Consider the following 138,034-nt stretch of genomic DNA (forward strand, 5'->3'; position numbering starts at 1 on the left):
CATTCTATGGAACGATGCTCTCAACAATCCATACCAAAAGATTTGGCCTACTTACCCTTACTGAGCCCACAAGCTCATCAACCAAAACATTGAAGTGTCAAATCAATGATCCAGGACTTGTTCGCAACATAATTTTAGATTATCTAAGTAAAGGTTTGTGTTTTCCTCACACTTTTTCATTACACAATAAAATGAAACATATCTCAAAATACTAAAAAAATAAATTAAAGTTATGAACCCCATCCGCAACCATGCATGGAAGACTACACAAAAAAATATATATCTGACATGGAAGAATGAAAATACTAATCCTAGGTTCAATATTCCAACAATAAATTGGCTTTTTCTAGAATGGCAGCCCTTTATTGAGTCATAAATACACTCACCTTCTACCTCTAGGGGTCAGTGACTGATCCAGAAAACTCCAAAAACCGCACTATTCTAAGATGCTTTTATGAGCTCATCCCAAAATGTACCTGTACACACTGTTACCACACTTTGTACTAATTCTGCACCAGCCTGGCCTTTCCTTTGCGTTTGAATGGTCTTTGTCGAAGTCCTCTAGATCCAATTGTGTTTGGCAAAACTGGATGATCACGACTCACCACTGACACATGAGAGTTCCAAGTTAAGGGATTTCCTTTGGGTAAAACTAGAAGCCAACGACTCAACCCCTGCAGCATGTAAATTCGGTATTTAATGCTTAGTCATGAATATTCTTGACTCTCAGAAGCTTTTACAGGAAGTCCAAAGTACCAAATCCATGCCTCAAAGCTACCCACTTTTATATACTGCATTTCTCTAACCCTTGAGGGAGCTTCCCACTTACAGAAATTTCAGGTGACAAATATCAAATGGGATGATTGGGAGGGTTCAATTAATTACAAATCTAGAAAAGGTTGAACCCCAGAAAATGATCACAACTACTAGAACCTTGTGTGTCTCTATGTTCAATCGAAACTAATCTGTTGAGAAAGATTTCAGTTGTGGTCCAGTATGGTTTGATTTCTCATTGTTTTTGTCACTGTCATGTAATGAAATATTGTTCGATTATGTTTCGTCTTGGGTTTTCATTGGGCTCAGTCCAGTTTTGGCAAGCTCAGTTCAGTTTCAGCTTCTTCATGTTCCATAATATCCCAACCCTGCTATGGATTAGAAGGGTTTTGGCTTTTAAAACTCAGCTTTGCCAGGGCAGTTTAGATTAGATATTTGCAACCAAACATGTGAGATTTCACAACTGCCCCATATTTCTAAACCTTATTATCCAGGAGACGAATTCCTATAACTAGTGGATGAAACCTGAATTCATTTAAAAAATAAATAAATAACTACTTGGCAGATTCTTCAATCACAGCTGAAGCCTGAATTCATTTCAAAAGCTAACTACTCTGGAGAGAAGTCAGTGAATGTTAGAACATACTTCAGATTAACTGCAAAAGCCAAGCAATCAGTCATCAGAAGATTGCAACATAAACATTCCCCATTTTGTCAAGCCTTACCCAGAATTCCAGAACCACATTCTGAATCCAGACAGGTGCAGAATGATTCCAATCTGATTCAGTGTTCACCAAAAACCAATTCAAAGTCAGGACAAAAGATGTGATGCATTACATATCTGTAATCTCCTTATATAGAGAAAATCTTATCGTCACCAAGAGTGGAGAACAAAGGGTCTTTTGCTTTTTTCTATTCAACTTGAAATTTTACCTCCAATCATCCAAAAAAGGGAAAACCCAGTGTGGTGAACTAAGTTGGTATCCTTTCTACATTTGACCCTTCTAGGATAAAGGATTTTTTTCTTCAACAAGGGTGAAATCCAAAATCCAATTGTTTCATATAACTTATCTGGGGATCGTAAGCTAAGTGAAACTCAACTTCTAATAAATCCAATATCAATGAAAATATCTCTTATATTACCAATATCAATGAGTTTAAACAACAAAATTGGGATTAAAACTTATTAAGATACCATGAGCAATCATTAACTCTTAGCAGTAGAGGTTATGATGTAATTGCAGAGAATTAAGAAAAGGAAGAAGAAGATAACCTAGGCAAACATCTAAGGTTGCAAAGCAATCTCAACCCCATGAAAGATGTGAACAAGTGCTAGTGCAGTTGGTAGCTTCTTAGGTCTTGGACTCAAGCCATCTGATTCACACCTTCTCTCCCTGTTGGAATAGGATACAATAGGACCTAAAGCCAAAAAAACCCTGTTAAAGATTTCAATTTGCTTGAAGGTCATTCGGTTTTATGAAGCAGTTTATCAGCCCTTCTGAAAAGAAAGATTCATGAATAACAAATTAAGGCCAAGAAACTTACGCAAACCACTTGCTCATATTGGTGGTCCACTGTTTCCTTTGGCTCTTTTGTACACAAACACATGTTCGGAATCACCAGTCATCCATCAACTAAACCATGCAGAGTAACAATTTTATAAAGCACTGCGTACCAGCATCAAGAGAATAAAATAAATCTGCATGTTCCTAAGGATATAAAGCCCAGAGGTTGAAAGGAAGATCCTGCATCGAAACTGATGAAAGAAATAGATTTTGCTAAGAAATGGTAGGGTCTACCCACAAATAATAATTATTATTATTTCATACTTACTGGAATTAATCTTCATTTATTCATATAAGTCATCAACTCAGGAAGATCAGGAATGTAATAACCATTGAGGTTTCTCTCAAGATAGTGAAATACACTGCTGTGGGTAAAGCCATATGACTTTGAAGAAGTAATGGTATAAAGTCAATAAGGGGGCTCTAATTGGAATTCAAAACACAAACTGGCCATGAGTCAATTAGAACCTAGCAGTAAAGCTATTTGCCAGACACAGCTTCAAAACTAAAAGTAGATCTTTGGTCGTATACTGTTTTCTTTCAATCAATCTAGGACAAATGGTTTTACTAGTAACAGATGTCTACCTTAGCTTATAGAAATATGCATAGTATTAAGTATTTGAATCATATCTATTGATAGAATACTTTTTACGTTCTTAAAAGCTGGCTGCTTTGGTTTTTGGTGCAGTATGCAACCTACGTCCACTATTGAATGGGTTCTCTCAGTTGCTTACAAATCTTATCCTTGTCCTTTTCCCGTTTTGAGTTTTCCTGATATAGAACTCTTGATGAATTCAAATTCAAATTCAAATTACTGATTCAGTTGTAGAGGAGTCCATGTGCAACTGGTACTCTAACAGGTCCAAACCTTAACTCTGTTCTTGATCAGAGTAGCTTCAGATCTTAACCACCTAACAACTTAAACCTTAGCCTGCCAGGCACAGGGGTTAGCTCTGTAAATTGTAGAGCCAAGTGTAGTATGCTGAACTAGTAGGTGTACTTATAGTCCCCTTCCTGGCTACCAGATCACTCCAGTGCTGCAGGTACCGTGGACCCTTCGCCATTGCAGCAGAGCTGTTATATGAGTGGCACTGGGGCTAAGTGCAGTTCTTCAAATCAAATAAATGTTTGATGAAATTTAAAGACTACCTATCCCTATCCAGGATGGCCTCAAGTTTTACAGCCCATTTGACCTTATAAAGTCACATCTCTTCATAACCAACCCTAGACACTTTTTGTTATCCCCAATTGATAATCCTAATCTGCTTTACTTATGATTGTACAAATAAAGCCTTTATTTCAATCTTACTAAACATCATCTGAACTTCAAAGTCAAGGACTGTTTGTTAACAGTAGTGTGAACCTCCATTAACCCAATCCCATATCCTATAGGCATGGATACCTGAAGATTAGATTGTACCACTGATCAACATTTGACCTGCAACACATGCTGTAATGCTTCAAAGTGGGCATAATACACAGCCAAAAGATTCCTCCCCTGAGAAAGGTTGGAGAAGTCTGCTCCAACTGAGAGAGAGAGGGAGAGAATTACATTTGATGGATATTCAATATGCTACCCACCTGGGATATGAGAAAGTGTTTGTTTCGCTGCACCCTAGACTCAAAACTTTTCTTCTTCTTCTTTTTCTCTCTCTTTGGAAAAGCGAATAGATGAAACTACATCTAACTGCCAGGAGCACAGATTGAAGCAGGCAACATCAACACCATAGAGTTTTCAGCTTCCCAATTCACAGATAAGGCCTATGTATATGAAAGTAATAGGATTTGACCGGTGCCAATGAATTCGACTACTAATATAAGGCTACATACAAAGGTGAAGGAGAAGATTTCTACACGAGGAAAAGCTAATTGGTTCCCTGAAACAAGGTAATTGAAAAAATAAAAAACACATTATAAAGATCAGCAACTAGCAGACAAAATGCAGATCCATAAGAGGATGTTAATTTGTATATGTGGAAGATCCGGTCAATACTCCCCTTCAAATTGGAGCATGAAGATTACACGCCCAATTACCAATAAGTTGCCAAAAATCAGATCTTCCGTTTTACACACATACACACACAGAAAAATGGAGATCAGGTATTCCCAAAGCTTTGGTGAGAATATATGCAAATTGTAGTTTTAATGGGATGAAAGAAGTCTTGATGAAGCCGGATAGAAATTTGTCCCAAATAAAATGTAAATATATTTATATATGATCCACTATCGTGTGGAATATAGATTGGAAGCCATATGCAAAGCAACTTGATTGTAACAATACATAATATCTGTGTGTTCAAACATTTACAGAACACAAAACAAATTTCGGAGCCAGAGAACCAGCCCTGATATGATAAAACAACACTTACATGAGTTCAGCAAGCTCCAGACAACAACTGAATACATATGGAACAATGGAACACTCACACTATAGCAAAAAAAAAACAATGCAAATAGCAGTAAAGACCTCCAACCAATTGGATTAGAAGAAAAAGGTCTTCCTTCGATTTTAAAGGAACCAACAAACACCTAGACAAATAATGATGGTAAAAGACAAGCCACCAGAATAGACTTACATTCTCTTCAATGCAAGCTGCTCAGCTCCCAGGATGCTGTAGTAGAAGAGAGTTCACAAAACAACCCGAAACCTACTAAATCCATCTTTCAAATAACTGGGAGATCATCGGCCACACTCTCTACACCATTCACAGAGTAGCATTTTTCAGAATAGTTTTTATGCAAAAAAGAAATCCATTAAGAGATCAAATTAGTTGACTAATCCAACCTCTATCATACTCACGTCACTAATTGAAGCAGTAGAAAAGTATAAAACAGATATGAGAACCCCACCCAGTTTTGTTTCTTCATCCGCCGACGAAAACCTTACTGCATAACCACCTGAAATATCCAGAATCCCATCAGAGATGCCATAGCCTAATGTGGACTTGTTTCTTCAAAACTTCGTGGAATCATGGGCATAATCGTATGCATGATCGACTACATCGACCATATGTTTGTTGTCTGCGATGAGTAAATCACTCGTCAGTGAGGCTACGAAATTTGACGGCAAACCAAACTTCTACGGAAAATTCTAACAACTTTGTCGCTGCAAAACAGTTCCGAGAGTATAAACCTAAAAATTTTGAGATTTCTTCTCCATCCAGTTCTCTCTCCCGCTGATTTTTCTTTTCATGTTCGACCTCGGAGGGAAGGCTTCTTTTTTTAGTGATTTTCAATTTTCGAAAGAAAATACATTAGATACTAACAACGGGTGATTTAACCCTAAAAAATAATAATAATAATAATAATAATTAGGGAACTTTCTTTCCCCTTAATTTATTTTTACGACAGTTATAACTCATCAAGTGTTTCCGTTGCAAAAAGTATCAGAAACGGTTCTTAATGTTTTTAAAAGTCCAAACCCCTTTCAGTAGTAAATTTTAAAATTGTAATAAAATTTTAAAAATTTGTCATTAGTAGATTTAGAATGTTAAATCCCATAGATAATCGTTATAAAATTGTCTCCTTCAAACCTAAATCACACCCAATTTTGCTTCAAGAAATGGAAGCAGAAAAACTGGTTATTATGTCAAAAAGTGTCTCTTGAAGTAAAAAATTACATAAATTTAATTTTTTTTTTACAAAAATCATCTGAAACAAAATAGTTTTATTAAATAATTTTTGCTCAATTTTTCAAAATAACACCATCCACTGTTTTTCGGTGAATTGTCAAAAGGATCATCTTCTCTCAAAAGTATTTCTTTTGATTATTTTAAAAAAAAAAACTCTTACTTTTCTTTTTACCTTTATATTTAATAATGACTAAAAATACCTCATAGTTGTGTCTCTTTAATCAATTAAAGTTAGGCCTTTCGTTTTTCTTCACCAAATTTGTTTTCTTCTCTTTTTACTTTTTTTTTTTTTTTCCTTTTCTCTAAAGTAATGTGATTAGATGTGTTTTATTCACTATTTTTCTTTATGCCCCTCTTTTATAAAAGTTTATTTATTTTCTTTTTTTTTTAATATTAAAAATTTTCTCTAATGGGTTATCATAAAAGAGGGACATATTAAACCCAAAAAAATATCAAAACAGGTTTAATGGATTTTGACAAGGAATGGGAGAAAATAAATAAATAGATCTAATGGCATTTAATGGATTCCTATGTAAACGATTGCATTTTTTGGATAAGCATGGATGAAAATTTTGGGAGGGGATAAATAATAAATAGCGAGTAAATAATAAATACACATAACATTGAAAATTTCACAAAAAACAATGCTGACCGTTGGTGTGGGTATTGAAAATTTTCTAAAAGTAAATACTTAAGAATTTTATTTTATTATTATTATTATTTATTTTTTTTATCTGAGATTCATCCGGATCAGCTTGAGCGCACCTTAATTACATAATCAGGGAGGTGTGCTTTATCGTCGCAAAAGTTGAACCCATAACCTCTCCACTGAAAAATATGGATCTTACCACTCTACCAACTCTGCATTGACGATATATTAATAATGAGAGTATTACATAATATAAAGTCTCAATGGGAGGTGGGGGCTTCAACCCTGGCCCTGAGGATATTCAAATTCTAACATCATACTTGAAGATTATGATTTTTTACCAGTTGTGCCACCCACCAAGGTAAACACTTCAAGAATTGAAATTCATTTTCTCTCACCTAAGGATAGTGTTCGTCCATATGTGCAACAACAATGTTAGATTCCACGTGGGCGGCTGGGGGAAATATTAAGGCTTCCAAAATCACAATTAGTCCAATCACTCCCAATTTTGATCAATCTCAACTTATTCCATGACTTTAAGGACAATTGTTACAACAAATATTATCTCCACCGAAGGAGGTATTGGTTATTTATTTATTTTTTATTATCATTTGAGCCATCCCCCGAGGTTAACACTTTAGAGCCCGTTTGGTTACACAAATTTGGAGATTTTAAATTTCTAGAGATTTCAAATATATCAAGTCATAATTCATAAAATTAAATGTTTGTTAATCTGAATTTGTGGAATGAAATCTATGAATTTATCTTGAAAAAACTGTTTAGTCGACGTGATTTTTGTGAATGCGCAAATACTTATCACTTTTATAGTAGAGGTAAAATATGAATTACAGTCAATGCAAGGTAGGTAGAATGGTAAAATCCATACTTATTAATGGAGAGGTCATGGGTTAGACCCCTGAGGACGACAAAGCTTTATCTAAGGATGTAATTGAGATACATGAAAATTGCCCTATGCACGTGTCATCCATGTGTCATCCATCCAGAGGCGGGGTTGGTTATAAAAATTACACGATTAGCACTTTTAGGTTTTCCTTTACAAAAATAACCACTCAACATTTTATTAAACAAAACTAGCTAAAACTAAGTTTAGGTTTACAAAACTAGTCAAAATATAAAATTTTAATTCATTTGACATTTTTAACCCTTAAAACTAACTACATTAAAAAGGAAAAATCATTATTTTTCATTTCATTTGGACATTTTTACCCCATATTGATATGATTAATTTTAAGGATAAAAATGTCAAAATGTATGAAAAATTACTATTTTAGTAATTTTGTAAATTCAAATTCAGTTTTAACTAGTTTTGTGAAGTGAAATTTTTAATAATTATTTTTTTTAAATAAAAACTTAAAACTACCTAATCAAGTAATTTTTTTTTACAAGCCAAAACCTATCAGAACTGGGATTGATTCACGACGTGGTGATTTTGAAAACCTTGATAACTTCACCCCAACGGCCCATGTGGGATCTAACGCAGTTTCGATTTTGCATGCGAAGCTGAGGCGTATGCGTACGGGTAGAGGTGTTTCCTATCCTGTCATCCGTTTCTTTGCGTGCGAGCGTGTGTAAATATCTGCCTAAACAAACCATGGAAACGCATGGTTTCGTTTCTTTGTAGATTCTGCTACAGATAATATATTAGATAGAGGGAGATAGAGAGAGAGCTACCTCTCTTCCCTAGGTTTTCTAGGGTTTCAGTGACCGATTTTTCATCGTCACCAGAAGGGCAGGGAGAGAATCGAATAGAATCGAAGAGGAAAGTTGAGGAAGGCTCTTTTTTTTTTTTTGTCATGGCGAAGAAGAGGAAGTCTGATGCGACTCGTCTGGACGAGGTCGATCGAACGATGTACACCACTTTTTGCAGCGCCGCGAATTCGTTGTCGCAGCTTTACACCCAAGCCATGAATCAGCAGAAGCTCGTGTTTCAAGCCGGAGAACGCCAGGCCCTGGTATAATTCTCAGTTGATCTATTTATTTATTTAATTTTATTGCTTTAAATAAATATATAATTTTGGGTACTATATGTGTATTACTGAATAATTCTGAGTTTTATTTTATTTTTTTCCCCTTGCCTCGTCTCGATCATAATTGATTTGAGGTTCGTTATAAGGATCATCACGATACTGCATCTTTCATCAACTGAAACTGAAAGGCGAAAAGAAAATACAAGTTTAATATTTATTTTAGTTAATTATCTGTCTCATAGGATTCCCATTGGTTGCAAGGTGGATAACTGCGCAATTAGTTTTTATATTATTAATATGGATGGAAGAAATCTACTTGCGGTGAGATAATCAACGATTTTACCTAATTTTCTGTCTGATTGTGTAATTATTTTCTTCATAGCATCCTTAATACTTGCACTGGAAAGGAATTTAGGTCAATGTCTTTGTATGCCTGGGAAGGGTGGCTTGCAACTATTGTGTTGGGTGCTGGAGTTTTAGTCACCCTCAAAAAGACAATTTGCGATGTGATTTCTGAGCTTGTAATTTAGTTATGGCAATGACCGTGTTTTTTTGTTCTTCATTCTTCCACTGCATGAGCTGCTAGCCTGCTACCAATTATTTATTTGGAGCTGAGTAGGTTGCTGCTACTACTGTGTTTTTGTTCTTTTTTATTTATTTTTTATTGAGTTGAAATTGGTGCCCACATTTTGTTTTTCCCCACTTCAAACATTACATGGCGAGTTCCGCTGATACAACACTCAGACCTGTCTATTCACATGAAGGATAACACTAGGGGCTCTCTCTTATACCCTTTGAGCATCCTATTGATACTTGGGCCTGCCTTTTTTCACGAAGGATAACACTAGGGCATTCTTATATACCCTCTGGTAACCTACTCCTTAAGATGTATTAAATTCTTATAAATAGCTAAAACCTTTCTTAGCTTGGATATCTCACCCAGTTGATTCCACATGTTCAGCTAACTTTATGGCAACTTGTTGCTAAGAGCTCCATTAACAGCTGTAAGATGCTGCAACAGGATGTGATTTGGTCTTTACATCTCCTGTCCATCAAGTGATAGTTAGTGGGTATCATTGATAACATACTGAAGAAAATACCTCGTCAATTTTCCTTCTACAATTTCAATTCTTAACTGAAGTTGGCAGTACACATAAAGAGTGTCTAGATAGTGAGGCCTGTTGAGAAGCTTGAAGATGGGAGGTCTTTTTTCCTTCTGTGATCTTTTTCCCGGGATCCATGTGATGAACAGGTCCATTGTTTTTTAGGTTCAGTAGGTTATTTATGAGTTACTAGTATTTGTTTATTGGGTTTCTATTGTATTTAGTCTACATTTTAGGAATTAAGCAAGTAGGTCTTATTTGAAACTCCAATGAGGAACATAATGTTTTTAATATATTTTGCTTGTAACCCAATTTGTTGGGATGAATTTTGAGTTTTGTTTATTGCTACAGGTGAGATCTAGTGGCATAGCAAGTTTAGTTATGTGACTATGCCATTTCTTCTCTTGCAACTCATATTTTTTTCTAGGCTTCTCTCTTCTTCTTGCTAGCCCTCCATCAACAGCTCCTGTGCATACCTGGAGTTAGTATTCTTGTGGAGGCTTGTTTTGGTGACAGGGGAAATCAAGGGATGAAAAACTAGTTAGAAATAAATTGAAAACTTTTGCTTTGATTATTGTGTGACTTACTTGCTTCCCCCCCCCCCCAAAAAAAAAAAAAAAAAAAAAAAGAAAAGAAAAGAAAAGAGACTTAAAATCTTACGAAATTGCTTTCAAACCTTAGAAATAGATCCCCTAGCCCTATGACACTTATTGATTTAAATCCAAGTAAAACTTTGTTGAATTTTGCAGTGAATTTTAATGAGCATGTTTTATAAGTTTTTGAATTCACTGCCAGTCATTACTTGCAGTGTATGTGGAATTCTTAACCATGTCTTTTTTCTCCTAAAAATGCTTGGTTTTTCCCAATGTCATGTTTCTGTTATCTCTTGGTTTGTTAGCCATCCACTCTGAGTTTTGATGTCTTCTGACTTCTATTTGATTGTTGGCCATTGCTGATTATAGATTATCTAACCAGGAATTATATAGTGCTTTTAGACCTGTTTAAGGGAACTGTCTTGCTATTTTTATTGCATAATCCACCATTCCCCTTGAATCATTGGCTAGTGCCACTTATATATATTATTGAGTAGGAGTTGTTTGATTCTCTTAAACCTGCTTAAACTGTCATGTTATTCAACTAGATGTTATATTATTGAGTAGGAGTTGTTTGATTCTCTTAACCTGCTTAAACCGTCATGTTATTCAACTAGATGTTATATTCATTGATTTGGAAAATTAGATGGTCTTCTGACTTTCTTCTTCTTTAGAGAGCACCCCCCCCCCCCCCCAACCCAACACACGCTCCTCCTCCTCCTGGTTTCCTCACTCTGATTCCAGCCTTCCCTTATTTATGCAGGACAAACTTTACCAGTGGATCTTGAGACAACAAGAAGAAGGATCGAGAGTGATGACGGCTGATATACTAGCTTACCTCCAGGTTTTTATTTATTTTAACCAGTTCTTTCACCATTTTTCTAATGCAGGATCTAGGCTAGTTTGATTCATTATTGACACAGTCCTTTTGTTGGGGGATTCCTGGGCCCCCCCAAAAACCAGGATAATGTTTATCTAACTAAGATATTATCATCTTAGTCTTATTATATGATAGGATCCCTGTCAATCTTACCCCGAACCTCCCAAATGCATCTAGTATAGGAAATGCAGCTAAGAATTACAGATTCAGAATATAGATAAAACAGGAACGGCTACTTCACTAAATTCAGGTTAGGAACTCAAATGAGGTAGCTATCAACAGAGGGAAGTTTCCAAGTTAATTAGAGTTTCTAATTATATTAGTCAAAGTTTTAGGAAGCAATTATCAGTCTTCATTTTGTGGGTTTTATAAGTAGATGTTAACTGATGGAAGAAGCAGATTAGAAGAACAAATAGAGTCTTGGGGTTTGAGTAGTCTGTGTGGTTGCGCGTGTGCACGCACACTCTTCCCTCTCCCTTTTTCTTTCTTCACATGCATTCTTCTTTCCCTGAAACTTTTCTTCTAAGCTTCTCTCCTCTCCTGACATTCCACCAAGTAGCCTCCAACATTTGCTGTCAACATTTGCAAGTGATTTTGCTGAACAATTCAAAACAAGGGGTTTTCTGTTGAATTTTGTATTTCAGGTCTTAACCTTGAAAATTGAAATGGTTTGAAATAACGACCCATTTCCTTATAAGCTTTTTCAGACAGCCATTGTCTTTGTCGGTTTGAAATCGTAATCTGAATATTACCAAAATTTGACACGTTTGAAACTCTTGCATATTTGCAGTATTGTATGCACATTTCGTTTTGCCCAAGGTTGAGACCAGAAAAATTCTTGAGTGGACCAAAATCTTGAACTATGGTTTCAGGTTCTTCAGTTAGATTAGGAAGCTTCCCTCATTGCCCATTGAATGTTATAAGTCCTTTTTTTGTTTTGGGATTATCTTTTGTTTATTATTCTAACATAGTTGGCTAATGTCTAGACCAGATCAGAGTTTATTATCAGTTAATCTAAATAGTTAATTTGCTTATGTTTAGGATACTGCTACATGGATTGTGTTGAAAGTGTTTCCATCTATTTAAACTGTCTTCTCTAATGGTCCTCATGATTTATTATTAAAGAGAAATTTAACTTCTGTTTGATAGTAAGATTTTCTTTGCTCCCCTTTACTATTCTTTATTTCTCTCTGTGATTTGACTTCCTTCTTTCATATGCAATCAGAAACCTTTTTTCTTATTCCCATCCCCCCCCCTCCAAGATAAAATAATAATAAAAAAAAACTCCTTTTAAGGTTTTGATGACAGCTTCTGACATAAAACCACCACAGTAGATCCATCTGTTTAAATTGTGTTCTTTCAAGAACTTTAAAGTCATAAGTGTGCACTGATGAGTAAGTACCGAATTTCTTATGATTTCGGTGACTGGGGAAGCTATGTGGAAGTCAACTACTGCCCTTGCTCTAACCTTTGGAAGCTTTCTTTGACAAGCTAATATCATTTATTGAACAGTGGGCAGAAGGGAGAAGATAAACCACCGTTGATGGGGAATGAAATGGCATTGATTGCTGTTATGATGAAGAATTTGTGGAAGAGAATCAACTGTGCTTCAAAGTTGTGACTTCAAGAACAGTTTTCTCATTGCTGATTTTGTGCCACTGAATTGTGGTCTGATTGTTGGGTCAAGGAGAAGTTACTGATTGGTTCATGATTTTCCTGTTCTACAGAACTCTAGTGCAATTGTTTTTTCCCCCCAAACAGAAAAGGAACAATGCAGGTTCTTTGTTGGTCTGGTTCATTATTGCACCAGCTTTTATTATTATTATTATTAGTTATCTGTACTAGTCCTAGGGTGTGGAGATTTCTGGTCTCCTCAAATCCAGGATGTGGGATCAAATTAGGATATTCTCTTCTTATGTTCATTATTATTTAGTTAAATAACAGATTAGGATAAGTTACTCTTGGTTTCAAAGTCTCTCTCTCTCTCTCTCTCTCTCTCTCTCTCAGAGTTTCCATATGAAAGGAGGTTGGTTGTTGGGTCAAATTAGGAAGGTTCCTTCATAACCAACACATGTAGGAAGTTGCCATTCTATTTTGGGATTTTTCTTTTCTTTATTGTTCAAATATAGATGGCTGGACTATAGAGGTTTAATATCTGGACTTAGTGAGTTTGTTTTCAGTTGTTGTTCAAGTAGTTAAAAGTGTGTAGAATTCTCTTTCACGGCTTGTGTACCAAGGTGTTTAGTGTGTGTATATATATATATACTAGTAAAATTTTACACGTGCAACTATATATGAGAAAAAAATGAAAGAAAAAATATTGAAGTGTAAATTTAAAAAATACATGAGAAGATAATCATACTAAACATTAAACTTGTTCTAAGTTTCTCCTTATGAATTTGAATAATAATGAAGATTATATTTATTTTACCGTGAAATGCCTAGAAATTTCTATAACAGAGAAACACAAGAAAAAGGGATTTGAAGAGATTGGAAATAATGTCTTTAAGATGAATACCTTATTAACAATTTTAGATCTACCAACTTATATAACCTCTGACCAATCTCTACAAACTCACAGTTTGACAACTTAGTTTTTTTTGAAATTCCTTCTGCATCAAAAGTTGTTTTCTATAACCTGAAAGATAAACCAACTAACAAGAAATAAAAATCGACAGAGGTGTAATTGGAGACCTTGAAACCAAGTATGAACAATATCTTGCAGGTGAATAGTAGAAATTGTGCAAAACCTGTGATGGTGGCGGCGGCAGCCTTCTCCCATTGCCAAATCCTTGAAGCTTTGAATGCAATCGTTTCATGTGATCCCGCGTGCACCAAGTACCTTTGTAAGGCACACGGAAATAGGGGAGGAGTTTTTTTTTTCAGAGTCTATTTTCTTTAAATAATTACTTTCACTTGTAGGATTTTTTTTTCTGGGAGGGGGGCATAGAAGGATTGGAATGATAATTTTTTTCTTCGGAAGATAGAAGGAATGGGATAAAATTAGGAGACCTTTTTTGCTTTCTGGTTTGGAAAGTGAGGTTGTCTTCTTATCTCCAGACAATTCTTTCTCCCTGTGATGTGGTCACTATCTTTTCTCATTGCGTTCGGCGTTGTTTCCTCTTAATGGATTCTCCTATATGTCTTATTGGGCTTTGCTATCTGCTCTGATTTGAAAACTCACCATGACAGTTACTGTCTATTTGATCTGCGCCAGTTTCTTTGTTGAATGTGTCTTCTCTATTTTATGTCATAGCCTCTTTTTGTAGACACTATTACAGAGCTTGCCTTTTGCTCATATTTTTATGTTTTGCAATCATTCAGTCACTACATGATTGAATACTTATTCATATAGTTCAAATTTAACTTCTAGGTTGTGATCTTCATCTAACGATTTTTGTTTTTGCTCTAATCGGTAATTCTGTAGTATGCCTTGAATGGGTAGGATATTCTAGCCATCTTATTATGCTTTATTGGAGGGCAGATAATAGACTTTTGATTTCGCTATTCTCACATAGGCTCAGTGTTTGAGCTGCAGGAATATCCATAGAGTGCAGGGCATGACTAAGCTGAGGTCAAATAGGCCTTACTCTAAGGAACTGTGCTGATCAATGATATCACTACAATATTCACTGACTGGCTAATATCTGTATGGCCCTGTGCTCCATTATTTTCCTGCTTGGAAAACAGAATACGTATTTGAACAAATTGTGTACCTGACACTGATTTGTTATTAATTCCAATCGGTCATTTGTACTTTTGCAAGATTATAACCTCTATAGGCTATCATATTGATTACTGTCTGTCACTCCATATTGCATTTGTTTATGCTTGATGTCATTATAGTCCGAAGCACCCATGGTATAGAAATGCATATGCTTGTGGGACTGTCTTTTACCTCATCCGGTAGCATATATTACGTGGAATTTAGAGCAGTCATTGTGGCTTCCATGACCAGGGTTTTAGAATGTGAGAATGACAGAAAGGCTATTGGTTTAAATTACTTAAAGACGTGCATTAGGTTGTTTTGGCATTTTCAGATACTTTCAGCAAAACTATGTTTATTTGATAGGTTAAGCTGCCATTTGTTCATCATTTTACAATGCTTGTTTTATTTTGTAAATAAAATGTCTTTTGATGATTGCAGAATGAACTTGACTATGGTGGAGAAGAGCCCCCAATGTCCCCCAGATTGCATTCTCAAAATCAGCATTCCCTACCCGTTGCGCATGTCATGAATGGCACTCAAGTTTCTTCTGCTTCTTTTGGGCCAGCAACCGTCCCACAAGGTCCACGTTCTGGGCAGTCTGATAGTCAAGTGAAGAATTCAGTTTTCTCCAATGCCCTTTCAAGTCCTGTTCGCCGTAGTCTTCAGCATTATCATCTGGCTCAAGGGGGCTACCATCCCAACAATGTGATGCCCACTGGAAACGGAGCCCGGCATAATGAAACCAACTTTGCTCATCACCAAAACAGAGATACCAACAACTCCCCTTGCTCGAATGATTCCTCCATGGATATGCATGCGGACAGTCCTGGTCAAGAATCTTCTTATTAATAGTCGGTGCTTCAAGATCGCTGTCATGTGCTGGTACAGGCCTTGGAAGAGACCCGTGGTTCAATCTCCCCTATTGTTTGCTTCAAATCCCATATGGAAAGAAAGGTTTGAGAGGATTGATATTTGTGGGAATAAGCATGTGGGTATGCAACAGAAAAAGGTAGTATGTTCGCATGAAGCGCGTTATGCAATGTGCAATGTGCAATGTGATGAACACCAGTACCGTCAAGTTCAACTGAGTTATAAGGGGTTCTCTAAGTCTTCCGGTGTTCTATATATAAATGTTAAGGTGTTTTTTCTTTTAATGAATTTGTCGTTTGATTGTAGGTCCTTTTTAGAGATTTACGTCCTTGAAATAGCTTGTAGTCAAAGATCTTGCTTTTATGTCAAAATTCAATTACCATAGTGAACCTTTATTGATGCTGTTTGTAAGCCTTTTGGCTGCTGATCATCTGTGATCCCATGAATTATTTGTTGGTAATTTGTAGGCTCTCTAACAGAACTCTGGTTAAATCTGGTGGTGCTTGAAGACTTTTTAAGAGTTACCGAAAGGTTTTTATCATTTTCTCTGTAACTCTTGATTTTCAGGGAGTGGAGGTTCTTCATTGTCCAGCTTGGAGAGGGTTCTCTGGTGTTTCCCAGTCATATTCTTCATCTATAGTGAAAACGGAGATTAATTATTAGATGGCTGGCAAATCTGGGACTCCACAGGCTCACAGTGTAAGAATCCAATTTAATGAGTTCGAAATTTGATATTTTGCGATTGGATTGGCGTAGGAAAGCCTAGTACTGAATGCTTCTCTCTTTCACCGTCTCTTTCCCTTTCTTTCCTTACTCGTGTTTGGGCAGGGCATGTGTCCATTTGTCTGTCTTGTTGGATGAACAACACATGGTTTAGTGGGTCCTGCGCAATAAACGTGCATGACCGTCAAGCCATACACTTTTGGTGGTGGGATCGGAATTTCAGGCGAAATTTCGGATCTTGACAAAATTTCGGATCCTATGGCCTAAATTTCGGCTTGATGATCCTGCACATTTATTGCACAGGATCCAAGCTTTTTCGGTTTACTTGTGGTTGTTTGATACCATGAGTAGGGCATCTCGCAAGCGGATGCATGGACACTTGCCTTGTCTAGAGAATCTTGATTTATCTTTCTTGGGCTCTGGGTGATATTGAGGATGTGGGTGGATGTGGGTATTAACAGAGTATACCATAAGACAGGAATGAACCTCCGACTTGTTCGTTAAGAGGCGTTGATTCTACCAACCAAGCAACCCTGTGAACATAAAGAAAATATTTTGAATTGATACTGTGAATAAATGAAAGAGTCGATCATGTGATTTGAAACAGAGTTGATAAAAGAAACCATTTTGAATCGGGTGCTTTATGAGGAAAACACAAAATATTTTATGTGTAATATTAACTTATCACCGGATTGAGTAAAATATTTTGGGTTTACCAAGAAAAAAATAGTAAAATATTTTGGAAAACTTTCATTAAAGCCGAATTCAAGAAAAAAGAAGGCGTTTTATTATTGTTTGATTGAAAAAGATCATGTCCGCCCCAACCCTCCCCAAAAAAGTTGAAAGGTGAACGGAATCTTGAGTCTATATTCTCAGTTGTTTCTTTTTCAATCTTTCCGTTCTTCATCGGTTTTACTCTTTCCCGCTCGTCTATCTCGAAAGCTGATAGCCGGGAGTACGGGGCTGCCACATATGATCGCCGGAAATCTGTTGAGATTGCAGATCTGCAAACCTCTTTTCAGGTACAGTTTTCTCTGTAAATTTTGAAATTTGAGAACTAATGAGGTTGATGAATACGAAGCACTCAGTACATAAGAGGCTTTTGTCATTTGCCTTTCTTTTTCTGATTTCACTGGTGAAATATACGAAGTTTGAAGTAATGTAGGTGACTTCTGGAAAGCAATTCCGGAAGCAGTGAGAGGAGTATTTCAGGAATACTCGGAAAGCTATTTCTGGAGCAGTGAGAAGGAGTGTTTCAGTAATACTAGGTTTTGGCCTGATGTGCAATCGTCATTATCTTATACCGTGTTTAATCGGGCTCTATTTAAAAAATGTTTGTTATTGTCGAACAACTCTTGCATTTCATCAGACACTGGTACTTGTTTGTTTAAACATTCCACTTCCGAAAAATGCTCATTCTTTTCAGAAAATAGTTGGGTTTCCTATCCTTATAATTATTTGTCTAATATTCTGTGTTTCTGATGATTTTTTTCCTGTTGTTCTTTCTCCCCCCTGTCCTTCAGTAAGAAACTAAACTCTGGACCTTTGGACAAGATCGTCTCAATGAACTTCGAATAATTTGGGACTTCGTGAAAAATAAAAGAGTGGTCCTGTTGATTGCCTCAGTGGTATTTCCAAGATTGTCAATCACCTCCGAACCCCTTAAAGACCAGCTAGTCTGACAATCCGCTTAAACGTGACTTGTAGTTGAAGTGTTGGTGGTTAGTTGGATGAGGGAGTGAAGTGAGAAATTCCTTTTCAGTTACCAGATGAGCAGAACCTATGTTGTTGGCAGTAGAAGGAGGAGGGTTCTTCTCTTCTTCAGCTTCTGGATATAGCAAGGGTCTGACCCTTCTTCTATTGGGTAGGAAGGATGAAGAAAGACCCATGAGAGTGTCACCGTGGAATCAATACCAGTTGGTGGTGCAAGAAGCTAATTCTGATGTGCGGCTAGCTGGGAAGAATCAGGTGTCACGTGGATGTGCTTCTTTTGTTTGCTTTGGTTGTGCTTCTGCGGCACTTGATGGCCCCTCTCCTCCAAAAGTGGGTCCTCTCCTGCAGCAGAATGTTGTGGCTGAGTCTTTTGCCATTTCTGACGAGAATAAGGGTTGTATCTCTCATCATGGAGATGATAGAAGCATAAAACAAAGCTGTCTCAAGAGTAGCTTAAAGAAGTCTTCCAGTATTACCCTGAATCAATTAGCTGGTGTCGAGAGTGATTTGCATGAGACATCAATTGAAACAGTTAGTGAAGCCCCTGTTTGTACTGAAAGAAGGAAAGTGCAATGGACAGATGCTTATGGGAAAGAGCTTGTTGAGATCAGGGAATTTGAACTCAGGTATGATTTTGTGTCAGAGTTCTCATTATTTTTACAAAGATGATAACCATGCATACTTCATTGATGAATCCTTGTTTCCTTTACCATTTTCATTATGCATCCACTCATTGAATCTATAACTAGCTTCTATTATGCCATTGTCAATGTGACTTCTTATGTTTAGTTTGGCACGAACTTTCTTTTAAGTTCAGAAAAATGTCAACCTTTTTTTTTTTTTTGGGGGGGGGGGGGGGGGGGGGGTGGGGGGGGATGTCAGAAATTGATATGTTGCAAAGAACGATCAAGAATTTATTGTGAAATAATTTTGAACAGTTATTGAACTTTAGTTGCTTGCTGCTATGGTGGCTCTTCTATTAATTAATTAATTATTTTGAATTAATGTACATTTAGTCTCTGTTTTGTTTTATGTTCCCTATATTCACCATTTTGTGCTTTGCTTTGATTGCATGGGTTTTAATGCTTCTCTTGATTACTATCATGATTTGAGAAACTTTCCAACTTACAATTCATTATTGAGATGGCCTGAAATAGGTTCTGGAATTTATGTGGGTTGTATATGTGCTCTACCGGCCCAAACTTGGGCTCACTGTGATCCCTGACAGCATTTATGCACGAATGGTTTTCCAATATCTTGAATGTAGTTTCTCCTGCATCTCTAAGTTTATCTAAAAGGTGGATTTTGGTGCCATGATAGGGTTCTCCATTGCAATCTAGAGTTTTTTAGTTTGAGTCAGGAAACAGCTGTTCCTAGAAGCAAGGGTTTAAGGCTGCATTTATATTGCAGCAGTCTGAGCCTTGTGCACTGGGCATACCCTTTGCCAATCCCCCCTCCTTCCGGATGGGACTAGTGAAGTGTTGTACAATTCCGTGTTTTACTTTCAATAAGCTTGTTTCAATGGCTTTATGCAGTTCTGTCAGTATTTTCACGTTCTTTGAAGAGGGTAGCAGGTAGATCCTTCTTTCGGGGTGGGGTTGGAACTGATTATTTTAGATATTTGGGATGGATCTTAAATGAAAAAAGTGATATTGAGGATGTTGTTTCTCATAGAATTGAAGAAGAATAGATAAAGTGGAGAGGTGTGTCTGGACTGTTGTGTGATCTTTGATTCCTTCAAGACTCATTGGAAAATTCTATTGGCAGTTTTACAACTCGCCATGATGTATGTATTGGAATATTGGGCTGTTTAAAGGTAGAACCCCTTTAGCTGAGTTATTTGCTGCATTTTTTTTGTCACTGTGTTCCTTTTTTGCGCTTTGGTATTCTTTGCATGGTCCATCTAACTGATCCCATTTTGTTTGGATAGGCTTTTGTTGTTGTTTGAAGAGGGCACAGGGAGGCAGTGAATGTGCTAGATGAAACATTAATCAATTATTCCTTCTAGATCATGATTGTTGTTGTTACAATCAGTTACCATTATAGTAATTATTAGTATTGTTATATAAAATACCAAGGCCAGCATATTACCTTGGCTACAAATTACAGGATGGGGAATAGCCATTTAGGTTGTAATCTTTCTCCCACTTGGATAAATGCATGCTGATTGCCCTGTTTTAAATTAGCAGGCATAAACACATTGAAGTTGGTTAATTAATTATGCCTGCTAGTGATTACATGTTGAAAGTGCAAAACCAGACAGGAAGATAACAAGGCTATAAGAGATATCTTCTGAGGAAACCAAATTGACTGTACTACATTCTGGGTCGTGATTCTTTGGCCGGTTTGCCAATGGCCCCGTCTGTTAAGAATAGTTACAATGTCACGATACCTTGGCTTAATATATGATGCTAATAAAATTATAGTCACGATGTAAATTAAATATAAAGATGTGTAATCATTAAATACTGTTTGGGGTTTGTCCGAAGCTTATAAAGCGTCTTTGACTTTCCGAATATGAGACCCTTTCCGCTGTAACAAAGTTCAATTACTTGTTGCGGCCTTTTTCTTTTTAGTATTTATTCATGTGATAGTTTGTATATGAGTTTTTATCAATCGATAAATATGAGTCAGTCTTCTCTGCTCAAATTTTGTGTGTTCTGGATCTGGATGTTATTTTTGACATTTTTTGTGATATTCTCCTATTGTGTACACTATTTTCCTTGAAAGACTATATTCATTCTTATTTAGTGCTCCTTCCCCTCTCCCAAACCCTCCCCCTCCACCTTTTTGGGTGAAAATTTATTGCCTTCTTGTTGAGTATGCATTTTTTCGCATACATACCTCAATACATGTTCATTCCTTGTTTGAATGGGTTTTGACAAAACATCACATTATCATACGATATTGAAACTCCTGGTTAGAGTTTCTAAAGTCCTGTTTACTCACCAGAAAAGAAAAAAAGAGGCCTTCCTGTCCTTTACCCACACAAGTTCTTTAATTGTATTGAAGAAGCACTTGTTCCTGAGAAAGCCCAGGATGACAGCAGATTGGTACGTTCTCTCAAATTGAATTGCAAAGTGGGGTATTCTCTGACTAACAGGAGCCTGAATTTCCATGTCTATTTTCCCTTTCTTAAGCAAGGAAAAGAATCGGATGGGATCAAATAAGCTCTGCCATAGTTGGGATTGGTGGTCCGAGTTTTTAAATAGGCCTCCCATCTATGTGTGGAATTCCTTAGATGATTCTATCAATTTTGGTTCTCAGAAATTGTTTAAGGTGAGGTTTAGTTACATCAGTGGAGCTATAGTTGTCAAGGAGTTGCCTAGGTCTCCAGGCCCCTTTATCACCTTGTGTCTAGGACACCTCTTATGTCTTGAGTTACCTAAATGCCGAGACAGCTATGAGTTGAGTATCCTTGCCTAAGATATTGTGTTGCTATTCATATTTCCTGTGGTTTTCTCTAGGATTCACATTTGCATTGAACTTTTTCCTGTCTAATGGTATCTGATTTGACCAAATCAAACCCTTCCAAAGGTCCTAGATTCGGGAACAAAGTACCAAATTTGCTTGAATTCACATTTGCATTTCAGAGTTTTTGATGTATTTACACATATTAGTCCTTGGTGCACTAAAATTTGCATTTGAATTTGCCTTTCCTTATGGAGCTGACATTGGTGAATTGATGTGATGGCAGCGATGTAGGTTCATCAGATGGGGAATCAGAAACTGAAAATGAACAGAGGTGTGCATGTGTGATTATGTAGCTTTGGGCCAAATGGACAGACCCTTCATCTTACTAGCGAACTGAGTTCAAGGTCTAACTGTAGAGACAACAGTTTTATAGGAGTGACTACTAACAGAGACCTTCAATTCTTCTTATTATATTTGGCAAGGACTCCGGGCTTGTGACTGCTGTTTAAGATTGATCATTCTTTGATCAGTCATCTTTTTTCATCTTTGGAGATTTCAATTTTGTCAGTCATGCTTATTTATGCTTTCTGCTACATATGTAATGCTATGCCACTGTAATTGTTTCTTATCCATTATTTTGTGTATTTTTTCAGACGTCTGATGGGATTACTTCCATTTGTTTTTCTCTTGGGAAATGTCTTTTTCTAACATATGTAGATAAAAAGTTTCCATCGAATATTTGTGTGATTTTTTTGGATTTGAGGTTATTTAGGCCAGCTTATTCTTGCTTTTGACTACATCTTTAATGTAGCTTTTATATATAATTCAAATATATATGGGTACTTTATATATCAGAATCATCCCGCTACTTTAAGTTTAGTCGAGGTAAAGAATCCTAAAGGGAAAGATTTAACCTGAAATATTGAGGGGTATTAATTATGGATCTATCGAAAAATATATCAACTTACATAAGCAAGGTTTATAGTATCTTACTATCTAATATGATAATAGTCGATACCGTATCCAAATTGTGGGTCACTGATATGGTACATGTCAATACGTCTCTCTATTGAATTGCATTAAAAATGTATTGGCTAGTATAATACAAAACTCATTACGAGATGATACATCTCTTAAAATCACCTAATCGTAACGCTATTTGATACATTGGGCTTTTTAATTTTAATTCTCATCTTAAATACCTTAGCTCGGTTTTAACCCGGCCACAAAACAATAAGATAACTCATAATTTCATGTAATTATCATGTTTTTATTAAAAATAACTTATAAGGTAGTAAGGTTGGTCTTAAACATAGGGCTTAGGTAGTTAGGCATTGGAACCGGGTTACTATACATGTTTTTGCTAACTTCTGTGTCAAAGTGGGCAAATAATGGCAGTAACAAACAGGATTACGAGTCGGGTTACTCCACAGTGTAATGGTTATCATACAACCCATTTTACTCCTAAACCCAACAAGGCATGCCCATCAACCCGACCCGTTATGGGCTTGGCATTGACTACTTGGGTGGATCTTATCCATAGCTTTGTGTGGGTTCTCTGAAACCACGATCTTTCCGACCCCTCCTCTTCTCTTCGATTTGCTTCGCTTCTCTTCTCCACGTAACCAAAAACAGAAACCCAGAAAACAACAAAGGAAAAAGCAGAGCAACGAAATACTGTTAGATATTAGCAAGGAAAAAATGTCTGTAGCTTCTTCTTCGATCCCCTATGTTAAAATCGCGAGTTCATCCTCAGCAACAACACCCTGTTCTTCATCATCTTCTTCATCTTCTTCCTTGAAATTCTGTGTCACTAAGGCTTCCATTACCATAAGGAATTCAAAAGCTGAAGGACCTCTCAGGAGACCAGTTGCACCTCCTTTGAGACAACCCTCTGATACTGTTAAACCTGCTCCTCTATCTCCAACTCCTCCTTCAGCACCTACTAAGCCAGCCCCAGTTGAGGTCTCCCAGGTATCGGATCCTAATATAGTAACTCTGGAATTTCAAAGGAAGATGGCTAAGGAGCTTCAGGAGTACTTTCGGAAGAAGAAGCTCGAACAGGCGGACAAAGGACCCTTCTTTGGGTTCATTGGAAAGAACGAAATTGCCAATGGCAGGTACCTACGTTTGTCTCTTCCATTTGCCCTCTTATGGTTTTGATATGGTCATGTTAGGACGAGTAACGCAGAATTACTTTAATCTAGACTGCTCTGTTATTTGCGAAGGAACATAAAAGGATAGTTGAGCTTGGGAAATCGAAACTAGACTTTTAATTTAGACAATTTCCATTTTCCCCTTTCACACCACCCCAGCAGGCCCTATCAAGTGGAGGAATTTCCATAAGTCATGAAGAGCTAGAGAAGTTCTTTGTTTTTTTTTTTTTTTGTTTTTTTTCTTTCTTTCTTTCATTTCGATCCAGCCATTAACCTAAGCCCTGTGTTCTGTGTAGTCTAATTTGCTTCGAATTAGTTTTTTTGAAATTAAATATGAGAACTTCACTTATCAACTTGAAACACTTAAATCCTGGAAGATTAAGCTCTGAAGAAATCTCCCCACAAAATGAAGTCTTTTGTATTCCTCAGCAAAGGATTTCAACTCTGAAATGATTTGCTCGTCACTCTGCTAAGTGAGATATCAACTCAACAGTCATCAATTTTTCAAACAGAGGAACAAATTTTCATTGTTGAAATTAGGCTTATTTTCTCCCATCCCAAAGGATGCCTATTGTGGGTTGGATTATACTCAACACTTCCAATGAGATATCATCTGTGGACCTTTAGAAATATTTCCTCTTAAATGGACCTAAACATATTTCTGGATCATCCACATGTAATCACATTGTGTGTAAATTTTTTCATGCCCCCCTCCTCTTCCTCCTCCTCCCTTAAAGATCTTCCTCTTTCTCTTCATTGGTGAAAGCTGGATGGAGATGAACTTATAGCTAGTGACGGATTTTGGGCAAACACAATCACAAGAAAATGACCCCAAGAAATGCACAAACAATCTCTTACAATGAAAGATAATTTGGTTGCCTAAAAAGGTTACAGATAAATGAAGATCAAAAACTAAATTAGAATATGGAACATACACATAAAGCCGTTGCATAAATATTCTACTTCTTTCACCCATTATGACATTGACATCAGGCTTTTGCTTCATTATTATTATTTTACTTTTTATATCGTATGAATGAATTTTGTTAATAGGTGTTTGTTAGAAATCCTATCTGGGTGGTAGGGATCAAATGGTGAACAAAATTCTAATTGCCTTTGCCAATGCTGCTTAGATGACTATAATTTGATTTTTGCTGCTTCAATAACACTCACTTACTTGGGGTGATTATTTAGATGAATCCTTTGCTGTCATCATTTCTATCCAGGCTGCATCTTGTTTTAACTCACAAGCAGTGACTTATTCTTAGCCCCATTTCTGCCTTGGCGACTTCTTGCTTTTCCTATTGTCCTTTCAATGCCTCCAACTTGTACAATATCATTCCATTGTTAACTGTATCTCAGGGTATTTAGCATTCCATGTGATGGATTACAAGAGAGTGATAGACTCTCGGTTCACTTATGAGGAAATCATCATGGTGTATTTTGCTAAAACAGTGTTTTTGAGTAGAAAAAGAAATATTAGATTTGGGTTTCATATTTCCCTTTGACACTCAAATCTGTCAATTTGGTATTCTGCTGATGGAAAATATACTGGAATAATCCATTCAATTGGAAATGCCAATCCGTCTGTAATTGCTTAGTTGAGACAACATCAACTTTGACTTTTGATTGAACCGCCTAGTTTCATTAGTTTCATGTGTGTGTTTTTTGACATGGTATAGTTAACGACTAGACTTCTTAGAAGAAAGAGGAAGGGTTGCAGAAGAATAGAGGCAGAGAAGACAAAGAAGAAAGAAATTGGGAATAATATGCGATGTCTTCGCTCAGTGATTACAGATCTACTTATAAGAGTACTTTCCCTCCATTACATTTCTACTTTCCCTCCCAAATAACAGAATGCTGTTTGGATCTCAGAGTTGATATGCATTGAGGAAGCTTGGCCTGCGTCCTCTTCTAGATGTTTGACGTGGCATCTGAAGGGCCACCTGGTTATCTTGGTTGGTTTCTATGCCAAGCCCATCAGTCAAGGGGTCAATCATTGTTACAGGATAATTGTGTTCTTATAAAAATCTATCTATCTTGTTTGAATCATGGTTTAGACTTCAAGGTCTTGGGTTTGGACTTTTGTTTCAGCAGGATAGAAAATAGAGTTGGACCGTGATCTTGGAGAGTTGGTTTTTTGTTTTATTTTATTTTATTTTCTTTTCTTCCTGGGAACTTGAAGTCAGGTTTTGGTTGGTTTTTCAACCTAATTAGGTCATGAAATTTGGTATGCAACCTATTTTGGGGCATTTAAGTATAATGGCATTATCAGATTTTGAAATCTGAGTCTCCTAATAGGAGTTTGACATCAGACCCTAGGTCGGAAGGCTCTGATATACTAATAGACCCTATTCCACACATAAGTCAGTGATATAAAATACTGGAACACTGAGATCTTGCTGAGAAACCAAGTTCTCTAGTCATTGCTATTTCCTTAGCTTGTCACTTGCTGGCCTCAGACCATCAAAAAACCAAGATATCTTAGCGGCTCTCTGTGAGACCACATTCCATGGTTTTCATACAATTAGAATTATTTCTATAATATAAACTAATAATTATGCATGAGAGTTTCTAATAAATTGAGTTAAAGTTCAATAATCAAGTAACTAATTGAAATTGTTACTTAAGCAGCACTGTCTATTTATTGTAATGTAACTACTGCATTGACAGCCCCCTCTTATCTCGTGGACTGTGATTTCAGACAAGATTTACTGATACGATATATGTGATCATTTATATGTTAAATGTGCTGCATCCTTTATGACAGACTGAAGAAATACAAAAGACTCAAGAGATATGACCAATGCGTTACATAATTCATAACCTTTATGCATCAACTAACATGGTAGTGTATATATATATATATATATATATATATATATATATATATATATTGGCAGCATATGGTAGTGTATATGAAGTCATCTTTAAATGATTCATTGTGGTAGTCTTTCAACAATTAATGTACTACCAAACATAAGGCCACCATAGCTGAGTATTCACCAACTTCAGAAGGTTTCATCATAAAATATGATCCCCGTCCGATGTTTAGCCACACATAAGAATAGTTCAGTGGTTGCAACTGAGTTATAGCATAGGGACTGTCGCATGGTCTGGAGAGATGCTCTATGGCTACCAATATACTCTGTTTATGCACCTTTAGTACTTAAATAGAGAGCAACAGGATAAAGGATGGTAAACAATTGATGATGTAAGTTGGAGAACAAAAATGATCTAATTTCTACTGCTTTTCATTGCTTCTTGTCCTCAATGGTTTGTTTATTTAGTTACTTATGTCAGCATTGTTAGACTTGATCCACAATTTAGATGCTCTATGTCGATATGCAGATGGGCAATGTTCGGTTTTGCTGTGGGGCTGCTAACGGAGTATGCAACAGGTTCAAATTTTGTTGATCAAGTTAAGATCCTTCTCTCCAATTTTGGGATTCTAGATCTGGAATGATTCTTCTGCTTGATCTTCATCACTGTCATTCCCTTTTCGTGTTGTAATTGCTGTAATCATATTCAGTCTATAACTTTTGGTGCTTTACCATATTTTTACTCGATTTGATTATCCTGCAATGTGTTTTCACTATTCGTTTTACTTGTAAGAATGTACAAGCTCTGTATTCTAGCCGTCTAAAAATTTCTTAGTCATCCTTTAATTATTTGGAAGGGTGAAAGCTGTGTTTTTTTCACTTCCTGCTACTGTTTTCATCTGAAAATGGTCTCTGTATTACTATTGCTGCATTCTGTTTGGCGGTCTTAATGTTGAGAGCTTCTGTATTATAAGCTCTGTGTTCATGTTATATGTCCTATGGATCGCTAACATGCTCCTCCCCGAGGAGATTCGAATATTGGCCCTTGTCCCCGAGAAGATTCGAACCATTAAACTCATACTATGAGGGGTCAATCTTTTGCCAATTAAGCGAGGACTGATATTCAATCCATTTCTGACTAGGAAATTGACTGATTATTTCCTTGTAGGTGTGTGACATGTATCCTAACATTACATTAAAATAATATTGAAATTCATGTGCAAGTCTACGTCAAAGGTTGTGATTACATCAAAGAAAAAATGATGTGACTTGTAAAGGGGTTTCAACCCTTTGATGTGATATGAGAACACATGTCATACATCCGAAAGGAAATTAATGATCAATTTCATTCATTTTGATTATTAGGAATTTAGAATCATTGAATTTTAGGATTGAAGTCGAGGAACAATTACAAAACGTAAAGAAAAGAGAAAGTGAAAGCCTTCAACATCTTGCAATCGTTGATTAAATCACAATTTTGTGTGTAAATCCTCAAGGTGAAGGAAGCTCGTGGCCACCAAACAATCCATTAGTTTCAACAATCTTGAACATCAGTTACATATAGACGAGAGTTATACTTTTGTATCAAATTCTAAACTGAGTTATAATCAACCCTGTATTGGATAATTTGAGCCGTTGGATGCATGATGGTTCACCAAAATAATCCGTGAGCTCTATAGGGGGCCGGGGCTGGCCCCCATGCCACTGCCGCAGTCACGCAAAATCAAGCCCACGTGCATAACATTTAAGTATGGCCTGGTTTTAATTTCCATCCGTTCCTTTCATAAAGCAAAATGAACCCAAATCGATTTACCTCTTTTTTTTTCTTCAAAACTGATTTACCTTTTTACTGTATCTGTTACCGGACCATTTATTTCCTAGTTGATTTCCTTGTAGATGTGTGACATGTGTTCCAACATAACACCAAAAGGTTGACGTCTTTTTATAAGTCACATCATTTAAAAAATAATTGAATCACAAGTCTTTGATGAACTTATAAATAGATTTTAATCATTTGATGTTATGTTGTGACACATGTCATATATATACAAGTAAATGGAAGGTCTATTTCTAATAAAGAAATGGATTGGATAAATTTCCATATGTTACCCAACTATCTTGATTTGGCTTTATGGAAAGAATTCACTTATCATGATGAGAATAGAAGGATTGGGCCTCCAGTTTCATTGTTTTAAAAGATGGGCTGGAGTGATTTTTCTGGCCCATCTTCAGTCCGTGGTCGGAGAATAATAATATATATATTATTTTTGGGTAGAAAATAATATTCTATTTGGTGTTTTACATTATCGTGGCGAGTAATTTGTCACATGGTGACGTTGTTGGTTCACTCTTTAAACGGGCAACATAGTAACATACTAATACTATACAGATGGGACCCACATACTAAAGCCAAAAGGCTTCTCCCGGAAAAATAAAAAAAGATTAAAAAAAAATAAAAATGAAAACACCGCCAAAGACAAGGCTCCTATTAAGCCGAAACTGCATTCTTGAAATCGTAATCCAAAAGTATTTCCCGCGCGGCCCTTTCCGCTTCCCTCCTCGGCTTCCCTGATACAAAACTTACAAACCAGACTTCGAACTTTTAATTCTCACAATTCCGAACGCCTTGATAGATCTTCTTCTTGTTCAAGAGTCTTCGATCTGCGAGTTTGTGCTGGATACGATTGAAGAGGTATGTACGCTTTTCCCTTCGGAGTAGAGAAGCTTCTCGGATTGATTTTGCGTGTCTAAGTCGTAGGAATTTTGTTGTTGTACCGAGTATTGTTAACCTAGATCGATGGAATTCCATTTTCGATACGCTTTGCGAATCTTTCTTGTGCTTCACGGTTCTTAATATGGATGTGCGAGTGAATCCACTTGTTGTTTCCTGTCGAAATCGAAAAGCATCCGTTTGTTTTTTCACGTCAGGGTAAGCTCGTCGTTGAATCGCTAGGGTTCCCTTATTGGAAGGGATTTCTATATGTACCAGGTCTGCAACTTATCCAGACCGCTACTGTTGGTTCTGTGTCATTCGGTAACCGCGTAACTACTACTGCTGTGTTTATCATGGCATCAATTATATTGTTTGGAACTGCGACAGAATGAACTCATTTTTGTTTGTGTTTGTGGAAAAGAAAAAGTTAGAAGATACACTTCTTTAAAATAGGATTTACAACTTGGTTTTACATGGTGCCGAAGTTGAGATGACACCTGGGTTTGTGAACCCAATGGTCATCATTTCCAATTTACGTCCAATATACCTAAGAAAGTATATGCATCCAATTTTCTGATTTCTGAGAGCATCATTAAATCTTTAGCTTGCCTATTTGGTCAAATTCTACTGTATGGCAGCTGCTTCTTCTTCTTTTCTTTTTTTGGGGTGGGGGTTGAGGGGGGGGGGGAATGGATGAATGCTTTTATCTGTTTCTTCTCATAATGGTTTTGATAAAATGTATGCAATTTGTAAATAAATGGAGGAGAAATAGAGGAATTACTGTACAAGGATTTACTGTAAAATGGAGGAACTGGAACACTATTTCTGGGGTGTTATGTGATCGTCATATCCCTTTAAACCAAAGAAAAATTTCATTGGGTCACTGTGCTATCAACAATGATATGTGTGATCAAATGTTGGACACTATAACAAACATGTTTTAATAAACTTAATGTGGGGAGACAATGACATTGCGTTGGATGAATGGTAAAACTAGGAAAGAGTATGAACAAATTGAAGTAAACTTGGTGATCGATTCTATCTGTTATAAGTCATGTGAAGCTCATCTACATGCTATCAACATGTGCAACAGTGGCAGTGGGATGTTTCAGTCTGAAGAAGTGATTTATGTCATATTGAAAGAGCTAAAAGAGCTAGAGGTAGGCCTAAATATGAAGAACAGTTGGTGAGGAATGACGTGTATAGCTTAGGATTGGAATCTTGTGTGGTTCTAAATAGAGTTGGTTGTTGAGATAGCATATAGCCAATTCCATTTACTGGGATTAGGCTGCATTTTTGTTTAATATACGTCAGCATTGGTATCGCTCTTAGAATGGACATCATCTGTTACAAACCTGTTATGATGTGTTAGATTTCAAAGTCAAATTGGCATGCCTCCCAGTAAACCAGACATGTTTTTTTAACTCTCGTTTTTGGTTCATGGTGGTCCTTGCCGCTATAGCATTATGCTTAGTTAGTTGTGTTACTCTAGCATAGCCTTTATATTTGCATAGACTTTGGTGAGTTAATAAATAGTAATAGCACAACATGGACATTAAAATCTTATAGGACAATGTTTAGAAAGTAATTAGTTGAGATTGCATGAATTTTCATTTTGATTATTGATGCATGAATTTTCATCTTGATTATTGAAATGATAATGCTTTTCTGAGGCAAGTTCGAGTCTATCTCAATACCACCATGTGTAGGGAAAATATAACTCCTAAATGCCAAAACAATTGTATAAATTCATAATGCAGCAATGGGATATCAGACAGTTGAAAGAGATTTATGCTTACTTTTTTCAGTTCTGTTTGATTGAAGCTTGTTTTCTTTAGCACATTGTGCCTTTGAATGATGAGAACTACTCATTTACACATCCTGCATGAGTCCTAGGTTCCATGTCTTTTCTGTCTACTGAGTCAGATTCTTGGCCTGTGTGAGCCTTTCGAGCCTTTAGGTTTTGTCCTGTCTGTGTCTGTAATACACAAACCTGAGTAACCATCCCAAATTCAACTATACAAGAAAATTTCTTTATCCATTTATAATTCTTTTTTTTCTTCTTTTTAAGTCATACAGGTTCCATTAATAATTTGACTCAATTGCAGACGAATATTATTTGTTCTGATAAGGTTATTCTAGCAGAAAACTAGCTGATTACTAACACTTCGCCAATGCTGCAGGATAACTGGACTTGTGAAAGAAGATCATAATCAGAGGTCTTGCCATGAAAACTGCTGGGAAGCAACGGGGGAAAAAAGATAACACTTCACTTAAGAGCAATACAACCATAAGCATTAGTCGCCCTGAAGGCAAAACATCTACAAAGAGAACGAGGCCTCAGAAGTGCAAAGCAGTGCATGAGATTTGCAGTCTGAGTGGTAAATTTTATAATTCTTCTTTATTTATTTTTTCTAGGGTTCTTTCTCATGAAAAACTATGATCTCAGTCATGTTAAGGGATTTACCTTTTGAATATCTCATTTGAGGCCTGCTTTAATTTAACATGGATGTTTGTATGCCATGTTCCGACTCCTTATATGACTTGGACATAATAGCATTAACAGCAACAAGAAGCAGCCTTGTCCCAACTAAATGGGGTCGGCTACATCGATTCTTGCCTTCCAATCAGCTTTGTTTAAGGCCATTGAAGATATAAGGCCTAAGCTATGGCTAAGTGGATTGCTTCTCTTTTCAGGTAAAAATGAGAATGTTTTGGCTGGAAATAATGAACACCTCGTCTCTTCAACAACTCAAGCATCAAGTCAGCTGTCTTTGGACAGAATGGGTATTCCAGAAAGAGAAAATGATGTGTCCAAGCATGGGGAGACACTAAAATCTTCTAAGAAGATCAAGCTCCAGCTTTTCCCAATAGATGAGCGAACTCGCTTAGGACTGGAAAAGGTAAGGACAAAAACACAACAATGAATATAATGTCCAAACATTTTCATACTTATAACAGTAGAGCTGTATACAATGAGGCACTCCCTAAACCCTAGAGTGGTAGGAGCCTTTTTCACTTGGTATGCACTTTATTAACAGTAACTTTTAGAAGTAGTGTTGAAGGCATTTATTTCATTTTAACATTACATTACATATTTTAGGATGGCTATAATCCTTACTTGGAACTTACTTTAAAAGCTCAAAAAAAGATACCCTCAGTGGTGAAGCATCTCAATATGAAGTGGGAAAGTTCAAGCATAGCAAAGGGGGAGCTCATGCTTTTCCCATACAGCATTTGTATGGACAATCTGGCAGTGTATGCAAGATGGTCTTTGAATGACATTGACACTAGAGCAGCAGATGTATATACAGTGATTGGCAAACCTTCTATTTTCCGACTGAGGTATGAAGTTTATTTTATTGAGGTGAATTGTCAAAGAACTATTTTAATCAACTTGCTGACTTGGTCCATGTTCAAGGTATGGTTGGCTCTCTAATTTAGAGCTTGAAAACCTTCGGTCACCTCTTACCTCCAGTGATTTTGAGGGTTTTTTGCAAACTGAAGGTATACCGAGAGGTTTTAGTAACAATATGCAGATCATGGAAGGAGACCAGCAAGGATGCGAGGTAATAAAACCAAAGAACTTCTGACAATGATATGCTGAATGCTTTATTTTTTTCTCGGGGGGGGTAGCATTTGCTTTCTCAACTTATTTTTGCACATTGTTTATATTAGTAATAATAACAATTTTTACAATGTATATCCAGGATGATCTGAGAACAAGCCATGATGTCCTATTATCATCATTAGCATGGTATGAATGTGTTACAAACTTTAGCGTTGGAGGTTTGCTGTCAGAAGCATCTCTGCAGGGAAACCCTAAATGTAATGATCCAGGGCCTGTTGGGAATGATTTGTGTTCGCAGCAATTTCCATTTGGCTCTGATGTTGCTATTTCAAACTATGCGCGTGTTCGTGCTCAAGGCCCAAGACCGTCCTCTGATGGATCTCATTCATCCATCTTTGATGCGGAAGAAACATGCCATGCATTTTCATTTCAGAAGTTGTCTTCACCTGCTGAAAGTGTACTCCTCCCTGCTTCAGAAAGTGTTCCTGCTGGATCTTGCACTCGTGATGTCAGTTCCAAGTCATATGAGGTTTCTCACTGCTCATTTTACTTATGATTATTATTGTTACTAATAGGGAATATTTTTATGTGGACAATTTGCATTGCTTTGGACTGTTGCATTTACTTATTTCAATCCTTAGGATGGTCTCCAATATTTGAACTTTAATGGTTGACCACAAAGGTTAACAACTTAACATCAATCACAAACCCAATGCTTCTATCAGGTGGGTTCCCTATCTCAAACCAACCCCCACCCCCGGGAAAAAAAATAGAGGGAGAGAGAGAGAGAGAGAGCAGATCCAAGAAAAGGGATGGTTTGTATTGGGTGAATAGTCTCATGAGTTGCCACTCTTTAATTTGTAAAACACTTCTGATTTTCAATTACTTGGGGAGAGTGTGAAGTCTATGAATCTTCATGGGTAGTATCTATACAATCCTGGACTCCTACACTGAATTCTGAATGTTTTTAGTTTTATGGGGATAGCTAGATTGTTATATCACTCAAGTCCACAACATTCGTTGGTTTGTTTTGTTATACTATTAGTGCTTGTCACACCTCAGCTACTGTTAAACGGCTTTTGACCTCTACATGTCTGGTTTAATGCTCTTCATGTTTTACTGAAGTGGCTAATCTGTTCTGAGAGGTTTTTGCAGGTGGGAAACCAGACTGGGCCCTTTGAGAAACTTGCTCTACAAGCACCAAAGGAAGACTCGCTACCTCAGGCACATGAAATAAATAATCTAGAAAGTAGCGGTGGGCTGGAAGGCATTAAATGGGTACTTAATGTTATGCTTTTAATGAATTAGTACTCTGATGAAGTTGACAGTAAATCTGATTACTTATCCGTATTGCTTGACTGCAGAGTGATTCTCAGGGGCTTTCAGACTGGGGGTTTGCATCCTCTCAGCAGATCATTAGTGAGGAAAGTATTAACCTCAGTAATTTCTTTGCGCAGTCTAGATGCATTCCCTAGCTGCTCATTCTTTGCAAGAGATGGGAAGGTTCCTACAATTGAAAGATGATATTGTCAATAATGAGAAACAAGTGAACAGCTTCCTTGTATTTTGGTACATGGCTGGGATAAATTTTGTAGTGCATTCTTCTATGAAATTTTTACAAAACCAAAAGGAAAAAGAAGGTTAACATTTACAATTACTTTTAACCTAGTTTGTAGTTATGCAGTTCCTTGGCAGCAAGGAAATTAATTGTGGGCTTACAGACACGTCAGATATTTTGATCTACAAGAGGATAATTAGTTGGCTGAATGTGGGGCGAGCAGATGCAGTTTGGACTCTGAACTATCATGGTTTCAAACGGGGCAGCCTTCAGCCGGCTGGGGTCAAATTTGGTGACAGGTATGTCACTTTCCCCGTACTTATGTAGATACTGAGTTCAGATAGCCTTAATACATCATATGAAGAAAAGCACAAGCCATTTTAGATGGTTGAAATACAAGTGTAATATTACATAATCCCTGTGGTTTCATTGTGCTAAGAATTGTCATACTATGATGCATATAAAAATAAAATGGTTGGATGGGTGACTCAATTAGCTTACTCATATGATACCTAGCTTGTATGACATTAGAAAACCTGTCAATTAGACTCTCTTGTATTTCTCTGCTTGGTTTATTGAGCTTGGATTGAACATGGCTTTATCATTTCAGGGTTCATGTCGGTAATCAAATTACAGATTAGTGCTGGGTGAACTGTCATCTGGAAGAAAGGAAAAAGAAAGTGAAAAAATAAAATAAAAGAGCTAAATACATGAATATCTGCATAAACGTTATATACGCTAACCTATCTGAAAGATAAAAGGATTATATGCACTAACCCATAATGGGGTATCTTAATTTTTGACCAGCGTAGAGGTTTGTAGTTCAACTCCCCTTCACCTACTCCCAGTGGAAAGAAAAAGAATATCAGGGGTTTTGGCTTAAAATGAGTTTGGGAGATGGTAAGGCATGCATGGCATAAGATTGAAACCATATGGTGGATGATGTAATACTGTAGGATTGTTAGCATGCCTAATTCTGGCCCTATCAAATTCTTTTTGATAGTCGCTTCCTCTGTCACCGGCTGTTACGTTCTTCATCAAAATTGCTTGTTGATTGAATGTTCTATATGATACGTTATGTGGAGGAAATTATTTACCATATTACTTGAGGAAACAACAAATGATACCCTTATGCAGTTTTTTACACAGGTCTATTCTTCTACCAAAAATGTTCAGGGACTCAGGTATGAACACAATTGAGCCCATAGAGAGCTTTGGGCCCTGTTGCCTGCGCGAGAAACCATCCTTGAGCGAAACTCTCATGACAAACATAACCTCTAAACAAGTCTAAGTGACTCGATGAACAGTAAGTCTTAAGCTCTGTTTCTTGACAGGGTTGACGATTTAATGGATATGATATAAAAGCTTAAAACCATGATGCCACTGCAAACCAAAACGAGTTTAAACATGACCGAATTGGAACCAAATGGGTTCTTATTCGTAGTAACCAGAAAGGCAAAACCAAAAAACACATTAGTCCTCCTGCGTCTCCTGTGGTAGAATTCGCCTTTGTAGATGACTGTGAGGGAATGGAGTGTCACATACCATAACGGATGTCGGTGAACTTGGTCTTGATCCACTTGAAGCTGCTACGTACTGAGGACTTAAGCTTACCTTCCATGGTGAGTACGTTGTAAGAGGCCACCCTTTTCTTGCGCTTCGTCTCTGGGTCGCTTGACTTGCAGCAAGGACCATTGAAGCTGTAAATTTTGGGCTCCTCTTCTAATTGAAACCCAGCTCCGTTGTAAGATGACGAGTACTCAGGGAACGATCTGCACTTCTCCATATATTGATCAACAACTAAGACACGTCTCTCTGCTTAAGGAGGAGGAGGATGGAGTTATGGTTTCCTTTATAAAAAAGAAACTCCAGAAAGAGAAAAGGATGGATAATGGCTTTGTCGGATCCATGAGGGGAGAGACCAACATAATGGAGGATTGGATATGCGTTGATTTGACATGAATGCCAATATGGACGATAAGGGTTTAAAGTGTTAAAGTGGGAGTAGCAGCAGAGGAACCTTATTTTGATTGAGGGTGGATGTCATGTGTGATGTTGGAGCCCTGAGAAAGCTTCAGATTAGGCAACCATGGGCAATGTGACACAAAGGAAATAGGGATTCATTCGAGATTTGAACACAGAGAAAGCGAGAGGTGGGTGATGGTGGTGGGATCCATAGGAAAGATTAATTTCACGTGGACGTGGGTGGAGGAGATTAGGGGAAGGACCAGAGATTGGTTGTGGCGTGCGCAGTTTGGTGATATAATTAATTTCGGAAAGGAAGAAACTTATGAGTCATGATAAGTATTGGAAGTATGGGTTAGATCTCCTATTATTAGTTACAAGGAAACATGCACAATATTGTGATTTCTTATAACTTAAGTTTGGCAAATTCTCTTTTATTCTCTTCTATATAATGATAAGTTCTCTCAATGTGAAAAAGTTTCAAAGCTTTACCAAAGACGTAGGGATTCATGTCTGATTATTTGTTTGTGTTGTCCTTTGAGTGTAATTACTTGAAATTATTGTAAGGAAAGCTGAAGCCCAACAAAACAATGCCTTGATTGTCTTGTGTATTCGCAGGCTTTGCTTACATGACCATTGAAAAATACACAGCACCATGGAGAGACTCTGGAATGTCCAAAGACTGGAAAGAGCAGATTAGCTTGAGAGGTTGTCGACCCCACTTCCTTTATTAAGCAACGGGAGCCCTCTGCTTTGGCTTTTATCAGGTTGTGTCCTCTTTAATGTCTTTCTGTAGATTATTATTAGACTTGATACATCTAGATTGGAACGTTATTCTGAAACCGCCTTCCAGAAATGATAAGGAGGCTTTCTCATTCAGAAAGTGAACAACGTGAAAGAATTATATCAGAGAGAAATAGAGGTATTGCAATAATTAACTATATTGATTATATGCTACAGTATATGCTTCGGACAAAGTTACCAGCCACTTGGCTTCACTTGGCAGTTGGTACCCATGGTGAAAGAGGAAGGAATCTCAATTGGGTATCCAAGGTCAATAAGTTTGGTTCTGTTTCACCAAAGAAAAGGGAGAAATTGGTTCAAGAACAGATTTCTGTTTTTCTCTTACTTGGATTTATTTGGGATCTGAGTACTAAATTTTTTTAGAAATTCAATGAAGTACACATGGAGAACATAATCTACCTTAGTCAAACCTAAGGTAGTTCTAGCCAACTCCAATTCCTTACAGACACAGATACATTCTAACGATTGAAGACCAGCTTAATCTTTGTACAGAATTCTCTGGAGGTGTTGAGAAAAGTCTTGTTTTAAAATCCTCTTAGGTACATGTTTATTGTGCACATGATTAATAGAAGAAAATATATGAGTATATTGGTATATTTAGTTTTGGGTAGACATGAAATGGTATATAGTTTAACCATCTGAGCCAGGTTCAGTTCTTAAGAACCATTTGTGGGTGGGTCTATGGAAGACTTTATTCCCCACGTAGTTGTAGATGGTATTCCTAATTCCTTTATCCAAATACCCGTGAACCACTTGACTGAGAATGGGAATACAAATATGTGCTTTCCTTCCTAATATGAAATAAGAAAGTGGTAGAGGGAAAGTTATAAGCAACTTACTTTCAGTCTCCATAGCAGGGAAATTATAGTGGGAAGGTTTCTTGTAAGATATTTACTATCTATTTGGTTATTAGATAACAATTCACAGCAAGAAAACCACATGCAAGGCCACCTTCATTGCTTTATCTTCATCTGTCAGAAAGGTAGAACTGATTCTGTTGACTGAGGAGTTTATATCAGTCCTTTTAAGTGTTTGGAAATCTTTACTGCATGTTAGGTTCTCATAAATTTTAGAAGGGTTAACGAGGCTTAAAGCATTTGATGCTAGTGACATGTTTCCATAGAAGAAGCTTTCCATTGGCAATTGTTGAAGTGCAATCTGTGTCAGCCCTTTTGCTTCCCATCACCCAAAAGAAGAAAAAGAAAGCCACTAATAAAAGGTTTAAGCCCTTCGGCCTTTTCTTGTCTGAGCGCCTGTAGATCTTGACACCTAAGTGCTTAAGAAAACTCTCCTAGGTTCAGTGTGACATTTGTGCGCTTTAGCTTCTGTTACTCATGAAGCTTTGTGTCCAGGTGTAAACCCTGCGAAGAAGTACTGTTGGATTTTCCCAAAATATTTTCCAGAAATGCAGATTATGTGGAGCTTCATGAGCATGATAGGCCAATTACAAAGCTTGGAAACAATTTTTGTTATGCAATTATATGATTTCTCTCCAACTATGATCTTGTAAACCTCATCATCACCGGTGGACCATTGTAGTGATTATTCCTCCCCACCTTTGTGACCTGGGAGCCCTCTCCCTTAATTGCTAGTCCACTTGATTGTGAATAAGAAGTATAAAACTTTAGCTAGGTTGTAAAATGATTATTCAAATGAAAGTTTCGGAGGACAAAGCTAGCATAAAATGGTAATTTTTTCCTCTCTTTTTTCTTATAATGATTACAATCATTTAATCTCTCTGCAACTGTAGAGTCATGAAAGGAAATTCCATGCTGAAGGGTAGGTCGGAATGATGAGTTCCTGGATGGCTCAGGAACCATGACCCATGAGTAGATCGACCCATTTCGAATTTTGTTCTGGCAAGCCCATTCAAGTATTATACCATTGTGGCCAAGAGCAAAACTTGCAACATAAACAGAATGATTGCAAAGGTAACGTTCATGCATATTTCAAATCATCTTTTACTTTAGTTAATTTATATGGGAGCAGTTCTCTATCTTTAAAACGTAGAATAATATACGCTGGTGTTTCTTGAGTCTCACTTCCCACACAATAAAGGAACAGATGTTTCATTTTGTAGGTAATAACTCAGGAAAAGCTAATCATCATGTGGGAAGCCTCTTTTATTCATTTAACAAATTTGTGTGAGGTCGACCGATATTGAGTAAATTTATCACAATAACAATAATAATATTAATTAAAAAGTGATATAGTAAGGGGTTTTATGGTGATGTTCTCAATTCTTGTATTTATTTGTATTTTTAGAATAGAAACTGTCCAAAATATGTATGTAGAGTTTGGTCTATTTCTTGTTTTTTTTCTATTTTTGAAATAAAACAGTGCTTTGGTCCAATCTTGAGGCTACTTGAGAAATTTCTCACTTAAAAAAAAGCTTCTCCTAAACAATTTATTTTTCCCTCTTTTGTACATCAAAACATGAAAAACTCAAAGTTTCACCTTTGACCAAGATTATTTTTGTTTCATTCATTATTTTCTTTTGGGTTATTGAAAGATTTTTTCCTAATGTAACCAGACATCATTTCAACATTTAGAAATAGTGAGAGCAAATAAAAATACATAAAAACAAACTTTTAACCTAAAAATGTGGAAAAGGAATAGAAACATTACCATACAACTCTTAACAATCATCAATGTAAAGCAAAGCAACCATACAACTCTTAACAATCATCAATGTAAGCAAAGCAACCATACAACTCTTAACAATCATCAATGTAAGCAAAGCAACCAACGAACACTAAAAGAAGAACAACTACACACCATCACCATTTATGAATTAAGACTGATGTCAAGAGTCAAAATTCGGCGCTCTTATCCTTGTTGTCGTCTTCTATTGTGGATAGAATGGTGTTAGAGTTGATTGCAGAGCAATTTGCACGAACCTCTCCTCGGGTACCTGTCAATACACTAAGTTGTCCCATTTTAATCATGGCAAAGGCAAACTTCTCGAAGAACAATGCTTGGTCAAGAGCGAAGCTGGTTACGATAGGCTTTGTCCTATTATCCATGTATAGGTCTTGGTCGGAGGTGAAGAGTCCTTGTCGATTCATGAGATTAATGTAGTACTTATTGTCAAACCTGTTTGGGGTTCGGATATCCAAGACTGTGGTGGCGTTGGTATTAAAAGCCGGGCAGGTTGTCTTAAGGTTGTTGGCTAAGGTCTTATCCATGGTTGTATCTTGTGTAGGGTAGAGACGATTGGTGAAGGAAGCGCAGTGGCCTCTGCCAATTGTGTGGCCACCCAAGAGAGCCACAAGATTGGTGGCGTCGAATTTCATTTTGGCAAATTTGGCAAGAAGTGTGTTGGTATTGCTGGTTGGCGGTGGCAGGTCTGCTAAAGTTGATTCTTTTGTCGCAAAGCTCACACCATCTCGCCTTCCTAAGGGCACATTGTAGTCAGGTCCCCCGCTCTGCACATCAAAAGTAACATACTGAGGAAATTAAGGTAGCACCATCAAGGGTTGCTCAGTGGGCAATGGCCAACACCTCTTAACAAAGAGCTCATAGTTCAACTCTCCCTATCCTATATGTATGTTAGGTATTTGATTAGTGTATCAAAAGCTTCAAAGTGCATGGAATGGGTGGAATCAAGTCCTTTAACTTATATCATGCCATTAGGCATATAACAATATAATAGTCTCATCCCTTAATGTAAAGCTATTAGTTCCCCCACCCCCACCCAAAAAAAAAATAATAATAATAAAATAATAATAATAATAATACCACCCTTAAGTTACTCCTTTAAATTAATGTCACCCTTGAGTTAATCAATTTATCAATTATTCCCTGATAAGATAAAAATATATCAAAAACACCCTTTTATTGTTAGGAAGTCAAAATTAAATGATGATTTAAGCAATTTAAATATGCAAAGCTTGACCAAAACAGGCGGCCCTTTTTGCTACAATTGGACCTCCCTCCTCATCATTGCGAAGTTTGGGGATGTGTCATGAATAGTATTTTTAAATTTAAAATATGAGAATAAATAAGTAAAAACTAATTGAGACTAATGATATTAGTAATAGATGGTATATTTTTAATAACTCAATGGGTGGTGTTGAAAATTTCCCAAAAAGTTAAGGGTAGCAAAAGGAAGCAAGAAAAAACCAAACGTTCATAAACCTAATCCTACAATTGAACCAAAGTTGACCGGAGCCAACCGGGTTGTATACTTTACCAAGAAAACGGAGTCACGGGCAGCAACAGCAATGATATCTGCACAAGAGACGACTTGGCCGCACTTCTTGTGGATGAGGGCTTGAAGGTCGTTGATGATCTGAAATGCCTTAGTCCTGAGGGTTAAGTTTGGTAGCGCCGCCTGCTCGGTCGGACCACTGGCTGAACCATCCAGCAAAACCGAACCATCACATCCCTGTAGTCACAGTTGCACCCCACATGACCATTAGAACCATAGTGTGGTAGCTACGTACTTCACATATTTTACTACAAATGCTCGATCATAAGCCCAAAAGAAAAGCTTACCTGAACAAAACAGTCGTGGAAATGAAGACGAAGGAGGCCACCAGCTTGGATGATATCCCTCTCAAAAACTTTCTTTAGATGCCTTCTCACGATTCTCTCAAATTGAGGACACTTAGACTGGTAGAAAGACCATGAAAGACCCTTCACCAAAGAAGGGGTAGAACTTGCCTCTGAGACACTAGAATAGATACCCAATACAAGTGAAGAAGTCAAGAGCACTGAGAAGAAGAGAGACAAATTGGAAGCCATTATTGATGGATTGAATTCTACCTGCAACTCTTAACTACAATAAGCAAAGGGAATGAATGACTCTGATCAAGCTACTCAACACTTATATAGGCACAGTCAGTGAGAAAGGGAAAGGCTTCAATGGAAGATATTTCTTGAAGAGTCTCCAATGGTATTAATTAATCTATCCAAGTCGAGAGATTTGCAGAGAAGATATTGGTCGTTAGGTTTGACCTAAAAATATTGGTCGTTAGGGACGTGCATGCATGTAGTCAGTTATTATTTAATGAATTAATTCATTAGAATTGGTCAGTTGCTGCATTAAGGTGTCAGTAGGTTAGCAAGGCATTAGGGTTGCTATTGCATATAGGGTTTAGGGTTATTGCATGTAGGGTTTAGGGTTTATGTTATCCGGGGTGTTGTTATAGGGTTCAGAGGTTCTTTAATTTGGTTTGGTTGATGAACCAAATTGGTCAAGCCAATTTAAAAGTATCATAATCCAATGGTAGGAAATTCATAGTGGACACTTGGCATTCATCGATAGTTGATTGATGCATGACCGCTCACTTTGGCGATGTAGAGGATTTGAACCCCTTTGATTCGGGTACTTCCTATTATGTTACATCTTAAGTAGTTACAATGATGTGTTATTATTTATGAAAATTTTCAATGTCACCCTCTGAGGTATTCCTTAAAATTAATGCCACCTCTTGAAGTATTTATTTCCTAAAATTAATGTCATTCCCTGAGGTATTCAATTTATCGGTTAGACCTCTCGTACTGACATTGTCAATTTTTATTTATAAATGTACAATATCACCCCCACATTTAAAGGTATAGGGGGTCCGATTGATAAGTCAGGAGATGACATTGATATTACGGAGTACATCAAGGAGTCGCACTGAAAATTTCTCTATATGCTATGATGTAAAGCTGATGGCAGAAGCTTTGCAACTGAGACGTTATCTTCAGACACGCATTTACTCAATGATGATTATATCTTTAATGTTAAAAAAATTTGATGATAAAGATAAGGGAGAATGAATGAAGCAACCAGCCGGCTCCGGCAGCCACCATGGGTGGTCCCGGGAAGACCAAGTGGGAAAGTCACCCATCTGCAGTATTATTTTCTACCTTATTGGAACAGAAAGATGGGATTTGGGGCAAAAAGAAATCTTTGCAATTGGGCACAGGGTCAAAGGATAGCTATCCATATCTTTATATCCTATTCTACTCTTTCTTTTTTAAGGTTTAGGGTTTAGCATTTAAAATAGCTACTCACATCTCTATATTCTTTCTATTTTGAATTGCTGTTAGGATATTATATTTGCCTTAGTTTCATATAAGAATTTAGAGTGGGATCCATGTTTATGTTGGGGTACCATGACTTGTAATCTGGGCGTGCTTTTCTTTAGTGGTTTAAATCTGAACGACCAACCATTTTTCATCTCACTATGTGGATATAAGCTTTCATCATGTATATATTTAAGGGAGGGAATGTCACACCCCACCCAGCCGGATCCGGTCATACCTGAATACCCGTGGGGGTGATACACCACAAGACCTAGGTTCAGTGACAATTCCATACAACACGTGATATAACAAAATTAAAATGACAAAAATAATCAAGTTCAAGAATTAAAGTCCAAAATCCTAAATATCGATTACAATCATCCAAGGTTTAAAATCCAAAGTCATAAACATCAGAGTTTAAAAGAAAGTCCATAGTTTGTTTGTAGAGGAAGCCTCTAAAGAATATTCTAATGGAAATCGACTCCATAAGAACAATCCAGACAGGAGCATGATGCATCATGCGCATCCACCTATTCCCCGATCATGCTCTCATGGAAGTCACCCACCGAAGGATCCTCCATAGGGGTGGGGTCCTCATAACCTGTAGAGAATTCTAAAATATACACAAATAAAGGAGTGAGTTCAAAGAACTCAGTGAAGTTAACTAACATCCATGTCATGCATTCACCCATCATTTTCACATCATAAATATAAGATAAGCATTTGATTAACAATATGGCCAAAATAAGGTATGCTTATGATATGATATTCCTAACTCTATCATGTAATCTCTATGGTAGACACGCTTTAAGTATAAACACCAATCTCCTTTGGGCGGTCTCAGTCACTCTCCCTCAACAAGAGACGTCTATTGGGTTCTCCGCGGTTGTTGGGTAAAGTCCTGTTGATCCATGGTTGGGGTATATGTCATCACTCTCTCACATCACCGTTTGGTATGAGATTTGACGCGTGTCAATGATAATCCTAGCTCAGTGCAATGTCACATCACCTTTTTATTATTAATATTATTATTTTTTTTTCTACTTCATTGGGTCTTTGGAATAAGGGGACAAGGAAAAGGAAATTTCAAAATTTTTTTTTTTTTCAAGGGGACTTGGGGGTTTTTGAAATCAGATGCCCAAAAGAAGAAATTTTCAAAATTTTTTTTTTTTTAAAAGAGACAGGGAGGGTATATGAAATCAGGGGCCCAAAAGGAAAAGTAAAAAAAGCAAAGAAAGAAAGGAAAATTTATTTATTTATTTAAAAAAAAAAAATTTAACCTGGGGCAGGGGGTCGGGCCGGTTGCACGTCAGATCGTCCGGTCTGAGTGGGGGTTCCCGGTTTCTGGTAAACAAAACACCATAAACAAGGGCGACGCAGGCCAACTCGCGCGGCCGTCTGTGCCTGCCGCGCGCGCGCTGGCGGTGCGGCCGCGGCGCCTGTCGCGCGCCTGCCTGCCAGCTGGCGCGCTGCTGGCGCGGCCGTCTGTGCCTGCCGCGCGCGCTGCGCTGCCAGCCTGTGAGGCGCGCGCGCTGCGCTGCCAGCCTGTGCGGCGCGCGCGCTGCTGGCGCGGCCGTCTGCGCGTGTCGTGCGCGCTGCTCTGCCAGCCAGCGCGCGCGCGCGCTGCTCTGCAGCTATCGCCTGCTGGCGCGGCCGCCTGCGACTGTCGCGCGCGCTGCGCTGCCGGCTCGCGCGGCGCGCGCTGCTCTGCCGGCCTGCGCGGCGCGCGCGCTGCTGGCGCGGCCTTCTGCGCCTGCTGCGCGCGCAGTGCGCCTACAGCCCCAAAAAACATGTTTTTCACCCATTTTTCTATCTTTTCACCTTCACTCTTATCTTGGGGTGGTTCTTCTACACTTCTAACTCAAATCTAACAACGTGCGACGCTCTATTGTGAGATTTGACGACATCTTCTTCACAAAATCAAATGTAACTTTATCCACACACAATCTTCGCTTTATATACGGGGTATTTCATTGATCTCACACATACCATTCTACGTGCAGCACTCCGAGGCATGCAACCTTGGGTACGGGCATCTCTCCCATGGAACTAAAGGTAGGCTCTCTCGACACACCATTTGTGAGATTTCGACACAATTCGGCTGGATGCTCCTCATTCCATACGACTTCTGAGACTCCAAGTGTGGCTTCTCATAAGTCATCGATTTCTTCCATACTTAAGAGGATAAAGGCTTGACAAGAGAGGATAGGGTCTTACATGTATACCTTGGGAGAAAGATTTGCACGACTAGAGAAGAAGTTCAGATCCAAGAGGGACTAGACAGATCACCAGGGTCAATCACCTAAATAGATAGTGTTAGGAGTTTCCTTTTATGCTTTAACAGATGTATTTCTAGAACTTAAGTCTTTTACTAGTTATGCAACTTATCATTTCATATACTTATTGTGCTTTATGCTTTTGTTTAATTAATATCACCAATGTGATTTTGTATTCCATATATTTATTGTTATTTATTTATTTATTTATTCCAATTAGATTCATTACACAACTGTTATGATAAATTTTCAAAGTTCATATTAAGTCTATTATTCACCTCTTTTTTATAGTCATTTATGGATTGATGACTCTAAGATGTCCCTGCTACATCACATAGGTGTTAGGACTTGTATGAACCTGGGCTCTGATACCACCTTCTGTCACACCCCACCCAGTCGGATCCGTTCATACCCGAATACCCGTGGGGGTGATACACCACAAGACCTAGGTTCAGTGACAATTTCATACAATATGTGATATAACAAAATTAAAAGGACAAAAATAATCAAGTTCAAATATTAAAGTCCAAAATCCTAAATATTGATTACAATCATCCAAGGTTTAAAATCCAAAGTCATAAACGTCAGAGTTTAAAAGAAAGTCCATAGCTTGTTCGTAGCGGAAGCCTCTAAAGAATATTCTAATGGAAATCGACTCCATAAGAACAATCCAAACAGGAGCATGATGCATCATGCGCATCCACCTCTTCCCCAATCATGCTCTCATGGAAGTCACCCATCGAAGGATCCTCCACAGGGGTGGGGTCCTCATAACCTGTAGAGAATTCTAAAATATACACAAATAAAGGAGTGAGTTCATATAACTCAATGAAGTTAACTAACATCCATGTCATGCATATATACACCCATCATTTTCACATCATAAATATAAGATAAGCATGTGATTAACAATATGGCCAAAATAAGGTATGCTTATGATATGATATTCCTAACTCTATCATGTAGTCTCTATGGTAGACACACTTTAATTATAAACATCAATCTCCTTTGGGCGGCCTCAGTTACTCTTCCTCAACAAGAGACGTCTATTGGGTTCTCCGCGGTTGTTGGGTAAAGTCCTGTTGATCCATAGTTGGGGTATAGGTCATCACTCTCTCACATCACCGTTTGTAATGAGATTTGGCGCGTGTCAATGATAATCCTAGCCCAGTGCAAGGTCATACGGTCTCGTACAACATATGGTACGGATATCTCCCCTCATGCCTAATTCCCTTTTGATTCGATATCTTCCCACCTATGAATGGAATCCTCAACGGGGAGCATCTGTTGGACCCCATTCCTTAACGGTTGTCCACATATAATATACATGATGCTCTCCATGTCCTCTCACGGATTGGTTACCGGTCTTGAGCGTCCAGGAGTCCTTATATATATTATATGTAACTCTACCTCTCTATGATGATAGTAGGCCTGTTCGACATCCAGGACCCAGCCACTAGCATCACGGGTTAATCGGCTTCAATACCCCTACCGGAAGGGTAGTAGTACTCATAAGGATTCCTAGCCCAACACTTCTAGACACCTATCATTTATGCAATTTAAATATAGGTACCATCACATGAGGTCACTAGGGCAATGGGCGAACCCACAACCCCAGTTGTCAAGAATAGTTAAGAAAATTACATTCTACATCATCCATCACATATGCTCTCATGTCGTATACACATCATCATTATAAAGTTTCGAATAAAGAATAACATTCAACATCAAGCTTACCTCCCATTCGCGCAAAGTCACACACAAGCATATATTGGTAGCTAACAATTTAGAGAGGTTTGTATTACTAAATAAATACAAAATAATGACATTTAATAATACACAACATGGTTAGTCAATCCTCACCTTTCAATTCGATTTCTTTCTAAAATTCACCAATTTGGTCACAAGAGTAGGCGATTAACTCACAAAAATTCCTAATCAAATAAGAAGATTAATAGACACATATTAGAAATCATATGGGTTTCAAAAGAGTCACTAAGATTACCCAACAAAACCCAATCTGACGATTATGTTCAAACCCGTCGTTTTAGACCTAGTTTCGACGAAATATTTCGTTATCGATTCGAAAAGAAACTTTGGGAATGCCTATTTGGCAGTAAAAGGGTTCTAACGGTACCTTCAATTTGATCTAATTCCACTTCAATAAAAAAGCTCCCAAATTTTGGCTCTCGCGAGTGCTCTAGGCTGGGTTTGAGAGCCAAAAATGCAAAATCGTTTGCAATGACTCGCACAATCACATACAAACCAAAGGGAAACATAAATGGAACTATTTGCAAGCATTCAAAACACCTATCATATTATAACTACTCCAATCCAACATTTATTGCGAAGAACTACTCCTAAAACTAAGCCCAAAGAAGAGGGTTTTAAGAATCTTACATTTCCTAACGATTCCGCAAAGATCCGGGTGTCGACACACTTCCGAGAGGTTGAGAACCTTCTTCTCCCTTGGTTTCTCCTCCTCCTTGAGCCTCAACCTCGTATTAGCAATGTAAAATTCGAGTATGAGTGAAAGAGGGCTGAAAAATAGGGTTTAAGAGTGAAAAACCCGATTCTGCCCCGAACTGGGCTGAGGGTGGTCGACCAGCTGTTCAACCGGCCGATCGACCAGTCTTGTTTTGGAGGGTCACACAAGGTCCAAATTGGGAGATCTTTGGCTTGTTAGAAAGGTCTTTCAAAGATCTAATCATGGGTGAAAATACCTCGTCATTTGGATTCTCCATCATCGTTTTATGGACATGCCAATATCGCCTTTTAAAACCTTCATGACTAAACTTCTCTCTCCTCTTAAATTCCATAAGAGGTGTCAAGTCATCATTAGGGTCATTCACTTGCATTGAGTCCACTCCCAAACCTTTGGGCTCGACTCGGATGGCCCACAATTGTCGTCAACTCGAGGACCGGGTTCGCGGTCCTGAAAACATACATGGTTTAACGGGTTAGAAATCCGGGGGATTCCACAGGGAAGGTTCTTAATTTCTGCAAAATCAAAACAAAAGAGTTGCTGCGACATGTTATTTTCGTTCCAGTGAAGAAGTAAGGAAAATTTTCAGTGCCACCCATGAGTTATCCTCTACTTAGCTGCAAACAAATATTAAGTTTCAAAGCATAAATTACACAATGAGTTCGAGATGTCAATTACAAACAGAAAGTAAAAGAAGAAGAGCAACCAGTTTCGGAGCTTTTGGGGCATTGGTCTGATTACCTAGCACACAATATCTTTTATTTCAGTTAATTTAAAACCTGAAAGAGTTCAAAATATGTTATATGCTAGTGCTTCTTCGGCCAAGAACAAGTGAAAAGTTAAGTGGTCTTCTATTCATTTAACAAAATTGTGTGACACCCATAGATATAGAGTCAAGGATCAAAGTCACCAAAAGAAGAACAATTGCACACCATATATGGATTAAGATAACAAAGATGTTAAAGAGTCAAAATTTTGGTGCTCTTCACATTGTCGCCGTCCCCCTCCATAGACAAAAAGGTGGAGTTGATTGCAGAGCAATTGGCACGAACCTCTACTTAATTAGGTACTTGTCAATGCATTAAGGTGATCATGGCGAAGACAAACTTCTCGAACAACAATGTTTGCTTAGCAACAAAATTGCTTAGATAGGTTTTGTCCTACTATCCGTATAGCTTAGACCATCTCGCCTTCCTGAGGGCACGTCGTATTTGGGTCCTCCGCTCCGCACACCAAAAGAAGCATACAAAGTGTTAAATTCAAGGGGAGTTAGGATTTAATATTTAGAGGGGTCAACTATTGATATATGTAGCTTCGCCAATGTTAAAATTCACCCTCTCACGTAATGAAGAAGAAAGACAAACAAGGTTTTACGTGGTTCAACCTTTGATGTAGAAAACTTATGTCACAATATAAAAGTCTCATATCATCAAGTAACTGGTGAGGGTATGAATATTTAATTATCTTTATGTAACCCATGCAACTTGGAGACAATTAGTCATCAAAATTAGAATCAAATACAACCATATGTGTTTTGTTCCACCAAGTAAAGGATAAAGAGAATTGAGATAGAAGCGTAGCAACCAGCAAGCAAGAAATCCAAAAATTATGAACCTAGCCCTGCAATTGAACCAAAGCTAATAGGAGCCAACGAGGTGTGTACTTCACCAAGAAAACGGAGTCACAGGCAGCAATAGCAACGATATCTACACAGGAGATGACTTGACTACACTTGTTATGGACGAGGCATGAAGATTGTTGATAGTTAGAAATGCCTCAACCCTAAAGCTTAAGTTGTGCCCCACATGCCTAGGATCTGGCTTGTGTGGTGTGTTTGATGTGATGAATTGTATGGAAGACAGTTCTTGAAGAAATAAGATTTCTCAAAGTTGAAATCCACTAAGTAGTAATCGAGTTCGAATCAGGGAGACCGATGTATTCTCTAACAATTTTTTGACCATATATATAAAAGTGAAGCACATTGTTCTCTTCTATCGGTTTGAATTCATGATAATTGGCTAAGCTTTTTTTGCTTGCCACAAATGGAAACGGGAACCGCCTTGCAGAGAAATTGTTGTTTCTCCAAAATCTTTTCCAGTAACACAGCCTTTTTTTTTTTTTTTCTTCTGCGGCCAAGACGAGCATTATTGTAGGCACTCTACCATGGTGACTTGGAAATCCTCTCCCTTAATTAGTAGTCCACTAGGGTAGAAAATTTTTAGCTAAGAATGTAAACGGATTGAATATAGATCAAATATGGATTGGATATCAAGCCTCTTTTATTCATTTAACAAAATGGTGTGACACTGACAGAGTAAAAGATCAAAGCAAAGCAAAGCAACCAAATCAACATGCGAACACAAAAAGAAGTAGAAGAAGACAACTACACACCATCACCATCTATCACCATCTATGGATTGAGTTAAGTCAACAAAGATGTTAAGATTCAAAACTGGGCGCTCTCCTCCCTGTCGTCATCCACCACCGTGGACAGGAAGGTGGAGGTGCTAGCAGAGTTGATCGCGGAGCAATTGGCACGAACCTCTCCCTGGGTACCCGTCAATACACTAAGCTGGCCCATTTTGATCATGGCGAACACGAACTTCTCGAAGAACAATGTCTGGTTAACAGCGAAGCTTTTTACGATAGACTTTGTCCTGCTATCCGTGTAGAGGTCTTGATCGGAGGTGAAGAGTCCCTGCCGATTCATGAGATCGACGTAGTACTTATTGTCGAACTTGTTTGGGGTTCGAATATCCAACACTGTGGTGGCGTTGGTAGCGAGGGCTGGGCAGGTGGTCTTGAGGTTGTTGGCGAAGGTCTTATCCATGGTTGTGTCCTGTGTTGGATAGAGACGATTGGTGAAGGAAGAGCAGTGACTGATTCCAATCGTGTGGCCGCCTGAGAGTGCCACCACATCGGTAGCGTCGAAGTTCTTTGTGGCCAATGAGGTTAGAAGTATGGTGGTGTTGCTGGTCGGCGCCGGCAAGTTTGCTGACGTTGCTGCTGTTGTTGCAAAGCTCAGACCATCTCGTCTTCCTAAGGGCACGTCGTATTCAGGTCCTCCGCTCTGCACAGCCACCGAAACAAGTGTTTTCAGAAGATAAACAATTTTTAACAAGAAAGCACGGTTGAACCAAACTCGACCGGATCCAACCGGGTTTTCTGGTTTACCAAGAAAACGGAGTCACGGGCAGCAACAGCAGCGATGTCCGCACAAGAGACGACTTGGCCGCACTTCTTATGGACGAGGGCACGAAGGTCGTTGATGATCTGAAGTGCCTCAGCTCTGAGGCTTAAGTTTGGTGGCGCCGCCTGCTCGCTCGGACCACCGGCTGAACCAGCCAGCAAAACCGAACCATCGCATCCCTGTAGTTACAGTTGCAACCCACAAGACCATCACATGAACTGTATAAATATATATGCTGTGCCAAATGCTCGATAATAAGCCCCTGAGAATAAGAGAGGTTACCTGAACAAAACAGTCGTGGAAATGAAGACGGAGGAGGCCAGCAGCCTGGGTGATATCCTTCTTAAAAACTTTCTTTAAATGGCTTCTCACGATGCCCTCAAACTTAGGGCAGTTATCCTGGTAGAAAGTCCATGAGAGACCCTTCACTAGAGAAGGGGTAGAATCTGCCTCTGAGATACTAGAATAGATACCCAACACAAGAGAAGAAGTCAAGAGCAGTGAGAAGATGAGAGACGAAGTGGAAGCCATTGTTAGTGGATTGAACTGCAACTACTACCACCCACAACTACAACAAGCACAGGGAATGAATGACTCTGACATGAGCCACGCCGGCCACTCACTTAAATAGGCAGAGTCAGTGTGAGAGAGAGAATTAAATAGAAGACTGCTCTTGAGGAGTCTGAAATGAAATAATATTGATTAATCTACCAAAGTTGATAAATTTGCAGGTACGATACTCATAGCGTTGGTCCAGCTTTCCCATTTTTTCATACAAAGCTCGGAGAGAGAAAAAAGTGAGATGTCCTTATATTCCTCCACTGAAGAAAAGTCAGATTTTTCAAAAGTTGATGAAACTCGTGCTCTTAAAGATAGAGAAGAACAGGTGTTGGGAGTCTGAGGGGAAGACCTTGAACACGTCTAAGGTTTTTATTAGCTGGAGAGACTTTTCATCTCAGACTCAAAGCAAATCCACGGTACACTGTCGCCGACAGAAGGCGACATGTCTACATTTCGGCAATATATCGCCCAATTCACATATTTAATAAAGGTTCATTCGATTTTTCACAGATTTTTATCGGCAACAAAATGTGAAGCATGAACCATATTTACCGTAATTGTATAACGAATTGTAAATTTTAGTACATCTATTCATTAGTTGTGCATTTGTGCTCTATTTGCATATTTACATTAATTTACATGAAATTTTCAAACTTCTAGTTTTGCTCGCTTATAGCCAGACATGTGCCGATAAAAAATTTTAGATTAAGTGATGCTTCAGGCCAAAATAATGTTCCGAGTGTGTTTGTTAGCATCAAATTATGTTACACAACAAAATTTAAGACAAAATGACTATAAACACCCTCCGAAAATAGGGGTCGAATTTTCATCGACAACCTGCAAAAAATCGCTGACATGTAAGCGATATGTCGCCGTGTCGGTGGTGTCGCAAGCCACCGACATGGCGACTTGGTCAGACACGTCGAACCGTGAGCAAATCTGGTTCTGTGACCCATGTACCTTACAGTAGTGCGTCCTTGTCAAAGGCCATGGGGCTGTGTCCTTGTCAAAGGTCATGGGTCATGCTTTAGTGTTGTGTAATAATTATGTAAGTACTGTGCTCCTCAACCACATGATTTTTTTGAATTTCAGTCGGTGTAGTTCCAAAAAAAAAAAGAAAAAAAGTTAAAACGGATGATCGAGATTCATTAGAATTGATCCGACCGTGGACAGCTCAGTGCTCTATCTCCTTATCTTCCCATTATCAAATTTGGTTCTATGACTCCAGTACCTTGCAGTAGTGGGTCATTGTCAAAGACCATGATTCCGATCGGGCTTCAGTGCTGCGCAATAATAATTGCACAACATTGAGCTGCCTACGGTGGGAATTTAAAGTATTGGTGTATCTCGACCATCCGTCTTGTTTTCGACATTTGATCTAAACAGCACAATGCTGCACAATCGCACAAAAGCTAGATGCCCATTATTCGATGTCCTTATCTTCACAAAATCATAGCTCAACTATCAGCCCACAGATTCATCATTTTGGTCCCTCAGCCGGGGATTGGGCCTTTCATATGCCGAAGGAAATGATTTTTGGAAGGAAACCCCTTTTCACCGAAAAAGCTTGTATCTACGCATTAAATGCACAAGATCATCAAACCGAAATTCCGATCCCATCACTCAAAGTATATGGCTTGATGGTCCTGCGCCATAATGCTCAGGACCCAAGCAAGGTCCTTTTTACCATGTAAAAATTTAACGTTCCTGGGTTCCTTGAAAGACTATTCTGGGATTCCAAGCAGCCCACTTGTTCATTTCACATCATACAGTTCTTGTAATGATAGTGATTGTGAATTGTGATAAACATTTCCTTCGTTTTTTTTTACAAGAATCGCCTTTAAAGATTAATGTATGAGACGACAAGAAGACCCAGAAAGCCAGAATCATCTTCGTAGGGATTAAAAGAGTAAAAGACCCACGAACCATAACAGTTGGTACTGGAAGTCTGGAAGTGCATTGCTCTTTTTCACTCATATAATCATAAATTACACTTACAGTTATTGTTTCTTAAATACAACTGAAATTAATTATCTTAGATACTGGAAGAGGTACTTGTGGTAGGTGAAGGCGCCTTCTCAACTTTACAGATAAGGGGCTAGGGAGCAGGTGAGTCAATTATGGGTTGCTCTCACTGTTGGCCTCTTGAAGAATAAAAGGTTATGCACTCAATTTTTCTCTCTGATGGGCCCAATTATCTCTTGCTGGGTTTCTTTGATTTCCGTCCAGCTATAGCTTTTAATGATTGTAGATCATTAAAGGCATTTGAACGAATAATGAAGCAACAAAAATCTTCGCAAGGAAAGTTATTTTTAAAGTCTGGCTTTTACCTTATTCTATGAACTCAAAAAAGAGTGGTTGCTCCGAAAAGCATTTCTAGAAATTTGATTTCTCTTTTTCTCTTTTTCTCATCAGGGTGGAGTGGAACAGTAGATGTGGGAAGATGGGTTGGACTGGGCCAAGTATTTAATCCAAAATTTAACTTTGCCCATAAAATTTGCATATAACATTAGGCCCAAGTAGAGCTGGGATGGAGTCTGCCTAGGGAGTAATTACGAAATTATCTAATCATGACTTAGGGCTGTGGTCATTGAGTCTGGAGATTTCAAATATCTAGAGATCAAATCGGGCATAATTCATAAAATTAACTATTTGGTTAATCTGAATCTGCATCCTGAAAAATTGTTTGGTAGACGTAATTTTTGTGAATGAACAAATGTTTAGCGTTTTTATACTATGGGTGAAATCTGGATTTCCCCCTGGAGATTTCAAATCTTTTTAGTGTAAAAAGATGAATCTCTAGATGTCATGAATCCAAGAATTTTCACAACTAAATGAATATAAATCTCCTATTCATAAATCCAGAGATTTCAATTCTCCGGACATAAAAAAAAAGGCCTTAACAAAATTTACTGAAGGGCTGTTTGGTTACATGAATCCAGATTTGAAATCTGATAATTCATCCTGAAAAATTGTTTGGTAGACATAAATTGTGTGAATGAACAAATGTTTAGTGTTTTTATATTATGGGGAAGGGGTGACCCATCCCGAGATTTCAAAAAAGCTATACATTTACGCCATTCAGTGTAAAAATCACTGGATCATCTAGATTTTTAGGATGAATTCAAGAATTCATTCCACAACCAAACAAATTTAATTTTATAAATTATGACTCCATAGATTTGAAATTTATAGATTTGAAATCTCCAGACTTATGTAACCAAACAGGCCCTAAAAAATTTACTAAGAAAGTGTATTATTATATACATTTAAGAGACTTTTTAGAAAGTCATTACTAAATTGGATAAAATTTTCCCCAAAAAAAATCCAATGATACCAAATAGATGATCATATAGAGGTTTGATCAATTCATTTTGAATGGAAAGCTACTCTCCATCCTTGAATTAATGCCTTATCTTGGAGGTGCAACCAAAAAGAACACGCCCTATCTTAGAGGCAAGGTATTAATTTTCTTATTTTTAAGGCGTTTCATGTGTCAAGGACTCAAGAGGATGGAGGAGGCCATAAATGGCATCATTAAGTTTTCTTGTTTTGTAGACAAGATAAAATCTCTTTAATGTGACCATGTGATGGAATCTTTAGTCATTATTATAAAGTTGACATCATCCATCATACACAATCTGGTGTTGTCGAAATGAGGAGATTCTCTTCTCACTGTGAGTGCAATGAAACTATCAAAGGTAATCATATTTTATTGACTAAAATTTACCCCTACACTTTTAACCATTGGAATTGGGATCAAACGCAAACACCGGGGCTGAGAGAATGAGCATTTCAATTTTTCTAGTTTGATCAGGTTGGTTTAGTTTGAGATGATTTAGGGTTAATGATCTAAGATTGACTTGGATTCTCCTAGGGGTTACGTTTCCGTTGGCATCAAGCATATTTAGGCTTAAGCCTAAATTAATAATCAAATGATGAAGAAAGAGTGTAGTCCAATGATGAAAATGGCAACAATTTCAATTTAAAACTGATGATGTTGGAGGAAGATGCAGTACTAACAAGAACAAATCTCTATTTTTGGTTCCATATTCGCAAGCTTGCTTACAAATTCTACCATTTATGGGGTCAGTTTCTACTTTGGTAAATCCAGGCGGGGGGCTGGACCCCAACCCGCCAACACAGGCTGGAAACAAAGAGTCGTCTTCTTTAACCTCAATGTTGTTATTTTCATTTCCCCAAATTTGATCTTCTTAGCACTTGGATCCAGCCATGATAAACCAAAAGGCGTAACACGAAGACAATACTTCTTTGGAAAATCTAATTTTGGTATTCTCCAAAGTAGGATTTCTTGCAGAATGGAAATGAGGTTTTCATCAGATTTCAATTAAGGGCATAATTTTGTAAATTTAAAATTTTAAAATCTTTAAATATAAAACAAAAATATTATTATTACAACTATAATTCAGCTTTCTAATTTAAATTGTTGGATCAAAATGAATATATATCGTACAATCTTGACTACTCCACAAATAAGGACATTTTGGTAAAAAAATAATTTATTCTTAACTGATCATTTCTTGAGACCTCAAGAGAACCTGATTGACCTAAACCAAACCTCCAGATGAAAATTACCCTTCAAAAGTGGTATACTATTTAACATTGTCTTTTCCAAGCGAATTACTGTTGAAACTTTGAAACAAATTTTGGACGTAAAACATGTATTAGAAGAAGTTGAGACAAAGAAAGTAAATGACTTTCAATTGCAGATGAATTAAATTTTAAAATTTAGATATTTAGTCCTCTTATTTTATTTTTTTTCAACCATACCCACCTGTAACAAAAAAAAAAGTGTAAAATAAGTGGTTGAGACTTTGACCTCAACCACTTGATTTGATTGTGGCCACATGCAACACTCAAGTTGAACCCTATAAATCCAAGTGATGGAAAGAGAAAAATGTGAAGAAATGGAGAATCCAACATAGAATTTTCTTAGCACTACTAGAAAATTCTTAGCACCTCTACATATGCATCAGTTTCAACCACTACTAGAAAATTCTTAGCACGTCTACATATGTATCAGTTTCAACAACTCCTAATAGTGACTGATGATACCATAAAAACCAACCCAAATATATACAAATATATACACATATATATACCCGGGGGTGTTTGTGTGTGTGAAGGGAATAGAAACTAAATAAAACCATGTTTCAACTTTCAACACAAGATCAATTAATTAACACTCCAGAAATTCTACACTATGAAATTATCATCTATCTAATACTTTGGTCTCTTATACCAGCCCTTTCCTATTTGTCCACCAAACAAAATTCCACTGTGTTGCAGGTCACACGCTGGACAACTATATTCATTGCCATTTTGTCCTCAAAACACATATACGTTTTGTTCATTGCAAAATAAACACAGTACGTTAAAAACTCAACTAATCTTGCTTGTACCTAAAAATATTAATAATAACTAAACTAATCATTTTCTCATATGCCAACATGGTATATCCGTAAATAAAGAAATGAAAACATAGTATGTATAATTGAAATTTCAAAGTGGAAGACTTTTCATCTCTAAATCATTGATTAAGAGATCTGCAAACGTTTTCAAGCGTTGCCCAAATCAAGGCTAGCCCTGACCTTCTTTAGGAGATATGACTTCATTTTCTTCCAATTAGTTGGATAAGCACATCAACCTCATAATACAAGGAAACGAACTACTTATAACTATATATACAACTAAAATTCAATTCAACTCAACTTTTAGAACCCATTTTCTCTAATCAGGCTGTAATCAGAGCCATCAATTGCTGTTAAATCAATAGAATGGTCTTGAGCCCCCTTGTCTTTGTGATCTTGGCACTGGCCACAAACAGACTCTAACATCTTCACCACCTCGTCCATGGAAGGCCTCTCCCTTTGAGTCTCACTAGTACACAAGCATGCAATCCTCAGGAACTCCCTAACCTCATCCTCCTTCAACCCATCTCTAGACACATTCTTATCAATCATGTCGACATGCCGGCCTTCGGCAACCATGGTCGTCACCCACTTAATCAGCCCAACTTCTGCACCATCGTCCATCTTCACAGGCCAATGTGGGCGCCGTCCGGTGACAACCTCAAGCATTAGAATACCAAAGCTATACACATCGGCCTTGGGTGCGGCGAAAGTGAGACCGGCCTTATATTCCGGCGGCATGTACCCGAAAGTTCCGGCGACTTGGGTTGACACATGTGAATGCATTGCTTTGACCCTCCTAGCCAATCCAAAATCAGCTATGTGTGCCTCAAATTCCGAGTCCAATAACACATTACTTGCCTTGATATCTCTATGGATAATTGGGGTTTCTAAACCGTGCAGGAAAGAGAGACCTAGGGCAACACCTTTGATGATCTTAATCCTCGTCTCCCAAGTTAACGGCCATGACGCGTCACCCACGACGGGTGACGTGTCTTGAATCCATTGGTCGAGGCTTCCTCTTTCGATGAACTCGTAAATTAAGATCCGGTCGTTGCCGGAAACGCAGAAGCCAAGGATCTGAACGAGGTTTCGGTGATGGATCTTACCTAGGGTTTCCATCTCGGCGTGGAATTCACGGAGTCCTTGGAAGGCATCTTCGCTGAGTTTCTTGAGGGCGACGGTGACGCCGTTCGAGAGACAAGCCTTGTAGACGAGACCGAAGCTGCCGTCGCCGATGATTCCGTCGCTGGCGAAGTTATGCGTAGCGTAGACGAGTTCAGCCATGGAGATTCGAAGATTTGGATCGAACGTTGTGCTTTCATCGATGTTGATTGAAGACGAAAGGTTACTTGGTTCTGGTATGGTTCGGGTTCGTGCTTGATTATTTGGCTCTCTGGCTAATCTGAAGAATAGCCAAATTACGGCAAAAATCAAGGTTACAGCAAGGAAGCTCGCCACAGCTGCAAGCAAGGCTTGAGCAGTCGACTCCATGAGTCAGATTCAGGACTGGAGGTAAGGCTTTCAGAAAACTGAGAGGAGAAATTAGAAATTGAGGAGCTTTAGTTGGAACTTTTCGAGGTTTGCTTGTGATATACGTTGAAGAAAAAATCGAAAAATGTTGTCAGAGGTTTGACTGGACTGTGTGTGAAAGAATGAAGAAGAATCGATGCAAGACTGGAGCTGCTTCGAGGAAGGAGTTGCAGTGAAGTTTTGAAGTAGTGGGTCAAAATGGACAACTTGAAAAATGATAATCGTTTGATTGGAAATTTTCATCTCAGGTTCGTTTATTAATGTCTCTGTCATCTAAACAACGCTAAAAAGTTAGGTTCTGATACAATGGATTTCATCTGAACCAAAAAAAAAGATACAATGGATTTCTTCTTGGGTCTTTTAACTGTTGATTTTGCTTGGAGGAAGACTTAGTCAGTGAAATCAACTTTAAAGGTCAAGGGAAGGTTAGATTAGATGGACAACTCTAGATGAATTATTAATGAGCATAGCTTGACTATTAGTCTATTTACTTAATACTTACTACCAGTTAATTTTATTTTATCTTTTTAAATAAAACAAAAGAGAAGACTTTGACGCATAACAGTATATGCTGCACGACATGCACGGTCCCTGCATCTTTTTATCTTTTATGTCTCATATGAGATTATGAGGTGAGAAAAATGTAAAATCACTTGCTGAGAGGAGAGGCTTTGATTTGATATATATACATGTGGCTTCTGTCTCAAGGTCGTGGCTTTCAAATCTTCTGGTCCACCATCACCACATGAAGCCACAACCGTCTCCGCTGTATCCTGTGACCCTTTCCATTGCAGTTTAAAGAAGAAAAAAAACAAAAAAAAGAAAAGAAGAACACATACCTGCTTGGGTTTCCCCAAATTTCGTACTCTGAGCATACACTCACAGAATCATCCGAAGATGCAGAAATGCAGATTAGACGACAATCCACCAGAGCAAAGAATTCCTACTCTTCTTACCAAAATGTGCCTTGGATTGAAACTGAGACGAATTGAATACTCAAAAGTTTAGAGAACCTAATTTGCTGAGCGAGTCTCCTGCTTGATGACGCCGCCAATGGTATCAACCAGATTAAACTCAAACATATGCACTAATTCAGAAGACGATGGCTGTTGACGAAGCAACAGGAGCGGAGCAGCCTGGCCAAACAAAGAAGACGATATATTCTGCAACTCTCTGTGCCGAATCCCAATCCGTCTCGATTAAAAAAATTGAAAAACGTGTGATTACGATCTGCAAAATATAACGAAAAAGATGAAAAACAAAGGAATAACGAAGAAATTTAACTGCCGCAGAGATCGAGAAAACTAGTAGCATCGAGCAAAATATTAGAAAATCAGAAAAAGAATGCAGAACAACTGATCACAGTTGGTGAAGCTTCAAGATCAAGAATACGAAACCTAAAATCATATTTCTCGTATGGAAAATGAAGTGACTAATTACAAATCGTACACTCCTCCAATATGCACTGGAGAAGAACTTGCAAGTAGCGCCAGCTGAAAGAAAAAGATCGGAGAAAATAATGTTGATTCGAAAGAGAATACGAATTTCTTACGAATTTCAGAGCGGCCTGGCCAAAGAAAGAAGACACTATATTCTCAAACTCTATTGATTGCGGCGAAGATCAAGAAAACTAGTAGCATCAAGCAACACATTAGAAAATCAGAAAAGAAGGCAGAGCATAGAACTGCTGATGCCAATAGGTAAGCTTCAAGATCAAGAATACAAAACCTAAAATCATATTTCTCGAGGAAAATGAAGCGATTAACTACAAAGACTCCTTCAGCATTCGCTGGAGAAGAATTTGCAAGTAGCGCCAGCCGAAAGAACAGTGTTGATTCGAAAGAGAATTCGAATTTCGAAAAACCGTGGGAAAATGTTTACATATACGAAGAAAAAGCGTCAGAGATACGCGCTCACCGTAATTCGATACGGACCGTACAACTCGTATGCTATAAAAGAATAATAAAAACCCTAGAATCTGTTAAAGTGTAAAGTCTATATACCATAAATGCTAAAAAGGATAAAGCGGATACCAAAGGTGACCTTAGCTTTATATATTTTTACAGCTAATATCCCCGGAAAGGTCGCACGACATTCCACAGCGTTGTACGTACAGTATTAGACCGTGTAGCGGACCACAACTGAGAGGAAAAATTGGAAAGAGGAGGGCAAAATAAAGAAGGAAAAAAAAAAAAAAAAAAAAAAGAGAAAAGGGCAAAAGCAAAAGAAAAAGGAGGGAAAAGAAAAAAGAAAATGAGAGTAGGGGAGCAAGGTGGAGAGTGGAGAAGAGTACTTCTCTCAAGGCGAGGGAGAATCAAAAAATAAAAAAAAGCCACATAGCTAAACCGACGATTCATCACTTAAATCGGCTGTTGATTCTGCAACTCAGGCCGCAATGTTTTAGATGCAAGGAGGATGAACAATCCCAAGTTCCAGATATTCGATTCTTTCCCGGCGTAGTTGGAGCAATTTCTCATGGCTAAGCGAGTTTTCCAAGCCTGGAAAGGAAATAATGTAAGTATTTGTGTTTCATCTCGAGTTTATCAAGTCTGTGAAGGAAACAATGCGAGTTTCTGCTTTTCATTTAGTGATACTGTTGGGTTTTGTTTGATTAAGCCGTATTTGAATTGGGTCACCCTGGATTTCACATTTTTTAAGTGGGAGGTAAAGCCTTAAGACTTGGTTAGTTATTTGTTTTGGTAGAGCCTACCATTTGTTTGTTTGTATTTACTGAGTTCATTTATGCTTCTTGTTTCCTGAATGAAATGTATCTACTTGTGCAACACCGAATGCAGGATCGCAAGGCTCCTGCATTGCTTGGTCTGGGAGGGCTGTGCTATATGCAGTCTTCACAGAAAGGCTGTTTCCAGACTGTTATTGTGGAGCAACCTTACTGTTGCACCAAGGCTCACCCTCTGCCAAGTCTTTATATCTTATTGGATTTCATTTTTTCCCCTGTTGGCTGCTGGTTGGTTTCTAACTTATTGTACTAGTCAATTCGATATCAGTTATGTACTCCTGTTGGGTGATTGTTTAAAGCATTTACATCCCACTTTTTTTTTCCCCTTTCCTCAATATTCCGCTTCCATTACTTTGTTATTCTGATTGGGTAACTAGCTGATGATCAATAACCCATTTCTTAAACTGTCAGATGGGCAGAGAATTTAAGAGTAGCCAAAAATGGAAGACTGTCAAGGACTTAATCTTAAAGCAATTATCAAGGCTACAATTAGAGAATTATGGAAGAACAATGGGATGCAGTTCAAAATACTGATAAAAGTTTGACGATCTATTGTATAATTCGGTGTGTTGCCTTCATAAGAGTGTAGTGGAGACTGGAGCAGGACTTTAAAGTCATAATAGATGGTTCAGATATTTGGCTTTGTATGGCAACATTCTTTAGAAGCAATTCTAGTATTTTTACCCTTGTTTTGGAACAGAAACAGGGTGAAAATTGTAGGCATGTCCAGTTTGAATTTCTATTGTTTTGAAGTGAATTGGACAGTTGGCACACTTTTGAGCCATGCTTGAAACAAACTTTGGTGTTTCTCTGGCTTGAGAAACACTTCTTTGAGTGGTGAAACAAAAGGGCATCCTAAGCTGACGAGGGAATTGATTGAATTTTCTATCTAAATACAAGAAATGAATAGTTGTCTATCTTCTCTGCGAACTCATCATTCATTCAAACTCTGCAACTTGAGTTCGTTGGAATTGCACATCTCCTTCATCATGTTTCCTACCTCTTCCCACACTCCTATTTCCAGCTGTCCCTATCCCTGGGTGCTGCCAGCAACATTGGTGCTGCCCCATCACTGCCACCGCTGTCATGGATGTAGGCATCTTTTGTGGTGTCTTCCACTCTTCTTACTTGTCGATGACAGATCCTGGATTTGGGGAAAGGTGACAGTGGCCTCCTCAGCTTTGGCCATTAAAACCTCTCTCGTTCCAACCTTGAACCCAATCTCAGTGGCTATTAAAACATTGCTGTTGCTGGGTTCCCTATCAGTAATATTCTCTTTCCTCTTAGGTATCACTTCTTGTCTCTATCTGATTTACTATGGTTCCTCGATTTACCTTCTAGGGCTCAACTAGGCGGTTAGTGGATGCTCTAATACCATGTAACAGCAGAGGAGATCCTAAGCATCGGAGTCAAGAGAGATGGAGAGAGGAGAGAAGATGGAAGAGTGGAAGGCAGAAAGTTAGGACTAGAAAAATGGTAAAATTTACAAGCCCCTCTCCCATGCTATGCATTTGTAATAAATTTCAAGTTACAAAGACTGATTCCTAATTTTGATAGGAATCTTACCAATCTAAACAGAAGTAGAATACTAATAAACTGAACCAAACATAAGCTACTCTATGAACATTAGTAGAAACCAAAATCTTCAACAATATGAGTGGAAGATATTGATTGATTCACTGTAACATTTCTACCCTTTTCTGGCCTCCTTTTTTTGGGTGTTTTTCAGGAGGGGGGGTGGGTGGGTGGAGGGAGGTGTTTATTTTTTGGGGGGCTTACATGACCTTGTGGAAGTTCAATTTTCTTGATCTTACTGCTGTCGAAGTCTGAGTTGTATTAGTGTTATGAGGTAGCAGATCAAAATCTTATTTTCTTTATTATTCCAGCAATTCAGCTTCTGGTTCCCATTCCTTCATGTGCAGATCCTGATTTATGAACCTCATTTTACTTCTCTAACCATTTATCTTAAAGCAAATTATGAGGTGATTGATTTCTTAGATCCCCAAGTTCATGATAAGTACTGTTTAATTAAAACCAGCCTTGTGTCTTAGGGTGCAAAGTAATTTTAGAGCAAGATGGTATAGTTTTTTAAAACAGAGCAGACAATAGGACTGTTGTTCTTTAGTTGTTTCTATCAGTTGGTTGTCTCATATTAGCGGATATGCAATGTTGTGTTCATAATCAAGTGCATGTTGATTACATCCAGATATGTTTCCATGGTCAATTCATCAAATATCTTAAATAAATGGAAATATTCCTCAAAGAAAATTATTAGAGGCTAGCGCAAAAGCAGTTGCAATGTTGCAAAAAGCATGGCAAGGGCAACTCTGTGTGTTAGCCACATGCCTCTGGCTTTGAGTGGAACCTTTAAGCTTAAGGCAGTTGGCCATGTAGTACATTGATCTATGAAAATGGTCGAAATTTTTTATTTTGATAATTATAAGGGGAGATGTCCTTCCCCCGTATAGTTGGAAAGGGCCACCCAGAGTTTGACAATTGGCTAATTCATAGGTCCTCCCCATCCAACAGTACGAGTGGCCCCGTCAACCCTCTACTTTGGTTGAATAATTTATCCAAATAATTGAACAAAGCAAATGTTGCTTTTTGTGCCACCAGCTAAGAGTTTCCCATGGGTGCACTAGAGAAACATCTTCTCACAGTTTCATGTTGTTGGTTCTATGGAGATAGTACAACAAAGAATTCAAAAATAGAAAGATCTGATTACAACCTGTAGGCCTCTGTCAACAAAATAATAATAGAAGAGACCTCCAACTGAAGTATGTGCTTTAAATTAACCCATATAAACTGCTATGGGTGAATCCTGTGAGTGGCTATAATTCTGATAGATCCTGCTCTGGGTCAGACAACATGCCATGTTGATGGCTATTTGTCCTTGGAGCTGGTCTGAACCTTTATTTTAGGCAACGGCACATGTCCACGTATGATCCAAAAGCATTGAGTTAATGTATGTGCAACTCACAAACTATATTATTTGTTATAATTAGGAGACTATAAATGCTAAATATGCTATTTACATCATTTGATTTCAAAACCTAATGATCAAATAGCAGAATACTCATTAACCGAGCTAGTTACTCTCAGAGTTTCAGTTTTACTTAGACAAACTAATTAATTATCATATGATGATATTTTTAGTTTTGCCGTTGTGCTTAAATTATCAAAAGTTTATCCTGATCAAATTTCCAATTCTGGTAAAATATCCATGTCTCAATCAGATTCTGGACAACATATTCTTTTCCAAGCTTTATGTCAGAGCATTACTGGTCACGCAGTCAAAACCCCTATTGGACTCCAGCTGTCCTGTTCTTGACCACAAAATATGACGGCTGGTCAGTTCATATCTGGTTCATTAAGAGTCCTAATCGTTGCTTGAGCGTTCATGCATCAGAGCCCACGTTTCACTATGTAACCTGACGGAGGTTAGTGATTTCAGTGGGACAAAGATGAATGAACTGCACATTGCCTTCATATTCAAGTGCTTGTGAAACATTAGGGAAGATTGCCATGTCATTAGTTTTGGAGGGTTAGGTGCTTTTGTTCAGCATTATGGTTATCAAATCATCGATAGTTGTTTATTTCCATAGTGAGTTTGGTAATTGGTAGTTCATTGCAGCATTTTGTTCTTCTCCTAGCCCTTAGCTTAAATAAATTGCCTTCTTGTTCTGTCTGTCCAGAGTGGATGGTCACGTTTTATTATTCTTTATAGTAGCATGCTTTGTTGTTCTGTGATGGAGATTGGGAATTCCTTGTTAAGGGGATCTCCTTTTTTCTTGTATGACTCTTCATTAACCTTGCCTGCTAGAGTTGGAAGTTGTGATTTATGGTTATTTCAGTGAGAGAAAGGCTACCATATTTTCATAAACACCATTCTTCATTATTTTTTTATTTCATTGTAAAGTTCATGAAATATTGGACTAGTTCTGGTATTTATTTTAAAAGGCATGTGGATTTATCAGAAGCTAATTCTGTCAATATGGACTCTGTGATAAAGTAGTATTTTTTTTATCTTTTATTTCTTTTGTCTTCTCATTTCTTCTTCTTTCCCTTGCAGAAGTTCTTCTTTGGTGGATGGTTTATATTTGGACCTGATGCCAGGTCACTGATTGTCACGATACTCCTTGTAGTTGTTCCTGTCATTATTTTCTGTTCGCTGGTGGCAAGGCATCTTCGTCATGCATTTTCAGCATACAATGCAGGATATGCAATTCTCGCTGTAGCAATTGTCTTTACCATCTATGTTAGTTCCTGATTCCTAACTTGTTTGCAGTTCATGTATTAGTAGTCTCTTACAAGATATTTCAAAATGTCTGTGAATGCATGCATGCTTGGTGGTTCTTGTATGATCACCACTCAAAACCCAGTTCTTCAGGTGGTGAGTTTCTATTCCGTGTTCAACTGAATATAAACTCTTGGTGTGAACTTTTGCCCAAACTTCCCCATATGGCATTATTGGTGTTCCAATGGGTTGTTGTATCCACTGCTATGATTTTTATGTTGTTTATTATACTTTAATTTTTCCTTACTCTCAGATGCTGCTGTAATTAACGTTTCTTTGGCTGTTTTAGGTGTTAGTGCTTCTTCTTGCCACCTCAGCCAGGGACCCAGGTATTATACCACGTTCGTCACATCCGCCAGAGGAAGATGTCTGCTATGAATCTTCAGCTTCAGTTGATGTTGGTGGAAGGCAAACTCCAGGCTTACCATTCCCTCGCACCAAAGAAGTTACGGTTAATGGCAGGCCTGTGAGGGTGAAATATTGTGATACTTGTATGTTATATCGTCCTCCCCGGTGTTCTCATTGCTCAATCTGTAACAACTGTGTGGAACGATTTGATCATCATTGCCCGTGGGTGGGCCAGTGCATTGGATTGGTATAGTGTTTAACGTGCAGGATTCTTTATTTTTTATGGTTCTTTTATGTTTCTATTGATACTACACTGTACACTCAAAATGTCTTTGACCATTATGCTCCAATTTTGCAATTACTTTAATTTTAATCTAACAATCTGTTTTCATGTGCAGCGCAATTACCGTTACTTCTTTATGTTTGTTTCCTCGTTGGCTCTTCTTTGCATCTATGTGTTTGCCATATCAGCATTGTACATTAAGGTACTCATGGATCACAATCATGGCACAGTTTGGAGGGCAATGAAAGGTTCTCCTGCAGCAGTGGTGCTCATGGCCTATTGCTTTATTTCTCTGTGGTTTGTTGGGGGTCTCACTGGCTTCCACTTGTATCTTATTGGTTCAAACCAGGTCAGCTCCACCTCCTATCCAAAGAAAACACACAAGAATAATTTAAAAAACAAAACAAGTTTCTATTTTGGCAAGTCTTAGTTGTCTTTATTGTATTCTTTGTTCATTTTCATTATTCCTCTCCCTTTTTATTTATTTATTATTATCATTTTTTTTTATTTGGGGGGGGGGGGGGGAGGTTGTGTGGGGGGAAGGGATGCTGCTTCCTAATTAGTGGTCCTGTTTTCACATTCCCAAACCACACTTTTGGTTCATTGACTTTGAAGTTTGCTTTTCAGCAGAAGCACTTGCTCCTAGGTATTTGGGTGTCTTTGCATACTCGCACAAGTCACAATCCTTCTGCTTGGTCAGCATAGTTGTTCTTATGTTTTGTTGGTATAGCCTATCCAGAACAGTATTGTTGCTGCAACCAGGCATTGGTTTTGTTTGTGTTTGGTCACCTCTAGTTTCTCCAGCTGTTACCCTCATCAATAGGGAGCAGAAAAATCAAACAAAGAGATCTAATACATACTTGTAGTTCCAGTTGACCTTCTTCCTTTTTTTGGGTGAGGGGAGCTCTGCTGGCCATGTCACAAGGTTCAAAGTAACTGTATTCTTTGAGTCTGTTACCTGATAAATTTGGCTGGTCCCACCTAAGATTTGGTTCTCTTAGATCCAATTCTTTTACTTCATAAAACCTGTACTTGTTTTAAACGTTTCTTGAAATGTTTGGGCCTTGTGAATCCATGTTTTTTTTTCCTATTGTTGCAGCTTCTTAGCTGTTACCACTATAATTTTTTCAGACAACGTACGAGAATTTCCGGTACAGAGCCGACAGCAGGTCAAATGTCCACAACCGTGGTTGCTTGAATAATTTTTTAGAAATTTTCTGCACCAAGATAAAGCCCTCGAGGATCGATTTTCGTGCTTTTGTTCAAGAGGAAGTTCCTAGATTTCCAATGGTCCATACACGCGATGTGGAAATAGAAGATTCAGGTGGAAACCCACGAGCTAAGGTGGAAGATGGTCTAGACATAGATGGGGATCTAATGAAGATCTCCCAACGCCATAATTTCGAAGAATTAGATGAAGATATCCGTGACAGAGGCCGCAACGATCAACATCTTGATACTCCAGAAGATGACTTTGCTTTGGGTTCAGATCAACAAGCTCCTACTGTTCGATCAGAGGCTCACAACTCAAGTTGGAGTAGGAATGGGATCTGGAATATGTCACCTGACATGCATGCCGTGAACTCTGAAGGCAGAAACTAATGACACACAAAAGGAGTTGCAGCCGTAAAGAACTAATTACTTTGGGTGTTTCTTTTTGGCTTACATGGATGCAAATGCACTGAATGGTTCTATGTTCATAGCTGAGTTGTGATGGATCCAATTCAGGTCATGGTTGGTGCATATGCTTTTTATCTGACAAATACAGATAAGTCCATGGAAATCCATTTAGTTCCTCTTTCATAAATCATGTATCTAGTTTATATGCAGGTGAGTTCCATTTGTTTTAAGGGCATGAGTCTATAATGATTGAGCGGCTTAGGGATAAAAGAAATTCACTGTTTTTTTTTCTTCTTTTCTTTTCTTTTTCTTCTTCTTCTTCTCTTCTTTTCTTTTCTTTTGTTCCTCCTTGATTCTCTGAGATGACATTGTGAGTTTGATATTGTGGATTTGTAATCTGTGATGGGTGGCTTGATTCTTTCGTGTAAATTATCACCCTTATTATGAATGTGATGATTCTATAGTTCTCTTCATGGGTATGGGTACGGGAGCATTGCTTAAAACAGGAGCATTCTAAAGTCTAAACCTTCTTCCTCTCTCACTTGGTGTATATAAGTTTGTGCTTCATGATGTTAGATTTTGTCCGTCTAGGGTTTTGGTTTTGATCCTACATGGGTGAATGAGTTTTTGGTATCAGAGAGGAAGGAAGATTTCTGATACAATACAATGGAAAAGATGCACAGTTAGCAAATACAATCTCATCATCCCCATTAACAACATTGTTTCTCTCATAAAATAATGAAGAAGATGGGTAAAGAGATTCCCATCTTCTTATAGAAGTAACTTCGCATTATCTTTTAAATTTCATTTATTTATTTGACTTACAGAAGTAATTTCACATTACCTTTTAAATTTCATTTTTTTATTTTCATCTCTAGCGCCTAGGCCAAGGTTTAAAGTATCGGTATCGAGTATCGTATCAGTCAGGTGATTTTAAGAGACATATCGTCCTGTATCGAGTATTGTATCGCTCGGGCTAATATATTTTAGTGTAATTCAATGGAGAGACGTATCGAGATGTATCGTATCGGTTGGGTCAATATGGATACGTATCGGCAAGTATCGTATAGTATCATGGGATACTTTAAACCTTGGCCTAGGCAACTTAAAAGGTTTCTATTAGTGCAGAATGATCTAGTGAAGCAATCTCTGTGGTCTGATGCCGAAATTTTGGTCTATTTGGATCGTTGTTGCTTTCAAAATATCTCAATTGAAATGAACGGCCAAAATTTTGGCATCAGATAGTCTAGATTGTTTTACTGGACCGTTCTGCGCATTTAGATAAGCAATGTCCTCCAAGCAACTAAACACGGTATTTTTACTTTAAAAAAAATCAGCACCAACCGTGAATCACATAAAATTAATGCCACCACTTGAGTTATTCAATTTATCAATTAGACTTCTTATAGGATAAAATATATCAAAGACATTCATCACCATTAAGAAATCATGATTAAGTGGTGATGTAAATAAGTTAAATATTTTATAAGTATAAGACTAAATGGTGGCGTGGGATTTAAAGCTTTTAATAGAGGTCTGGAAGATTCGGGAGCTATTTCTTCTCCAGTCCATTTTTAAGGATAGTCTTGAAGCAGAGGCCCTGGCTATCCTACATGCAGTTCAATGGGCTGTAAGTGAAGGATTGGTGAATATTGTCTTCAAGTCTGATTGTGCTACTTTGATAGAATGCCTCGACCGCTCAGCGGAATATAGATCAGTGGAAGTGCATTCTATCATTTCGAATATTTTATTTGTAACTCAAAAGTTTTTCTGCTTGCTCTTTCGTGTGTCTTTAGGGAGATGAATTCTATTGCTCACTCTCTAGCCAGGAAGGCCATGTCTCTTCAAGGCAAGACAATCTGGTCATCTTCCTCTCCTTGGTTATTGATCTTTGTACTCAATTTGCTACTTCTGTCTTTGAATGAAAGACTAAATTACCAAAAAAAAAAAAAAAAAATGGATGCTGTGTGGGTGTTATATTAAAAATAAATAAATAAAAACTAAATTAACTACTGATAAATATAATATAATAGTGGATTCAACTGATAAATTGAATAACCTAAGAGGTAACTTTGGATTTTTACCCCCCAAACACAATAATAAGTAACTTAGGGAAGGCTAAACGCCGTTATTGGGACACGTGTTACCATAAAAAATTGGGATCATGGAAAATTCGTCCTCCCACCGGTGCCGTGTAAACTTACTGACTCTTTTCTTGTGAGAGAAACCAAAGAAAAAGCAAAAAGCTCTTGGCTTCCGCTCGATCATTAGAGCCTTGCTTAGGGTTACTGGTTCATCAGTGTACCGGTACTTAGAGTTCCATTATTTCGTGTCACCGTCTCTCTGCTCGGTTTCCGTGTTTTGAAGCTTCGAATCCCCTGGGTCTAGGGTTCTTTTTCCGCCTTTTTAGTCGACGAAATTATCAATTCTCGATCTCTCTTGTTGATTTTTTTAGGCATTGGAGTTAGAAACCGAATCGATTCAGCCATGGTAAATCTACCAGTCTTCTCATTTCAATTCCTTGTACTTTGTTTCGAATTTTCGCTTTCTGATCTTTAGTTGTTTCTCACTTTGGTTCTTAATAATTGTTTCGTTACTTCGCTTGTTTTTCTTTATAATTGCTTCGTTACTATGCTGGATTTTCTTTAATCTTTCTATGTTTCTTGCTTCTCTATTCGTACTTCCAGGAAGGAGGAGGTAATCTAGATTCTGCCATAGAGTCTTTGTTGAATGTGGAGAAGCAGATGAGACTTGCCGGTGAGGTAGCTGGGACAAGGAAAGCTGTTATCGACATTCTTCAACTCTGCTTTCAAGCACGGGCTTGGAGGACTCTTAACGACCAGATCGTTCTTTTATCGAAGAGAAGAGGTCAACTCAAGCAGGTATCAGACTAAGACAGAGTAATAGTACCGGGATGTTCTTCTAATTCTAGCTCATACAAAATTTACTAGCCCAACACTGTATGCGTATTAGTCGCAATTTGGAAGTACACGACTGAATACCTTGGTTGATTTCATTTTTATTTTTTTTTCGCTTCAGACCTGAAGAATTGGCTTAGGACTTATTTCCCTGGCTTAAAGAGTATTAAATTTTTGTGGGCTAATTTCTTTTGTTATGAATATTACCGAATGTTGAAGATTCTTGGAATGATTCAAATGTACGCTTGTTAGGCCCTTAGTGGAGATTACCTTCACATTCACTGTGGTTCTATCCACATACAGCGTACACCGTCTGGTGGTCTTCATGCTGTTCCAGGTCTTTTGCTTCATGATTCAGAAATTGAGGCTTGGTGTGGCTTTGGTATCCATTTATGCTAAATGTGCCGAGTAAGCCAATAAGCAATAAGCTTGTGAACTGATTAACTCTGGATTTTTGACTAATTTGCCATTGACATATTACCATGGAGTTCAAAAAAGGAAAAAAGGTGAGTGGTTGCTTAATTTTGTTCCATGGTAGTTTGATTCCCGAAAGTCATGATAACAAAGTTCTGCTTACGGAGTGGACCATGAAATCAAATTATTTTGTTGGTGCTGTCAATGGAATTCTTGCATTTGACACCATTGATGAGAGGATTGGCATGAATGGTAAAGCAAAGGTTTCAGTGGATGTCTCATCAAGGAAGTTTTCAACTGTTAAATAACTTGGGGCATTGCGATAAACTTTAGAGTTGTTTCTTTTGGGAATCCTTTCATCTTATTTCATGACACAAATCAGCTGTTTCTGTTCAATAACCTTTTGATACTTATGTTTCTACTTAATGTATTGAATTTGAGATTATGCTTATTGATTATGTTTGTGAGGGTTAATAATTCTTATGCATTATTTGACACATCATTCTGATTTTTCCTGTTTTCATGCATGTGATTTAATCTTAAGTTATATTTCTGTTTGATTCTTTTGTGTAGCATTGTGGTTGGGTTGGTTTCCTAATAATTACAATTTTATCTACTTGTTTACCAGGCAGTAACTGCAATGGTCCAGCAAGCAATGCAATATATTGATGAAACACCAGATGTTGAAACTCGTGTAGAATTGATCAAAACACTTAACAATGTATCTGCTGGGAAGGTGATCGCTTATGTGTATTTACAAAAATTAAATTTGTTTCCCTCTGTTAAATTTTTTTTCTTCTTTTTCCTTCTTTTTTCTTCTAAGAACTGTTAATTACTCTGTAGATATACGTTGAGATCGAGAGGGCAAGGCTGGTCAAGAAACTTGCAAAACTTAAGGAAGGACAGGGCCTTGTTGCTGAAGCTGCTGATTTGATGCAAGAAGTTGCAGTAAGTACTATATACTATTCTGGAAGCTTCCTAAAGATTTCCATTCACAACAAGTTTTTGCATTTTCCAATGATCAATGCTGATTAAGTTTCTTTGGATAATATTACTGGCATTAAAGCAGAACAATTGTAAGAGATATACAAGTTGTATATACTATTATTTGTCCTTCATTATTGAATACTATTATTGCCCTTTATTGATGATCTTGTGTTTCAGGTGGAAACATTTGGAGCAATGGCGAAAACGGAGAAAATAGCATTTATCCTCGATCAAGTATGAAATTACCTGAAGATAAGGAGGCTTGATTGAGAGAAGATGATCTTTTATGACATAATATATGATGCTATTATGTTTGCAACTGACTTGTGATATAAAATTTTCCAGGTTCGTTTATGTTTAGACCATGGGGATTATGTTCGTGCACAGATCCTCTCAAAGAAGATTACTCCACGTGCTTTTGATATAGATGCTTCCAAAGAGAAGAAAAAGGCCAAGGAAGGTGATAATGTTGTTGAGGAGGCTCCTGCTGATATACCTTCATTATTAGAGTTGAAGCGAATATATTACGAATTAATGATACGGTATTTCTCTTTATTTACCTAGTTCTCTTTTTTATTTTGAATACTTTCTAAGGCATCAGGGATGAGTTTTCCGATCAATCCATTTACTTCAGTATTCTGAGGATATCTAATTGCGTTGCCACTACTGCTCTAGTGCCTAGTAGATGTGGGGGTTTTTCTCTTCTTCTCATTTTTTTTTCCAGCATAACTCTTACACTTTATCCTGATATTGATAAATCCTATAACTCTACTTCTTTTATGAAATTTTTCTTATGCCTAATAGACTTCCAATTTCCAGTGCGACTTTTTTTGACTGATTGAACTTTCTTTTCAAAGGGCAATCCTTTTTGCATGTTGAAAGGAACTGCTTTTTCTATACTGCTTCTATAAATGAATCTTGTTTTGTAATTTTTACGAACTGAGTTCTCCCTGGATAAGGTTAGCTGAATGGGTTTACCTGTTTTTTGGGGTTGATTGTGTTTTGTCTCTGTGATGTAAATGTGTGACTACAGTTTTTCCTATTACCTAGAATAGGACACACAGTGATGTTGATAGGGGGGGATATAATTGGAATAGTAGGCACTTGATATGATAGAACCATTTTTACCCAAGCTTAGTTTAAATATTAGAATCACATGTGGGTTTAAAGTCTTGACAGGTTGCTGTTGGTGCAGTACAACTGAGAGATAATTTAAATAGTTAGGGGCAAATTACATATAGACCCCTAGGATTTTGAATCAATTACATCTACTACCCCTGGGGAAAAAAATTAATTACATCTACTACACCTGGGAAAAAAATCAACTACAAATGCCCCCTGCTGTTTAAGTGTTAGGGTTAGATGATGATATCATCGGTTCACAGATATATTAGATACCCATTGACCCTTCTTTCTTTTGGTGCCCTTGAAAGGGAAAATTACATATAGTCCCCTTGAATTTCGAATCAATTACATTTACTTCCCGTCGAAAAAAAATCAATTACAAATGCCCCTTGCTGTTAAGTGTTGGGGTTAAATGATGATGTTTGTTTTTTTTTTTTTGGTAGTAAAATTATTACACTAACCTAAAGGAAGTAGTATACGAATACGTAAAACATAGTAAACTGAGAAAACTGTAACTTGATTTTCAATAACAAAATACTTTTCCATAAAATAAAAAAATAAAAAAATAAAAATATTCCTATTTCTATTTATACTCTTTCAATTTTTAGAAGAAAAAGGGTTAGATGGGTATTTAATAAATTTGTTAACCGATGACATCATCATTTAACCCCAACACTTACAGCAGGGGGCATTAGTAATATTGATTTTTTTAGGGGTAGTATATGTAATTGATTTGAAATACAGGGGGTCTATATGTAATTTTTCTAATATTTAAATGCTAGGTAATACAGGTGCGTGTCTTGGTTTCTGTAGGGCAGGTCTGCTGGACACCTGATGCCTACAATTGGGGAATCTTGAGAAAGGGTACTTGCATGAGCTTGGCTGAAATGTATGCATAGGAAAAAGGGGGGGGGGGGTTAATCTTCTTCTTTGTCTTCACGGCCACTGTACTCATATGTTTATTGGTGACTACAGTTTTACCTATTACGCACAATGCACCATTCAGATGTTGGGAGAGGGACGGTAACAATTGGGGTGACAAGGCGTTAGGGACTTGATGTGGTTGAACCATTTTCGCTTAAGCTCAGTTTAATTTTTAGAACCTGTATAACACGATGTTAAAGCCTTACAAGTTGCGGTTGATGCAGTACAACTGACAGATAACTTACTTATATGGTTAAATGTTAGATAATACAGGTGCATGCCTTAGTGCCTGAAGTTAAGGTCTGCTGGACACTTGATGCTTACAACTGGGGGACAAGCCTTTACAAATGGGTTCTTGGGATGAACCTGGCTGGATGTATGTACAGAGAGAGTGTTTATCTTTTTCTTTGCCTCCACAGCCACAATTTAAGTATGCCACCAAAACATATTACATAGCTGTACCTCTCTATTGTCATGTTTATATGGGTGTGCCATGACTCTGGGTTACAGAGATAAGTGTGTCATTTTCACCCCCCCCTCTCTCTTCTTTCTCTATGATTTTTTTCCCCTTTTTTTCCGGGAATAGGGGGGGGGGGGGAGGGGTGTTTGGGTTGGGGGCTGCATGTGTGTTCTGTAAGGTTTTGTGTGCGTACTGAAACTTAAATTTAACAATGGGAATATTGGGGCTTGGGGGTAGATTCTGGCTTGTATGGTATCTGCTCTTCAAAACCTGCTTGCTGCTGCATACAATTCTGGTGTCTCTACTGCCACACTAGCATCCAATCAAGGGGGGCTTCATTTAACCCTGGATGCTGCTCCATCAAGCTACTGGTTCAAACCGGCTCTTGATTTGCAGTAGAGAATGGTAATAGGTAATTGAATATGATAGTTAGGGGTGGGGTAGGGTTGTAGATGGGTTTGGAATCTGAAGGCGTCAATTCTTCTGAACGGGGAGAGCCTGAATCAACCAAATTAATGGATTAGGTAATTCTCATTTGAACACTTCACGAAGGACGGTTTAGCTGTAGCCTATTTTTGGGCTTGTCTGAGTCAGCTACTTATCTTAGGGACATCTTAATATGGACATCTTAGAAGAATATGATCTGGAACATGAATATTGACTTTACATTGTAATGACAAGAAGTTAGATTTAACTTTTTTGAGGGAAATGCTAGTTTTACTCTACTTTTCTTCACTTGTCCAACATGTGGAGCCTGCAATAGAATTTACTTCCCCATACTGTCTGTGCATCCAAAATTGTCCCAAAGGGAACGGGTCATGCTGATGTGGACTGTATGATGACTTTTAATTGGAAGTTTGATTGTATTTGGTGTTACTAGAAGTTGCTATGGTGTTATTCACTTCATTTCTGTTGTGTAGGTACCACTCCCATAACAATGACTACCTTGAGATCTGCCGTAGCTACAAGGCAATATATGAGATCCCTGCTGTGAGAGAAGATCCAGCACAATGGATTCCGGTAAGTGGCTATTTGAGCTATTCTTCTGACATGATTTCTCTGTCGTGTGAGTTCTTTTATATTTTGTGATTTCCTTATATCATTCCTTCTTTTAGGTCCTCCGCAAAATTTCCTGGTATTTGGTATTGTCACCACATGATCCAATGCAATCAAGTCTTCTTAATTCCACCTTAGAAGATAAGAACCTTTCTGAAATTCCAAAATTCAGGTATACCTTTTCTTTTTTGTAATCTTCTTGATGTTTTCTTTGGGTGTATAGTTGATTTTGCAATGGCAGTTTCCTTCTCTCATGTATTTATTTTTTCTTATGCATCTGTATGTTCTATCGTCCCATCTCAGATTGCTCTTGAAACAGCTGGTCACAATGGAGGTGATCCAGTGGACAACTCTTTGGGAGGCCTATAAGGATGAATTTGAGAATGAGAAGAATATGCTTGGGGGTTCCTTGGGTGAAAAGGCTGCAGAAGATCTAAGACAGAGAATCATTGAGCATGTAATGAGATTCCATTTGTTTGAGGTCATTGACTTGCCTCTTCATAAGCCTTTTGATGTTTAATTCTTTTTGGCAATCAACACTTGCAGAACATATTGGTTGTCTCCAAATATTACTCAAGGATCACCATGGACAGACTGGCGAAGCTTTTGTGCCTCAGTATCCAGGTTTGATGCATTACATTTTATGTCGAGGTTTTCATATTAGTAATTGAGAATATATGTTTCTTCATTCGATTTACTCTGCCAGATACTAGTAGACTGCTCTCATAGCATCATACCTAAAGTTTTTATACCATGTACGAAGTGAGTGTTTGGTGGAGTTTATTATTGTGTTTCACCCATTTCACGTCACATATGCTGCAGATGACCATGGTAATACCCTAGCTACTAGTGGTTTATTAGTGAGTAGACTTCGGTTTAACTTACTAGACACTTAGGTCCCAACATTGCATCTAATATACTAGTTTAATCATCAGGGTACTTCGAATTCTGCTTCAAATGTAATCAATCTAAAGGATATCATTATCTATTGTTGTTGGAAAATAAGTATATATATATATGCTAAAATTTGGGTCCCAGCCCATCCATATAGTCAGTCATTTTTAAGTTAAAAACCCTATGTGTTGTGTCAGTGTTTTGTGACTCTCTGATCAAAGTTGAGTTGTCATTCATTGTTTGATGGTTTAAGCCTCTATATGGGCCTTTGCTAAAACTGATAGGGAGATGATAATGCAGAACATGCCCACAAGCTTTTTACCAACAATTAATTATCCCTGCAATCTGAGTGGAAGAGTCATTTCTTCCCATTCCGTATAGAGAAATTATCCTTGATTTAAGGAGGAGAGGGCATTGGAAAGAAAATTTTATCTAGGGCTGCTTTCTCATATGATTAAATGGCAACAGTTAAGCTGGTTCAGTTGGTTTGAGGCTATTAAAGTAGTGGATTCCTTTCTTTTCTTTTCTTCCTCTTTTTTTTTTTTTTTTTTTTTTTTGGGGGGGGGGGGTATTTTTGTCATTTAGGAGGCTTCATTTTTGTGTTCCTTTTTATTTTTATTTCCTGCACCATGTGAATACAAAGCTACCATATAGATTCTCCTCAAACTTCTGTTCTAAGAGAATAACAAAACTGAGTTGGAATTTGAATGACATCTTGCAATTAAATCCCTGACACTCAACTCTTACATTGGTAACCCAAAACAATAACTAATTCTAACTTTTCTTGGACCAAAAAAACCCCTTGTCCACTGGCTGCTTTCTAAAATATTAAAATCTTATGCTTTTCGAGTAGCCCTATCAAGCTAGACTTAACTATTTGGTTGACATTACTTTTTAGTTTATAACTTTCAGTTTTTCATGATATGTGATTTTGCCTGTTGTTATATGTTGTCCATTATAGTGTTCAGTTGTGACGGTTCTTTTTTGGGGTACATTCGGTAGTAACAGTTTGTTCATTCCAAAACCTGTTTTAGGAAGCTGAGAAGCACCTCTCAGAAATGGTTGTAACCAAGTCGCTAGTGGCAAAGATTGATAGACCAATGGGAATAGTATGTTTCCAGAAAGCCAAGGAAAGCAATGACATTCTCAACTCTTGGTCGATGAATTTGGAGAAGCTGCTTGATCTTGTGGAGAAGACTTGCCACCAAATCCACAAGGAAAACATGATTCACAAACACAAGCTTAAATAGGTCAGTAAGAACTTTCAACCACATCACCCTCTCCCCTCTCCCGGTGCTGGGCCGGGGAAAATAGGGTGGGAATATCACAAATCTTGATGCTGATCTGTTTTTCCACTTACAGGTTGGCTTGACATCAGTTCAAAATGTTGGTGCCCGTTGAAGTGGATTGAATTGGAGAATGTGTTGTACACCTAGTGCATGCACGGTAGCTTCCCGTCAATACAGGTAGTGCTTTTAGCCATTGAAAAGAATGAATTTCACCTTTTGTTTACTCAAACGTTTTCCCCGAGGAATGCGGGCAAGCTATGGGAAGAAACGTCTGTGCTGTATCAATTGACCAATTTTGTGGCCAAGCAAGCAACTGCTTTTTTAAAGTCTGTTTGATTTGATTTGATTTGTAGAGCCCTGTGTCCTGCTTTGGAGATATTATGATGCAACAGTCCAAATTTATACCTCTAAAGTGCATTTAGAACGTCGGTTTTTTTGTCAATTGTTCTTTTACTTCTCAAAAATCGGGAAAGAAGGTTTTTCATCTATCTTTCATTCACTTATATTTATTATCTTGGTACTTTTTATTAGACAATGCTAAACTATGGAAGGTTGAATTTATTAAGATGAAAGCTAGGAGATGAATCTCCAGTTAAGTATAGAAGCAATTGGTGATGAGCCGCACCAAGTTTTTGACATCCTCGTATTCAGAGCTCCTTATATAGAAGGTGAGAATAGCTGTTGCTGGCTCGAGGGATGTAAAAGAAGTCCGGTGCTGAAATTATGCAACAAAGAGAATATCATCTATAACTACAGAGGCAGCCCAATGAAGGCAATAATTTTTTCTGGAGAGAGCATCAGCAACTGCTAGACTATCTTGAGCTGCCTCTGCTTGTGCTATTGTGGCTATTTCTGCCAAGAAATCTTCTCGAACAGTTTAAAATGAAGACTTGACACACCCACGTTGAATGGACCCAGCACTCCAGGCACCATCACTGTGAGAAAGATATGTCCTTCCTTTATGGCAGCATGTCTCAATGGTAGTTAGGCGTGTATATCAACCATTGCAATTGTAAAATTGAGGTTTGTATGATCAAAAACATCTGTTTCTAGTCTTCAAAGCCTACCACAAAGCAAACGGCCAAAACCCAGGTTGATTATGTCGACTATAATTACCTATTTCAATCTCTTGGTGCTCAATGGATCAGTTGAACATTTGAGAAATGAGCGTAGGGCCTAAAGCTTGGTGCTCAGAATCCAATTATACGAGTCGTCCAACTAATTAATGAATTCGATTCTCACCACTGCTCTAGTAAGGATCAATGATATCCCGGCTTGAAGATATTTACAGGATCTGCAACTGGAGCATTATTTTTGAAGATGAATAGCAATTCATGAACATTGAACACTCTACCCTGAAGGTTCACTGCAAACAAATTAGGATATGGACCCTTCACCTTTGAACCTCGACTGGATAATTCTGTAACTAAAATCTCTCAAATCTGACAATGTCCAGTCAGGCCGTAATCATTAACTAGATATGAGCTAATCCAGACTCGACGAAATCCAAGATTACAATGAGTATGAAAAAGAGGGGATTTTGAATGGTGTCTAGTCTATTTGACATCTCTGACAATAGATATTTGTTGTTGAAGTGAAATTGAAGGAATACTTATCCAAAAAGTGCTTTGGCCAAGGGCACTGATAAGTGATAACTAAAGCTGGTGGTTCTCTGGTGTCTGGAACCTTCTAGGTTTCCAGTGTTCATCCATAATTGGATAGATGGAGTTGTCATTTTGCTAATCATTTCAATTTCTATTTCAAGAAAGAAAAAGGTCTCTCTGAAATCCGAATTCAATTAGTATTCAAGTAAAGGGTCTCTATGAAATCTGAATCGATCACAGTTTCACTAAGGCATGCGCATATGATTTGGAAGTGTTCTTCTTGAATCTGAGTTAACCTTCAAAGATAAGATTGACAATCTTGAAGTCAGTCATAAATTTATTTGCTTTTGTTAAACAGATTATAGAACCAGTCAATGGGATTCATCACGAATCACTCAAAAAGATAAGATTTAAAACCTTGATAAACCAAGAGATGTGATTGCCACCTTACAACCTAGTAGCTATAATCTGAGTCAATGATTTGAAATTTTATAAAACTGATAGGAAAGATCATCCACAGATACCTAACTTGGAATCGAGTGTTATATGATTCAAGTTGACAAGTGGCATATTTGCATGCATGGTTACGACAATAAGTTGGCAGCTTTCAAAACTCACACACCTAAACTTTATCATTGTCTTGCTAGAATTGGGGAGGCAGGCAGGCCACCTAACTTTCTAAAAAGTGGACAATGAACTAAATTCAGCCACATGTTTATTTATTTAAAATTTAATGTCGATATTACCCAAAAAAAATAAATGTTGATAAGAAAAAGCCTTTTATTATAATTATTCTTAATTAAACATCATATAGATCAATATAACAGATGATGACCCCTTTGAACAAAATTGTATACCATAGTTATATGTTGTTTTATTTTTTGGTAGTCTCAGTCGTGTTTTAGTACTCGTTTTTCAATATGTGAATTCTTAACGGGTGTTAATTCGTTAGATACTTTGTTAATGCACCAAAAAATATTAAAAATAATAAAATAAATTGAGTTTAGTTATTTAATTTATTTATTGCATACTAGGTTAACCCCAATCTAACATACTTACTATTAAGCACGTAAGACATTTGAGAATGAGACACATTTGGAGCACAATCAATGGGTCAACATTTTGACATCTAGAAAATCTTTGACATATTCATATTGGAATCTTTCTTCACCTAGTTTTACAACCACAGATTCATAATCCACCAGGCCCTATTTTGTTCGCACACGTGGCATTTATAATTCTTTTCCGAGCTGATCAGCAAATTTATGACACGTGTGCTCAAAACTAGCCCATGAGGCCATGACGTCCATCAACTTTATGTACCAGCGAAGAGGTAAACCACTTTTGCAAGTAACCGCAGCAAACACAAACTCCTCAATTTCAATAACAATATCGTTTATCTTCTACGCCATAAAGAAAAAATAATAATAAATATTTAAATCTTTTAATAAAAAAGGGATCTTCCAGACTTCCCTTTCCCTTTCTGGTAAATCTGCCTTCTTGAAATTGCAACATGTAGTGATCTTCCACCTACCCAACCCACTTTTGAGTATCCAGATACTTACAAATTCGTTTTGGAAGAAAAAAAAAAAAAATTTCTTTACTTATGTGTGCGTATGCTATTTTAAGTGGTTAAGATTTAATAGAATTCATGTAATGTTCGTGTACGTATGCTATTTTGAGTGGTTAAGATTTAATAGAATTCATGTAATGTTCATCTGATGCTGATATCATGAAATATCATAAACATTTTCATGTCAGCGCCACTAGTTTTGCAAAATTCAATCTTAACTAGGTTTTGCCAACGACAAACAGAATTTTCACTCAAGCGTGTCATCATCTTAATTAACTTTTGAGACATTTTTTTCTAATTAGGAAAGAGGCAAGAGGCATGTAAAAGCTTCTCCATTACAGATAAAATTTACCTTTAAATACTAACAAAATGAATAAATATAAAATTTTCAATTTGTTCAATATGTACCACGCATACTAAAGATATAAGAAACGATTGGGATTCCATTTTGTTGACAGAATTAATCTCCTGTGTAAGCCAAATAACAGACAATCTCGGGAGCTGACGTTTCTGCATTTTGCTTTGGATGAATGTTTAACTAGTGACAGTGGCTGTTTTCTTGCTATTGTGTCCCAAAAAAAAATTTTTAACAAACAAAATCAATAAAACAGTGCTTGCAAATCGGTATCAAATGCATCAAAATCCTAACAAGTGTATGAAGACAATAATTGAAAACAGAGACCAAAAAGAGTTCTGACCAAAAAAAAATATCAACTGGAAGAAGACGGCGGATAATGACCGGAATCTGTCCAGGATGTCGTCGGAAAACCTGAGGGACCACTACCACTACTACCATCGCCACCACCCTGATCACGACTCTGTTGTTGTTGTTGTTGTTGTTGCTGCATCAAATAATCAATTTGTGGGTAACTCATAAAAGGTGGCAGGGGATATGAAGCAGAAGATGACGAAGAAAGGGAAGAGGAGACAGAAGAATAAGAAGATGGCATAGCTGTAGCATGAGAGAAAGAAGATGCAAAACCAGTAGGAGCAGTTTGTGGAAAAGAATATAACATCTGTTCTAACAGATTTGGTGGTTGTCTCTGAAAATCTCCAGAACTCTGAAGCAACTGAGAGTAAGCAATGTAATCTCTAGTTGGGTCAGAACTCTGAGGATGCATGAACGGCCGAGGCGTTTGGGAAGGTGGTAAAAGGGTTTGCTGGGAACCAGAAATGGTCAACTGGGTAGCTGGAGAAATGGGCATTGAAGGTGCCAGGGTGACGTTTTCTGGGAAGTTGAGTTTTGCTCTGTTTCCTCTGAATCTGAGAGCAGCTTCATCATAAGCTCTGGCAGCTGCTTCTGCTGTATCAAATGTGCCCAACCAAACTCTTGCAGCTTTATGTGGATCCCTTATTTCAGCTGCCCATTTACCCCAAGGCCTTTGTCTTACTCCTCGGTATCTTCTTCTCCTCTCTCCCTCTCCTTCTCCTTGTGAAGCTGTCTCTTCTCTGGCAATAGTAACGGGAGGAGTTACAGCAGCAGCAGCAGTAGTTGCTGGCAAAAACGTCTGAACCTCTTCTTTTACTGTAGAGAACAAAACAATTAGATATTTAACCCCATTTAATAATCTTAGAGAGATCTGGGTTCTTCTAGAATACCATACTTTATAAGAAATTTTTTTTTTTTTTTTTTTGGGGGCGTTCTTGATTAAAACTAACCTGCAACACCGAATGGTGATGATGATTCTCCTTGTGAAGTTCTGAAATCAACAAAACTTCTGTAAACCCTCATGGCAGATTCAGAAGGCTGACCAGTACTACTCTCTTCTTCACGTCCCCTCTTATGTCCTCCACTCCATGAAGATGAAGAAGTGGTAGTGTTATAAGACGAAGAAGGTGAAACAGAGGAACCTGAACCTCTACTTGATCCTGCAACAGAAGGAGCGATTCTCTCACCAGATACCACACGGGTCAGGGCTGAAACCATCGCTGACATCTCTCGCTCTCTATTGTAAACCGAAAACATAGGTGCCGCCGGTGCCACAAGTGGTGGTGGCGGCGGTGGCTGAGATGAACCTTCATCGGTGTCTTCTTCATCGATTCTCCTCGGAAATCCACCGTACTTGCCTATATCTCGTGGGTCCGCCACTTTCAACAAGCACATACCAAACCTGAATTCACTGTCGCTGACTTGGTTGAACTCGGAACAAATCAACCCAAGAATTAAACTTGGCAAGCAGAGAAGATTAGGACAAACCAACGGCTATATAAACCCGTAAAGAGAGGAATTCAAAGCTGTAATACCGCCGCCATGGATACAGGGTCGCTTCACATCTGTGCACAATTAATACAAAATGCTTCCCTGGGAGCGTTTCAGAGAGTTCGGTTTCGCATTTCCTTTTTCCTTTTGTAGGTTCTGCTTTGAATTTTGAGAAATTTCACATGAAATTAAAAAGAGACCCGCCGACTATTGTTTAGATGTTCACACTAAAGCCTAGAATGTTTTGACTGGATCATTTGGTACAGAAAGACTTAGGAGAAGGGTTTCTGTCATCTGATTTAGGTTCTTTTGCAAGGAAGGACGGTGCCTTGAGACTGAGACAAGAGAGGAGTTCGTTTTCAAATTGATCTCTTGGTCTTTAGCTGTGCCGACTGCTAAGCCCAGTTGGTTTGTTCTTATAAGTATTCAAGTATTGTACGGTCATCTATTGCATATTTATTCACTATACATTAAGAGGGGGTAAATTCAAATTTTTTGAGTCTGAACACGACTTATATTTAAGCATTCAGCAATTAGATATACTGCTTGAAAGTATGGGATCTCAATCTAAATAGAGTTCATCTCTTAATGCTGAAAAAATAAATCAGAAGTGGGATCTCACTGTACTCCAATCTTGACAGTGGAGGATTCAGACTCTGTATTTTTATATGATTTATAGTGTTGTTTCTAACACAGTGGTGGTTAGGGGTAATCTCTTATGTATAGACGTTATTGATATTTTATAATAGATCTGTCTGGGTCGATCAAAGAAGAATTGGACCAATTAAACTTTGGTAAAACGAATGCACTAAGCAAGGTATACAATTTGAATCATATCCAACTTCCTTAAAGATAGGATAAGGATTCCGATCAAGTCGGGTTATTCTTAGAATCCAGATCGGACTCCACAACTACAATCCAAGTAATACTGTTTTGACGGATAAGATTTATCTCCCCAGGAAACTAGCAACAATGACAAAATTCTATTCGAACTCCATTACTGCACAGTTAAGGTAACATCTCCTAAGATCTATAAATACTCACATATTTATCATTATCAAGCATGCACTCTTAAGTTATGAAATACATTGAGAGATTGGGCTTGCTTCCTTTGTTTGACTAGGAGAGACTGAATTCTGCAACAACAATAGACATTAAAATCAAAGAAATCTTAGATTTGAATCTGTGTTCCTACTCTCTATCTTCCTCCGACACGTGAAAATGTTATGAATATTATATAACACAAGAAGACATCTCTATTGAAGTTGCGAGAATATTTCCTAAATGTTAACATATCCTAAAATGTCCAAATCCAACAGATTTGTTGGATAACGATTTATTGACCCAGCAAAAGTAATTTAGAAGTAAGAAATTTGTATAGAGCCAATATACCATATGCCAATGTTTTCCTAAATGTTGATTAGTTCTTTTCCCAATGGAATTTCAGTTACAGTTCTTGGCCACAACAAGAAGGAATTTTTCATATTTTCTTTGCACTAGAAATGATTTTTCATAGCCAATGAAAAATGCTATTTTTTTCTCATTTTCTAACTATTTTTTGTAAATTTTAACAGTATGTTTACTAGAGTCCGGATCAGCGCGACCCCGACATTTGTGCTCCCCAATGACTACAAAGATCAGTGGGGCCTACGGTAAAAAATACTTTTTGAAAAAAATTAAAAAAAAAATTCACCAGTGCGACCCACTGGTTTTTGTGGTCAGGAAACCATGGGAGAGCACTCCGGATTCTGTTTACTATACATGATTGATAAGCATGAATATATAATTTTACTTGAAAAGGAAAAAAACATCAATGAGAGATCAAAGCTGATTAATTCATTGTGGAACTTGGGAAAACCTGAATTTTGAGGGTTTGAACACAAAATCAAGTGAGCAAAACCTGACTTTGTTGGGAAAAAAAGACAGTTGAACCTGAAAAATGGGAACTAGATCCCTTTTAATCCTCTTTTAAAAGGGAATAAATCATGAACTAGACATCCTCGTGTTTGTTGAGAGCTTTTCTGCTGTTTTTTTCTGGCCTGTTTTAAGCGTTCATTTTCATTAACTCCACTTTTGCATCACGTGCTGTAATTAATGCACAAATTTAAGCCGTCACAGCTACAGTAGAAGTAGAACCAGAAACCGTCCTCCTCACTAATGCCTCACACGTGGCATGATTCGTTTATCACAAATTTTCTCTTTTGTATTTTTCTTCCAAAAGGAAAATATGATCAAAAATTAATTCAAAAAGAACGTAGAGGACAAACACGGTAGGGTAGGGTAGGGTAAGGGAAGAAGATGGGTTCAGGGATTCTCCCCGCGCCACCTATAAAGTTGATAACAATAACGTAGAGAGGAATGACGTTAACGGTCTCAAACAGTATTAATGCATTTGAGACCTAGACGTAATTTTTTGTAAAAATAGGATCAACAAAAGTTTAGGCCTCACTAAAGGGATCTATACATAAATTTTTCTAAAAAGAAAAATATGACCATCATAATTTCAAGAAGTTGGCGCAATTGACTAAAACAAACATGTAATGATGTCAAAAGTTCAAATCTTCTTGGGGTCAGAATCAAGGCTTAATAATTATCTCCCCCCTTCCTATAGTCTAAGTCATCTCTCCGTTAGGGGAGGAGTATGTACTTTCACAATGCTTTCTTCGCCACACATAGGGGTGGGACCCACTAGAAGCAAGGTTTAAAGTATCGGTATCAAGTATCGCATCGGTTAAATGATCTTAAGAAATGTATCATCCCGTAGCAAATATTGTATCATACTAATTATTGTAGTTTAGTGCAATTCTATGGAGAGACGTATTGAGATGTATTGTATCAGTTGTGTCCAATATGAACGTATTGACTAGTATTGTATCGTATTTATGGGATACTTTAAACCTTGACTACGGGTTCCACTTCTGATTCATTTGATCACTATTCAAAGTGATAAATGAGAACTATACTAGCCAAACCAATTCGGGTTGAGTCCAGTCCGAGCAGATTGGATCAAGATAAGGTCGGTCGAATAAGTACAAAGGCAGAATAGCTAGACGAATCCAAGAAGACTTGTAGCCAAAGAAAAGGTGTTCAATTGGGATTCAATTACTCATACTTGAGTAGAACTCAATTATTAAGGGTCGTATTGCAATCAAAAAGATGTTTGGGTCCCAGTCAAACTTGTACAGAGAAAACCTATAAAAGGGTAAGAGAATTCAAGAGAAAGGTACACTGAATTGAACAATCACTACCCAATACTTTATTGTTCCTGAATCGGAGAATTTCCTAATTAGATCATCGGAGGTGAAACTCAACCACCTCGATCGAGCTCATTCTTACAGGTTCATTCGATTGAGGAGACGTGCAGAATTGCCTAGCAACACAAAGATAAGCTCCACTCCTATTATGTGTTAGAAAAGCATCAAGAGAGCACATACATCTTCCTTAACGAGGAGATGATCTATAATATAATTATAACATCACGCGTGCAATTTTGGATAGATGTTATAAGCTTAGTTGGGATTAGCGATTATCATTTGATGGCACTTCCATGCCACAGTAAAAAAATATAATAGACACGTTTCTTAAAAGGGAAATAGTTTCTCTAACAATGAGTGTATGGTGACATCTCTCTAATGGATTCTTTAATAACCTAACCCAATAAGATTGTCTTTTGGCCAAACTCTCTAGATGAAGCAGAACACTTTAGTTTCCATATTAAGAATAATATGAGTTGAAATGTGATTATTCTTCTAAGGTCATTATGGTTGTTTCAATGTCTTTTTCGTTATAATCATTTTAGATGAGCATGCAATGCTAAAGTATAATCTTATATTGCTTGCACTAGTTTGAAAGTTGAAAATTGAAAGTAGACATAGTTGCAAAATAGAAAAAATATAGAGTATCATTATATTGGGAAATGGACTTTAATAATGAATGATTAGACAAGAATTAAACGTAAACATGCATTCTATAAAGTTAACAGCTTCTTCTGAATTATTAGCCCTCGTGAGATCAATAACTCAAGAAAGAATCATTACACATTTCCGTTGAATTTTTGGTACAAGAAAGTCTTCAATATATAGAATACATAGAGATATATGTATGTATGTCCTTTTCATACCAAAAAAACACATTCTTCTATCCTTTATAGTACAGTCATTTTCTCCAACAAGCCTTTTAATATTCCTACATTATGAGGAGGATCTTGGTCATGTTTTTAGTAAAATATGGATTCCTTGTTTGTATAAAAGTAGTTTTCTCTTTATTGATGTGTGTAGGAGCAAATCAGTCACCTCCCTCAATTTGGATGTTGTAGTGGTGATCTTGCGGACCTTGCCATGCAATGTTTGAATTTTCGAGTTCGACAAATGGGAGCATTAGCCCTGTGAATTATAAGCGCAAACACTGACCCTGTCAAAATAACCCCATCGATGGGCGTAGTATAGTTCACAGAAGTTGGTAGTAATTACATGCCCAGGCCAAAAAGCACACAATTGTCCAATACAAGAAACAAAGGAACAGAGAGGATTCAACCTGAGACATTGGGGCTACCAATCCACTTGGGAGTGAGCTTAGCATAGGACCAGGACCAGTAGACCGCTACCCTGAGTTAGAAACCCACATCAATAGTTTGTTTAACCATATCATCTATTTTAGAAGGCATATTTGTAACCAAGGATTGACACATCTTCCTACTAGAAGGGAAATATATGTCTCTTTCACGTTTTTTTACTTCACAATAAAAGTAGGATTTATATAGAATCCAATAAAGTCTCAACTCTAATCCATATGTCAATTTTTAGAGATGGGTCAAACTCTCATTTTGTACCAAAGAAACGTGTGGAAAACATATATCTCTACCTTGGTGGATAGAGAATTCAAACTCATAATGAAAAGATCATTGATTTGACTCTTCCTTGTGATATATATGTCCCTTCCAAATTTAAAGAGACCAGTTCCAGGATATTAGCTGCATCATTTGATACAATTTCTTAGCTATGAGAGTGGAATCTGTGGACTTTGTATCCTAGATCTCACTCTTCATATGAAATCCCTGAATTAATTTTTTATTTTTTTATTGTTCCCTACCAAAAAAATTTGATACAATCAATTAACCTAACCCCAGGAAGGATCGACAAAAGTCAAAATTTTAAACTCCAACGGCAGAAATCCAAACCGGATACAAACTAGAACCAGAAAATTTGAGTTTTTTGCATTCCATGATAGAAAGCTAGGTTGGGACAATTTGACTGCTCAAAGTAGATAAGGAATGTTTCAAATCAAAGTAATTAAAGTAATAAAAAAACTATATATTAGTAAACCAGAAGTTACAAAACAGAATAATTGATCACGCCTTCTCCAATTAACACATCCTGGGCTTTTTCGATAAGTCATTTATTTGACTTTAGTATTGCCCAGCGCCTAATCTATCCAGAAGCTCAATTTCCACTGGGACTTAAGAGAGATGAACTTTTAATATAACCCACCAAAGGCGGAGAAAACAAAATAGAAGAAGAGACAGATTTCATTGATAAAGATTGAAGTTCATTAGTTTGACGAACTGAAGTCAGCGATATTGAGATGCAAAATTAATAAACTACCCACTATTTATTTGGTTTGGTTTCAATAGCAATCTTGAAATCTAAGGTCCTGAAGAAGTCAGCTTCCTGATAAAGAAGAAAGGAAGTTTCCATCACTTTCGAGATTTAAGTGTGAAGTCGCCCTAATAGAGAAGTGACCTTTGAAAGAACAAAGAAGAGCATGAACCACAAGACAAGTAAAGAGAATTGCTGCGAAAAGGGCAATGGTTTGGTCAACAATTTAATTTACAACCACATGTTGGGTGAAGAGAACATTTTCTGATTTTAGAGGGGGTGAGAATTAAAGATGAACCCAACAGTTAATCATAGTCATTGAAGATATATCTCTTTTCAAGGAGAAGAATTGAAACTTAAAGGCTTCAACTTAAGGAGCCAAAGAGGAACTAGAGATGAGTCTGAAAGCACATATTAAGGTCAAGATTCCCTAGATGATACTGGTTCTGTAATGTGATGGGTAGTTTTGAAGTGTAAATTTTAATGCATCTGTTTTGTATAATAAACTAGGCACAGAGACTGAACTGAAGTAGAAACTTGATAAGATATATCAGAGGGTTGTGGGTATCATTCACGATCATCAGCGTTGGAGAGCCTAACTAAAATCAGCTACTGGTCAAAACAACACCGACAATTTCATGCCGGCCAAGCAAGTAGGATCTCAAGGTCTCAAAAAAACATTAAAACCTGAGAAGATTTTAAAAGTTTGATTTGACTCTTGAAGTTGTTCTTCTTCTGCTTTTTCCTTGGTGAGGGGCGAGAAAGGAGCTGTGACTCCTGAGACGCAAAGTATCTAATAATGATGTTTTAGGCGCATGTCAAAATTCTACTGATTTGATTTTTTCAATCAGGTTCCATCCGCTAATCAGTTCTCTGCACAAATCATATAAAACCGATTACAATTTTCGCAAATTTGACCTGCAGTGAACAAACAGATAGTCAAGTTGATAGGTGGAGCTCTTTTGACCAAGAAAAAATGCAAAGAGACATATACCTACTACCTCTATCATCTGAAATTACCTAACTGCTCGAATCCAGTCAACCTCGTCCTTGCCCAGTTGAAGCATTCGGAGGTTATTAGCATTGCAACTTAGTAACTTTCAGACATTCAACTTAAACAAAAGACAAGGAAAAAGGAAAAATAGGAATTCTGAGCCTCTTGCTTAAGCTTGCATAGAGTGATATATATATATATATACAATGAGTTGAACAAATTAATCTGGGCTTTCCTTTAACCTACTGACAGAATTCAACTATACCAGCCTACCATCCACAAAACACATTTTCCTGTAATGGCAATCTCAGCTGAGTTTAATCTTCTTAATTTATAGATATGGACATAAGAATTTAGCTACCACAAGCCATGCATTCTTCTCTGTTTTCCAGAGAACAGACCACTTGAGCAATGCCAGTATCAACATTATCCACCTTGGTGATCGTTTTCTACAACAAAAGCAAAATAAATATCAGTGTCAGTGATAAGAAAACCAGAGAGGGATCGTCTGAAAAAGAAAACACAACAAAACAGAATAACAAGCAAACTCACATTGAGTGCGGATGCATCAACGGTGAACTTAATCGGATTGGCTGCTGGACGCGAACGTAGGTAGTACAGTCCAGTTTTTAAACCCTAGTACAAGTAGGAAAAACATGTAAAACCACTGCTGAATGCATATCAAAGACGCAAGTATTATGTGCAATTGGTACCTTAGTCCAAGCATGGAAGTGTAGGGATGTCAGTTTCTCAGGATTTATCGGGTCCATGTGAATATTCAAACTCTGACTCTGATCTATGTAACATCCACGATCGACAGCCATGTCAACCAGTGTTTTTTGTTTGATTTCCCAGACCGTCCTGATATCATTGCAGCAGACAAGCTTAGTATTAGATCCATTTTGAAAGATTATATCAGATGTCAGTGAATGGTGAATAGTCATACTTGTAAATGGCCTTCAGATCATCATGAATTTCTGGAATTTTCTGAACTGATCCCTCCTCATAAACCAACTTGTTCTTGAGTGCAGGAGACCAAAGACCCAGTTCAGTCAAGTCATGAAGAAGGTGATTGTTCACCACCACAAACTCCCCACTAGAAAATAAACAGGAGTTAAGATGTATGCAATCAATAGACAGTTGCTCTCACACCAGACTAAAAGCAAAGTATAAGGCAAAACAAACCTCAGAACTCTACGGTTGTAGATATTAGAGGTATATGGCTCAAAGCATTCATTGTTACCAAGAATCTGGCTGGTTGAAGCAGTGGGCATTGGTGCTACAAGAAGAGAATTTCTTACACCAGTCTTACAGATCATGTCTCTCAGAGCAGACCAATCCCATCGGTCTGATGGTGTAACACCCCACATATCTGGTTGAAGAATTCCCTGCACATGTGCCTGCCCATGTGAGCTACAAAATTTTGCATGTAAATAAAGCACCAAACATTAGATTTGCAAAATTGATGGGATGACTTGGTTTACAATCCCAAATGGCCGGGAATAGATTCACTTTCTGGAGTTGTTGGCTCAAAGATCTTGTAGATCTAACCAAAACTTTGAAATCTCCTACAAATTCCACATTTCTACTGCCAACCAAGGTAGAGATTATGGCCAAGGAAGAATTACTTTGCTCAGTTTTCCATGCGTAGAATCAGTAGACACCAGTGTCAGCCTCTACAGATTCCAACCAGAATCTCAGCCACTTCAAACAAGATAGTTAAATTTTTTGACACCATTGTGTAAATTTCTTCTTAGTCTATCCATGAGTGTTTTGCTTGTATCAAGCAGAAAATAAGAAGTAAACACCAAGTAGTATGTACATAGGAGCTCTAAGGATTATGAGCTCCAGGATGGCAGAAAAGAAGGGGGTCATCAATAACGGTATCACACTAGAAGCTGCAACAGAAATCTTCAAGGTATAATCAAAAAGGCAAAGATGAAATATAAATCAATTCTCGCCCAGCCATTTGTGCCAACTAGTGGGGTTAGCCTATGATCAAAGTCAAACCTTGCTCACTGGACTCCCATGATATGTTTCATAAGGGCCATCTTTTGCAGCAAGCTCAGCAGAGGCTTTAACAGCATGATAGTATATAGTTTCAAAAATATCCTTGTTCAACTGTTGAGCCTGCAATTTTCAGAAGATAGAACAACAGTCACTGAAATATTTTAAACATGCTTGAGAGGACGCATTTTAAGATTACATCTTCAACAGGTGTGATACCTCTGGTGACACAAAAGGCATGCCAAGAAGAATGAAGGTATCAGCAAGACCCTGGACTCCAATCCCAATTGGCCTATGCCGCAAATTTGATCTCTTTGCAGTTTCAACAGGATAGTAATTGACATCAATAATTTTGTTGAGGTTAGAAGTAACTGTTGCAGTAACCTGTCATGACAGCATGCAGAAAACCAAATCAAAAACTCAATTTGCTAGAAGAAAAAAAAGTCATACATATTTCAAACCAAGATGAACTGAGATAAAAATGGCAGGGAATGAAGCAGATAATGGTTTTCAGACGTGTGCTTGAAACCATGGCTGTATATGGTCATGCATGGCACTGGTGCATTCATCTAAATGCATGTCAACCATTACCAAACAAAGGAAATTGAGAAAGCCAAAAACACAACAAATTGTTCTTTATAGATTCAAAAAACAAACCTCAGCGAGCATGTCAAAGTCAAAATATCGGTTCTTGGATCCTCTACTTCCAACCATCTTAGATGGGTGTGACTCAATTGGAACACCCTACAACAGACCACAAAAATTTGAGCATCCAGAGCATCCACAGTTACCAGAAAGTAGAATATCTGAACTCACCCTTTCTCTCACAAATCGTGGCAGTGCAATGGATGCCAAATTACAAACTGCAGTTTCAGTCGGACTTGAGTACTCAATGATCTCTGTACACAAGTTTGAAGACTTTATGGTCCCCAGATTCTGCTGGTTACTTTTCCTGTTGCAAGTATCCTGAAGATGCCAGACTAAGTCAAGAACAACATCCAGAGAATGCAAACTGTAAGCTGATCCTAATTGTTATCCATAGTATACCTTGAAAAGCATGTAAGGGGTCCCAGTTTCTGACTGGGATTTCAGAATCTCAAACCAGAGGCTCTGTGCTGGCACAACTTTCTTTGCTTTGCCCTAATAAGTGTAAGAATTGATCATTATATCAGCTCAAACCAACAGTCAGCATTAATAAGAAATATAATGGGCTTACCTCTCTCTCATACCGAGTGTACAGTTCCTCAAATTCGACACCCCAACAATCAGCCAGGCCTGGAGCCTCGTTGGGGCAAAAAAGAGACCATTGGAGATAACCTTCTACCCTTTTCATAAAGAGATCAGGAACCCAGAGTGCATAAAATAGATCCCGCGCTCGGTGCTCTTCCTGTAAGAGAGTGAGACGTCAAAAGGTCATCTTAGCTGCAAGCTTTGTAATGCAAGTATTCTGGCTAAACATATGAAAGTCATGGTTGATCACAGGTTCAAATCATGGAACCAGTTGTAAGGCTGAATACATTTCAGGAAGCCTTACAGACAGGGTATACAAGTGAGCATTGTAAACAAGGTATGGCTCCTCTTTTTCGGGGAAAACATATGCATAGGTACAAGTAAGGATGGATCAACTGATCCCCAACAAAATAACTTTTGGATCATTGGTGGACAACAAATTCTAATACACAATGCAACAAAGAACTTTTTGGGTGTATCAAGTGCCAAAGAATTCATAATTAGGTACCTTTCCATGGTTCTTTCTGAGATCAAGAAACTCAAAGACATCAGCATGCCATGGCTCCAAATATACAGCAAATGCACCTACAAGCAAAGCATACACTGACATGTAACTAACCATACCAATAACTTTGTTGAATACAAACAGCATATTAAATGCATGTGTGCAGCCAAACATTTCTAGGAAACACCCTGGTGGTACTGAGTTCATACAAAAAGAACCATACATATCATTCCACATATACAAATATGCACACGTATGTTTTGATGGATGCATACCCTTCCTCTTGCCTCCCCCCTGATCAACATATCGTGCAGTGTCATTGAATACTCGTAGCATTGGAACAATGCCATTCGACGTCCCATTTGTACCCCGGATATAACTACCAGTGGCACGAATGTTATGAACAGAAACACCAATTCCTCCAGCTTGCTTGCTTATCACAGCACACTCCTTCAATGTATCATATATTCCCTCTATGCTGTCCTCCTTCATGCAGACAAGGAAGCAACTACTCAACTGCAAGATATCGTCAAAGGATGGTCAAAAAACAACATTGACATATTTGAAAGATGTAGAAAAGCTATAGGATGTAAGAACACACTTGGGGCCTTGGTGTCCCTGAATTGAAGAGAGTTGGAGAAGCATGAGTGAACCACCGTTGGGACATAAGATGATATGTCTTGATAACAGAGTCAATATCATCTTTGTGGATCCCTACAGCAACTCTCATGAGCATGTGTTGTGGCCTTTCCACCACTTTTCCCTCAACCTTCAAAAGGTAGGACCTTTCAAGGGTTTTGAAGCCAAAGTAATCGTACTCAAAGTCTTTGTCATAAATGATCTCACTGTCCAGGCGGGCGGCATTCTGAAACAGATAGTCATCAAAAGAATGCAATTAAGGTGACAACATTATGATCATACACTTTATAGCTCCATATCACAAAACAAAAACATTTGAAGTGAAACCCCAAATATCCAAGCCAATAACTAGGTATGCAGTTGTTTTTTCATACTAAGAACAACTATAAAACAGACATGAATCTAAAACACAGAAGGCATAATTCGTTGATCCCCTAAAAGTTGCAGCGCCCAAAAGAGCAACCTTAATAGCTTTGCTCTGAACTACTAAAGTTGGTGTTACCAAAGATTTCAAGAATCAGTATCAGATTCACGCATCAGATCACACAATGATCAGAATTCAGACCCAATTTTGGCTGAGCCAGTTCGTCTGGTCATTGTATGGGGAAAAAATGCTAATTATAAGCCAATTTTGTTGCCAAGTCAGGTTCATTCTGATCCAACACAAACTGGATTTAAATCAACTGGGACAAATCCAAAGCCCAAACACATGTTTTGAATCCCTACTACTATGAATAGGTCCAAAATTGGTGGAAATCAGCTATAAAACACCCTACTAAATTTCCAAACAGGACCAACCCTAATTGACAATCGAATCCAATGTATCCACAAATAGCCTAGCATATCAAATTGAATCAGGCCATTGGAAGAAAAAGAAAAAAATGAGTAGCACTTACTGATTCCTTTTAATGTGGAAAAGTATAGGATAAAAGAAAAATAAAGAACTCAAACAGTCCACAGGACATATATTCCTAGGACTATAAATAAAAGAAACAGATGTTTTAAATGAAACTAACATGAACTCATAAATTTTATAGAAAAGAGACTACCTTCATGATTATTTCGTAAACATCATCAGCAATAAGAGAGGCCTTCAGTCCAGACTTCTCATTGACATGGTTGTACATTATTTTGATCCTGCATCAAGACATGGAGAAGACTTTCACTGTTTTTCACCTTTTTCTGATTACATGTTTGGTGGGGTGAATTTATAATAGTGGATCACATAAAGACAGGATCTTAACTAGAAATTAAAGTAAAATAGATTAAACATAGGAGAACTTACGTCTCTGAAAAGGATTTCTTCGTATTCTTATGCAGATTTGATACAACAATCCTCGCGGCCAACTACATCCGCAAAAACAATTTAAACAAGTTAAGCTAAGCCATATAACGAATCAGTGTCATAATCAGATAACATTAAACAAAACCATAAGGAACGAGGGGGAATGTAGGGTGGGGGACAACTGCAAAACCCTAAAACAGCCCGAGAGAAGATAAGAGTCAGAAATCCATACTTGATGAAATAAACATGAGAAAGCACTAACCGAGGCATAATGAGGGTGATTGGCAGTCATACCAGCAGCCGTTTCGGCCGCCAATTCATCAAGCTGGCTGGTAGTGACGCCCTTGTAGACACCGGCACAGACCTTCTGAGACACAAGCACCGGATCACAGTGTTCAGTACTGAGTCCATAACTTAGTTTCTTCAAGCGAGCAGTGATCTTGTCGAAATGCACCGATTCCTGACGACCGTCTCTTTTCACCACATACATTATCCCAAACTATAAAACTTGGATGGTTCTCAGATTAAACCAAATAAAAACGGAAACTCAACCACAAATATCTGATTGAGGACTTCTGTCGAACAGTTCTCTGCTCAGAAAGATTCAGAAATTCGGATGCGAAGCCAAGAAGAGTTTCCGACTTTACAAACGAAGAAACTATGAAGATGAAGTGTGCGCGAGAAGGACCGCTCGTGATCGGGAAAAATAATGTAGTGGTTGATTTTTATAATATCTATTTTGAATGTTTCCCCCTCTCTCTCTCTCTCTGTATCGGTTTTTTGAAGTTTCCCGCTAACGATGAAGATAACGAACCGGCGGGAAAAAACATTTTCTTTTGTGAAATTGCCTTGTGGGCCCGTGGACCCATGGTACATCTGATGTATAAATAAATACCAAAATTTATTGCCATCACTCGCAACCGTTCGATCGGATTGATTTCTCATAGGCCAGATTTGATACCTATCGCACCGTCATATTATTGTTCAGCTCAACATTCAATGGTACGCTAACTTTACCCGGAAAACAAATGAGAAAATCGTAATTAACCGTCATAGCATTTTTCTTCCTACACAAAACTTTTATAAAATGGTAGAAGTTCAAACTTTTCTTATTTTGCCAAAAGGAGACGTTTAATTATAACAAAAAAAATTCAAGCTATTAAAAAATTATTGATACCTATGTCATTCAATTTAATACTTCATATTATTTTTTTACATGTAAAAAAATAATAATAATGGCACGCGTCATCTATAATGACCCTATAATTTTTTTTATAAATTTGCCTAAAATTTATCGATTTTAAAGTTTACGGAGATGGAGAAGTCGGAAAGGTGTGGACCGATGAAATCAAATCAAACGAACGGATAGGAGGTACAGTGACCAAGAGCACACCACACAAAAGCGAGGAGCAACAAGAACGAGAGGAAACCAAACTTGCGCGGGCGGAGGGACATCAGGAAGGCAATCAACCCGCGAGACAAAGCCCTTCATGAGAATTAATGAACCTCAATACCAAAAATCAATGAACCGAGAGGAGATACCATTTCAAACAAATTGATTGTGGATTTTTTATTTATAAATGTCTGAAAAATCCATTATTTAATACCATAATTATTTTAGCAAATTTGATACCATAATTATTAGCTATGAATATTTGACTTGATTTTCCGCTTAAACTTTGATTAGGAAACAACAACTCGCGTTACTAATGTTAATAGTATACTAGAAACCTTATATTTTAGGAAATATTAATAATAATAAAATAAAGGTAACTTTGAAAATTTGAAGGAATTGAAGCAGCATCTCTCACTGAACTTAGACTCAATCTCTACCTGGGCGACTTCCCATCTTTGTTTATTAGATAGAGAGAGAGTTAAATTGAGTGTCGATGACTTAGACTTCACGTTTCGATTGCTACAAAGCTTCTCATAATCCATCAGAAGCTTCATGGTGAAGTGCATTACTAGGTTTTTCATATTTTATCCCTAAGCCATTAATCAGATCGCACGCCGCCTAAATTTCATCTCGGAGAGGAGTTGGAGAGACTCTAAAATTGGGCTTTTTCTTGGATTGGGGATTCTGAATCTGGAAATGGCTGAAGAAAAAGAATCTACCTCTGTCCCTTTGAGTCAAGGTGATGCTGGCGAAGATCCCGAAGATCCTGCAAAGTCTCCGCCAAACTCTCCGAGTTCATCCACTCGTAAGGTCAGTCGGTTACTCCGATTTGCACATTCATCTTTCTCTATTTCTGCATCACCGCAATCAAAGATCAAACTCCCTTGATTTCCTTCATTTATTTCGCATTCCGCTGTTCAGGGATCTAATTTGTTTATAAATAGCTGTACCCTGAAAGTTTCTTAGTTTTCCACTAGTCTTGTTTTATATGATGTCACAATTGGTTAACTTCAAAATTTATTTTTAATTTATACATTAATGGGTAGGTTTGGATATTTGTGGTTGCTATTGTTATTTTGGTGTGAGAAAGAATGCCGAGGGAAGGAAATTTTGGGGGAAAATGAAGAAAAACGGGTAGAATTATCTTTGGCACCGAGACTAATCTGAGTGATGTTGTGCATGCTGCAATCTGATGAATTGTGCAAGTATTACAGCCTCAAGCCATTTTTCCCGGTAGCAGATTGTTTGGATGGGCTAACTGGGTGGAAGAAACAATGTGCGTGACATAATTTTGAATGCAGTCATAAAATCAGGAACTATAGGGTAATCTATATTAGATTGGAAAGTAAAGCTAATTTTGGACTAGATAATTGCAGAACCAAGAGACGTTGTTAGAATTAGTAAGGACTGGGGAACTCTTACTTATAGTTGACTGACATGATATAAAGAAAAGAAAGGCAGGGAAGAACAGAAAAACAAGAGAAAAAAAAAGAATGTGTGGAGAAAAAGGAGAATATTTATTGCATTACTCTTCTTCTCTATAAATTCTAATGATTTTGGTGAACAGTTACGCGAGGTCAATGCTATAACCAAGCTTTTTCCTGTCAATATGATTTGAGAAAAATGTGGAGGATATGTGGCTGTTATCAAGGGTGGGAAGGAAATAGTTTGGTGATTTTATCGATCTCCTTCCCCCCATTATTTGGTTGAAGATAAACAATGTTATCACTGCACTTGGCTCCCCTGGGTGATGAATGATGGATTGTCAGTAGTCTAGGTTGTTGCTGAGCCCTGATTCTTTTAACCGGCCAAAGCTTGGTTTAGCGGTCCAGTTCTGTTCCTGATATATTGAATATAAATGGGAGAGAATCTCATGATAATATATCCATACAGTAATACGTATAATAGCAAATGAATAGGAGGGAAACAGCATCTGATGTAACTTAGTTTTCCTTCTCTATATACGATTGAAAATGATAACATAATTTATTATAGGTTAATGGAGCTCTCCAGTTAAGAAAAGGCTTTAAAGGCTTTAAAGTGTAGTGGATACTTATTCTTGAGTTGGTGCTTGTGTAGCCAAATTAATTTATTGTGTGTGCCTTGTTGCCTGGGTGTGCATCTTGGTGCCCAGTGAACACTTAATTAGAGATGTGTTTTACCTTTGTACGGTACAACACCTGGTCACCTAGGCTTCAATATTCTGGGTCACCCTAGAACAACATTGAAGCTCTATTACAATGGGTGTTTTCTGATTCATAGCCTTATGGCAATTCTGGATCATCTATGACCTTTCTACTTCCATGTCATGTTCGTTCTTTTGTTTTGTTATTGTTTCCTAATTTTACTTATTCTTAGTCAGGAAATTATACTGATACGGGAGAGTTGTAGCATCAGATCATTTGAATCTCCTTGTTAAGGCCTGGGCTGGCCGCTTCCAAGAGGCTTGGAATCAGAAACTGGATTGAATAATCAGTGGACTTGATAGCCATTCAAAATGTTAGGTTGAAAATACTATTTGAAATACCAATTCCATATGCTTCAGCTTTGTTTGTTCCACATAAGGAAGGAGCGGGAGGGTATAAAAAGTAAATGCCAGTGAAGGCAAAAAGAAACTGTTATTGGCAGAGAGAGGCTTCTTATGAATATAGTTGATGGGGGGGGGGGGTTTGGAATGAAAATGGAAATGTGTCCTTCCCCCTGGGAAGGGAGATTTTCCACCTCTGCTGACCACTACTAGATACAACATTGCCATAGGCATGGGATACATACCCAAAGTTAGACCTTTTAACATTGCTGTGAATAACAAGAACCTGATCATATTTTTGACACATTAACCTGCTTATTATTGGCACAACTTAGTGTCACAATTTGACACTATTTAGCAAATCCCCCATGCTCATATTCAATGTTGGTTGGATCCCAATATCCTCAGTTTGTGGGGGGTATAGATCCAATTCTTTGACAAGTACTCGACTTAATCCTGTTTCTGTTTGATGGTCATTTCTTATTTTTGGTAATGTTGTTATAGAACATTCAGTCATTTCCATGCCTAAAATTATTGTTTTGTGCACTTGTTAGGCGTGCTTTGCTGTTCTCCAGAGTTGGGTCTCCAAAAAGTTCATGACTGGATGGTAACAAGTTTTGGCCATTGCCGCACAAGTTCAAGGATGCCAGTATTGCCTTCATTTATCATTCAAGTTCTGCATTCTAAATAAGTCTGTTTAATTGCAGTGTGGTTCTTTTTCCCGTTGCGGTTACTTTTTTCATTACATGGTGGTTTATTCAATTTGTTGATGGTTTCTTCAGTCCAATATATGAAAGCCTTGGAGTTGACATTTTCGGTAAGTCTCCAATACAGCTAAGCTTATTTTGTTCTATGTTACACTTTCTTAAGTTGCTTCCTATGTTTTTTTTTTTTTTTGTTCAATTCAAGTATAGATGGTCCTCAATCACTATGCTAAATCTTGGTCTAATCAACAGAGTTTAACCAAGAGCAAAATGAGGACATGCATTTAATTTCATATTAAATTATTAATACTAAGTACGCGTCAATTGGGTTTGCAAACTTCTGGTTTTGGTTTGCTTGAGTATATAATCTCTTTTGTTAATATTTTACCTGGACTTGAAAATCTGATCCATTGCTACTGTATCAATCATGGTTGAGCAAGAAAGAAGCCCCTCAGAAAATGAAGTAGTAATCCAGAATCGTTGTTTTTGTTGATCTTAATAGTTTGAATTTCTTAATTATACATGCTTGTTATATGATTTTCATCATAAATAAATTAAATTGTTGCTCTGACAATTGAGTTGGGTCTTGCAATTACTTCAGTAAAATTATGCTGCTCAAAGGTTGATTGTTTAAGAGAAAAATACTTTTGAATGATTGCCAACACCTACACCCTGCAGCTAGGGATGACAATTCTCAGATAAGCTTGCCTGAACCCTCATCTAGCTTGACTTAGCATGTTATTTCGGTTCAACCTCTGGACTTGGGCAGGGGCTTGGACCCCATGGGCTGTTGGGCTTGATTTTCATTTTTTATAATTAGAAAATAATTATTTTATTTTTTAAGTGTGCTGCCTTAAAAATGGGTTGGGCTGGGATGGGCATCCCTACCCTTCCCAGTAAATTGGGGTGGCTTCATTTGGGTTATAGTTTCTGTCACCCTGCCGTTGCCACTCTTTCCTCTGGTCTCTGAAAAAATTAAAAGGAAAATAAAATATTCCTACAGTCAGCTAAATTGGGCATCTATGAATCAGCCAGGCCCAATCCAGCTGGGTGCTGGTTAATACCATTGATCTGGTCCCAAAGGTTGGCCAGGATCATGCTGGAATTTGGATCGGCAGTGTCTCATCCAAGCCACGATCTAACAATCTTTAATTACTTATCTTAATACCTCAAGAGAAAAGTTTATTTGGTGCAAACTTGTTTTATCATATTGTTTGGGATTCTTGTTGGTTTAGTTGCCTTATCAACTAATCTTTATTCATTCAACTCCTGATACATTTGCAGTTGTTGGTGGCATCTTGAATAAGGTTTTGGTAATATGGCATGTCAGTAGGATTATCTTGTATTAACTATTGTCCTTTTTATCTCATCAAAACCCCCCTCTCTGGAGATTTAGAAAGTAAAGTGGAAGTCTTTGCGTGACAAATTTTGCATCTATACAGTTTTGTACTTGTCCTGGGTATTCTTGTTTTTAGAGAACAGTGAGGATAAAATAGTCAACTATTTTTTTGCTTTATAGTATTAGGGCTAGACAATTTTGTTGTTTTTCCGAGTAATCTATAGAGGTTTTGTATGGTTGATTTATTTGTTTATTTTTCGGTTGAAGGTTTTGTTGCATGCAAATAGATCTTCTCTGCTGTATCTGGAAGTAATGATAGCAGTAGGCTTGTAGTTGTTAAATGTCTGAACACATCTGTCTCTATGCTGCAGGGCTTGGATTTGTGACATCCTTACTTTTTGTATTCCTCATTGGTGTATTTGTTTCATCATGGGTGGGTGCTACTGTCTTTTGGCTTGGAGAATTGTTGATAAAGAGAATGCCACTCATGAAGCATATATACTCTGCCTCTAAACAAATTAGTGCTGCTATTTCTCCTGGTACCATATTAATTCTACTCTTTCGTCTTTTTCCTGGTCACGGGTAACTGCTTATTCAAATTTTAACAGTTTTATTTTTTAACACAGTTTATTTGACATAAAATTTATCAGTTGTTGCACTCGGATTTCCTTCAGTTCTGAGTTTAGTGAATTGGAGCTCTAAGTTTTTTATGTTTAAATATCTCAAGGGTAAACCTTGGAAGGATAAAAAGCAAGGAATGTTCATACTAGAGCTGTTCAAATGGAACTTCTTCATGTATGGCATGTTGCTTTGGTCATCAGGACATACCAACTCTTGTTTGGGAAAGCTGGCTTTGCTTTCTAGTTTGTGGGTTGAAGTCATTTGGTTAAACTAAGAACTAGAATCTGTTTGAAGCAACTGAACTTAAGTAAGATCAGAGAACCAACAGTGATAACTAGAATGTTTGGTTTCAACCATGACTAAGTTCATGGCCAAATTAAAAACTTCATTAACTTAACATCTAGTTGAACTTTGGAGGGTACCCCTAACTAACGCATGGTTTAAGATCTCGCTGGCAAGATATGGTTGTTTTTTGGGGCCAACTCGATGGCCCATCTCAGTGGGGTTTAGGGTTCAGGTTGGGCGTAAACTTGGTAGTTAGTCTAATTTAGGCCTTTTGAATACATTGGGATTTGTGAGAAAACAATCCTAAGTATGAATTTTAAGTCTATCCTGAGTGTGAAATCGAAATGCTATAGGATTGAGGAATGCAAGGTTATACAAGTAATACAGAACCTTTAAGGCATATAAATGAAAAGAAAATGTGTCAAATACATCAAATAACTTAAATGTCATCAAAATTCCATCCATATGAGTTTCACAATCCCGACTCTTGAGAATAGAATAATAAAATTGTACAACCATTAGAAGTTCTATATAAGTCATAACTTATAAGTTTATAATCTTCATTTGGTGTTTTAGATGTGCTAAGAGTAGTTGCAAGTGAAAATCCAGCTGAAATCTGTAAAAAATCGGTCGAAAATTGAGATAATTTATGACAGAGATCTCAAGCGAGATGTGGAAATCTCACCCTTGATCTCATCTCGCTGAGATCCCGTACCATGAACTAACGGTGACTTGGTTGCAGCATCAACATAGCAACTCTGGCTTTTGTGCCTTTGTTACTTGATCTAGCTTGTCTTTTGGATCTAAGTGTGGCTCATCAGAAATAAAAAAGCATCAATGTTTCTTTCGTTTTGCCATGTCATTCTTATGATTTGTACAGTGTCTTCATCATTGTCATCCTCAAACAGGAAGGCTACCTTATTTTTTTCAAAAAATTCTGTTACAGTTAGAATGTCCATAGTTTCATTTCCTCTTGAAATGACAGAGCTAATCTTCTTGATTGTGGATTCAGCTAACATAGTAACATTATGTATTATCCTCACAGACCAAAACACTACTGCTTTTAAAGAGGTAGCAATTATTCGTCATCCACGTGTTGGTGAATATGCATTTGGTTTCATAACGTCTTCAGTTGTTCTTCAGGTAACATTTTCCATTTTCTTTTGTGGTTCAGGAGGAGGTGGTTAATTTGCTGCATCCATCAAATTTATCTCTTTATCATTTCTCAGACTGATCTATTTGAAGACTCTAAACTTGCTGCTTGAGATATTAGTCTTTAAAACAAGCATCGTCTGGTGATCCTTACAATTTCTTCTGTAAATCATACATATTGTCTTGGCTGTAAATCATACATATTGTCTTGGCTTACTTGGTGGATATGATGTTTCTTCTTACATATGCATGTGGAAATATCTTCTTAGTGTATTTTAACTATTTTCCCCTTCATTGCAGAGGGAAAGTGGGGATGAAGAGTTATGTAGTGTTTATGTCCCTACAAACCATCTATATATTGGTGATGTTTTTCTTGTTAACTCTGAGGAGATCATAAGACCAAATCTTTCCATTCGAGAAGGCATAGGTTTGTTCCTTTTTCCTTTCTTCCATTTATTATCTTGTCACAATAGTCACTGTTCTAATTATTGTTCCTTGTCTAGTTAATTGCTGAAACATAACAAAATAAATTGATAGAAATGAAAGTTTGTTTTACCTTCATTATGTTCAGTTGCATGGAAAATTGAAGGGGAGGAAAGTGGAATTTTTAAACCTAAAAGAAACTTCTGTAATCATTATGCCGTGTGATTGTATGAGCTTACTTACGTTTCATACCATATTTTGTAATCATAAGTTTTACATGTAATTTTTATTTACGTCGTAAAATCAAAGCGGATTGGATGTAAAGTAAAGTGAATATTGATAATTGAATATGGAATGATTTGGAGGAGTTACTCTCATAATCACATAGAGTAGTGATTACAAAATTATCATTTCTAAGTATGAAAGTTTGACTTCCCTTTTAATTCCTCTCGTAACCAAGCAAAGCCTTCAGTTCTGTGAAGTTGGTGACTATTGTCCAGGCTCCTTCCCATGCCATGTGTTGCCTGTACATAATGACAGCATGATGCTATGCTTCTTCTGTCCAAAACAGGATTTTGGTTTATACACTTCCATGCCCAAGTTTTATAATTGGATGACTTCACATGCTCAGAAAGAGAAGGAACTGCATCTTGATTGTCATCTATATCTTGTAATGAAGAATTCACCCATGACACAAATTATCTTTTGTTTAAAATGCATTCATGCTACAGTCTCTGAATTTTCTTCACCGCATATTTTTTCTATCCTATATTACAACCAAGTGTAATTAAATTACATGCATGCTGTCCAGATTTATTAAGATTTGTTTTATAAGTCAGTTGAAATTGATTGAATTTGACACTATAAGCCTGGGTATCCTTTTGAGCTACTTTGAGCTAACCATGATCTGACTAAAATGGAGGGGAATTATGGAGAGTTTTCATGTGTTATTAATGTTACATGCTGATCCTTTCAGCTCCCTTGCATGTATTTTGACAGAATCTTGCGACAGATGCCTTTGTACTTTCTTCTGTCCAGTTTGTAAGGGTGCTAATTGTCTCCTGTAATCCAACAGCCCCAAACTTCCCATTTGTTGAGTGGACTCACATAAAATGAGATGGTTTATTAGATTCTGGAGTTGCAAGACAGCTCTTAAGAACTTAAGGTGTTGACTGTTTATTTTCATTTTCACTTGTTACATTTCACGACCTTGAATAAATATGGTTTTTGAATCCTTAAAAAGAAAAAACGAATCAAAGTTTTAGTATTAACTGTCCTTGATAGGTACTTGCACACTGTAAATCAAGACATTCATCTTGTTTCTCTTGCAAAAGGTGAATAAAGAGGATTTCTCTCTCTGAGAATTTGAATAATGATGGTACACTGAATTTTTTAAAATTTTTTTCTGATCTATATGAATGGTGAATTAATACTTCGGTTCTAATTTGGCTATGTAAAGGATATAATGGGAAAAATATGTCAGTACTCTTAAGACAGTCAGCACCCTATGTATTTGGCTCAGGATTGCAATGTTGGACTGTTATAGCTACTGCAAAATTTTGTATTCTTGTTATAGGTTTATGAATTCTGTACTCAATTTCCTCTCTTGACTTGTTTGATACTGCGGATTTGCTTAAATGACTTTTATTTTTGTCATTGATAATTCAGAGATCATTGTTTCTGGGGGTATGACCATGCCACAGCTAATAGCACCTTTAGAAAGGATTGCTCGTCCTAACGACCGGATTCCTCTGAATAGAATTGCATAGAAGCAGGAAGGCATGCACAGGTAATTCAATAATCAGTTAATGGCTTGCTAATTTGTGCAGCCATGTGGAACTTGACATCTTTACATGGATATATGTTCCTGTTGATATGGTGTATTGCTTTGTCGCCTGTACAGTAATTAAGAATTACTGAATTGGCTTCAGTTTTGTAGTTGCAGGCACGTAGATGTTTAATGATCTGTATACCATAATTCCAGTCAGTGTACCTTATTTTTAATTGGTGGGAATTGTGCAATCTTGGCGGGATTAAAGGAAGGAAACTGCTGGGATCCATTGGTAGATTACTGATCAAGTGATCATATTCACATTCTGTTGCTAAGTTCAATAGTTACATGGTGTTACTGTCTGGAGAATTTGGAGAATTAGACTGTTACAAACGTATGCTTGTTGAGCTCTCGATTCCGACATTGTACCTTTGTTTTTTAGTTGTTAGCTTTAAAATTTGTTCAGACACAATATCAATGGCTGTGTACATATTCGGTATTCTGGCATGATGATCTAGCAATGTACATAGTTATTTAGTTCATCTGTTGATGTTCTGTGCTTCAATTCAATTTCCATCGATCATTTCAGAGTCTTAGATGCTATTGCAACAGGCCACGTTTCACTAGGTTGGCTGATTGTAGCTATCCGGTAAGATGAGGAAGGGTTAGTGCGAATTGCTTCTCCCTTCTCTTTTGCAGTTTCTTTTTGTTTTCCGGTAAATTTGATAAGGGAGATTTCAGGTAGGCTTTGATTGTGCCGAGTGTTCCATAAGAGAGTAGGATATTAGGAGGCTTAAAAGGAGAATATAAAGAAATTAAATAGGAGGGGTACAAGCCACAAGGTCAACAGTGAAGCCCAAAATGCCCTTTGCAGACATGGGATCCTCTGCTCGTCGAGGTAGGGATATGGACACGCCTGCCCTGGAGTTGGGATCCTCTATATTTGTGGAGGTAGAAGATATGGACTTTGCTTGCCTGTGGTAAATTCGTTACAGTAACTACCCAATCCCAAGAGTGGCTAAGTCATGACTCTTATATTCTAGAAATAATTTTATTATTGAAATTCAGAGGGTTTTTGTAATGGGCTGGAGTAGCTCAGTTGGTTAGAGCGTGTGGCTGTTAACCACAAGGTCGAAGGTTCAAGCCCTTCCTCTAGCGTCTTTTTTTCATAAGGCCGTGATGTAATTTTACTCCACCTTATGGTTTAATCTCGAAACTTTCGATCCTCTCACTTACATGTGGGATTTTGCTAAACTAGTGTCCTTGACGTGGTGGTGGCCACCATGAAAAACTGATACCTACCCTCTATCGAGTCCGGATCCTCACCCCGTCGGGGGAGCACAGACTGCTCCCCAACGGCTTTCCAACCACACAAACAAGTGGGGCCACAGGTGAAAATTTATTTTTTAAAAAAGTGTTTTTCACCTGTGGGGCCCACATGTTTGTGTGGTTGGGAAGCCGTCGGGGAGCAGTCTGTGCTCCTCCGACGGGGATGAGGATCCGGACTCGATAACAGCCACACGCTCTAACCAACTGAGCTGCTCCCCGACGGCTTCCCAACCACACAAATACGTGGCCCACAGGTGAAAAACACGTTTTGAAAAAAATAAATAAATACTTCAAAATTTCACCTGTGGGCCCCACTTGTTTGTGTGGTTGGAAAGCCGTCGGGGAGCAGTCTGTGCTCCCCCGACGGGGTGAGGATTCGGACTCCTATCTATAGACACTTTACCTGGAAGGCCCTTTAAGTTCTGCAATTGAATGATTGGCCAATTCCTGATTGGGGTCTATCCTTCTAGGTGCTCCTCTGTTATAGTTCTTAATACAGTTTCTATTTTTGTTTACCCAAAAACAAACAAAAAGAGGGTTCTTAATACAGTTTCTATTTTTGTTTACCCAAAAACAAATAAAAAGAGGGGAAAAAAATGGGAGACATCTAAAACGTTCTTTTTAATGACAGCTTCGTCTTAACTTCGTCTTCTTAATGCAATTCCAATGTCTTTAGGTCATAAAATGGAAGCACTGGGAAATTTAATGGGTTCCTTCAGCCATAGTGATCCTCCTATTCAACTACTTCAACCATTTCCAAGCACCACATCTTTACATATTTCACTTCAACCAAAGCCAAAGTCTAGCTCCTACTACTATAAAGTAACAACCGGTTGGAGGGCTTTCTGTTTCCAACTCACATTGAATCGATCCAAGGTAATAACTTATTTCTTATCTCCGAATATCTTACCACCATAAATGCTAAACTGAATCAATTAATTTTTGTAGGAACATTACATCTCCTATTTGACCAGCACCCTCGTCGGAAGGGACGATTTACAGAAAGATGACCATGGCATGGGAAAACACACCTGCAAACGCTGCTCCATATCTTGGACGGAATCGGAGACAAGGGCGTATCGGATTTGACGAAGGCAATTGGGTTTCAGGTTGTGGGTTTCCAAGTAGGGTGAAAATAAGGATTTTTAACTAACTTTCAGATCTACACCGCAGACCTCACCGGGCACTCTGTGGGAGATATTCTCCCTAAAGAGGAGCCGAACCTGATCATGCTGCATTCAATATACTGTGAGCAGGCCTCTTGGCTATCTAAAAGAAAAGGGAACCCGTGCCAGGGGGCACAGCCATTGATGTCTGTTCTTGGAAAGATTGCTATGAACTTTAAATGCGCTCCTGGGCTTAAAGATAATCATCCTAAACCCATGGTACGTAGTTCCAACTTCCAACTCCAATAAACATACAATCATGTATCCCAGGCAAAGTCTGTGAAATATCCGAATTTGACCTGCCATTACTGTAACCATGCTTCCTCTCATAAAAATGCATTACAATTCAAAGCCATGAGTGAAGCAATATAACAGTAAGGATGGTGAAATAATAACTTTCGACATGAGGACAAAGATTTGCACTGAATTGATCAGTGCTTTAAATGATATTTTGTGTCTAATGGGGAACTCCAATACCCTTCCCCACCACCAAAGAAAGGAAAAGAACCCACCCACCAAAAACAAAACAGAACAAAAGAAAAAGCTCGAAAGGATGATGAGTAAAATTAGCAACTGATTTCACCTCCTCCCCCTTTGAGCAGTTGGAGGAAGTTTCTCTGAGGGTCCACAGGGAAGTTTCTGTCCTGTTTCACGCTCAATTCTACGCTTGAGTTCCCTGAGAATCCGGATTTGACTTAGCTTTTCTGGAGACAGTTTATCCCAGTATATTCCTAAATTCAAAGGATTTGTTCAGTCATCACGGCATTGAAATAAAAAGGAAGATTTTAATGAAGATGAGTAAAGATGTTAGTTGCACCTTGAGGCTTTTGTATTGGTGTGTTTGTGAAGATCACTTGTGTAGGTGTGCAGATAATGTCAACGGGGACGTCATGGACTAACAGCTTCTCGATTGGAATATCATCTACCAGTTGCCTATCATGCACTGCATAATCGAAAAATTCAAATATAAGAGCAACAGTAGAATCAAAGTGGTGCACCTTCATACCAAAGACTAATGTAATTATATTAAAGAAACACAAAAATATACAAACATAAGGAATGGGTTCCTTGATGCAATGCAGTGAAGTGCCATTACTAGTGTACTGGCATTTCTCAAGTGAAATTATCAACGATCTCCTTGATACAGACACAAGTAGTGTGGGAAGAAGTGAGAAGAAGTGAGAAAAAAATAATACAACCTGATTCCAAAATGTTAATGGCCTTCATTTTTCCAGTTGTCTTAGTTTCTCAAAATAGAGACAAAGTGGTGGCTGACTGCTTATGAAGACATGGGTACCCAATAAGTCAATTTCTAAAGCATCATTGCAACTTGTAATGCAGATAACCACCCAATTCAATTGTATCAGAGCTCTAACCCCGACAGTCAGGGTTCACTCTTCACAAATAACTCCACTTTTTAAGAGTTAAATACATAAGTTGCCAAGTGGATGCTAATAATAGAATTTGTTCTAGCACCAATTTAAGTTGAACAAAGGAAGAGGATACAGGAATACATTGTAGAAAATATCTAAAAGAACTCATGCTTACCAGAAGTAACTATTGGGGTCGTGTCATCAATGGCTCCCATGTAACGCAGCATTCCATATTCAAGTTCCGCAAAGCCCTGCGCTCCAAGAAAAAGCAAGAACATTTTAGGAACTAACATTCCCACTACCCAAGAACATAAGGTAAACCACTCACACAATCAGTGTACCCGAGGCCCTACTGACCTAAGAAGGAAACTCCAATTTAGACGTCTTGTAGAAAGTAAAAGGTGGATGACTAACCAATTTAACATAGGTGTTCAATGTGGTCATGTGAAACCCTCGTAAGTAAAAAGAATGACTGAATATGTACTTTGATTAAGATAACAATAATAATGATGAACAAGGGTGAACCCTTGGCTCAAGGCACTAATATATTCTCTAGAGAACATATAAGTGAAATAAATTGTACTGATATAAATCATAATACAACTCGGTGATTTTTACATTGGATGAAAGTAGGTTCTTTAAATGGCCAACCAATGTCAAATTCCAGCTCCCACTTCTGTCCCACATGGGATGGTAAGTAATCAAATACAAAGTCTTGAAATATTGCATCCCAATACCATAAACTGAAAAGCAAGAATTAAGAATGGCCATTATTACCTCCCCCTTCCCAAGTCGTGCACCTGTCCTGGGGTCAACAGCAACAGACCCAATGACTATCAAATCCACCTGGATCTTCTCATCTAAGTTGATTGGCCTTCCATACTTTGCAACCCCAAGGGATGTGCAAGCTTCTTTCATGGTACCAGGAGCTAACATCTGGGACTCAAGTACTGAGAAGAAACCAGTCCTCAGTCGGGGCTGAGGAGTCAACAACTGCTTCCCTCCTATAAGCAGGTGGATAAAGTCACTGTGCGGGTGTCTTTGAAGGAACCATATCAGAGTAGAGTTGTAGCATGAACAACATGGAAGTCAAACTTAACTGTAGCACCACATATTAGTAACAGGGTGATCAGCAGAAAATAAGCCAAGGCATTCTCAAATTCTTGTACCCATTTTGAATGTTGCCACTCCAACACCTAATGAGTTTTTCTCAAAGGTTTGTGATTGTAATGGAGGGCTTGACTCTACCCAATAGATCAACCAACTTGGGAGGAATGTTACATAGTTCACTGATCTTGTCATAAATGTATCAAACAAGTGAGATTTGGGGATTTTGAAGCTAGGGTTTCAGGGAGAGAGTTGTTAGTGCTGTTTGGGTGCACTTGTGTTCGATTGATTTATACAATGAGTCATCTCCAGTTTCATCCATCCATGGAAGTAGCTACTGCATTGGTGCGTGAACCACATTAAATCTGTGTCATCAATGTTATCTCTGTTTTGTTTGTCCATGTTTCGTGGTGTTCGCTTTAACACCAAATATGTTGATTTTGTGACAGTTACTCTTAGTTTCTAACCCAATTAGGAGCAAGTACTACCATAAGCAGATACCTGACTTTCCAATCAAACAAGCAACAGAAATCTAAATACAACCTTTATATACATGTATATAATCGAAATATTAGCACAAACAACAACAATTCGTCTGACTGCCTTAACAAACCTGAAAGAGTTAGGAAGCGAACTTGCTTCTGTGGAGAATCAGGATTAACCTTGACACACTTTGCAACCCGAAACACATCTAGTCCACCTACCTTTGACAACCAACAGAATTACATTGTCAGTTAGAAAAGTACGAGTATCTCACTATAAGAAACTAAGAATTTAAAGGAGAAAACGAAAACAAAACGAGCCGGAACAAAAGAAAAGATGTAAAATCACAAAAATGGGGGAAAAACACGAACGTTTTGAGCAGCTGCAGCGGCACCAACGAAATTAGGGATCCGGTGATGAACGGGACGAGGATTCTGGGCAATGTTCTCTGCTTCCATCATATCCCAAATCCTCTTACGAATTCTCCATTTCCAGGCCTTAGGATCGTCGTCTGAGGTGCTCTCAGCCTCCTCTGCCATCGATTCTCGGGCTTTGGCGTCAAGGCTGATCCTCTGGGTCTCAAAAGCTTCTTCGTCGAAACCCTCTTTGCCGCTGCTAGTAGCCAGTGTGCCGACCCTCCGGTACTGATAACTGGAGCTGTGCCTTCCGAAATACTTAGACCCACAAGAGAAGCACGAGAGTGCAGAAGATCCCTGGAATTTCCTCTGAAGGGATTCTCGAAATGTAAAAGCAGCTGACAACCGAATCAGACTTGCATCCATTAACACGTAAAATTTGGATTCAGAACTTACAAGATGGATGTGGAAGTTTTGACGGTTGGCACCGCGGCATTATTGCCACGCATGAAGAACCGATAAGATTAAGATTGTAATAAGTGCCAACGGCCAACGGCTCTTGCCTCGTGGTGTGACAAATTAGTTACGATTAAGATTGTACCATCCCCAGACAGCCGAATTGAGTCGGAAACCGATTCTGTACCCATTTTATAATCTGATTATGATTATAGAAATGATGCCCCCCAATAGGTTTAGCTTGGGGAGAAGAGAATCTGATCATCTTCTTTGGTAAGGGAGAAGAATGTACTGTTCTTCTTAATCACATAAAAAGAATGGAATCCACCCCTAAATACTAACAAAATGGATCAAAAATAGAACCCCTAATCCACCCATGTTGTGTAATTGGAAAGAGAAGCAGGTTCGAACCATAAGGATCTAGTAATGTTAATGTCCTAACCTCTTCTGGAAAAAATAGCTTTTACATTACAAAGAAATGGCCAGCTGCTTCTTTCTACATCTGAGTCTACCTGGTTCCTGTCAATGGACATTATTGAACAAGGAATCGCAAATTGATACCTGAACGTAATATTAAAGACTACTTCAAACATCAAGGATATACGAGAAGAGTCATTATGACCCTTTTTTCCGTTTCTGGTACAACATGATGACCTTTGATTCATGGGAGAATCCTCCATTGTATGGAAAAAAGAATTCCTGCATAAAGAGCCTTAAGCTTGGTACCTTATCAGAAGATGGTTGCCCCCATCCACAAAACAAGCGTAAAAAATTTGAAGAATAATGACTGATTCCATGCTCGCAGTGTTTTTCCAGACTAAACTGGCAAAGGGATTAAAACGATTGCCACATTCATTACACAAGGAACATTCTACAAATGCAAAAAGGAAGATGAGAAGTGCTGGTTAATCAACAAGTAGGGAAAGAAAAATTGAACCCTTGACAACTACTCTTCCAAAATCTACACGTACACCAACAAAGGAACCTCCTCTCCCCCGCCCCAACAGTAAGCAAAAGCCACTTCAACACAACTGCTAAAGATTACAATCACCAGTACAAGAAAGAAAGAAGGGAATAATTAAGAAGCCGACCTGCTGCAGGACCATAGCCATCTTTCTTACACATATCATCACAAATCTTCGATTTCATATGTTTTGCAACTGGGAGAAAGAGATCCGGATAACTGACCCATCAACAGTAGTGGCATGCTTACTCACAAGTGCCTCTGTAGCCTGCTCCTCTGTCTCAAACAGGACAAGGGCCTGTTTCTTTCCATTGACCTCAAACAGCTTAGTGTTGACAATGTTTCCATGCTCCTCTAGATAAGCCATGATCTCTTCCTCTGTTATTTCTGGGGGAAGACTGGACAAGTGGATCATCTTGGTGGGGGAGCAGCAGTAACGGTAGTTCTTTGCAGCATTTCGGTTGAAGCGGTTGAGGTTTGAGTTCAAATATTCATGTGTGTCAGGAGCTGTTGTTATGTTGGTATGCTTCGAGAAGTTCACCTCCATTTGCTTTCCAAAAAGCATGGCTCCCTAAAGACCCAGAGAATAAAAAGATGGGTAATCACCAAAAATTACTTAAACATAAAAACATAATATAATCTCAGACAAAGCAGGTGAGTAAAACCTGAGGCTTCATCAGTAAAAAGAAGGGGTTCAAGGTTTGCTTTACTTTGAGGAGATGTAGCTCTACTTACTGGTTAATTCACCTAAGATAAAAAGAGATTGCTAGCTTCTGCCATTTTTGTATGGGTAATGGCCAACTAAATAATAAAACTGTATATGGTTCATACTTCACAGCCACTATCCAGGTGAAACACAAGAGGACAAGCATTGAAATAGTCTGACCTTTATTCCGAATACCAAAGACCATGCCCCCATCCATGCAGATGTCGCAATGATGTAAAGAAGTACAGAACATGTTTGTTGAGGCTTAAGAAGAATAAGCAAGAACAAGAAGAAAGAGCTTCGAAGAAGAAAGACACAGGTTCTGAGATCTGAGAAAGAAATTGGAAATTCTTGATATTAAACGCTATTCTTGTATGACTTTCCCCTTTTATATTTGAGGGAAATTACAGCAACTTACAATCCACCCCATGGCCTCACAGCTGTCACTTACAATGGTTTATTGACTACCAAACAAGACTTACTTGCTCACTACACTAACATCCCATTACAGCACATAATCCTGGAGGACAGCTGGCTTACATTTTAATCTACCAGATCTACGAACATCCACATCCAGCTTCTTAACCACTCTATCTAAAACAGAGCTTGGTGCTGTAACAATGTTTTGATGACTTTTGACCTCAGCAGAGATGACAAATTATACTATAGGCTGCTGTCTATGTCAATATCACAAAAGGAGCTTTTACTGTACAATTCCAGCTTAAGGATTTCAACTCAGCCCAGGTAACCTGGGTTACAAAATTGATGGAATTTGAAGAGGGGATGCCATGAAACTGTTCAATGACATTGTAAAATTTATGCCTGAAGTTGTCATATGCAAATTGCACTACTATCTTAGCAAAATTACATAAAGACATGACTGTCTTAGTAAGAGAGGGTGGTGCACACCCAATGCATCAACCAGACTGTATAGACCATGCAGGGTCATAATGTAAATCTGATCTAGATAAAAACAAAATAGGGCTGAATTTGTTTCTATGCAATTTTCACAACACCAATTTCATTTTCATTCTTCACCACCTCCAAGTAAACAAACCCAAGCTACAGCATAAAATAGGTCTAAGAGTTCTATTCACTTTTAGTAGTTGGACAAAAGGATTTTTATTTTTTTCGTGGGACCCCCAGACTCCCACATATCTTGTCAAATAAACACAATATCATTGCTGCGACTAAATCAATATGATAGACTTTGTGATTAAAGAAATAGCTTAGAATGGAGTTTCAAAAGGTCTAAATGGTATCATACCTTCAAGAAATGCACAGCCAATTCAGCCTGGAACCCATCAACCATCTGAACAAGTGCATGATCTGGCTTGTTGCGCAGAAATTTAATCCTCACAATGTTCCCATAGATAGAAAAAAGGTTGAAGAGTTTGTCTTCATCAACTTTCTGAGATACAGGGAAAAGTTAACAAGCATGAAATCACAATCGAAAAAAAAAAAAAAGAAGCAGAAACAAACAATAGAAAACAAGGATGAAAACATTGCTTACATCAAGATTTAAATTAGAGACCAGGATCGTGCACCTGTCATTAGTACCACTTATCCCAGGAGGCAATCCTCCACCAAATGCAGCTGCTATTGCTGCAGAGTTGCCCATCTAAAATGAAACAAAGAAGGAAAAAGGAAGTTCCATTGACGTGCATATCTGACTGTCGAATAGAAATAGAGTAACATCCACAACCAATAAATTTAACATCAAATAGAGGCCCTAACTTCTACCCTCACAAAATAACACTGTACACTCCTTGGAGCAAATAGCAGACCAGATATCAGGTACCATCCCATGGCTCCCAATGTATGCTTATCCTGCCAAAACTTAACTCAACCAAACCCCCTGACCATCCAACTGATAGATAATAAGTCAAGAACCACATCAGGACCAAATAGAGGCCAAAGTATCTCTGAGATGGGACCCATGGAGTGGTAGGCGCAAGGAAGTGCATGCACCACCAAAAAGTGTGAAGAGGTCCACCCAGAAGCCCTCCGAGATATTCCTGAAGTACTAGGCAGTAAAATTTGCATCTCAGACTAAAACCACCTGGAAGAGCACAGAGCATAGTCTAAGCAACACCCACCTGCGGAAATGCAACTGAACCAAAGAAATTACAATAACTGCATTAATGATAGGTTTCACAACCAACAGTCATTAGGCAATAACAAAAAGAATTAGATAACCACCTGCCCTGGCTCCAGGCTGAAGTGCATATAGGCCCCCCGCATCACCATATCCAGGCTGCGAAGAAGTAGAACATAAAGACTTACAGGCAATCCTCACTCCTCAGATATCTCAACCCACGAACATTGAACAGGAAAATTCTAGAAGAAAATCTGGTAATGAAACACAGTAAAATGGAAGATAAAAACGCCACAGAAACATACTTGTGAGGATCTTCCCTTTTGTTCTGAAGGGAGAGAAGGGTTTGTGAAATCCCTGCACAATCATGACCAACCAGAATTGTTACGAAACTAGATTACAGAGGAGTTTTTAGTAGAAAATCTTTAAAGCAGCCCTCAATCAATGTAAAATGAACAGCAGCACACCTTGAACGTTCATTATTGTAGTTCACTTGTAACTCACTTAGGCTGCATGACAAGAAAATGCAAATGATACCCTTTCAGCACAAAAAAGGGTGTCAACATAAGACTAAATTCCAGGCAGAAAACCTACTTAGAAAATTGAATATCCAGTGTACAGCAGCCATCATAAATGTTGCGACCCTGAAAGAAATTGCCAGGACTTGAGCCTTACTAAAGAGATTTGTAGAGCTCAAACAGCTAACTATTCAAGTAATTACCGAAAGGGGAACAAAAAATATACTTGGAGAGCATTTCTTGCTTGAACAGCACTCTGGCGTGATTGATACTGAATAAGGGCTTGAGAACCTACACATATGGCAGACAGAATTAGAAAGATTCTTGTCCCCTACTGATGTCATTTATTGCATGACTACAAGTGATCGAACTAGTTCCATAGCTCAAAAGCAGAGGGAAGTGGGTCACATCCTGAAAAACACCTCACTAGAAAGACAATAAATTATATTCACAAAATGAAGAATACTTAAGGAACTTTCACCTAGAATTAATGCAAATTCCATCCAACCAAGCTTCTTTAAGTGTGCTACAGATATAAAAATTATGCGTAAAAGAGAAGACTTCAAGAATCTAACCAGCGGACTTCTGAAACGTGACAATTTTCTCCACAAACCCATGAGGAGAAAACACTTGATGCAGCACTTCCACTGTTATAGGATACAGTAGCTGCTGGATTGTAACCAAGAGAATTCGGTTGGGTTGTGAATCCTGAGAGTGCCCAACAGCAGACAAACATAGAGACAGGAGAAACAGAGAAGAATAAATAGAAGAAATAAGAAGATAAAACTTCAGACGAATAAGATGTCATAGACATCATAAGTTTATAGAGACAAACAATAAAACATTTTACCTCTTAAGCAAAGGAGAGAGAGAATTGAACAAAAAGCAAGAGAAGTAACAGAAATAAAGTATAATATCATAATTTATACCAAAGGATATATATTTATAATTTTTTTGATAAATAACAAGATTATTAATGAATACTTTACATTTGAAGAGTAGGATCAGTAGTATAGCTTAGCACAACGACTAGTAATTATAAAAAGGTATCCTCAAAACAAACGGAGATTCAAGGAGAGATTCTGAGCTTGTTCACAAAATCTTGCTCCAATTAGATATAAATTTAGTTATCTTTTTCACCAACAGGCATCTATATGGGAATCCAAAAAAATATTCTTTGACCATAATATGGAACATAGAAGAAAAAAATTCGACCGAAATTGTCTGAATGTCTATGTTTTTCAAAACTGAAACGAAATACAAGGACAGGCACACGAAATGTTTCGTATCGACCCGAAATGATCCTTCCCATGTTATAAAAATGCATCTTTTCGACAGAATTTCGACATTCCGCCATTTCGACACATATCCCCCAATGAGATTTCGACTTTTTTTTTCCTTCTTGCTTTCATCCCTCTTTTCACTTTATTTCTAGAATTACATTCATTCAAACACTAGATTTGGTCCTCCATTTGTGAATTTTCTCAAATCTTGCAAGGTGAGTAACCAACTTCCTCATTTTTTTATTTTTGTTTTGTTTGTGCCTTAAATCTTCTTGGATTGCTTCCAAATTTAAGTATGTTTACTTTAGAGCGTTAGATCTATGAATTTGTAGTGTCAAAATTAATTTTTGGTTCTTCCTATATTTTTTTTATTTTTTATTTATTTAAAATTATTTAGTAAATTAAGTATATTGCTGAAAATATATATGTATAGTAGATGTATGAGCTTCAGATTAATGTATGTGAGAGTAGACTTGTATTGTCATTTGTATGGGGTGCTGACAAAAGAGGGAGACATGGAATAGAGTAGATTTGTAATTGGTAACACTTTTGCTTCTTTTCATATATAATATATACTTGAATGTTACATTTTCAATGGTTTTTTTTGGTAAACTAGTAGTTCCATAGTGTTTATATGCATGAAATAGATGGTATGCAAGAATCCAAATAATTTTGAGTCCATATGAAGCCCGAAATTGAAGTTCAAGTTTTCAAAAAAAAAATCACTAATTTCGACCGAAATTTTTTCCTTGATAAGGACTACAAAGCCATTTGAACTATGAATTACATTCCCTGCTCCATACATACATGTAAATAGAAACTAAAGAAGAAGGCACACTCAATGCACAAAGGTCCTACCACTGTGGGGTCCAGGTGGTTCATAATGTAGAAAGCCTTAAACCACACTTGACGAGAGGCTGTTTCCCAACTCAACTCATGAAGGAACCTTAGTGTTGAGCTGAGATCCCCTCATAAGTATGTGCTAAGATGTAGTATTAAAACAAAGGCTAGCTCAATGAACCTGTTCTCATGGTGAAATACCTAAGTACACCTCTCATAAGTCAACTATTAGCACAGCTCTACTGAGGTTACGGAATCTAGGTTATACACATGGTTATTAATAAGATTGCAGAGTCCAATATCACGCTTCTATTCATGTCAAGCAAGTGAATTTGCTTAATGACAGCCAGACAGCTACCTAAATACCACCACATCCCCAAAGTATTGCAGTGAACACCCAGAAAATCAGATTACCAACCTGATCACCTTTGCGTCCTTGAGTATTTTGATCCATTGTTGTGAGTTCTTGATGTGAAGAGAACTGAATGTACACATTTCGCCCCCTTATATAGCAAAACCATAAATTCAAAACATTCAGGAGAGAGACTAAAAGATAGATAGTTATATTGAAATCTGTAACATTGATAATATTCATCAAAGGTAAGCCTTAGAACGTTGAAATACCTGACACTCGGCTGCACATTAGTGTAGTATTGCAGCACATTCATAGCTGAAGCTACATCATGCATCTGGATCAGGGCCTATACAGATGCAGATTTAGATAGATTTAAAGTTGGTCCAGAGCTAATCACATAAAATAAAATAAAATGATGAACCGACGATGCCTATACATGAAGTCAATAGCCAAGAAAAATTACAAAAATTGGAAAGGCTCAAAACCAAGGGAGAACAAAAACCTGATTTTTGGCGCGTAGCATAACTAGCTTAGTGACAACACCAAAAGGTTGGACCAACTGAAGGAGATCATTCTGAAAATAAAGAGGGAAGAAAGAAAAAAAGAAGATTCAATATACAGGCAGAGAGGGTGATTTAGCAGTTATGAAGCTGATGAAGTGGAAAATACCTCAGCTATTTCGTGACCGACATTGCGGATGTGGATGACTTTTGAAGGCTCCGCCATTTCAGTAGGCACCTGAGACAAAAGTAACAATTTCTGAAACCTGAATACTTTAGCAAACTACATGTTTCAACCAATTAGGATAAGTCGAAAGGGATAGAGTAGCAGAGGCACATACGAATGCTTAAGGCACCAAAATTCGTATATTTCCATCTTCCCTTTACAATTAGTAGAGCTTATTCCGGTATAACATGTTCTCGAAAATGTTATTCAGAAGTTACAGCATAGAAGGGGGGAATGAAGGAACAAAGGGATGATCCCTTCTCCAATAACCCAACATATGATTGCAACTTCAATCTAACGTTCAGGAGGACAATAGCGATAACGAAAATTTCTAAAATTTTCTTCTTTTAAACTTGGCTCCTCTATTGCTATCACTGACACTATCTCGAAACCCTAGATATATATAATCCAAACGCCGAGAAAGACTCATGCGTCCTACAACAAAACGAAACAAACCCACCTGTTCATAAACTAAGAAATAAGTTGCAGACTATAAAAACTCAAATCCATGGCAAGAACAACGAAGAACGACATTGAGTAAATTAAAACCTGCAAACTGTTTCGGGGCTATGAAGTCAACAATGTCGGACCCTGCAGTTCGAATCAGGGAAGCTGCTGCTGCCTACTTGCAAGCAAGTTAGTGTCTTTTAAACCTAAATTTCAAAGATCGTTCGCTTCTATGAATTTTACTCAGAAGCCACGAGAGATAGAGAGAGAGAGAGGGATGAAGAAGATGGAATGGAGAGGACAGACGTTCGAGACAAGGAGGGAGGAGAGGAGACAGCATAGGAGGCTAGTTTAGATGCTCTATTCATGGATTTGGTTCGTTCTCGTGACGAACCATAAAAGGGCTAATAGGGCTCACCCGGGGTACTGTCAGCTAGCAGCTGTCACATTCTCATTTCCTTAAATTTCTACTCAGAACAAAAATAAATAAAGAATTTCTATATATTGATTGATGAACTTTTCTTTTTTGGGTAACCACTCTTGCTTGATCTAGTTGAATTTTTCTGGTAGAAAGTAGTCGGTTGATTTGCCCTGAGCACTTTGTGGATAAGGCCAAAAGCAGCAAGCAGCTTTTCTGTGGATTTTATTTTTTTTTCCCTTTTTAAATAGCATTTACTTAGTTCTTGTCTTCTTGACAATTTCAAGTGAATTTAGCCACAAAAAAAAAAACAAAATCAACTGAATTTTATCTTAAAAACAATAAAAAAAAAACTGTCTTGTCATGCAAGGAACAACAATCATAGGGAGCAGACAAAACTTAATGGATTTCTTTGTCCAACACACCAGCGTCTTCATAATTCAACAAAGTCAGAGACAATTTGTGGTCGAAGGGTTCTCTTTCTCAACTCCAAGGAATTCTTATCTTGTGTTTCTCACCATCATTATTGTTTTCTCACATTTCTCACATATCTGGATCATCTGTCAATTATTATAGAAATTTATACCATTCTTACATCTTTTTATAACCAATTTAGAAAGGTTTCACATGTGAAACTCAATTTGGGGATTTGGGGTGATGCTGTAATTGAATATGACTTGAGCCATGCTAGTGGCTTCTTTAATTTTGCTTGTCATTGTCAAAAACACTATGGCCCATCATCAGGAGATGGAAATGGAGAAGGTGTGGATAAACAAAAGTTTCAACTCAATACGTTTTTTTTTACTACTACATAAGAGGTTGTCACCTATTTGTACAGGAGCAGATTACTCAATTATTAGGAGGCACTTTGTTAATTTAAAAAAAAAATTAATTAGCTTATGCACTTTTTTCTACATAATTATAAGAAAAACTTAGTTTTGAATTAGAAAAATTTAGGGATACCCTAATTAGAAACACTTTAAAAGTACATCAATTTGAAAATAATTTACATCAAATATTTCTTAAATTTGTATAATAAGTATACTCTATTAGCAAAATCTGTTAGAGCCTTTTTTTTTTGTTGGTTTGCCAACTTCGGTTTTCAAGGCTATGCCCTGACTAATCCGATGTTTGACCCAGGTCGCACACCAGATGTGGTGGGGTGAGTCTCCCCGGGACCCAGGGGAAATTTTTGCATCCACAAAGTTTCGATACCGAAACCTTGCTTAAGTAGACCAAGCTATTAGGGCATTTTTGGTTACATGAATCCAGAGATTTCATTCATGAACGAGAGATTTATACCCATTTTGATTGTGAAAATTATTGGATTCATGAAATCTAAGAATTAATTTTTTTTACACTATAAACGTTAATTTTTAGATTTATGAGTATGGGGTGAAATCTCTTACTATAAAAGCGTTAAACATTTGCACATTCACTAAATCATGTCGACCAAACATATATCGTTCCATTGATTTAGGTTAACCAAACAGTTAATTTTATGAATTATGATTCCATATATTTTAAATCTTTAGAGTCATGAAACCAAACGGGCCCTTAAGTCATGGTTGTATAATTTTATAATTCATAAATTCCCATACATCTCTTTTAACTTGATGGTTTTGCCTTACAAAAATTATAAATTTTACCTTATTTCTACCTCCATTCTTTAATTTGTATTACAAGACAAGATATAAAATAATTAAATAATACAAATAAATAAATATTTTTTTCTAAATAATTAATATTAATAGTTTTAGAATAACAATGGCAATTGCCAAGTTAACACAATTTTGAGTGGTAAGACCAACAACTCATAACTAAAATGTCAGTGATTCAAATTCACTTGAAAATAGATGTGGAGTACCGTCTTATATTTAAATTACATTAGGGGTAGACTTAAGATTATCTTTAAGAGAAGTGGTGAGAAATGATATGTATAGCTTAGGCATTGTATTTAGCATGACCTATAATATAACTGATTGGAGGGCAATAATCCATTTAACCGACCCCATTTAGTTGAAACAAGGCTTATTGTTGTTGTTGATGTAAACAGCTATTCCCAAACTTGTTTGATTCCATGAATCTATAAATTTAGAATATTTGGATTCATGAATGCAATATTTACACTCATTTGGTTGTGAAAATCATTGAATTCATAAAATTTATAGATTCTTATTTTTACACTTGAAACGTGAATCTGTAGATATATATGTATGAAGTGAACTCTATGGATTTCACCCTTACTATAAAAGAACAACATGCCGACAAACAAAAGACAAGGAGGAAAAAAGGGGGGGAACCAAAAAAGAGCGTGGGCGAGCTTGGTCCCCCCAAATTGTTCGTGGTAAAGGGGGCGGCAACCACGGGTGTCGCATTTGATCTCAAGTTTTGAACCAAACACTTTACACATTTCACAAAAATTACATCGACTAAATAGTTTTTTCAGGATGAGTCCATAGATTTCATTCCATAATTAAATAATTATTTTTATGAATTATGACTCAAAATGTACATAAATCTAAGTGTCTGTATTTTTGGAATCCTACATTGTTATTATAATTAATTTATTTTTGGTAGAATTTGTAATGGTCATTTATTGTTGAGTCTGTTCCTAATTATTGATGTAAAATTTTGGTAATTTGATTTGAAAACTCATAAATCCATCAGAGGTGTGGGTCCCACTTGGTTTACTACACACCTTCCAACCGAGTAAACAGCTAAAACAGCCGATCTACGGGCGCGACAGGACCGCGACCGTAACCCTAGTAGGGTGATGATGAGGATATACCCTAAAAACTCAGAACTCAAAACCCAAAACTCAAAACTAACTGATCGGCCACGATTTCTTCCGCCGTATAAAACGATAGAGTGACTACTCCCGTTAAGGCCTTCGGAGCGGGACACAAGGAGAAAAACGCATTTCACATTATCTCCGAGAAGAGAAAGAGAAGGGCAGAGCGCGAAGCGGCTCAAACTCTCCTACAACTAAGGTTCATTCATGCTTTCAAATTTCTGTTCGGTTTGAATTGTTCTTTTGATAAAGATTTATTGAGTTTCTGCAACTGCAGATCTGTTTTTTTCATTTGTTTATTGAACGTATCTTTCTCTTTAAAATAATAATTTAGGGTTTCTCTTTAGGGTTTGGGACTGTAGCTTTACCTTCATCTTTGTATTCGCGTTTTTGCTTCTCATGTTAGTTGTTTATGTGTAGTAGTATTAGCTTCATTCTATTTTAACTTCGATTTAGTGGATTAGATGGATCGGTATCAGAGGGTGGAGAAGCCGAGGCCGGAGACACCGATTAATGAAAATGAAATCCGGATAACTACTCAGGGAAGGATGAGGAACTATATCACTTACGCTACAAGTTTGCTCCAGGTAATCTCTTGTCCTCTTTATTTTTGTCAATTAGTTCGTTTTCATTATTACCTTGTATTGGCATTGACTTGACTTTCATGATTCTATATATTTTGAGGCGGGAAAAATTACTTTTTTTGGCTCTTTCCTGCATTTGCTTATTTGTAGATTATAGATTATTTGATTTAATTTTGTTGGGTTTACTTTCTTTGATTGTTTTCCATTGGATATCTAAATACTTGGGGTTTCCTTGTTGGTGTAGTGAGCGGGTGATCTGCCTATATGTTGAGGATTTTGTATACCTATTTTGTGGTTCTTTCACTCATTGAAATACTTACGCTGATTGATGTTTGGTACCCCCGTTGTGATTTTTTGTGATTTCTGACACTAACAAGTTGACACCTTATCAAGATTTTGGCATTGATATGCTCGGGACTTATTTACTGTCTTAAATTTGTGAGAAAATATTCAGAATTTCATGCTTTGTTCGTTGCTTAACAACATGACTAAAAGGTTATCTGGAAACCGAAGATTAGTAAAAAGTGAATGTAAAACTTGAGAAGTTGATAAGATTCCTAGAGGATATGTCATCACCGCACCCTACTACTCTATCATGGTTTTCATCTGATTTTTAGCATTATGCATTGAATCAGGTGCTATTGTATTCCATTTATGTAGGTTTCTGTCGCTCCCTTTCTTATTCAAATGATTGTTTGTCTGCAGGAGAAGGGTTCTAATGAAATTGTGCTTAAAGCAATGGGGAGGGCTATCAACAAGACTGTGATGATTGCTGAACTAATTAAGGTAGGTTTTATGCGAAATAAGTGATGGTCTGATTTATGTCAAATTTTTGTATGCCATGGTGTGATTGTAATAACTGTCTTTATTTTTCTTATAATAAAAATTACTTGTACCTCCAGAGAAGAATTGTTGGTCTTCATCAGAACACAGCAATTGGATCTACTGATATAACAGACATGTGGGAACCATTAGAAGAAGGCTTACTACCGTAAGGATAAAGATTCTCATTTGTGCCCTATAAAGTTGTGCATTTGTTATTGAGTTGGTTGGTTAATGTGTCAATTATTATGTCCTCTGTTGCAGCCTGGAAACAACTCGGCATGTTTCAATGATCACAATCACCTTGTCCCAGAAGGAGTTGGATACATCATCCACAGGGTAAGGGGGCAAGAATTATAGTTGCAACTAATGATGTTATTTCTCCCCTTCTTCATTACCATCTTCTTGTTTTATGATTACTGCGGTAGATTTCATGGCTTAATGTTATAGTTATTATTCTCTAACCACCATTAGTTGCTGAACTTCGTGATGTTGGGAGTTCACTTATTTACCTTGGCCCTCTCTTACCACCCCATTATTTTTGGATGCATAGCTATGATGTTCTTATTTATGTACAATCAATTAGCAGGGATGTGGACCTACAAAAAGGGTAGATATGTTATTCACTTGCAACCTCGATGCAAGGATAGTCATTATTATCTTTCTTGAATTGTTTTACAAGTTGGGTGGGTTTGGCCTTTCAGTTTCGATACTAAATTATTGCCTCAGTGCTAAAGCTATCTGGCATAGTATAAGTTGAATTTGAGAAAATAATCAGTCCCAGGTTTTGAATTCATTTTCTTGGCCACTTTTTTATCTGATGGGGTTTGATAAAATGGGTAATTTTCAGCTGGACCCCCTGAGGTTTATCCTTAGTTGGTTTCGATCCCAAAAAATCACATTTTACATTTGGTTCCCTTTGGTACCCGTATATGACAGAGTAAGGACACACTGCTAGGTCATTAACAGGACTGGTAGTTTAGTTATTTTTATGTTAACCATAGCTTTGATTTGTTTGAAGTGCGAGGGTGCTGTTCAGAGATCAGTTATCTGGTGAAGCTAATCCTAAGTAACCATATCGAGTTAGTTTAATTACTTATGAGTTTAATCGGTGAATGGGGGAAGTCCTTGGATAGATTTTATTGGGTTTTCTGTATGTTTCTTTGGTTTAGTTGCTCATGAAGGTTTACTGTTTAAAATGAGTAGTTAGACTGTTATGTTTTTGCTAAGTAATTTGGAGAAAAAGTTGGATTTTAGTCTGTTCACAAGTTCTTCCTTTTTCTTTCTTTTTCTTCTTCTTCTTCTTCTTCTTCTTTTTTTTTTTTTTTTTTTTTTTTTTTTTTTTTGGGGGGGGGGGGGGGGGAGAGGTGAAGGTTTACTGGATAGCTCTTCCATGTGCACCTTGCAGTTTTGCAAATATTAAGTTGCTCATAAATACAGATTTTTCTTTAGGTTTCTTTGCTAGAGTTTGCAGACTTGGAAATTTGCTTACCAAGTATTTCTTTTCAGTTCTTTACATTTGATGATTGGTCCTTGTTAATGTGTTAACAATCGGACTGTTGTGTCTTGCCTGGCAACATAGTTACCAGTCACCTATCCCAGCTGATCAAGTAAAGCCATGGACTGAATTTGATTATGAAGCAGGTAAAACAAAGTGCAACTTCTTTAAAAATAAAAATATAAGTAACATTTCATATTTTGATCCTTGCATTGTTAAATATATATATATTTTTTTTGGGTTACCTTGTCTCTTGGAATTCAGATGGCTCTCCTGGTATACGAGGAAGAGGACGTGGTGGTCGAGGAAGGGGAAGAGGAAGAGGTTCTGACTTCTGACTTCATTTTTTGTAATCCAAAAATCCGTAGTATTTTGGTTTTCTGTTGTAGGGTTTCTATTATTTGAACAAGCCCCCACTTCCCCTTTTTCTTCTTTGCCCAGAAAAAAAATTATATGTTTATATATATATATATATATTCAGAGAGCATAAAATTCAGAAGCTGTTGTTATTTTCTTGCAATGGAAGAGGGCATACACAGAGCGCAAGGCTCCTGCAATTGGGAGTCTGTGATAAGGTGTCAACCAGTTCAGTACAGGGTATGAATGTAGAAATGAAAAAAAAATAAAATAAGAAAATAAATATGAAAGCATTTTAATTGATTTTGTAGTTGGTATATGTCCTGTTACAAGCTTGTGGCTTAACTTTTCTATGTGGCAGTTTTGTTGGCACTCTTCACTTTGTCCCTTGTGCATGTCACCTCTAATTGTGAATAGCTTAGTCTGAATAGGTTTTGGTACATGTCAAGATGGTGGTCTATAAATGATTAAAAAGATAATACTTTTTTCTTAAATGGAATAGCCAAGTGAATCTGGACCACATGGTTGCGATGGGCTTATAAAATTAGGTTGTGGAAATCCATGTGATACCCCTTCTTTCTGATGAACACAATGGCAAATCAGTCTCCATATGGCAGAAACAACCTTTATTTGAACCAACCCTTTGCGGACTCCCAGATGTTTAATTGTCTGTGCTAATATAGATATTGCTGTGTATGACATTCGTATATTTTTGTTTTGTTCGATTCTATTCTAGTGTTTTATAGTCAACTGCCTACTTATGTTGGTCTCATGATGGCAGGAAATAACAATGGGTCCCGTGAATACAATGGAGATGGTGGTTGGGATGGTGGACGTGGGTATGGTGGCAGGGGCAGAGGCCGTGGAAGGGGCCGTGGTTTCCGTGGGCGTGGTAGAGGTTATGGTGGTGATATGCAACGAGAACCTGGTGGTTACAATGATTATAGTGGTGCGGATGGACCTTTTCAAGGCCGTGGTATGCTAATCAAAACATTTTATCTAATGGCATACATTCACATTTCTTTGAAGCATGTGTTTTACTGTTTAGCATGGTCTTACTTCCTCCAAAACAAGTGTGTCATGCTTTGCTTCATGTGTTTATTTTCGAAGACAATTGTTTCTCTTTCGTTTTGTTCAGGTTTTCTTTATCTTTTTGTGCTTTTACTAATTTGGTGTCATCAAATATAGTTATGGTACCAAGGATTTCATATTTTTGCATTGTGTAGGATAGTGTAGTTGTCCCAGATGTTGTGATGTCCATTCTTTTGAATCCCGAGTCGCAGAATGCTGCCTTGCTTTAATAACAATAAAAACTTAAGCAGTCGCTCTCTGGAGATAAACTTTTGACAAGTGACAACACTATAATTGAAAACCTAGCTTTTCTTGTATCGTTTTTTTTGGAACTTCATAATTCAACCTGTCAATAAAAAACTTGTCTAAGTGGTGGTTGATACTCAAAATTTCGCAAATTCATCTGTCTTACCTTCCCTGTTTGCATGTCCTTGTACTTGAGAGGCAAACTTTGGTAATTAATGCTGTGTTGTATCTTGCAGGGCGTGGACGTGGAAGGGGAAGGGGCCGTGGTCGTGGATATGATTATAGATCAGCAGATGGGCCAGCCCAGGCAGCTGCTTGAGCTTTAGACTGTTGTCATAAGGAGTTTCTTTAGGGAGAGAAAGAATTCTAGGTGCCTGCTCTGCTATTCATGTTTTTCTTTTAGAATGGATTTCACTGATATGTTTCTAGGAAATGGCAATGGGTTTTTAGTGGCGAGCCACTGCGATATTCGTTTGTGGTAACTTTTTGTAGGTAGGTTGTTGACCGTATTTTCTCTTTTAGTTGATGGCAAGAAATCCTTGTTTCATATGTACTCGGAAAAATTGTACATCTCCGGTGTCTTTTTCTCATAGAATAATAGAGCAGTACATTCTTTCATTCTTAATTCCTACTTGTATATTTGTTTCTTTCTCAGGGAATTAGAAATATCTCTAGAGTGATGCTAGTTGCTGGAGTTGAGGTACTACTATGTGTTTTTCAAACAGTGTGTGGTGCAAGTACTTTAAGGCTTTCATTTGGGGTGTCAGGGCAATTTGCTCTTAAAAGTAATGATATAAAGTATCATATCTGTCAGGTAATTTTAAGAGAAGCATCGTTTCATATCGAGAATTGTATCGTATTGGTTAATATATTGTTGTACAATTCAATGGAGAGATAAAATTGTATTGTATGGGTTGTCTAATGTGTATACATATTCGCCAATATGGTATCAGGAGATACTCTAACCAGACTAGGTAAGCTTTGCGATGCTCATGTAGTTCACGCAGACCAGAATAAGGATGGAGCAATGAATGTAAAATGCATAAAACTAGCAGAGCTTGCAGCCACAGAAGTAGACTTCGCAAGAACTAGAAAGCTTGTTAGCTTGCCTCGCTCCTTAAAACCAAAAAGTTATCTAGATTTCATGTTCAAGGATGAGAACATCCCACACAGGTCGGAAAAAGTTCTTGGAAGACCGTATCGTCATATCATGGATGCTGCTGGTGTAGAATAAGTAAATTAAGAGCTGAGATCTGAAGTCTTCTTAGACCCAGATCTTGGGATCCAAGTTTTGCAGATTTCATTAGGGCCTATTTGGTTATATGAATGAATCCAGAGATTTCAAATCTCTGCATTCATGAATCTGAGAATTATAACCGTTTGGTTGTAAAAATCTTTAGATTCATGAAATCTAGAGATTTACCTTTTTACACTAAAAATGTGAATCTGTAGATTTATGGGTAAGGGGATGAATCACGTCGATCAAATAGATTTTTAGGATGAATTCACAACCAAACATTTAATTTTATAAATTACTACTCTAGATTTGAAATCTCTAGATATTTGAAATATCCAGATTCATATAACCAAACAGGCCCTTAAAGAATAAAGATGCATGGGCACAAAAATTTCCGTATGACTGCCACCTGAGTGCTTTCTTCTGACCCAGTATAGCTCCAACTGTGACGAAGTAGTGCGGATCATCCTGACGAGTGCTTTTCCGACTACATGTAGCCCACGAGTAAAAAAAAATAAAAATAAATAAAAATAAAAATAATATATATATATATATATATATAGAAGTAGGCTCATCATCAATATCCTGTTACCTTTCCTACAGTTTGTGGTTGACAAGAGACGGAGTACTCCTCTTCAGGGGAAGAGGCGGTGACAAAACACATGATCCATGGGATTTTGCTTCAGTTCAACTAGATTTGAGACAGTCACGAATCAGTTGAGATTTCAATCTCCATCACTCATTTCTCAACGGTGGAGATTGAAATATCGATCCATCAGCCCACAGTGTCTCCCTGAATGGTTCAGACGTTTGTTGCATTGAACCCAAGCAAAATCATGGTCCATTCCTGAAAGTAAGAATCAACGGAAGCTCAAAGAGAGGCTCACCAATGCCTACTATACACTTAGGAAAGAGCAAAGTAAGAGCTTTTGACAACATGGACGAGGATTTCCAGCAGCTCACTGAGTCACTGATGACGTACGAGTGCTATCATGCCACGTGAGAACAGAGGGCATCCACAGGTACTGGATGACTTGCTGAATCCAGATCCTCCCAGTGCTCCTTTGATGCTTTTGTCACCGCACCAATTGTGTGAAATCTATATAAGAATTTTTAATGCATTTTTCACTATATATTTTGTATAAGGCCTAAGTGATCCATGCCTGATTACTTTATCAGTTTCAGATGTAGGCACCACACAGAATGGGGGTAGAAAAAAATTGATCCGAACTCGGCATCCACCCTGAGGGGGTGATGAAAGCCCAGGCATTGAAGGACCCCTCCAGACATTTGACAGTACACCAACAATGCTTAGCCTTGGCTGGCCCAAATCAAAATTAGATGTTGAAAGTACGACATTGATGTTGATACTGATCAGAAGGCAAGAAGAATTGCAATACCAAACCTCGGACTGTGAACTGGGTCACCGGCAAATCATCCAGATTCCAAAAACCACCTTAGAACCAACCAGTTCCAACTATCTTTATTAAAAACTTCAGTGCAGGGACTATAAGCATGCAAAAGAACCTATATGAAAGGATAAAACCAAGGAGAGCGTAATGAAGACGTCCAAAAACTCAGAAAATGTAATTATCAGAATATCCCAGAATCCTACAGATTCAAACATAACTCTCACCCTAGAAATACATTCAAAAATTAAAACATAACTTTTGCTCATTGATAATAGCCAAAATTTTCAGATCAAATCTCATACTTAAGCCTTAACCCTGCCGAAGAATTTCTGCTTCTCCTGGGTGGTCTGGAAGCGACCATGTCCAAACTTCGAAGATGTATCAATGAATTTCAGCTTGATCTCCTCAAGGGCCAAACGAGATGTCTGCTTCAACAGGGATTGGCGGAGTGTAACAACCCTCTTCTTGGGCCCAACACAGCAGCCCTTCAACAACAGGTAATCGTCCTTTACGATACCATAGTGAGGGAATCCACCCATGGGTGTTATGTCCTTTTCAGTCCTGTTTCACATTGTAAACAAAATCATGAGAGCATTCCTGTGTAATGATCTTAAAATTCTAATAAGAGATTTCAGGTCAAGCCCAGAGATCTAGTTACAAACCTGTCATATTCTGTCATTGCATTGTGGGTCTCATCCCCAGCCTTTCCAAGCTTGTAGACCTTCTTGTTCATTTCAGTTCGGTGGTGATAACCGTTCTGACCAGCCCTGGCAACAGTGAAGGAGACCCTGGCAGGATGCCATGCACCAATACAAGCCACTTTACGCAAACCCCTGTGGGTCTTACGAGGAAGACGGGTGACCCCCCAACGAGTAACAACACCTTCATAACCTTTACCTTTTGTCACACCAATGATGTCAATCATCTCATCCTTCTGGAAGACAGCATCCACAGGGATTTGCTTCTCAAAGAAACCATATGCAAAGTCCACCTTCTGTGCAATTGTTCCACCATTCACCTGGATCTCCATCAGATGTGCTTTCTTTTGCTTCAATCCTGGCATCTTCCTTATCTGCAAGATATCATTTCACAAGAAAACGTATTTTAAAGACTAATAATATTCTGGAATATTTGGGGAGCCAAAAAATATTCTAGAAGACTCACGGACATATGCAAGAAAATCAATAGGATGAAAATATATCCTCAAGTCTTTGCCAAAACAGAAGAATAATATCCATCACACTCAAATAATGAAATTCCTAAGTTCTGACTAGATTCACCATGCAACCATGTCTAGGCTTGAAGTCGGATAATCGAAAGCTCGATATTGAACAATGAATATTCTTTATGTTAAGACGAAGTGAGTGCTTGGAAAATAAACACAAATTATGAGATTATAATTGAGAGAATTTTCATACCTCTTGCTAACTCAAAACCAGTTGCAAACGTTTACACTCAAGAGGACCAGACAAAAGCAATTAATCTAATATCATCAAACTGAGCAGCAATGCGAAAAAAATTTGATATTCTAAATATTTTTTAATCGAATATCTAGCTTTACTGATAAAATCTCAAATGGTTCCAAGAATAATCCCATGGGACAACCTAAGTAGAAATCAAACTAGACATTTGTATCAGATATTCAGAATCAAATGCAACATGCAGCAGAAATTGTACAATATTGCATAATTAACAGAACAGTGGATGCTGTACCACAAAATATGCTAATAATGGAAAGCAATTCCCATTTCCCAATAGACAAATAATTGAAAGGATATATAGTCGCAAATTCTAAGAGAAAAAATTATATATTATAACCTGAGTATGAGCCAGAACGCGGATGAAAGATGCATACTTCTTCATCTTCTCAAGTTGTACTTGAATATCTTTCTTGCCATCATCGTTTTCATACTTCTTTGAATACTTTGTAAACGCCTTCTTCTTAGATTTGCACCAGTTCTTGTAAAACCTTCTTTTCACTTCCTCACTTAGATGTTGGGCCCACACAGTATTCAGAGACCGAAGACCACGTGGTGTCTTAACATAGCCTACCACCCCAACAACAATCATTGGAGGTGTTTCAATAATTGTAACAGCCTCACATGTCTCCTTCTTGTGAAGTTCTGAAAGAGGAGAGAAAGACTACAATCAGATACTTAAAATAAATCACTGAAAGCAACTTGGGCAACAAAAATTAGAAGGAAAAATAATCATTTAAAAGCCAAGCCTTATTATGATCAATTAAATAAAATTAAAACCATAAGAGAAATAGAGAGAATAAAATGACAAAGTTTGAGCTTACTTGACCCAGGTTTTTCGACCTCCCTGACAATGTGGGTCATACCAGCCTTGTAACCCAAGAAAGCAGTTAGTTTGCAAGGCTTACTTGGGTCATCCTTGGGAAAAGCCTTCACTGCATCAACCCATAACACAGAAAAAGTACATTAGAATGCATAGGATATATTTTAATTTTAAAATGCACAAATGAAAATCCTTAGATATCATGTTATGACTTGGGAAATAGAGAAGAAGAAAAAGCCTCACTGTTAGAATTTAACAAACAGAAGCAACCAAAGAAACAATGACACACTGCAACCTACAACAGGGTATAGGGCCACATGTATATAAAAAATTGACAAATTTCCTCATTTTAAGAAGCAATTTTGTCTTCTGCTGGTAAAATAATAAACTGAATAATGTTTTTAGTATAAAATTGATGCCTTTAGTTTCGAGCATGACAATATAACAATTTTGTGCAAATACAACAATCTATTATCTCCAGCAAGCTCTCCTAGATTTCAATAGCTTTAAAAACATATAATGTAGTAATTCTTTACAATAGAACTTTCTGACATGAAAAGCAGTAACCAAACAAAGCAAACAATAAGGAAGGTTGGTGGTACTTCTTGATAATCAAATGTCAACCCATAAAAAAAACCTACTGAGTTTCCAAATTAATACGATCATTACCTTTTCCCCTATGGCGAGAGGCCCGTTTCCTTGGGAGAAACCCAAGGGAACCATGCCTAGGGTGCTCAAACTTCCTGTGCGACATCCTTCTTCGTCTACCTGAAACAAAAATTTAAAACATGAAATTGGAATAGATGAGCAATTTGTATCACCAAAATAATGAGAAAACATGTAAAATGTGGTAATAAAACCACGATGATCAGACAAATCTAACAGACTGTAATCCTATCACATTTAAGTGAAGATCTAAACAAATTAAAAAAACACGAAAGCGAACGACCAGGAATCAGATAAGCTTCAGGATGAACAGTTAAACTAGACAAGGAGATCCTTTGCTACCTTATCAGATTCACTGCAAAATTAATTCAGTAAAAAGAACCGCCACATCTCGCGTAAAGATGTGGAGAGCCTTTTTTTTGGTCAGTCTAAGACGCATTACAGTAAATCACAAATCGCAACAATCAAACATCTGATCCTGGTCTTCAATAACTATAAATCTCAGCTTTGACAAACATGCAGAACATTATAAACGAAGCTATAAAACCAGAGGCTGGAACCCGCTAAGATTCGAAATGATGAATGGATTTACCAGTAGAACAGCAGAAGAGCAGAAATTAACAAATGCAAAGAGAATCATATGCTCAGATGTAAATCATGCGAAGCAAAATGGGTGATACTCACGTTACTGCCCTGCGGCGTCCCTCCACGCTTCAGACCTCACTTTCAAAGTTCAAACCCTAGTTCAAGGTTTTTATATAGTTATATATATAAGCCACGGGTGTCAAACCCGATACCACACCCAGGCCGACCGACCCGGATGATACAAACAAAGCCGAACCATAATCGACCGGGTTGGTCTGGCCGATTTCAATTCATCAGTCCTCTTTTATTATTATTATCAATAAGATCGGGGTAAAGATCATTAGGTCATATTTGATAACCCGACCAACAAAAATAGCTTATGGTGTTCCTTGGTAAGAATCTCTACTAATACCTTCTCATAACTCTACTATTCATTGGTTCTGTATCCCTAATGATAGAGATCATTTGTTCTTTATCTACGGTGACTAAAGTTCTTATTTGTCTTCTCCAAGGTTTAAAGTATTGGTATCGAGTATCTTATCAATCAAGTGATTTTAAAAGACGTATTGTCATGTATCTAGTATTGTATCGCTTTGACTAGAGTATTTTAGTATAACTCAATGGAGAGACGTATTTTACCAACAAAAAAAAAAAAAAATGGAGAGACGTATCGAAATGTATTGTATCGGTTAGGTCAAATATGAATACGTATCGGCTAGTATTGTAGGGTATCGTGGGATACGTTAAACTTGGTCTTCTCTATCTTTTGTGAAACCCTAGTCTTTGTATGTGAACAAATCATTGCATTTATTCTTTATCTTCAACTATTTCATTAAAACGCTTGTTGCTATTGTTTTCACTTACAAAAGTGAGTTTTATCAAATGCCGATAAAAGTGTTTATGCTTCTAAAGATACTTAGACTTATTTTGGTGTAGAAGATAAAAAGAGAGTAGAATTACTTGGTAGGTTATCAAATGGGTCTTAAGTAAAACAAATATAGTTCATACGCGATCAATTTAAGTACAGATACCTTAAATAGACATAAATACTAAATCGAAGAGTCTAGATCCTCCATCTACATGGAGAGAAAAATTTATATGGTTAAATTCATGATAGTGTTCAATCAAAAACAAAATTTGTGCTTTAATGAATGAAGAAGTTTTGAAATTTTCAAATTTACTTAAAAAATGACTTTTCTTCTTCTTCAAATTGGACACCTATCATCAATCTAATAATGTAATTGAAAATTTTCATCTCATGTAGGTGAAGGATAAAATTAAAATTAAGATTCTACGCTACTCTAAACCTTTTGGTTGAAAATTTTAGGAAAAATTACTTGATTAGCTAGTTTTAAGTTTTCATTTATAAAAGTAACCACTCAAAGTTTCACTTAACAAAACTAGTTAAAACTGAGTTTGGATTTACAAAACTAGCCAAAATAGTGATTTTTCATCCATTTGGACATTTGCACCCCTAAAATTAATCATACCAATATAGGGATAAAAATGTCCAAAGAGAATGAAAAATTAGTGATTTTTTCCTTTTGAACAAAATAATGATTTTCCCTTTTTAATGTGGTTAATTTTAGGGGTTAAAAATGTTAAAGGAATGAAAAATTACTATTGTGGCTAATTTTGTAAATCCAATATTAATTTTAGCCAGTTTTGTTAAGTGAAACATTGAGTGGTTATTTTTGTAAAAAAAAATCTAAAAGTGGCTAATCATGTAATTTTCCTAAACTTTTATCTACCATAGCCTAAGTAATTAGGAAAGTTAAGTAGAATGTTTGGTATTATTTACACTTAAAATTAGTTTATTATTATTATTATTATTTGGGTTAAGAAGTTGATTGATTTTGAATTAATAGATAGATGTTTGGTATGGATTATAACATTTATTTCCCAAAAAAAATAAATTTAGGAGAAGTTCTTTGCTGGGCGCCTAGGCCCAATGATCTGATATTTATACTTTTTGGGAGTGGAAAGTGGGCCTAACATCATTATGGGCCAACTTGTTTACGTCTTCAACGGAAACAAACCCATTAATTAGGAAAGCGAAAACAACAAAATAACGCACGTGCCCCAAAATGTATTTATCGCCCAAATGCAAGTTTATAGCCGTTGCCAGAACTAGGTACAACAGTGGTGCATTATACTCTCAAGTCTCAAGAAAGCTCCAACTAGCATTCTCTCAAGCATTCATGAGTTGCTCTTCTGGGCTTTGAGCATGCCTGGTAGATTTTGGCTTATTTATATATCAAAACAAAACTCTTAATTACCACTTACAAACTTTTCATGCAAATGAGAAGACATCCAACACCAAGTTCCATTAAAGAATCCACCTCTTTTAGCACTGGTTTTAATTGATTTTAGATGCTTTGGGATTTCTTTCAAGTCTATATAAGCCAATGATATGTATTGTTCTTGCTACATGCATATCACTAAGAGAGAAAGATAAGAGGGAGCAAAAATGAGCAAGCATGCTTTGTTCTTCATCATTTTTTCGGTTACAGTAACCATTGTAGCTGATGGTTCAGCCCTAGGGCACGCCAAAGTGGTTCTTCCTCGCAAAATGATGAGCCCAGAAGAGGAGAAGCAGCCACAGAAACAGCCCTTTAAAGGTCAGAATGGGTTCACCATGGCCATGGGGTTTGCCACAGACAACAGTGGTAGCAAAGCAAGAGATAGTGATGTCCAAAGTGTCCTTGATGATGTAGATCCTCATCGTTTAGATGACGGTCACCATCACGAAAACGGTTATGACCATGATCACGATGATGATCATAAATGTATCAATGACGGTGGTGGTGATGATGATGATGATGGTGACGGAGGTGGTGGTTATGGAAAAGGCAATAAAAACAAGCACACCGTGAGTTTCCGTGATCATTGTTTAAAAATTTGTTTTGCTTAGTATTAAGAGTCTAATATGGTTCATATGATCCGTGGTTACACTTTATTGAGCGTAATTTAGCTTCTTTTTTTTTTTAACCTATCTACAAATATTTTTAAATCAAACGAAGGGCTACGAGTGTTTGGTTCCTTGTATAACATGGACTAATTATTGTGTACACATTTTTTCCCTTTAATATAATGACTTTTTAGCGAGAAAACAAATATATTTATTTTATATTAAATTAACATTTGAAACCTAAGATTAAAAAGAATTGAAAATCAGTTAGATAGATATACTTCTTGTGTACATGCTGCAATTGCTGGATATCTAGCTACTCAAAGCACTTCTCGTAAGGTCTCTTCTATGATCATTTGGAACCTTTCTCCCATTTAGTGCTTTTTTTAGCACATTTTTTTTGTATGGTTAGATGGATTGGCTAATATAACATACATATTATTACAGGGTTGGTCGAGTTGGTAATACCAACATCTCTTAGTGAGAAATTGTGGGTTCGATAAGGCTTGATGATATATTACGTAATACCCCCGGCATATATAGGTTCAATTGCTTTGCCTAAAATTGTTGGAACTTGGAATGGTAGCTACCTAGTAAAAGTTGTGATGTACTAACTACTATTATATTGAGAAGAGATTGTAGAAACAAGGGTTTTTTGTTTATTTTCCCTTTTTCTCTAGGCAGGTCGGGGTTGAGAGTCTAGATCACATCCTCATAAGGGAGCACATAGTGTTTTAGTTTCTTAACGCTTCTTCATCACAAAATAACAAAATAGACGTGATGTCCCATATATGTGAAACCCATTGTGTTTTATGCAGGAATTTGATATGGTTTTTATGGAATTCATAAGAATAGATGTCAGTTACTCCTTCGGGTGGCAAAACAAAAAACATAAATATGGACGCAAGATGATCTCATACGTGTGTAGCTGAGTTACTTGTTCAGTCCTTTTGCCTTACAAGTCAAGGAAGAAAATTTCAGCTTCAGACGCCAAAACAGAAACCATTGCATGACGTGCTTC

General features: G+C 37.5%; 15 protein-coding genes, 1 long non-coding RNA gene, 1 other non-coding gene and 1 pseudogene across 25 annotated transcripts; 9 read left to right on the top strand and 9 right to left on the bottom strand.

Annotated features, from left to right (window-relative positions):
• Positions 1-316: 316 nt before the first annotated feature.
• On the bottom strand, positions 317-5,564 carry LOC149008699 (uncharacterized). Of its 3 annotated transcripts, none has more exons than XR_016174798.1 (3): positions 5,140-5,564; positions 4,916-5,035; positions 317-2,408 (listed from the first exon to the last, which is right to left on the bottom strand). It is a non-coding gene; the product is annotated as an uncharacterized LOC149008699 (long non-coding RNA). The 3 variants fall into 3 exon arrangements; XR_016174796.1 differs by having other exon boundaries at positions 317-2,193; positions 2,320-5,035; XR_016174797.1 differs by having other exon boundaries at positions 317-674; positions 2,048-5,035.
• Positions 5,565-8,133: 2,569 nt separating this feature from the next.
• On the top strand, positions 8,134-15,956 carry LOC149008700 (nuclear receptor family 2 group C protein). Its single transcript, XM_089162280.1, has 3 exons — positions 8,134-8,593; positions 11,068-11,148; positions 15,332-15,956. The coding sequence occupies exons 1-3, from the start codon at positions 8,435-8,437 to the stop codon at positions 15,740-15,742; spliced, it is 651 nt and encodes a 216-aa protein (XP_089018406.1). The 5' UTR covers positions 8,134-8,434; the 3' UTR covers positions 15,743-15,956.
• Positions 15,957-16,859: 903 nt separating this feature from the next.
• LOC149008701 (uncharacterized) lies at positions 16,860-22,414 on the top strand. Its single transcript, XM_089162227.1, has 3 exons — positions 16,860-17,508; positions 18,010-18,825; positions 21,897-22,414. Exons 2-3 carry the CDS (start codon positions 18,269-18,271, stop codon positions 21,964-21,966), a joined length of 627 nt encoding a protein of 208 aa, XP_089018353.1. The 5' UTR covers positions 16,860-17,508; positions 18,010-18,268; the 3' UTR covers positions 21,967-22,414.
• A 756-nt stretch (positions 22,415-23,170) lies between these two features.
• OHP2 (one-helix protein 2) lies at positions 23,171-27,583 on the top strand. Its single transcript, XM_089163858.1, has 2 exons — positions 23,171-23,733; positions 27,121-27,583. The coding sequence occupies exons 1-2, from the start codon at positions 23,315-23,317 to the stop codon at positions 27,233-27,235; spliced, it is 534 nt and encodes a 177-aa protein (XP_089019984.1). The 5' UTR covers positions 23,171-23,314; the 3' UTR covers positions 27,236-27,583.
• Positions 27,584-29,140: 1,557 nt separating this feature from the next.
• LOC149008703 (TSL-kinase interacting-like protein) lies at positions 29,141-38,220 on the top strand. Of its 2 annotated transcripts, XR_016174638.1 has the most exons (9): positions 29,141-29,283; positions 31,488-31,685; positions 32,002-32,207; positions 32,408-32,649; positions 32,726-32,873; positions 33,015-33,404; positions 34,031-34,153; positions 34,240-34,732; positions 37,017-38,220. XR_016174638.1 is itself a non-coding variant. In XM_089163449.1 (8 exons), exons 2-8 carry the CDS (start codon positions 31,532-31,534, stop codon positions 34,348-34,350), a joined length of 1,374 nt encoding a protein of 457 aa, XP_089019575.1. In that variant the 5' UTR covers positions 29,141-29,283; positions 31,488-31,531; the 3' UTR covers positions 34,351-35,818. The 2 variants fall into 2 exon arrangements, 1 of the variants encoding a protein (XP_089019575.1); XM_089163449.1 differs by lacking the exon at positions 37,017-38,220 and having other exon boundaries at positions 34,240-35,818.
• Positions 38,221-39,923: 1,703 nt separating this feature from the next.
• LOC149008704 (peroxidase 12-like) lies at positions 39,924-42,016 on the bottom strand. Its single transcript, XM_089163213.1, has 3 exons — positions 41,703-42,016; positions 41,398-41,592; positions 39,924-40,630 (listed from the first exon to the last, which is right to left on the bottom strand). Exons 1-3 carry the CDS (start codon positions 41,949-41,951, stop codon positions 40,016-40,018), a joined length of 1,059 nt encoding a protein of 352 aa, XP_089019339.1. The 5' UTR covers positions 41,952-42,016; the 3' UTR covers positions 39,924-40,015.
• Positions 42,017-50,226: 8,210 nt separating this feature from the next.
• LOC149008705 (peroxidase 12-like) lies at positions 50,227-51,834 on the bottom strand. The gene is made up of 3 exons (XM_089163214.1): positions 51,457-51,834; positions 51,159-51,353; positions 50,227-51,054 (listed from the first exon to the last, which is right to left on the bottom strand). The coding sequence occupies exons 1-3, from the start codon at positions 51,703-51,705 to the stop codon at positions 50,431-50,433; spliced, it is 1,068 nt and encodes a 355-aa protein (XP_089019340.1). The 5' UTR covers positions 51,706-51,834; the 3' UTR covers positions 50,227-50,430.
• Positions 51,835-56,301: 4,467 nt separating this feature from the next.
• On the bottom strand, positions 56,302-60,558 carry LOC149008706 (Protein kinase superfamily protein). Its single transcript, XM_089163934.1, has one exon. The coding sequence runs from the start codon at positions 58,659-58,661 to the stop codon at positions 57,471-57,473; it is 1,191 nt and encodes a 396-aa protein (XP_089020060.1). The 5' UTR covers positions 58,662-60,558; the 3' UTR covers positions 56,302-57,470.
• A 332-nt stretch (positions 60,559-60,890) lies between these two features.
• On the top strand, positions 60,891-68,485 carry LOC149008707 (protein S-acyltransferase 8-like; annotated as a pseudogene). Its single transcript, XR_016174684.1, has 5 exons — positions 60,891-61,214; positions 65,513-65,698; positions 66,027-66,332; positions 66,484-66,717; positions 67,500-68,485. The product of XR_016174684.1 is annotated as a protein S-acyltransferase 8-like (transcript).
• A 1,741-nt stretch (positions 68,486-70,226) lies between these two features.
• LOC149008708 (26S proteasome non-ATPase regulatory subunit 12 homolog A-like) lies at positions 70,227-79,283 on the top strand. Its single transcript, XM_089162860.1, has 12 exons — positions 70,227-70,478; positions 70,676-70,870; positions 71,949-72,056; positions 72,164-72,268; positions 72,485-72,541; positions 72,653-72,849; positions 75,737-75,836; positions 75,932-76,044; positions 76,176-76,329; positions 76,419-76,496; positions 77,801-78,016; positions 78,129-79,283. Exons 1-11 carry the CDS (start codon positions 70,476-70,478, stop codon positions 78,014-78,016), a joined length of 1,326 nt encoding a protein of 441 aa, XP_089018986.1. The 5' UTR covers positions 70,227-70,475; the 3' UTR covers positions 78,129-79,283.
• A 2,528-nt stretch (positions 79,284-81,811) lies between these two features.
• LOC149008709 (uncharacterized) lies at positions 81,812-83,795 on the bottom strand. The gene is made up of 2 exons (XM_089162861.1): positions 82,892-83,795; positions 81,812-82,757 (listed from the first exon to the last, which is right to left on the bottom strand). The coding sequence occupies exons 1-2, from the start codon at positions 83,334-83,336 to the stop codon at positions 81,943-81,945; spliced, it is 1,260 nt and encodes a 419-aa protein (XP_089018987.1). The 5' UTR covers positions 83,337-83,795; the 3' UTR covers positions 81,812-81,942.
• A 5,700-nt stretch (positions 83,796-89,495) lies between these two features.
• On the bottom strand, positions 89,496-96,471 carry LOC149008710 (ribonucleoside-diphosphate reductase large subunit-like). The gene is made up of 17 exons (XM_089162862.1): positions 95,949-96,471; positions 95,687-95,748; positions 95,451-95,538; positions 94,364-94,627; positions 94,038-94,278; positions 93,766-93,842; positions 93,244-93,414; positions 93,075-93,167; positions 92,844-92,993; positions 92,685-92,771; positions 92,247-92,411; positions 92,031-92,150; positions 91,206-91,408; positions 90,967-91,116; positions 90,734-90,881; positions 90,573-90,656; positions 89,496-90,469 (listed from the first exon to the last, which is right to left on the bottom strand). The coding sequence occupies exons 1-17, from the start codon at positions 96,174-96,176 to the stop codon at positions 90,374-90,376; spliced, it is 2,427 nt and encodes an 808-aa protein (XP_089018988.1). The 5' UTR covers positions 96,177-96,471; the 3' UTR covers positions 89,496-90,373.
• Positions 96,472-97,496: 1,025 nt separating this feature from the next.
• On the top strand, positions 97,497-106,454 carry LOC149008711 (protein LIKE COV 2). Of its 3 annotated transcripts, none has more exons than XM_089162864.1 (8): positions 97,497-97,892; positions 100,164-100,216; positions 100,317-100,426; positions 102,024-102,191; positions 103,604-103,701; positions 104,011-104,137; positions 105,802-105,922; positions 106,065-106,454. In XM_089162864.1, the coding sequence occupies exons 1-7, from the start codon at positions 97,779-97,781 to the stop codon at positions 105,900-105,902; spliced, it is 771 nt and encodes a 256-aa protein (XP_089018990.1). In that variant the 5' UTR covers positions 97,497-97,778; the 3' UTR covers positions 105,903-105,922; positions 106,065-106,454. The 3 variants fall into 3 exon arrangements, with proteins under 3 accessions (XP_089018990.1, XP_089018989.1, XP_089018991.1); XM_089162863.1 differs by having other exon boundaries at positions 106,073-106,454; XM_089162865.1 differs by having other exon boundaries at positions 106,079-106,454.
• A 534-nt stretch (positions 106,455-106,988) lies between these two features.
• TRNAN-GUU (transfer RNA asparagine (anticodon GUU)) lies at positions 106,989-107,062 on the top strand. Its single transcript has one exon. It is a non-coding gene; the product is annotated as a tRNA-Asn (tRNA).
• A 1,182-nt stretch (positions 107,063-108,244) lies between these two features.
• Positions 108,245-112,254, bottom strand: COG0212 (NagB/RpiA/CoA transferase-like superfamily protein). The gene is made up of 6 exons (XM_089164083.1): positions 111,734-112,254; positions 111,493-111,583; positions 110,550-110,776; positions 109,948-110,023; positions 109,217-109,342; positions 108,245-109,130 (listed from the first exon to the last, which is right to left on the bottom strand). Exons 1-6 carry the CDS (start codon positions 112,142-112,144, stop codon positions 108,979-108,981), a joined length of 1,083 nt encoding a protein of 360 aa, XP_089020209.1. The 5' UTR covers positions 112,145-112,254; the 3' UTR covers positions 108,245-108,978.
• A 553-nt stretch (positions 112,255-112,807) lies between these two features.
• Positions 112,808-120,492, bottom strand: PTB3 (polypyrimidine tract-binding protein 3). 2 transcript variants are annotated; one of them, XM_089162037.1, is made up of 15 exons: positions 119,780-120,196; positions 119,608-119,676; positions 119,441-119,512; positions 119,208-119,284; positions 119,002-119,086; positions 117,036-117,168; positions 116,687-116,751; positions 116,537-116,586; positions 116,410-116,451; positions 116,248-116,299; positions 116,047-116,101; positions 115,944-115,957; positions 115,358-115,465; positions 115,112-115,255; positions 112,808-113,709 (listed from the first exon to the last, which is right to left on the bottom strand). In XM_089162037.1, exons 2-15 carry the CDS (start codon positions 119,662-119,664, stop codon positions 113,320-113,322), a joined length of 1,344 nt encoding a protein of 447 aa, XP_089018163.1. In that variant the 5' UTR covers positions 119,665-119,676; positions 119,780-120,196; the 3' UTR covers positions 112,808-113,319. The 2 variants fall into 2 exon arrangements, with proteins under 2 accessions (XP_089018163.1, XP_089018162.1); XM_089162036.1 differs by lacking the exon at positions 119,780-120,196 and adding an exon at positions 120,214-120,492 and having other exon boundaries at positions 112,810-113,709.
• Positions 120,493-123,263: 2,771 nt separating this feature from the next.
• LOC149008715 (uncharacterized) lies at positions 123,264-129,218 on the top strand. 2 transcript variants are annotated; one of them, XM_089163736.1, is made up of 9 exons: positions 123,264-123,522; positions 123,780-123,910; positions 124,613-124,693; positions 124,810-124,898; positions 124,994-125,068; positions 126,312-126,373; positions 126,492-126,551; positions 127,366-127,560; positions 128,138-129,218. In XM_089163736.1, the coding sequence occupies exons 2-9, from the start codon at positions 123,788-123,790 to the stop codon at positions 128,218-128,220; spliced, it is 768 nt and encodes a 255-aa protein (XP_089019862.1). In that variant the 5' UTR covers positions 123,264-123,522; positions 123,780-123,787; the 3' UTR covers positions 128,221-129,218. The 2 variants fall into 2 exon arrangements, with proteins under 2 accessions (XP_089019862.1, XP_089019861.1); XM_089163735.1 differs by having other exon boundaries at positions 123,265-123,522; positions 123,788-123,910; positions 128,138-129,214.
• A 1,363-nt stretch (positions 129,219-130,581) lies between these two features.
• On the bottom strand, positions 130,582-134,254 carry RP1 (ribosomal protein 1). The gene is made up of 6 exons (XM_089162976.1): positions 134,202-134,254; positions 133,521-133,619; positions 132,853-132,963; positions 132,369-132,673; positions 131,213-131,622; positions 130,582-131,111 (listed from the first exon to the last, which is right to left on the bottom strand). The coding sequence occupies exons 2-6, from the start codon at positions 133,603-133,605 to the stop codon at positions 130,853-130,855; spliced, it is 1,170 nt and encodes a 389-aa protein (XP_089019102.1). The 5' UTR covers positions 133,606-133,619; positions 134,202-134,254; the 3' UTR covers positions 130,582-130,852.
• Between the last annotated feature and the right edge of the window lie 3,780 nt (positions 134,255-138,034).

The sequence above is a fragment of the Hakea prostrata genome, chromosome 7, assembly GCF_041222555.1.
Source record: "Hakea prostrata isolate BN-2017 chromosome 7, UWA_Hpros_2, whole genome shotgun sequence".
NCBI classification, from domain to species: Eukaryota; Viridiplantae; Streptophyta; class Magnoliopsida; order Proteales; family Proteaceae; genus Hakea; species Hakea prostrata.

What these genes read in the sequence shown, in the direction of transcription:
- LOC149008700 (XM_089162280.1), top strand. Translation starts at nt 8,435, where the DNA reads ATGGCGAAGAAGAGGAAGTCTGATGCGACTCGTCTGGACGAGGTCGAT. An exon ending in CCGGAGAACGCCAGGCCCTG is followed by an intron (nt 8,594 to 11,067) that starts GTATAATTCTCA and finishes TTATTTATGCAG; the next exon opens with GACAAACTTTACCAGTGGAT. An exon ending in ATATACTAGCTTACCTCCAG is followed by an intron (nt 11,149 to 15,331) that starts GTTTTTATTTAT and finishes TGATGATTGCAG; the next exon opens with AATGAACTTGACTATGGTGG.
- LOC149008701 (XM_089162227.1), top strand. Translation starts at nt 18,269, where the DNA reads ATGTTGTTGGCAGTAGAAGGAGGAGGGTTCTTCTCTTCTTCAGCTTCT. An exon ending in ATCAGGGAATTTGAACTCAG is followed by an intron (nt 18,826 to 21,896) that starts GTATGATTTTGT and finishes ATGTGATGGCAG; the next exon opens with CGATGTAGGTTCATCAGATG.
- OHP2 (XM_089163858.1), top strand. Translation starts at nt 23,315, where the DNA reads ATGTCTGTAGCTTCTTCTTCGATCCCCTATGTTAAAATCGCGAGTTCA. An exon ending in AACGAAATTGCCAATGGCAG is followed by an intron (nt 23,734 to 27,120) that starts GTACCTACGTTT and finishes GTCGATATGCAG; the next exon opens with ATGGGCAATGTTCGGTTTTG.
- LOC149008703 (XM_089163449.1), top strand. Translation starts at nt 31,532, where the DNA reads ATGAAAACTGCTGGGAAGCAACGGGGGAAAAAAGATAACACTTCACTT. An exon ending in GAGACCAGCAAGGATGCGAG is followed by an intron (nt 32,874 to 33,014) that starts GTAATAAAACCA and finishes ATGTATATCCAG; the next exon opens with GATGATCTGAGAACAAGCCA. An exon ending in GGCTGGAAGGCATTAAATGG is followed by an intron (nt 34,154 to 34,239) that starts GTACTTAATGTT and finishes GCTTGACTGCAG; the next exon opens with AGTGATTCTCAGGGGCTTTC.
- LOC149008704 (XM_089163213.1), bottom strand. Translation starts at nt 41,951, where the DNA reads ATGGCTTCCAATTTGTCTCTCTTCTTCTCAGTGCTCTTGACTTCTTCA. An exon ending in TCCACGACTGTTTTGTTCAG is followed by an intron (nt 41,593 to 41,702) that starts GTAAGCTTTTCT and finishes CTGTGACTACAG; the next exon opens with GGATGTGATGGTTCGGTTTT. An exon ending in CCCGTGACTCCGTTTTCTTG is followed by an intron (nt 40,631 to 41,397) that starts GTAAAGTATACA and finishes TTTGATGTGCAG; the next exon opens with AGCGGGGGACCTGACTACAA.
- LOC149008705 (XM_089163214.1), bottom strand. Translation starts at nt 51,705, where the DNA reads ATGGCTTCCACTTCGTCTCTCATCTTCTCACTGCTCTTGACTTCTTCT. An exon ending in TCCACGACTGTTTTGTTCAG is followed by an intron (nt 51,354 to 51,456) that starts GTAACCTCTCTT and finishes CTGTAACTACAG; the next exon opens with GGATGCGATGGTTCGGTTTT. An exon ending in CCCGTGACTCCGTTTTCTTG is followed by an intron (nt 51,055 to 51,158) that starts GTAAACCAGAAA and finishes GTGGCTGTGCAG; the next exon opens with AGCGGAGGACCTGAATACGA.
- LOC149008706 (XM_089163934.1), bottom strand. Translation starts at nt 58,661, where the DNA reads ATGGAGTCGACTGCTCAAGCCTTGCTTGCAGCTGTGGCGAGCTTCCTT.
- LOC149008708 (XM_089162860.1), top strand. An exon ending in GAAGAGGTCAACTCAAGCAG is followed by an intron (nt 70,871 to 71,948) that starts GTATCAGACTAA and finishes CTTGTTTACCAG; the next exon opens with GCAGTAACTGCAATGGTCCA. An exon ending in TAGCATTTATCCTCGATCAA is followed by an intron (nt 72,542 to 72,652) that starts GTATGAAATTAC and finishes AAAATTTTCCAG; the next exon opens with GTTCGTTTATGTTTAGACCA.
- LOC149008709 (XM_089162861.1), bottom strand. Translation starts at nt 83,336, where the DNA reads ATGTGCTTGTTGAAAGTGGCGGACCCACGAGATATAGGCAAGTACGGT. An exon ending in ATCACCATTCGGTGTTGCAG is followed by an intron (nt 82,758 to 82,891) that starts GTTAGTTTTAAT and finishes TGTTCTCTACAG; the next exon opens with TAAAAGAAGAGGTTCAGACG.
- LOC149008710 (XM_089162862.1), bottom strand. Translation starts at nt 96,176, where the DNA reads ATGTATGTGGTGAAAAGAGACGGTCGTCAGGAATCGGTGCATTTCGAC. An exon ending in ACACTCGGTATGAGAGAGAG is followed by an intron (nt 93,168 to 93,243) that starts GTAAGCCCATTA and finishes TACACTTATTAG; the next exon opens with GGCAAAGCAAAGAAAGTTGT. An exon ending in CCCCTTACATGCTTTTCAAG is followed by an intron (nt 92,994 to 93,074) that starts GTATACTATGGA and finishes TGGCATCTTCAG; the next exon opens with GATACTTGCAACAGGAAAAG.
- LOC149008711 (XM_089162864.1), top strand. Translation starts at nt 97,779, where the DNA reads ATGGCTGAAGAAAAAGAATCTACCTCTGTCCCTTTGAGTCAAGGTGAT. An exon ending in TAGTGCTGCTATTTCTCCTG is followed by an intron (nt 102,192 to 103,603) that starts GTACCATATTAA and finishes TTATCCTCACAG; the next exon opens with ACCAAAACACTACTGCTTTT. An exon ending in CGTCTTCAGTTGTTCTTCAG is followed by an intron (nt 103,702 to 104,010) that starts GTAACATTTTCC and finishes CCTTCATTGCAG; the next exon opens with AGGGAAAGTGGGGATGAAGA.
- COG0212 (XM_089164083.1), bottom strand. Translation starts at nt 112,144, where the DNA reads ATGGATGCAAGTCTGATTCGGTTGTCAGCTGCTTTTACATTTCGAGAA. An exon ending in CCGCTGCAGCTGCTCAAAAC is followed by an intron (nt 111,584 to 111,733) that starts GTTCGTGTTTTT and finishes TGGTTGTCAAAG; the next exon opens with GTAGGTGGACTAGATGTGTT. An exon ending in CACGACTTGGGAAGGGGGAG is followed by an intron (nt 110,024 to 110,549) that starts GTAATAATGGCC and finishes CTTGGAGCGCAG; the next exon opens with GGCTTTGCGGAACTTGAATA.
- PTB3 (XM_089162037.1), bottom strand. Translation starts at nt 119,664, where the DNA reads ATGGCGGAGCCTTCAAAAGTCATCCACATCCGCAATGTCGGTCACGAA. An exon ending in CACGTTTCAGAAGTCCGCTG is followed by an intron (nt 116,752 to 117,035) that starts GTTAGATTCTTG and finishes CCATATGTGTAG; the next exon opens with GTTCTCAAGCCCTTATTCAG. An exon ending in TGGCTGTGCATTTCTTGAAG is followed by an intron (nt 113,710 to 115,111) that starts GTATGATACCAT and finishes CTGGGTCTTTAG; the next exon opens with GGAGCCATGCTTTTTGGAAA.
- LOC149008715 (XM_089163736.1), top strand. Translation starts at nt 123,788, where the DNA reads ATGGATCGGTATCAGAGGGTGGAGAAGCCGAGGCCGGAGACACCGATT. An exon ending in TGATTGCTGAACTAATTAAG is followed by an intron (nt 124,694 to 124,809) that starts GTAGGTTTTATG and finishes TTGTACCTCCAG; the next exon opens with AGAAGAATTGTTGGTCTTCA. An exon ending in TTGGATACATCATCCACAGG is followed by an intron (nt 125,069 to 126,311) that starts GTAAGGGGGCAA and finishes CTGGCAACATAG; the next exon opens with TTACCAGTCACCTATCCCAG.
- RP1 (XM_089162976.1), bottom strand. Translation starts at nt 133,605, where the DNA reads ATGTCGCACAGGAAGTTTGAGCACCCTAGGCATGGTTCCCTTGGGTTT. An exon ending in CTCTCGCCATAGGGGAAAAG is followed by an intron (nt 132,964 to 133,520) that starts GTAATGATCGTA and finishes GGGTTGATGCAG; the next exon opens with TGAAGGCTTTTCCCAAGGAT. An exon ending in GCAATGACAGAATATGACAG is followed by an intron (nt 131,112 to 131,212) that starts GTTTGTAACTAG and finishes AATGTGAAACAG; the next exon opens with GACTGAAAAGGACATAACAC.